Source organism: Artibeus jamaicensis, unplaced genomic scaffold (assembly GCF_021234435.1).
Source record: "Artibeus jamaicensis isolate MK-2021 breed Jamaican fruit bat unplaced genomic scaffold, CSHL_Jam_final contig_415, whole genome shotgun sequence".
NCBI classification, from domain to species: Eukaryota; Metazoa; Chordata; class Mammalia; order Chiroptera; family Phyllostomidae; genus Artibeus; species Artibeus jamaicensis.
Window position 1 is genome coordinate 36,808,934 of NW_026521823.1, and position 142,608 is coordinate 36,951,541.

The window sequence follows — 142,608 nt, forward strand, 5'->3', positions numbered from 1 at the left end:
TGGTTGATTCCTGTATGTGTCTTGACTAGGGATTGAACCTGCAACCTTGAGGTATCTGGACGACACTCTAACTGAGCTGCCTGGCCAGAGCAAGGCACTTCCCCTTTGCACTGAAGACTTTGTTCCCCTGCTGGAGCTGACTAAATGTGAAACCCCAAAGATGTCTCGCCACAGCGGAGCGGAGCTGACCAGCATGGGGCAGAGAAGACCTGTGCAGAGCAGAGTGGTCACGGCCGAGAGGGGCCCGGCCCCAGGGTGCTTCCCAGACCTCCCGTTTTCGCAGCTGTGCCGTATCACCAATGAGTCGTTTGCCCTGATAAAGTTTGCTTCTTCTCCACCACACCCCAGACTGGGGTTCCTGTCGGTTTTCAATTGGCACCAAGGACCACGGGTTGACATAAGTCTCAATCTATTTTTATTCTTTCTTTGAGGTGTTTTAATCAAACCATGGAATACAGATGCATCTGAGCTCCTCCTTTGTCAGAGTGACTTACATTTTTATAGGCTTCATTATTAAAAAAAGGAAACTCTGTCCTGTCACTTCTGCTGGAGCATGAGCCGAGACATAGAGTTGAGTCAAATTTATAATGTGCTTTGGACCTTATGAGAAATGAGCCCTGGAGGCAAGCGCGGGTTTTCAAGAGGCCTAGTTCCTGTGAAATTATAATGGGTAGGTTTGGTTTCAGAAGAACTCAGTTAAGGCAATCCCCCCCTGCTGACAGTATGACTAATAATGGCCGTTATTAAAATTGAAGCTAAAATACCTAGAATTGAGATTTTGGCAGAACACACTGACATTCCTAAGTTTTGGACATTTTAAATGTATGCCTTGATGAAACAAATGTTCACTTCTCACTTAGATTTTAAAAGTAAGGGGTAGAAAGAAATGGCAGAAATAAAAGTTATACGCCGAATATACTTTAAAAGCTTGATCTCTTATGAATCTTAAAATTAGGATAAGGGGGGAAAAAGAATGAGTTAAACAGCAAGATTGAAAACAGCTTTGAAAATCCTTGAACTAACAGAAGAGTGTTTCAGACAATTTAAATTTCCTGGGAAGCTTGGTTTATTGCCAGTACTTTGGGAGTATTTTTCTCTATTAAGACTAACCTTTCAAATCTGGCACAAGATGATCAGGGAAATGATTTCACTTGGCCCATTTTGACATGAATCTATCTCTAGTTTCCCTCTGGCTTTACCAAAGCAGGTCTGCCCATCACTGACCGCAGTGGGAACCCCGGAGTCCGAGAGCCCAGTCTGTCTTCCCCACGGGGGCCTGGGGACTGCCAGGCTCCAGTTGGCTGTGGAGGCTGCTTGGGCGCTCGCTTGTATTTTCTCCCCTTCGTTCTGCTAAGAGTGGGCGGGAGCTCTAGGCCACGTGGGATCCCTTTTGCCCTGGTTGGCTGGACATTCTGCCCAAATACAACAAGGAAAAAACGGTTTCCGTGTGCACATCGATGTTGCGAAATTATGTTACTGTCTACAGCAGGGCTTGCTTTATGGGGGACGAAAGAAGTCTTCCCCCGCATCATCATTCCATTCCGTCTCTTTCCCAGCCTCCCCTGAGGCCTCGCCTCTCTGCCTCAGTTCCCGCCCTTGTCAGTGGTCCTTTTGTGCACTAGTCTTGCCGGAGGCATGGAGTGTTTGCCTATGACCCTCACAGAGATTCTGGTTTTCATCGTAATGGCTATTCGTCAGTCCACGTCTGTAATTATTGCTGTTGTTTATGAGAATCCAAGGCATAAATACCCTGAAAGATCCATCCATTCCCAAAGCCTTCTTCCTCCCTTCTTCTCAAGTGAAACAAATCTGCTGTTTTTAAACTAATAAAAAAACATGTTTCAAAGAGGCTGTGAAGATTTAAAGAAAATTCTCTCTTGTGTATATTTATTTACTAGGTAAATGTGATTGTTTTCCAAATTGCCACTGATAGTTTTTCCCCCATCAAAATGAAATACAAATTATATAGAATAAAAAATGTTGAGGTCAAGATGTGTAATGTTTAAATATGCATATATAATGAAAAATGGAAATGGTGCAGTATTTATATTACTTTATTTTAAACACTTTTTTTTACTTTATTCGGGAGAGGGAGACACATTAATTTGTTTTTCCACTTATCTATGCATTCATTGGTTGCTTCTTGTATGTGCCTGACCAGGAATCGAACCTGCAACCTTGGCATATCCGGATGATGTTCTAAGCAACTGAGCCACCCAAACAAAGATATTACTTTTAAGATACTGTAAAAATTAAACTTTTTAAAAGGCTCATCAAAAACTTGTTATTTATTTACTTTTTTTACTTTTCTGACTTTATTTTCTGTAAGTGAACCTCTTTTGCGAATGCACTACTGTCAGACACCGGTAGGGGGCACCAAAACATTAAAAATTAAACAAAGTAGTTTGAAAAAGGAATTTTTGGCAACTTTTCTCTTGCCCCTTAGCATTAATCAGAAAATGATGGAAGACACTGACAAGGGAAAGAAACAGTTCAATTAGAAAGTCAAAGCTAAAGCCCTGGTCAGGTAGCCGTGTTGGTTAGGGGTATGCTCTAATACTCCCAGATTGAGGGTTTGATTCCTGGTTGGGGTCTGAACAAGAAGCACCCAATGGCCCTGGCTAGTGTGGTTCAGTGGATTGAGTGCAGGCTGAGAACCAAAGGGTCTCTGGTTCGATTCCCAGTCAGGGCACAGGCCTGGGTTGCAGGCCACCTCCCCAGAGGGGTGCCATATGAGAGGCAACTACACATTGATGTTTCTTTCCCTCTCTTCCTCCCTCTCTTCCCCTCTCTCTAAAAATAAATAAAATCTTTTTAAAAAGAAGCAACCAATGAATGCATAAGTAAGTGGAACAACAGATTGATGTCTCTCTCTCTCTCAAATCAATCAATAAAAAATACATTAAAAAAGATCAAAGCTAACATATTACCATGACTAAGTTTGTAGAGAGAGAAACATCTTCTGTGTAAAAAACATGGGACAGCTATGTTTAAGATGTTTCGTATTGGTGACTGTCTCATGGACACCAAACTTCATGCCAGCTTTCTGACACCCCATAACAGCTGTGGACAATTATAACTGGGAATCCCTCAAACTGAAACAAATGGCAAAACCCCATGGCACATGGTCAGCTCTGCACTTCGATGGTCTAGAATATGTAACTTTCAAGTCCTAGATTTAATAGCTTTCAGAATGATGGCATTTGTGGCCGGGACCATGGAGCCATCCACTGGAAGCGTGCCAAGAGCATCCGAGGAGGAACGGCCAGATGACATCTTCACCTGTCGGTGCCCCATGTCCATGGGCAGGCTGGACTGCCGGGGCCGTGCTCTTTACCAGCAGCACCAGGAGGTAAATGAACTTTGGGTCCTCAAAAAGGGAGTGCTCTGCCCCGGGCTCGTTTATGTCCTTGAGAATGAGAGGGAGAGGCAAGTCGGGCACTTCCCTTTGCCCCTGCGACACACCTGGAGAACCCGTACTGAATTTAGGCGGGCCTATGGCATCCTGTCATTTGTTTTACAAATTTTAGGAGTGTAGAAAGCATCAGCACAGGATAAAAGTTCATATGGCTCCAAATATGTTAAGATTTGTATCAAACACAGGACCCGGCCCAGGTAGGGCCCAGTGGCGGGCCACTCTGTCCCTGCCGAGCTGTTGAATGCACTCAGCTGCGCCGGCAGGAGAGGAGCCGGGTGTAGATCCAGAGGTGGAAGCAGCTGTGGTCACGTGCGCTGAAAGCAGTGTGCGCATGCGTGAGCAGGGACCGCTCACTTAGAAAGCAGCTCCTCCAAAGAGCACTTCTCTCCCGGTCGAGAGGCCTGGCCTAGTATCAAGGCTAGGAAGGAGTTCTCTCTTCCTTCTTTTCTTTTTTTTATTGCATCTATGTGCAAAGATGGGTATTAGCCAAACCTGTTATGGTAATCATGTCATAATATATGTAAATCAAACCACCCTGCCGTAAGCCTTAAACTTATCCAGTGACGTATGACAATTATTTTTCAACTGGAAAAAAAAAAAAAGACTGGGAACAAAATTAATGGTTGCATCAGCCCAGGCAGGTGTATAGCAGAGGCATGGGCCACGCCACTGAGACCGAGTCGCAGAGACTGGGGCGATTCCGAAAGGCCCAAGCCCAGCGAGGCCTGCGGGAGGCCGCTTCGGGTACCGGGAGCGCCTGTGCTACAGTCTGGACCACAGGCTCCGACACTGGCACGCCCGCCGCCAGCTTCGGGGAATACTGGTCACCAGGCTCCTCCGCAGCCCCATGGACCGTCGCGCGTGAGGATCCCAAAAGCATTTTGGGTTGCTGGGTGTGGGACAGAGGAGTCCCCCAGGAAAGCAACCCTAGGATCTGGCCTGTGTTTCTCTTAATTTCATTGGCTGGCCCTCCTCACAATTGCTTTTTTCATGTGGACTCTGCTCCTACAGAAAGTGGTGTTTTCTCAGCGCTCTCCAGGGCCCTAGGGGTGGGGGGAGAAAGGTGCTGCAGGGGCCAGGGACTCTGTTTTTCTCCCATTCCTCCCTGTCCACTGGACCGTTGGCTGAGGGCAGTGGGTGATGGACTTGCCTGCATGAGCATGGTTGAGCCCTCCTACAGTACAGATGGAAGACCAGGTGGGCGGGAGTACAGACCCGGCCTGGAGCTGAGGCCAGGGCGGACTCTCTCTCAGCCCACGGAGAGGCCCCCTCTGATAGGAAGGCATCTCAGACCCTTTTTGGTGCCTGGCTAATCCCACCTGCAGGCACTATCCTACAATGACTTCAGGTGACGCACACACAACAGTAGGCCTTTCCCTTTTCCCGAGTCCAGTTGGATAAGGAAACTGCCTGGAGGACCACTTTGCCCTGCAGCGTGTTGGGTTGGTGAACCAGAGGGTGGTGCCTGCTAACTACACAAGCCACAGGGCTTACGGGTTCAGAGCAGGGACTCGGGACCACACTGCTGAGCTGGCGTCCCAGCCCCCACGCTTGCTGGCTAAGTGACTCCACCTGGCCTCCCCGTTCCCCCACATCCTCATCTGCACACGAGGAGCCCCGCCCGGTGCCCACCATCTGGTTTTGGGAAGGTGAGAGGAGGGTTTATGTACTAACAGTGCTTAGAGGCACCGCCGACGCAGAGTGAGTACCAGGTACATGTTTTACTCGCGTGGGGGCCACGCCGCCTGTTCACAAACCACGCATCTGCACAGACGGACTTGGTTGAGACTTTGGCTCCTAAATTAGTGCTTTATTTGCTTAACTGCTTTTCTGGGTCAGGGCCCCTTTCGTTTCTCAACGGAATGGTCACAATCTAACCTAACCTCTGAAAAAACCTTGAAAAATCCTTTAGTCAGTAGATGGGTTTGCCAGGGCCGCTGTAACAAAATACCACAGCTGGGAGGCTTAAACAACAGAAATCATTTTCTCACAGTTCTGGAGGCTAGAAGTCCAAGATCAAGGTGGTTTTTTTTTTTTTTTTTCCCTCCTCTTGGCTGGCAGATGGCCTCCTCCTTGCTGCCTTCTCACACCACCTTCCCTGTGTGTGCTCTCGCCCCTGGTAGCTCTGTTCTTTCAAATTTCCATTCCTTAGAAGGACACCAGTGGGGTTGGATTAGGGCCCACCCTAACCTAACCACCCCCTTTTAACTTACACCTTTAGAAAGACCCTATTTCCAGATACAGCCACATTCTGAATGTGTGGGGCTTCATTATATGAATTTGGTGGGTGGGTGGGGGACCCAGTTCAGTCCATAAAAGTCAGGTCCCCCAGTCAGTTAGCTCTAGGTGTGCTAAGATTCAGGAAGGGATGCCACAGGTATCATTTCAAGGGACAAGCCCAGGGCTTGGGAGTGGTCTGCCCGTGGGTACCAGTGGGATCGCTGTCCTAGGACTGTGTGTACATGTGGGCACCAGAGCACAGCCAGGGTTTTACGTTGAGTAGGATGATTTACAAATCCCCCTGCTGCTGCTCTCAGCGGCTATGAGAAGAGAGAAAGTGGTGAAGGGGCAGTGGAGGGACCTGAGTGTGGGCGCAGGATGGCTGCTCCAGGCCCACCGATGCCCACCCCCACCCCTCGCCTGGGACCAACTCCAGAACCGCTTGTGAACCTTCTGTGAAACAAGTATTGTATCCATTACGAGTACTTTGATAATTTCTCCATCATGAGCTATTAAAAAATATATTTTTCCATTTTGACCCTTTTACTGCTCGTAATGGAAAAGAATGTATTAGCAAAGGTAGCTCAGAAGGTCCTTGCTAATAAAAAACTTTCACACTTTTAAATGTTTTTTTTTTTTTGGTAACATTTACATCACAAATTCTTACCTCGATTGTGTAATTTTGCAGCTTTTTTTGCTGTTTTCATTTTAGGTCCTCCTGATTTCTAATTTAAGAGGTTTCCATGGTTCTCATCAGTTTTTATTTATTAGTGACTAAATCTGTCATGCATTTTAATTGGGCTGTGAAAATAAGGTGAATTTATGATCTTTTAATAGAATCCTGGTGTGTCTACACAGAAACGTGAGGGCGTGGGCGTGTGAGTGCACACACACACACTAGTGGGCACACGGTTTTACTGTACAGCTGCCAAGAATAACTAATCTAGGAATAACTGTGGCGTCTGATAATACAGGTGGTTTCATTTTAGACACAATTTATCTACGTGAACAGATATAAAGTCTTTTTATTTTCCAAAGACTTTATTTATTTATTTTTCTTAGAGAGAGGGGAAGAGGGGGAGAAAGAAAGGGAGGAAAACATGTGAGAGAGAAACATCGATCGGTCGCCTCTCCTGCGTGTCCGTGACCCAGGCCTGTGCCCTGACTAGGAATGGAACAGCGACCTCTTGCTCAATGGGACAAGACCGAGCGAACTGAGCCACACCGGTCAGGGCTCCTTTTCCATTTTAACAGTGAACATTAAAATTAAGCTTCTGCCTCCTTCCTAAATAAGTATTTAAATTGTTTCTAAAAAAGCAAACCTAGAAAAAAAGACCCAGGATTTAAATAATTTTATTCCAATTCCTTTTAAGTAGTGTATTTATTGTTTTTACTATTGTTCTGTACATTTTGCTTTGCTTTTTAAAAATTTTTGTAGGACTTTGGTTTTTGTTTTCATGAGAAAGTCACTTGTCTTCAGCTTTTATGTTTCTTAGAGGCAACATCTAACTCATAAACATGTCGAGGTATCTGAGTGTGTTTAGTTTTTAAGGATTTTTACCCAGAAGAAGAACCACAGAAAACCAAAAGACACACACACACACAATTCTCTTTTGCAATAACTTTACAGAAATCCGCACTATTATTAAAGTTGTTATGCTCCTGTCTATGATAACATTATCTGTTAAGTTGAAGCCACCAGCAAATCATCAGCTAAACTCCCCAAATGAGTCAGCTAACTTTGCTTTTAACTGCTTTTTAATTGCCTGTTGAGACTATCAAGAATAATATGAACCTTTTTAAAGACCTTATCACAAAGTTTTGGTATATCAGACCATATAAAAGAGGTGAATCAAAGGTTCAGAATTCTCGAGTCGTTTACGTGTATTTTTCTTTGAAAACTCAGCTGTAAAGTGTGGATAGGTAGTACAGATTCCTGAGATCTGAGACTTGGCCTAAATTTTTGCCATGACAAGCCATGCATAGTATACGCATCATTTCTGAATTCACAAAGAATCAGTTAGATTTTGGCAACTAATGTGCATAATATTTAAACAGGAAGGAGCCCTAGTAGGATTTCGAACAAATATCAGTGATTTAGAAATCAGGTATTTACCTATGTTAAAGTAATTCATATAATAACAAAAACCTGTCCATGAGGCTGTTCCAGTGTCAAAGTACAATTATTTCATCCCTGTTTCAAAACATTTTAAGACATTGTTTTAACCCCTACAATCCCTCTTTGAGGCATGTAGGTGGCAAGTATACCAAGATAAAACTCACAATGCAGAATAAAGTGAACACTCCTCAGGGAGTAAAAGAGCTCCTAGTTGGTCGTGCTTTGCCGAGTTTCTGCTTTGCTTATACGGTCCACTGGGGACTTGGCATCACCATGTTCTGAAGGCAGGGCCACATCATGCCATACTTGTCCAAACAGACACTGTGATCTGCAAGAGAGCCACTGTGTAGCCACCACTCTCTATTCACGCAAGTCTTGGGTGGAGACAACTCGGGGACGAAAGGGGGTGCTTTCATAGCCAGGCCTTGTCAGACTCCTATTGTGTCTACAATGAAAAGTGAAAAATCAGCCCTGGTTGGCGTGGCTCAGTGGACTGAGCACTGACCTGTGAACCAGGGGGTCACTGGTTCGATTCCCAGTCTGGGCACGTGCCTGGATTGTGGGCACTCTAGAGGCAACCACTCATTGAGGTTTCTCTCCGTCTCTTCCTCCCTTCCCATCTCTGAAAATGAAATCTTTTAAAAAAAAGCAAAATATCAAGCATCAAATATGTCACTATTAAAGAAGAGAGAGACTGTATTTGAGTGATTAAGTGACTATTCTTGGTTATCATACAAAAGTCAGCATTAATCAGTAACATTTGCTCCTTCTCATGTCAACTGGTCGCACTGGGTCATCAGCACTAGGACATCTCCTAGAAATGGGAGAACGCCGAGGAGTGATTTTTCTTTTGTGATTCACTGGCCCTTGAAACTGTTCTTGGCTGAAAGAAAGGCAGCCACAGATAAGCTCTTCTGACTAATACTGGCCTCCAAGTCTGCGGTTTGTAAAGAGGCTGCCTATTCTTCTCTGTGATGTAAGGCTGAAGATAGGAGAGCACAGCCTAAACTCTTAGTTCAAGGATGTCTTATGCTTTTTATGAAAACTAGGGGCATTCCCACAGTAAGTTTCTTCTAAAGGTGCTTTAAAAACAATTTTGATATTTTATGCTCGCTTGGTGGTGGAGGGGCACTTTCCGATTCACTCTGAGGTTGACTTCCAATTGAAAAAGAGCAAGAAGGTTTTGTTTGTTTTTAATTTTATTTATAGTCTCAGGAAAGGAAACTTCATAGCTTTGACCAACCCCCAGCAAGCTCAGCGACAGAGCTGGATTAAAAAGTACTGGACTGGCCACCCATGTAAACAGTGAATCTATTCCTATGTTCTAATCTAACACCAAGCTTATGAAGCTCATAGAGGGAAGGCTTTCTTTAGATAAAATTTCAATGCTAATCACTTTCTTTGATGGGGATAGAGCTCAACAAAGCTGTTGAACTTGACTGGATTTGTCTTTATCCAGGATGAGGAAAGTTTGGGGAAGAGTTCCAGATAAGCCAACCACTCTTAAAAGGGCAGGCTGCTCTTCTCGCATGACGGCCTAGGTTGCCAGTTCGTATAAGGCAGAAGTGCTACTGGAGGATGCCTTGAAATTCCCCACATCATTTGTTACACAAATGCCCACATCAGCATCATTATTGTTATTTATGTTCCAGTCCCAGTCTCCTTTCATTAACATAAACTGAACTGGTTTCAGGCAGGAGCTGATGGGGAGACAATGATTCTCCCCCACCTCCACCCCCCTAGCCCAGATATCCATTTTCTGGAAAAAAATTGAATCATCCAATTATGTCTGGCTAATTTCTTGTCCTCTAGAAAATCCCCAACATTTAATGGAGCCAGAAAGTGTAATATTAAACAGGAGATGAGCTCTGGATTTTGATAATAGCTTCATGATGATTACAGTTAGATAAGCTTCTAAGATAAAACCTTAGGTAAGTTTCTTAGCTCTTTGTGCCTCAGTTTCAATTTCTGTCAGATGTGAATCATAATAATTCATACAATTTGGGGGTAGTTCTGAGGACTGATTGAGATTGTAACTATAAAGTGCTTAGTCTATAGTTACTGTTAAAAAAAGTCATTTTTATTAACAGTGGGGCATAAAAACTTTTATGTGTATTTTCTGATTCGAGATAAAAAATAATTTATGGGTTAGAACTGAAAACGTTTAGAAACAAGAGATATATATTTATATTCATCAATTTACATATCTTGTTTCAGATGGTATAAGAAAATGGAAAACAGGAGGAGAGATAGCGCTAAGCCTGGGCTTAGATTGTGGAGGCTTTGCCAGACTGCAGTCTTTTAGAGAGAAGGCATGCAATATAGCTGTCAAACGTTCTGTTTTCGGTTTGTTGTTCAAAAACAAAATCATTTAAAGATATGAGAACGATCCATTTTCCCTCCAGCGCATCAGTGATCCGTTAATTAGAAATTCCATTTTTAAATTTTAACCCTTAGACTATAAAAGATTTCACGTGTTCTAAAGGCTGTATTTACCACAAAGTAGAAACCTGACATTATGGAGAAATACGCTCTGTTCACCTCTGTTTACTCTCTGGCACGGCAAACTCTGCCTTTGGGTGGGCCCTGCGAGCCAGCCAAATCTGAAATTTCATCAACTCCTACCTCCTGTTTTTATACTGTAACTGACACAGTCAGGGCTCTACCCAGCGTATGAAAACACATGTACTCTAACGACACAGTCATTACCTCTTGCTATTGATTTTTATCACCAGGTGACCAGCAACATGGTTAGTTACTATAAAATGCTAACAGTTTCTTCATCTTTCATTCTTTCCTTACTGGACTCTTAGTGGTTTGTTTACAATCACATTCAACTCCCCTTCCCTATTATAGTGTTACAGAAATAGGGTGATTTGATTTGAAAAAAACTGATTATTGAAAACAGCAATTAATTCATACTGCTTAACTTGAACATTCATACATATTAGTTTTCCAAGTAAATAAGTAAAATGCCTTGTTAAACTTCCTTTCTGCCAAAAACGTGCTCCCATCTGTGTTCTGCATGGCAGCGTTTTTTAATTTAATACATATGTCCCCTTTTTTAGAAGCATGTTACGAGCTTTAATATGACATGAAACAGAAATGAAATAGTGAAAACACATTGTGTTTCGAGCATGAATGGAAAGTTCAGACTTGTGACATTCAAAGAATTTAGGAGTTCATGTGCCATCCATTAATTTTATGGCAATACTATGAATCCTTAATGTTAGAAAAATTTTAATTGTAATATGTATACATCTTGGAGTTTAGGTTATTTTATTGTTTCAAAGGTAAAAACCTAGTGCTTAAAATAGGTTGTATTTTATCCAATAGTCTGAAAAGCCCCAGTTAGAAAAGGTGCTGTGAAAAGCAATGAGACAGAAGGCAACAGGTTTTGGTCTGAATGCCAGGGGGTCCGAGTTCTGATCCAAATACAGTACCTCACTAACTGTGCCACCTTGGGCAAATCACTCAACTTCTTAGTGTCTCTGTTTCCTTACCTGTGAAACGAGGGGTTTTGCTTAGACGAATAACAATCCATCACTCAGATACCACCATTGCTAACACTTTTAAACATTTTTCGGATCAGTTTTAGAAAGAGGAAGGGGAGAGAGAGAGAGCAACATCAATTTGGTATTCAGTTTTATTTATGCATTCGCTGGTTGATTCTTGTCTGTGCCCTGACCAGGACTGGAACCCGCAACCGTAGTGTATGGGGATGACACTTGAACCGACTAAGCCACCTGGCCAGGGCTGCTAACACTTTTAGCTGTTGCAATGTCATTACAAGTGATGTGTCCACTTTATTTTAAATGACCACATGAGATGCTGCCTTACGGATAAGCCATTATTCATTTAACCATGCTCTATTATTGAGCATTTAGATGATCTACACATATAGTTTAGAATTCCCATAGACACCCACAAGGTGACTCGCACGAAGCCTTAAAGTGACGGGAGAGAGAATACTGAAGCCGAGAAACACTGGCTCTTCATAGCAATGAAAATATTGACTGTCTGGTTCATGGCTTGCCCAGTGCTTCTCCCCCGTTACAGATGAGCAAGCATCGCATTTATATGTCACAGACAAGGAATCTGATGTAGTCTGTGTCTTTTGTCCATTTAGAGCAAGATTATCCCAACCCTAGGTCTTGGTGGTCAGAATTCATACGCCCAGCGCCTGTGGATGCCGCACTTATTTAGCTTGTCTACCTCATCTTACTACTTTTCTTCAAGATGGTTATGATATTTGAATTTTTCCTGCTTTAGCAGTCCTTGTGTCCATCAAATACTTTTTGGCATGTGTAATTCCCCCCCAAATATTTCAGTATGCATTGCTGACCATTTAAGAGCAGCATGATCTTAATTTGGACATCAAATATCACATAAAGGAAAATAAAACAAACTACTTATAACCTCAAGGAATTTACCATCAAAACAATGTACTCTAAGATGTACAGTGTCTGGCATGTACATAGTAGGCACTCTATAAATATTTGTTGGATGAACAACAAAACACAAAGGAAATTATCCCTCAAGAACCATGAATGACTACCATATTCCGACATTACCATGGTACCACTTAACATGCCAGTAAAGCTGAGGCTGATTTTTTTCAGATTATTTTCTATGCATGCATCGATGAAAGGCCATTTTAGGGGATGGGAGCACCTTTCACTAATTCAGACAAAGTACTGGAATGGAGCAATGTTTGGGGAAAGGGAAATGTGAAGGATGATGCTAAGTGTCATGACAAAGAGATACTCATCTAGGCAGTTCACTTATTAAATTTGACTCCGGTGAGCTATTCTGATGAGTAAGAATTTAAACCAGAGATTGATGGATGGTGTTTCGACAATGAGGTGCACATGCAGAAATTTCTCCCTGGGAACTGGTCAGTGGGATGGCATCAGCAAGAAGAAATGTCCCTTTTCATTTCAATTGTCCTTACCTGACATGAAACATTGTTCTTCTCAGTTTGGCCTAATGTACCAACGAATAATTGACAGTCATTAGAAAAAGCCTTCAAAGCGAACAGCTACCACAAAAAAATACTAACAGAGAAATGAACATTTTTTCAAGCAGAACAAGGGCCAACCTAAATACTTCGGCATCCTTCAAAGAGAGAGAAAACATTTACATTTTTTTGACTAAAAAACCCAAACCACATCTTTTGTAATTTCAGTCTTACTATCACCATCATCTTTTTGTGTCTGCTTTTTAAAACTTTTAAGTCAAAACTTGATTCAGTTCAGTGGAGTTCATCTGACGAAAAGTACTAAAATCTGGGGGGTTGACCAGAGAGCAACACACCATGAAGTTTTATAGTGGTTTTCATATAGTGGGGTTACAGGATATTTATAATTTTCCATCTGTGAATTGAGATTATTGACAGGAAACCAAGACAGTGGAGTTCTAGCTCTGGCCTTGGGGCTGATGGCCTTGGACAAATCCCGTAGTCTCTCTGTGCCTCAATTTCCCTATCTATAAGCTAAAGGGGATCACCAAGGTGATCACCAAGTTTATTTTCAACATTCAGATTATGTAGGTGTAGCTGAAAAGAAAGTTCAGCTCCATACAACCTTTATGGAGGGCAATTTTGGCAGCGTATCTCAAAATTACAAATGCATTTAACTGCTGACACAGTGATGGCTTTTCCAGAAATTCCTCCTATATAGTTGGAAAGATACGAACTGAGTTATAGAAGGTTATTCATTACAGGATAGCCTGAGGTAGCTAAAGACCCTCAGCAAGCACTCTGCAGTTCACCAGCACCCAATGGTTCAGTAAATGGATACATCCACCACTATGGTAGGCAGCTGTAAACCAGAATATTCAAAGAAACAATTAGGCAGGATAGCACAGAATTCAAGAGCAGGGCAGTCTGTAAGAAAACTCCCTTAACCAAACCCTTTCACCCGACTGAGGCCCTGAAAAACCGGAATGGAAATGAAGGCAAGGCCAAATTTGCAGCTGACTCCCTTTGCCAAGAATGATGCACTAGAGCACCGCCTTTGTGCAGGGTGCGGCCGTCTGGATCCGGGGCTGCCTGTGCAGAGGGTAATTGCAAAGGGTCGACTTTCCTTTGAGCTCATCATCGGGGGGTGCTGAGGTCCCCTAGCGGCTGGCAGAGGAAGCCTGAATGTCCGAGTTTCATAGTAAATGCTAGACCACCACCAGAAGGGGGTTGTGAACCAACCCCATCCTCAATGCACCAGGCTCACGACCCTAGCCCACCACCCCCAGTGTCAATAGGAAGCTGTTGTGGTAATAGTATTTTAAAGAAGTAGGGGCTGTACAAGGGAGATGACAGAATGTCAAGGAAGAAATAAACCTCTAAGTCCTCAAACTTTTAGAAAAGATGCATAATTTTCTCAAGATGCTATTTTTTTCCAATTGAAGAATTACCTGTAAGAAAGTTTAAAAAAATTGGGAGTTGTCATTTTGGACAAGATATTTAAAACCCTACTGCCAATCTTCCCTCGTAAGTGATCCCACCCCTCCGAAAGGAAATGCCTTCCATATTCCTTCTAAAAAAAAAGGCAAAACAAAACAACTTGAAAACTGTTTCTTCTGCTCCCTGAGACACAAGGGCCGTTGTCTTCCTACCTTTGGCCCCACTGATCTCGACACGACGTCCTAGACCTGGAACCCAGATGGGGGAAGGTGGAGTGAGGTGGGTGGGTTGATTGACGCACGTGGCAAACAGCCTAAATTAGGAACCTGGGGGTGGGGCAGGGCTACGCCCTAAGGCACTTGAGTTTTTTTTTTTACACCTCAACACCTCATCACTTTCATTCCAAATAGCAAAGAAATTACAAGGAAACAGTTAAACTTAATTGGAGGTAAATAATAAAGTGACAAGTTTCTCACTCAATGCTCCCCGTCCCCTGCTGTCCCTGGTTGACTCGGCCGGGAGGCTGAGGTTCCCGCTGAGGAAATGAGGTCTAGGACGCCTTTGGGACCGTCTGTGCGTGTGAAATTTGCCGGGCCGAGCCCTTTCCCCCTGATTTCTGGCCGTGTAGGTCAAGGATGGAGTGAGTGAACCTGGCTGGGGACTGCCTGGCTGGACAACTGGACCGAACCGCAGAGGCTCAGCTAACGGGTGCGGAGGCGGTGGGAGGGTGTTCCGCGCGCGGGCTGGACGGTCAAAACCCCGGCGCCGGGGGGCGTGCGCGGCCCACGCCGGGCCTGAGGTCTTGACAAATCGCGCAGAAAGAAAACAAAAAACCAAAACAAAACCCACCGGCAGCCCCACGTTTCTTTGCAAAGAAATCGTGGGTGGAGCTCAGAGCTGGGTGGCTGAGAATTCCGAGAGGCCGCCTCCGCCCGCCCACCCAGCGCCTCCGGAGCGCGGCGCGTCCTCCTCGGCCCCCGGCCCCCCGCTTAGGGCCCGGAGAAGAGGTCGAGGTAGAGCGAGCGACTCGTTCTGGTGCTTCCCCGGTACTCGGCTCTGCTCCTCGGTAGTAAACAAAGTGTCGCTGCCGCTTCCACGCTGGTTTGCCTCCTAGCAATCAAAACACTGAGAGGGCGAGAGACTCACGAAACACTCGAGAATTACCAGAAAATAAAAACATCCAAAAAGAGAGAGAGCGTGAAAGAGAAAAACACCTCATTACCCCCCACCAACCCACTGCCGCCTCCCGGTGGAAAACCAGCCCCCGCCCCGGTCGGCGTCCACTGGCTGCCTCCGCGGCGGTGCCGCGTGTCGATTGGCCACGGTAGCTGTCAGTCAGGGGCGGGCCGACGCGCGCGCCGCGGCGGGCGGGGGGTAGCGGCAGATCCCGTAAGTCGGGCGGCCGCGTAGTAGCTGCAACCTCCGCTGCAGCAGCCACATTCAACAGGCAGCAGCGCCGTGGTTGTGCTGCGGCCAGCAAGCGGCCCGCGGCGTCCGTCAGTCCTCCGGTCCGCGGGCCCTGTCATCAGGAGCGCGGCGCCGGTGCTGTCCGCGCCCGGCGCCCCTGGCCTGCCGTCCCGTCGGTGCAGCGGACCCAGAGGAGTCTAGATGTTGATGGACTCGTGAAGTTAAGTTCTGGGCTCGCGCTTCCACTTCGCCACTTCTTCCTCCGGGTTTCCGTCCTCTTGCGGCGCTGACCTCGCTCCCAATCTCGGACCAGCTCTTCGCGGCCCCCCCCTTCCTTTGGCTCCCGGTGCTGCGCTCTACCCCTTCTCGGCTCTCCCGCGGCTGGGGGAGGGGCGGGGGTCACCATGGCCGAAGCGCCCCAGGTGGTGGAGATTGACCCGGACTTCGAGCCGCTGCCGCGGCCGCGTTCGTGCACCTGGCCGCTTCCCAGGCCAGAGTTTAGCCAGTCCAACTCGGCCACCTCCAGCCCGGCGCCGTCGGGTGGCGCGGCCGCGAACCCCGATGCCGCCGCGGGCCTGCCCTCGGCGGCCGCTGTCAACGCGGACTTCATGAGCAACTTGAGCCTGCTGGAGGAGAGTGGGGACTTCCAGCAGGCGCCCGGCTCCGTGGCGGCGGCTGCGGCGGCGGCCGCGGCGGTGGCGGCAGCGGCGGCTGCAGCAGCGGCTGCCACTGGGGGGCTGTGCGGGGACTTCCAGGGCCCGGAGGCGAGCTGCCTGCACCAGGCGCCACCGCAGCCCCCGCCGCCCGGGCCGCTGTCTCAGCACCCGCCCGTGCCCCCCGCCGCTGCCGGGCCGCTGGCTGGGCAGCCGCGCAAGAGCAGCTCGTCCCGCCGTAACGCGTGGGGCAACCTGTCTTACGCCGACCTCATCACCAAGGCCATCGAGAGCTCGGCCGAGAAGCGGCTCACGCTGTCGCAGATTTACGAGTGGATGGTCAAGAGTGTGCCCTACTTCAAGGATAAGGGTGACAGCAACAGTTCGGCGGGCTGGAAGGTGAGTGGTCTCGGGGGCGCACGACCAGACCTGGAGAGGGGGCGCGGGGACCTCTACCTGCGCCTGAAATCGCGGTGGGGCGTATGAGGGGCGGGTTGTGCAAGTTTGCTTGTCCTGAAAGTGCAGGGCACGCGTGCAGGGAGCGGGCGAGAACTGGCACAGGTGGGCGCTGGGCTTGCCCGGGACCAGTTGGGGGACACAGGTATAGTGAACGTGTGACTGCGATCAAGTGAAAGTTGGAGTGGGATGGGGACCTAGCCCGTTAAAGGGAGTGAGGAAAGTACGCCGAGAAGTGGACATCAGAGAAGGCACAAAAGTTCACCAGTGAAAGAAGGGGGTTTACGGGGAGTTGCTTTTTCCCCCCGCGGCCCGCGCAGATTTTTGCGGCCGCTCCTTCACCTCCAGAATCTGAGGGTTAAGGGCGGCTCCCAGCTTGGGCCGCGCTGGGGAGCCGTTTCCGCCGCACTGGGCCGGGATGGACGCGGTGAGGGGCATCGGAGCCCCGCCAGCGAGGGACAGGGCTTGCAGGTGGAGGGGATAGGCGCGAGCTTGTCTGTGGGGGTTGGCCACGCAGTTTTTGGAGGCCGATGTACATTTTGTTTTGTTTTGTGTCCGAAGTGGACTTAAGTGGAGGGAATCGGTCGCGCCAATCCCGAGGTAATGCATCCAACACGTGCAGTGGGGTGGCCACCGCCTGCAGAGCTGTGGCGCCGGGCCGCGCAGGACGAGCTAAAGTTCAAGTGTGACCCTCGGCGGGGGCGGAGGCGGGAGCTGACGACCGCGAGGGAGGGGCCGAGGGCGCAGGAAGCGAGCGCCTTTAAAGGGCCAGCGCGGCTTTCCGCCCGGCCCAGGGCACTACGCGGCAGGCGCTGAGCTACGCAAGGAAGTGCCTGAACTTCTAGCCTCGCTGGTGGCTCCAGGTCTTTAATAAGCAGGGAGAGCCCCCCGGGTGTCCGGGGCTGGAGGCCTGTGTGTACACCTTCTCTCTCGCTTTGCCACCTCTGTGTTTCCAACCGAGCGCGGAGGTACAGATCTGAAGGCCTCATCCTGACTATACAGCAAAATAAAGATAATCATAATTTTCACAGCATAATCTGTAATACGCACTTGTTACACCGGGGTGATTTTACACATAGGTATTCCTGTGGTTACTGTGTGTCGAAAAGGTTAAACTACTCACATCGTGTTTGTTGAAGTTCCTGGAGAGAAGGACACAGGACTTTATTTTTTCCAGAGTGAGTTTTAGAGTAAAGTTACCACTTACAACTTAAGAACTAGGCACCCATGCTCTTTATCAAGTGTTTCAAAAAGGCAAAGTGCCTCCTTAGTAGGTTTGTAGTTGTGAGTAGGAGAAACAGTTTATTCTATTATCTGTTAATTGTATTATTTTCCATTAGAACTGTAAACCCACTTTTGCCACACCCTATATTCAGTCATAAGTCGGGATTGTCCACCAAATCCAATTTTATTTAACATTTGAATATATAACTGCTGCCTTTACTTGCTCATTTACCATCCTACTTGAGCTATGATTAAAAGCATTTGCCATTTTAAAGTAATTTTTCTTTTGCCACTTAAAGTACAGGGTGTACTGACGCCATCCTTCCACTCCTTTACGTTCTTGGAAATGGATACAACCTGTTTAAGCTTGTTGGAGTGCCAGAGTTTTGGTAATGACTTTAGTTTTGTCTCTCAAATGGTTGTAAGTCAGGGTATCATCCTTAAACTAGGAATATGACTAAACTTTTGCGATTTCGTGCTTAGTAAAGAAACAGATAATAAAGGCATATCATTCCCCAACTATTTTTATTAGGTTCTTGTTCTGATTCCCCCCCCCCCCCAAGTGCAATTACACAATTACCATTTTTAAGAGTTTACTTCACAGAACTAGCAGGCCCATTAAGTGTTAGGGTTCTGTGTGCAGACCTGGAGGCCCTGGGGCAGCTCCCTGCAGAAGTCTGGCGGGGCTTCCGGAGGCCGCAGGCCGCCTTCTCAAGTGAGTAGATGTTTCGAGTGTGATCAGGAGTCAGTTGGTGTAAGTCAGATTACAGCAAGTGCATTTTCACTTTGAGTAAAAGGGTATTTTAAGAAGAAAAGAAAAAAAGACATGAGGTGTTCTAACTCATAACTAGTCTTACGGTCAGAGTTTTCATAAAAATGAGTTACTTGTTAAAACCAAGTTTCACTCAGATCTGAAAGATTCTCCTGTTTTAAACACTCAAAAAAGGGAGAAGTTGAACTCTAAAAGGCAGATCAACCAAAAACTTAACTGTTTTAGGGCTGAGGGGCTGCTGCTTTGGAACACTTAGGTATTTCCTGTGATTTACTGCTGGGAATTAGACTGAATCTTTAATCAAATACGGTTTCTTGTGCTTTACTTCCTGAGAATTTGAAAGCCATTTGCATGGATAAAGTAGTTTGGAAAGCTGTTAAAGAGCTCAAAAACTGCTAGTTCCTTAAATGCTGGTTATGTTTTGGGGTCTAGCATTTTGTATTTGTGGGAATGGTACCTTAATTCTCTTCTACACTTGTTTGAACATTGGCTACAGCTGTCATAAGATTGCACACTAAGTAGAAGCAAAGGCCTTTGGAAAACCCGGGATCTTCTAAACCGTGAACAGTATTTGTAAATAGTGAAACTTCATTTCCATGACCTGCCTTTTTTTTTTTTTTTTTTTTAAATACATAGAAAGCTTTCTAGAGTTTGGGAAGTAGTAGTGTGAGTTATGGCCTTTTTTTTGGGTACATGGCGGTTTTGAGTTGACTTTAGTCTTTTGTTTTGATATTATTTGGGACACTTAATTTAGGTTAACTGAATGCTTCCACATCCAAGACTCAACACATGTTAAGGAAAATTTAAATTGTTTATTATGAAGTAACTCAGATACTCTTTATGTTGGAATGAAGTGTCTTTAATTTGGTCTGTGAGCTGAGAGTGCATTTCCTTGCATTTTAAAATTTGCATCTGCGTTGTAAGTAATTTGGGGGTTGAGCTGCATGTGAGTGGTTCGCAATACTGACCCTGAGATCCAAGATGGGGAGGTGGTTCTCTTCTGCTGTGTAGTCACATTCGACTTAAAGAGCCCTGGTGTGGCCAGCTTCCAGATTGTTACTGAAATAACCTTAAAGAAAACCCTTTTACAGTCGGGTGAAAATTGCAATATCTGCATTCGAAAGGAGCATGAGGAAAGAGATTAAAATTGGTTAATGGAATTATGCAGCCAAGTATATCTTATTTGCTAAAAAGGTAAAAACTGTGAGACTGATACACAAGTATCTTATGAGATATTTTTTCAGATATTTAAAAATAGATGCCAAGTATAAATATCTTTGAGACTTGTAGGAACTCTGTGGGTTTTACTTTATATTTTTTTAATTGACTATAGAGAGAGTGAGGGGAAAAAGCCACATCAGTTTGTTCCACCTGTTTATGTACTCTGGTTGTTTCTTGTATATGCCCTGACCAGGAATGAGCGCACACCTTGGCATATGGGGATGATACTCTAACCAGCTGAGCTACCCGGCCAGGGCAAGAACTTGATTTTTATTTTACCTGTGTTTTTGTGTATGGCAGGAGAGGTGGCTTCTATTTTTGAATGATACTGAGCTTTTTTTTTAAGTGGCAAACATTTGAATATTGGAAAGAAAGGTTTTAACATTTTCACGTAAACTTTAAACAAGGTTCAAGTTCGTGGAGACCTTCCCAAAATTACTGGGAGGCTATCGTGTTGGCAGTGGACACAAATATTGCTGGATATTGTGCTTGGTACAGGGAATGGAAGCGGACATTTGCAGTGAAGATGAGGGGAAATAATACTCAGCAGTTCGTTAGAATCCCCAGTTGGCTGGAAACTTTTTGCCTGTCCTTAAGTTTTTCATCCAAACTCCTAAACTGCAATTCTGCATGACTTTCTAAGAGAGCAGCTGTCTGTATTTGCCTGGAATTTCTTTGGGAAGCCTGAACTATTTGTATTTTTCTGGAACACTCTGCCCTTGGAAACTACCCAGTACCCTGGCATCATGGGAATTTACTTGGCTTTTTTTTTTTTTTGGTCTGTGTGTGCTGTAACTTTGGTGCTTCCTGGAATCCACTTGGAAGGGCAGTGTAACCTCCGTGGCGATTGGAGAGAGCAGAGGAGTTTGCAAATGTGTGCAGCATTTGGAGCCCAGAGTGGATTCAGTCCTGCTTGCCTGCAGCTCAGGATTCACCTTGACCTTCATAGGAACAACGAGCAGAGACTTGCCCCATTGGCCCTGCCCCTGCGACCTCCCTTGGGCCACATAACCGCCTTTTCTCTGTGCATACAGAATTCTGAAGTTGCTGGGGTTGGTCTCACGTGTGAGACACAGGACCAGTTGAACTTGGGAAAAAAATGTTTATTTTGGTGTCTAAGGGTTGTAGGTTTGTATTGTAAGGGATATATACGGCAGAGAAGTGCACTCAGGTGTGGGAGAGTTTTCTTTTTGCTGAATCCTGACAAGGGCTAATAAAACTCGTCAGTGGTGCAGAAGTTTTTGGCAGAGTTATGCCATGTGGTCTTCTAAAGAACGTATGAAGCGAGATAATATATTTTTGTACACTGGTGATTTCATATGGTTCCACCTTTTAGAAAAATGCTCTTTTCACTGCATTTCACTTTACTCCACTTCAGCACACCTCTGGTTTATCATTCTTCCTATGGGTCAAAGCCCTCTAAATACGGCATCTTGGGTCGAGTTACCCTTGCCACTGGGAAGGCATTTGGGCTGCCTTCCTTTTTTCAATTGCCTTTTCACTTATCATATAGCTTTGATATAAGCTAAAGAAAATACACAGAAGTCTTGATGTTAAGCCAAATAAAATTAGGATGCTAAATCTGCAGTGCCTTTTCAGTGTATTATTTAGTGAATTTTCAGTTTGATGCATGTCCTTTATTTCAGGCTGTATTCATTAAAAACGAAAACCAAAACAGAGCTGCCTGGTGAGCTTCTATGACCCCAGTCCTGTGTTTTGATGATTGTCGGAAAATCACCAAGGCTAGCAAGGAAGTCTTCCCCTTTCTCATTTGGTATTGGCTACCCGCTTGTCTTGGACTCTACATTGTACTGTCCTGACCCTCACTCTCCATTCTGACTTCTCTGGTTGGTTTGTTTATTCAGGATTCTCCTTTTCCTGTGCTCCATCATGAGTAGGAGGTCTTTTCAGAAGGTGTCTCATGTGCTATGAAAAATAGAGCCATTTATTGACACAGATATAAGATGTAAGAAACATTGTGCATACGACAATGACACATCAGTCCCCTTCAAAGTAGGCACTCAGGACCTCACACAGTTCTTCCAGTTGCTATCAGCTGCCCTGCCCTATTTTCCTGAATCTCATCGATGGTCTGAAATCTCTTCCCCTTTCAAAGGTGATTTTAGTTTTGGGAAAAGCCAGAAGTTGCAGGGCGCCAAATCTGGACTCTAGCGGGGCTAAGTCAGCTGGGCGAATTAATGTTTTGCCAAAAACTCCCCATGAGATGTGATGCATACGTGGGCATGTTGTTGTGATGAAGCTGCCGATCACCAATTGCCCACAGCCGCGGCCTTCTGAATTATCTGAATAGTTTCTGGGGGGAATATTTAAGCTTAACGCAAAATTTGATGCAGATTTGTTGCTCTTCTTGCTCAGCCACTTTGAATGTCACAGCCATACAGTATATACATGTGGTCACTCACTGGTGTCTATTGTCCCCACTGATGAGTACAGTGAAGTCATCATTGTTCACGCATGTGCACTCCAGTCCACTCTCCTTGGCTGCCAGGTTACCTCGATGTGGTGCAAACCATTCTTGTTACATTAACAGTGGCTGGGCTTTCTGTAGACGGACCCCATACACCTTGAAACTAGTTTTCTTTTTTTCTGGTTCTTTTCTAGATGACCTACCCTTTTATTGTTCTATGTCTCTAGGTACCTAAAGGCCGTAAATGTCCCACTTCCACCTGAAATAGAGCTGTCTAAACCCAGGCATACTGTATTTCCTTTCAGCCAAGGTTCCTGTCTTGAGTCCCCTGATTTGGTTAATGGCCTGCTTAGCTCTTTCCCTGGTTTTCAGACTCAGATGTTCTCTTCAGCACTCTCTCTGTACTGGGGTTAGTGTTCCCAAGTCTGCCAGCTCTTCTTTTTTTGAGTTTCTGGAGACTTGCACATCCTAGTCTCTAACCACCTCCTAGATCACCTCTTAATTCAGGCCTACGCCACACTCACCCTAAGAGTTGGGTCATCTCTTCTACTGAGAACTCTTCAAATTTGGCTTAGTCTTCAAGGCTGAAGTTAGTTCCAGCAACTTTTATCCTTGGCTGGTGCTGGAAGGCATTTGTGCTTTCCCCAGGTGAATATCTGGTAAACTCTTAATTCATGCCTAATTTAACTTAAATGTCTGCATGTTTTAGCGTTGTAGTTACATTGTAAATATCAATCTGGTCGGGGGAAATTTCTTCTTAAAACATGGGGCCTTTTCATTTCAACTTCCTGTTTTCTACATGATCATAATCTATATTATGCAAAATAATTTTATTAATATAAAACAGTGATTGTTAGTTTCAAGAGATGGTCAAAGCCGTTTTCTCCCATTTTTGAATGATTATTGTGTATAAAATGTGCTAAATGCACTTGAATGTCTGAAAAATTATTCACACTTGGATCCTTTAGGGAGTTAGAAAGGGTTAAGTGCCTTTGAGAAAAATGGAGTTCTTAATTGGCCATTGAGGCCCACTTTGAAAATGGGATGCTCTTCTCCCAAGATCTCATTATACAATTTTTCATACATTCAGTAAAGTTGAAAGCATTCTATATTGAACACCTCTATACCTACAACCTAGTTTCAGAACTGTCTCTTGTTGTATTTCCTTTATCATGTATCTTTCCATGGGTACATGGGTACGTCTGTCTTTCTGCCCTTCAGAACATCTGATTTTTAAATTTAGTTTTGGAATTATGTCCTGGCATTCATGAAGACATGAAAATAGGGGACGTGTCCATTTCTCTGAGTGCTGGACACATGAAGTGTACAGAAAGGTTAAGTGTAAGGAGGAGAGTTTTGTCAGACCGAACTTGGACTTTATTGTGAAAGTAATACTTGTTAGAAGACCAAATTTTTCTGTGAAACTGTATCTTTGTTTTTGTCATGTAAGAAATTATAAAAGGATTACATTTTTAGTTTTTGAAAGTATAGCTTTTCAGAAACATGCTCATGTGTGAATACAGAGGCCGTGGAATGCACTTTAAGGCCAGTAGTATGCCACATTTTTGTTAATCCTCACCTCAGGGTGTGTTTTTATTGATTTTAGAGAGAGGAAGAGGGAGGACAGAGGAAAGAGAAACATCGATTGGTTGCTTCCCACATGCGCCCTAACTGGGAATCAGACACGCAGCCTAGCTCTGTGCCTTGCCCAGGGATAGAACTTGCCACCTTTGGGCTGCAGGATGACGCTCCAACCAACTGAGCAACCTGGCCAAGGTACACTGCCTTTACAATTTTTTTATTTTTCAATTACAGTTTATATTCAATATTATTTGGTAGTAAACTGCATTTGATTTAAAATGGACATATAGAATTCAGGAATACATGGAACAGATTATGTAATTGACCTTATGAATAGTAGGCATTTTAAAAATATTTAGCTTTTTGCTTGGTATGTTCTTTAAAATTAACCCTCATGCCCTGTGAGCAGAGCGATTCACACAAAGCAGTATCACTACTGAACATAGTTCTTTGGGTTTTTTTTTTTCCTTGAGAAATGAAGTTACCATTCTTAAAATATAGTCAGGGTAAATGTGAGGGAAAGGTATATTGACTTAGAAAAATGCTTTAAAATTTAAATGTCGGTTTTAATATTGCATTAGCTAAATACTAGATGTCTTCGATATAACAGGTCTTTATCCTCTAACTCAAGTACAGGAACAGAGAAGATTATAATGAGATGCTTCAGAGGCTCCAGGGAGGTTAAATTTGGGTAGAGGCTAAACCCAGAATTAGTGCCAAGCAGGCAGACTAACTGGCTGTATTCAGAATACTTGGAGTGAGAATGACTAGCTTGTCATGATCTAAAAGGGTTATGCAATAAAAACCAGTGTGGCATATTGAAAGGCACAAATACAGAGTTATTAAAAATTATTAGCCATTTTGGAAATGGTAAGTGTTGAAGAAGTGTACAAAACTATTTTACTATTTTGTTTGTACCTGTAGTAGCGGACTACTCTGCCTGGGGTTGGAGGTCAGTGCTATAGAAGTAGACTGAATAGGTCACTACTATGAGGTTTTTACTAAATGTGTAAGTTATTTTCCACGCGGAGACAATAGCTTTCCAAGCACACTTGCCTGATTGCTAATGTTGTCAGGGAAATTAGTCAAACCAACCAGGAAACAATATGGAATTGGCCAATCTAACTGTTTTCCATTATTGTTTGTAGATTGAGTGACCTTCAGAGTTGTGGCATGTCTTTGCTCTCTTTATTCCATAAGTAGAGAGAAATGTAAAAACATCCTACATTTAATTTAGTCTCATCTCAGTTCTGATATTGCCAGAGAAGTATGGGGTCTTAGCCCCTCTGGGAGGAGAGGCAGAAGCCGGTTGGTCGATGTCTGGGAGTTCAGGTTGTTTATACCCAGGTAGCCTGTCCCTACTGACACCCGGTCCCTGAGTTCTTTAGTTTTTAGGGACAGTGGATGGCACCTCCCCAGCATGTGACTCCTTGGTCTGCACTGCAGCATCTGTGACTGGGGATGTGCTGTCACCCCCAACAGGCCCCGTTCCTCTGACACCCCCCACCCCCACTGCAAGGCACGTGTATGGATGTCCTGAGGCCGCTACTGTACAGAGATCCAACATCTCTGAATTTTGACACCTAAAATGAAAATATTTACCTGCTGTGATCCCCCCCATGATATTTGTCTCAATTATAGTGTTGTTCTTTGTGTGGCTTAAGTTACAGAACTGATCTTAGTGCTAAACGCCATGAATTTAACCACTCTGAAGATGCTGCCCAACTCATGTTATTCAAACAAAAAGCGGGGGAGGGGTGATGTTTGATTAAGCCTCAGAGTTGAGAAAAAATTGTTTTTCTGTTTACAGCTATGATCCTGGAAGTTGTTACAGACTTACCTTTGCCCTGCTGGTGAGGGGCCTCATGATTGGTTTGCTGACATAAACATTTGAAAGTAGCTAAGCGAACTTGATTTCATGAAGGTGGGGAGGGAACCTTGGTGGTTGCATTTTGTAACTGCAGTAAAAAAAAAGAAAAAAGAAAAGAAAAAGATCTCAAAGAGCATGAGGGTAACCCTGAAAGTCTTACTTGGACTCCAGTCAGGAGGAGGAAGAGGGGCACCCGTTGGGTTCTGGGGGCGGGGCGGGTAGAAGGGGTATAAAGAAGATCTGGTCACCAGCTTCTGATTTCTCCAGTAGTTTTTGTTTTTCCTCCTCAGTCCCCCCAGCCCTCCCCCCCCAGCCCTCCCCACCCCCAGTTAGTTTTCCATATTTAATCTAGAACATTAACTCATACCTTCCCTCCATCAGCTCTGTGCCCCAGGAGAATCCTGTGTACGGTGGACGGAGACATCTTCCTTCTGAAGGAGGAAGCCTGCGGACAGAATGGGTGGGAGGGTCTTTATCTGCAGTGGTGACCAGGGTAACAGTGAAAGGGGCTTGTCCGTCATTTTGCATCCGAAATACGTTTGGATCTCCAATCCAGTTTGGAGAGAGAAATTATAATTGGATTGCGTAATTCCTAGGCTTGTAAATAATGTGCCCTTCAAAGCTTGAAAACAAAATAACCACATAAATATTTGCGAATGGTCAGTATAAGTAAATATCAAATACCTCGATCTGGTTGCCTGGACACTAGGTCAAGCTCAATGGTTTGGATATGGTTTAGCTAGAGACTTTTATTTTGCCAGATTTTTGAAGTAGTGATCGTCAGATGTGAATTTTATTGCACTATTTTCTCAGGAGAGGGATATTTTTCAGCTGTTCTCATATAATCTGAAGTGTAGGATTGCATTAAGATAAATGCATCAGAACAGGTGCATTCGCTCACCACAGTTTTTTTTTTTTAATCTTAGATGATGTAGTTTCTTGTCTCTGTGAGGCTTAATTTGCAGAATCACTAATTTGTCACAGCAGTGAGGGTTCAGAGTCATGTTTCAGCCAGCAGTTCTGTACTTTGAATAGAGGAGAAACCCGGCTACCTTAAGGCCAAGTATTAACATCACCTGTCTGCAGCAGGGGGCCTCCTACTTTGAAGGGGGCTGAGGGAGAGGTGAGGAGGGAACTTGCTGAACTTGTAAATATCGTCTGCAGGTGTTTGTATGCTCAGCCGGAGGCTTGGGTGCGTTTCTCCTAAACCTTTTCTGAGCCCTTTCTCTGAATGGGTAGGTATGCATGCCATCTTGAAATTTGCATATGATGAATGCGAAAGCTTCCTTTGGACCATCCTCTTTTCGTGTAATCTGTGACTGAATCGATCTCTCTCCTGGATATTTTAACTGTTCTTAGTGGCTCATTATGACATTTGCATACATCGAATGTGGAAGATTCCTGTGCTCTCATTCTCTTTTGTTACCTGTCAGAGCTGGTTTCTTGAACCATCTTAGAATTCATGAAATAGAATGGTGTAGTGCCCAGATTTTTCCTTATGTATATATAATATGTATAACAATTATCTTAATGCATTTATGTGCATTTGTATTAACACTGATTTTAAACACGGTATTTGATGGGTTTCCATTTTAGATGAGGCCACCAAAATGATATTTATTGCTATTGGCTAAGAAGTTTGTTTAGTTTTTTCCGTACCAGGACTCTAGTGGTGCTTATGTGTCTAATAACTTCATTCGAAACAATTTTGTTAGACTGCTTGGTGAGTCATAATCAGCTCATAATCAGCGTGCATTAAAAACTTACCAAAATTGGTGAATGTTTGTGCAGCCATTTTAATATTGAAGATGGAAGAAAATTGTTGGCATATTATGCTTTATTATTTCAAGAAAGGTGAAAATGTAAAAAAAAAAAAGATTTGTGCAGTATATGGAGAAGGTTCTGTGACTGATTGTGTCAAAGTGGCTTGCAGAGTTCCTTGATACTATTGACGTTTTGGCCAAATGATTCTTTGCTGTGGGGCTGTCTTACGCATTGGAAGATGTTTAGCAGCACCCTTGGCCCTACCCACTGAAAGCCAGTAATGGGAGAGAGCCGACAGACTCAAAATACCCAAATCAGTACAGTTATTGGTGAAAATGAAAAATGTCATATTTTATAGGGAAAAAAACCTCTAAATGGACTTTTTGGCCAACCCAATATTTTTGTTCTCTTCTGAAGTACTTGGGATCATTTAAAATGAATAATAAATTTATCAGGGTTAACAATTTCCGTAATTCATATCTTGGTGGTATTTACACCCCCTTTTTTGTTACTGGTTTGTTGTGTGACAGACACTTTCCCAGCTGTGCTTCATAGCAGTCCTGTCCTGTGTTTCTTTGAGGTGCTTTATATTTCTTGAAATGCCATTTTAGCATCTTCAGTGATGACTGAGGATAGATTTAAGAAAGCAAGTAAAAGAAAAGCGGAACACAGATGATTAAAATTGAAGTTGAAAAGTATGGTTGTCCCAAACTTCAAGAGTTACCCTGCCCACACTTTAGTGTTTGGGGGCTCCCCCTCCCCCCGTCTGTCACCACCCTTTCTGAGGGGGCCCTTGTTCATGATCTGAGTTTCTCACGGTGGCGGCTCACTCACGGGTAAATAGTTTCAAAGCAGTCTGTTCATTTTAGTTGAGTTTCAAGCCATTTAATAAATAGTTTGAATATTAAAGTGTGTGCCATTGAATTCCTGAGTGCGGTTTCTTTATTTTCAGCCAGAGGTGGAGGGCGTGGGAGATGTAGGTGCCATGGAGACAATTTTATACTGATACACAGATGTAGCCCCTATTTGTGCTGAGCGCCCTTTCTCCATAGACTATGGGGCTGGTGAATGGTTAAAGTGAATTTCGGAATTCATTGCTCTTTGACTGTATACCTTACAATTTGCATTTCTAAGAGAATTAAAAGAAAATAATTATTGTGCCATGTGATCCCATAGAACAATGTAAATGATCTTGGGTTATATTGGATGTTGAAGGTATTCATAGAAGACCCTACTTAATATCTTTTGTGATGAAATTGCGGAGTCGGTTTAATTAAAGACAAGCTGTTTGTTGATGGCTGTGGCTGGTAGACTAACGTGGCTCCCACCTGTGTTTATACAAAAAGCAAGAAGAGGAAAGGAAAACACAGTAAATGAAGGAAGTCTCGAGCTGAGATCTATTCTACTTCGATCGACAGGTCGGGGCCTCCAATTAAGCCTCATTTACACTCCCCGCCCTCATTTGTGTTTCAAATAACTTTAAAAAGAAGCCTGGGAGGAAAGAGTGATGGGGGGGGGGTGTAAAGTGAAAATTTAAAACATTTCGGAGTCTAAGGTGACAAATGCATCTGAGGGATTCCTTTCATGACTCGATTATTCGGGATCCTTCACTGCGAATATACCCCTGGGAATTGGAAGTGGGGACCCCCTTACCCCTTTTATTAAGCTTGCTTCTGTCTGTTTCAGGTACGCAGAGAAGCGATGTTGAATTTCTTTAAGCAGCATCATGGGCGACCTGCCTTTGGTGCAGAAACGCTCGCCACGGTCGGTGCGGTGTCACCCCTGCTCCCCAGGCTGCCAGCCCGTCATTCTGGCCTGAAATGAGTTAGCAGCCACCTTCCTGAAGGACATCACGGGATGATCTCACTGATAAGAGCATAATGACTTGTTAGACCACATTTATTGTGCAAATGAACTTGAATGTCACTAGGACAGCAGACCTATGTAGGCTTAAAAACTTTTGAGTTTTAATGCCCCTTCCATATTTTTTAATTAGGTTACAGCTTTTGGATTTATAGGTTCTCTTATTCTGGCTAATGTGAATAGTATTTTTGGCCAAATATGGGGCATGACCTTTGACATCTTCTTGCTCGGCGATGCCCGGAAATTTGACAGCCTTCGATTTAGATGGAATTCCCTTTGTTTCCTGTGATAGTGTGGGGAATACACATTTGGCTGTTTCAGCCAGAGGTGGAGGAAGACAGGAAATAAGTAGAGTTGGAGCACACAAAGAGGGTATTAATTATTTCTGCTGGGTGTGGTTTAGTTGGCATGCTTTTTATAGGAGTCAACCTGCAAAAGTAGTCAGTGCAGAATACAAAGAAAATGCTCTAATATTTAGTTTTGTTTTCTCTGACCTGGACTTAGTTTTTAGGGCGTTTGAACTGTTTTGCATGTAAGTCCATGTGGTAGAAAGAACTAACCTCCTGTGCTGTCTCGGTGATGCCTTTGCCAGTCCCCAGTGGGCAGGGACCACGCTGGCACTTCCCCGGGGAAGAGGATTTTGCTGTTGCTAACAGTTTACACGTGTGATTGTTTCCTCAATGTAATTGGAACCGCTATCAAAAATTACCCCTCTTGGATTGCCTAATACTTGATTTAGAGTGAAATCTTGAAGCCAGAGTTTCACAGTATTTTCCCTTTAAAAGTGAACTTTTGCTTTACCTGCTTTAAACAAAAAATTGTCCTTTACACCTCTCCCCCAACCCATTACTAGACTTGCTTTTTGTTCACTAGCTTTCCCATTTTCCATCTAAGGCCAACACCCAGGGCATATCAGTTATCAACATCAGCTGTAGTTGTATCCATCCTGCTCTCAGCTGCCCACTAAATAAGATCGGCGCGCTGAGCCTTCTGAGCTTTCAGGGCACATCTGAATGGTCCCCGTTACAAGGGGGCTCATTTTTGGTCCTCGTCTGCACCCCTCCCTCCCTCCCTGCTTTCCAGCTCCTCCTTTGCTTTTTCTTTTTTTTTGTTTTCAGCCCCATCATTTAAAATATTAGATTTGAATAACTTTCTCCCACCTGTTAATATAAATGAGGTGAAGAGTTTCTTTAAAGTCCATTGCTGGTTACAGGTGTGTTCTGCTTTATTACAACAACCCTGTTTACTCCTGCCGTTGGGAATGGCCACAGAATTACTGGCGGATCTGACCCTGTTTAGAAGTATTTATAAGTAGAAGATTCACATTCCCCTTTAATTCCTAGTTTTTGGGTTTTGGCTCAAAAGTTGATTCGTGTAATAGAAGGTACGAAGAATTGTGGAGCCTTAGAACAGATTGTAAAACTACCACCTGAGACAGGAACCATTTGGAAGTTTTGAGAATCTGCTGCCTCTCACAGTGCTACAAGTTTATTTCTATTGTGAGCCTGTGTGGTCACCTATTACTCCTTCCCTCCCCCACTCCCAGCTGGCTTCAGGTCCTGGCGCTGGGAGCTGCACCAGATTAGCTTATTTCTTCCTCAGGTATACAAAGCCAGTTCTCATCGTTACTCTTTTCCCAAGTAACCCGTCCACATATTTTTTTTTCTTTTTTCTTTTCATTGCTCTCAGAGAGAGAGAGGAGAGAGGCTGAAAGAAACATGGACTGGCTGCCCTCTTGTATGTGCCCCGAATGGGGAATCGACCCGTGCGACCTTTCAGTCTTTGGAACTGTGCTCCAACCAACTGAGCCAGCCACCCACAGCAGGGCCCACTCTAACTCAATGGGGACTTCAGAGGACTTAGTTTTGTACTTGTTGTCCAAACCCAGAACCCTAAAGCAAGGCTTCTGTAGTGGGTGGAGAATGCCAGTGAAGTAAGTGCACAGCAGGGGCGTCCGTGCCTGTGCCCAGGGACAGCATGCCTGGGCTAGCTGTTGGATGCCATCACCCTTTGACTTAGAGGTAAGAGACTTTGGGGCCAGCAAGGCCCGTGTGGGTTATAACCGGCGTTTGGAAGATGTGGAACTGTGCTTCGCACGGGGCACGCACGGCCCACATTGAGAAAATCTACGGGGGAGGAGAGTAAGTAACTTAGGGGACTAAGCTGCGTGGAAGCAGCCCTGTGGATTCTAGCCGTTGGAGCCAAAGATCTGTAGGTTGTGTGTTTGCCCGCCTGTCTGAAGGATGTTTTTACTAACTTCAGTTTGTGTTGGTAAGTAGGCGGGGAAGTGAAGGAAAGAGCTTTTCTGGAGTCAGACTTACCTCGACGTATAGACGTGAATTTCCACCGAAGGTGCGTTCCAGACCTGTCCCATTTTGTGATGTGAGTTAACCTGTATTTGACTCGGGGGAGGAGAGAACCACACCAAGGTGCGAGATGAGTAATCATGGCCCTATCAGCATTATTCTAGGTGTGGACTGTCATCAGCTGTGCTCACTGAGCTAAAAAAAAAAAGGTCTTTGTACTTGCTGGTGGATTTGAACTCTGCCCCAGCCATGGTCTAGGTCAGCACATTCTGCAGCCTTCCAGCTCTATCCGTGTTAAATGTGGAAATTAAAAAATTTGAGATCCATGGTATTGGCTAACTTCACATTTTGAAGTTTTGTTTTTTTATTTAAGATTTTATTATATTTTTAGAGAGGGGAAGGAAAGGGAGAGAAACTTCTCACTCGTCCCCCACTGGAGACCTGGCCTGCAACTCAGGCACGGGCCCTGACTGGGAATCAAGCTGGCAACCCTTTGGTTTGCAGGCTGGCACTCAGTCCACTGAGCCACGTCAGCCAGGGCCACATTTTGAAGTTTTAAATGATAATTTCTGGCTTAAGAAATACATGAGACCATGGACTAGAGTAGTCTCTACTTTAGGAAAAGGAGTTAGAGTCAAAGGGCTGTATGTTTTTGTGCTTTAGTAAGAATGGGAGAGAATGTGCTGCTGTATTTTGGGTGCATAATTCCTCAGATAAATATTTTACCTGCGATTGCATAGATTTGACCCAGTCCGACCAGGCTTTACCAAGTTGAGCTCCCCAATACTGAGGCCTGCACACTCCCATAAACCACTTAGGGAGCATCCGAGCAAGTGCCAGGCGTGTGACCTGGCGCGTGCCTCAGGACTCCGCACATCCGACTCTGGGGGTGCCCCTCAGGCTCCCTGAATTTGGTTCTCACTTGGTCTTCAGCCTCCAATTGGTTGTCCTTTCACCTCCCATCTCTTCTGTCCCTTCCAGGAACTTTTCCCTTTCTCTAGAGGCAGTGAGTTCCTCCTGTCCTCATCAGTCCACACCAATGCTCTACCTACTTGGCTTCCCCCTGGGGCTGCGCCGAGGTGGGAGAGGATGAGTGTCCTGTCTTAATCCCAGATTTACAGGGATGTGTGTTTCAGTGTCCTCCTGTCTGTCTTGCCCCACCTGTAATTTTGGTCAGTGATAATTGGCCAGCCAGGGCCACTGTCTACAAAACATGAGAGATCCTTGGCAGACATATATTTTCTCACGCCCCTGGGAGGATGCCCCTGAGATCATTAGGGTGTTGCAGAACTGATGTTGGGTCATTTCCGAACTATCAGACTTCCCTGTAGCATTTGCTTTTTGAAATACCCTTATGAGCCTACCTGGATCTGTAATTTTACAGTAACTATTAGGAGTCCTGGATTCAGTTTCTAGATTGGAAACCTGATAATTCATGTTTAGAGAAGTCACGTCTCTGCTGTACTCACTCCTTCATCTGTAAAATGGGGTTAATGATACCACTGGGAAGGACTTGTAGGGCGAGTTGAGGTGTTCAGAGCAGGGAGCCGTATAATTATACCTAATATGCAAGGTCCATCTAGAAGGTATCCATCCAGCCACGTAATACGAAAAAAGAGAAGAAGATCCAAGACACGAGAAACATTGTACATAGGACAGTGACACCTCAGTCCCCTTCAGAGTAGACACCTCAGGACCTCACACAGTTCTCCCCATTGCTATCAGCTGCCCTGTCATATTTTCCTGAATCTCATTGAGGGTCTGAAATCTCCTCCCTTTCAAAGGTGATTGTAGTTTTGGGAAAAGCCAGAAGTCACAGGGCATCCAATCTGGGCTGTAGTGGAGCTGAGTCACCAGGTGATTTGATGTTTCGCCAAAAAACTGCACGACGTGATACGTGAGCGGGTGTGTTGTCATGATGAAGCTGCCAATCACCAGCTGCCCATACCTGCAGCCTTCTGAATCATCTGAGTAGTTTCTGCAGAGGAGTGTTCAAGCTGAATGTAGAATTCGATGCAGATTTGTTGCTCTACTTCTCATTTTGAACGCATGGGTCACACAGTACACATGCTCACTCAACGGCGGCATCTGCCACCTCATAGACTAGTACAGTGAAGTCAGCATTGTTCAGACACGCACATTCCAGTCCACTCTCCTCGGCTGCCAGGTTATATCTGTGTTGTGCAAACCGTTTTCATTACATTATCAATGGCAGGACTTTTTCTGGGCAGACCTTGTACATTCTAGCATCAGCCAGTGGTGAGTGGACTTCAGATTCAGAGTAGTTGGGAGTTTGGAGCTTTCATTTTTTGGTTTAGAGCTTCTTGATCATATGGAATATTTTTAGATAAAAAACACAAGTCAGAGCCCAAGAGAACCAAAACCCTGAACTAGACCTAACCTTCCTGTTAATTCCATAGCAGTTTTGATAAGGGCATTCTGGAAGACTTGTCTTTTGTTTTGGAAGAACTTCTGACAATTTGGAAAAATACCTGGAAATATGAAAAAGCAGAACACACAATTGTATGCGAAATGAATGTTTTTTGAAACGAAAGTGAAGTTTGTGGTTTTCCATCCTTTCCTCTTTGAGAGAATATTGGATTCAAGCAAGCGTTGATTGTTGATACTGTTAAAGAGGGGAGAGAGGACTGGAATTAGATTTTGTATTCATTGTTCAGTTGCTTAAACATAGAAGGTGAACATCATCACCATACCCATTTCCCACCTGAGGAAACTGAGGCACAGAGTTGGATTCTTCGCTCACAGTCACTGATGGAACCCTGAGATGCCAGTGTGTTTTTGTTGCAGATATCTAGACTCTCAACCACTTCACCTCGCTACGTTGGGAAGACCATTATCCTTGGGACCTTGGAGAAAAAAATAGGACTTTACATTTAAGGTGGAGCCCTGGCTTCTGTGGCTCGGTGGGCTGAGTGCCAGCCTGTGAACCAGAAGGTCACCCGGTCAGGGCACATACCCGAGTTTCGGGCCAGGTCTCTGTTGGGGGCAAGCGAGAGGCAGCCTATCAGTGATATTTCTCTCCCTCTCTTCCTTCCTCCCTTCCCCTCTCTCTAAAAAATAAATTTTAAAAAATCATAAAAAATTATTTAAGTTGGAAATAGGAAAACAGAATAAAATTATGCACAGGTAGACAATCAGTTGATTAACAGAATCTAAACAGTTACCGCACGTACGGATAACCCCAAGACAGGAGGTTGGCTGTCTCATCCAGCTGGTTAACTGGACCCTTAAAGATGGAAAAATACTGTGATGGAGTCTTTGGGTTGGTGACTGTTCTCGTCTTTCATGGAGGAACATAATTGTGATGATGTCGGTATAGTGAGCAGCTGGGAGAAGCTGGCGAGGAGACCCGGGCGTGGCTCACAGTGGGGCAGAGGCGAGCTGCCTGGAGTTCCCTCACCAGATGAACCCATGGGCTCTGCTGCTTTCAACTCGGGGCTCGTCACCCCCCCCCCCCCCCATGCACTGCTTAGGAGGGGGGACAAGTACTTGCATTGTCAGGGAAAGGGACTCGGCCTGCCGATGCTCTAGGGGCTGACACACAGAAAGAGTGCTGGGCCCCTTTGGACAGAAAGACGTCGTTGGGGAGCTCATTAGGCTTCGGGCAGCTACCGGGCCCTTACCTACAGGACAGGGATGGGGTGAGGTCCTCCAGCTGTCATCCAAACTCCATGAAGTGCTGGTCAGTCTTCTTGCCACTGGGAGGTGTCTCCACCGCCTGCATAGGAGGCTGAGGCCGGGGAGGTCATGTGACCTGCTCCAGCCGCCCTCCTGGAATTGGTGGGCATTGTGGGGTGCCCAGGCTGCCCGTCCTGCCGGGTCAGCCCCTGGCCTGGCTAACTCAGAGTTCCCCTCGCTCTGAACGAGGCATGGGGAGAAGCATGGGTCGGAGGCAGCGGTAACCCTGGCTTCAGAGGCAGGCATTGCTTGGCCCTGGGTCTCGCTTCCAGAGGTGGTCTTCCTCCCTGTCTTGGAACAGTCCTGTCCGCCCACAGCGGTTCTTCCCACCGGGCTTGCTCATGTTGCTGGTGTGAAGGGGCGGCGCGTTTGGGTTTTCCTGACGAAGCAGTTCCTGGCGGACAGGATTCGTGCCCTTTTAGCGCGGGGCTGTTCACGTGTGTTTGGTGACTTCCCACTCACCCGAGTAAGGGGGCTCCTCGGGGCGGGAGTGGTTAGAACCAGGAGTATTGTCGCCAAATCCCTTCAGGCTTGTTGGACTTAGCCGAACTTCGGACAAGTTAAGGTCAAGTACAGCTTTCGTCATCTGTGAAGTGAGAGTAACCCTCTGGGCCTGTTGTGAGGGCCCAGAGGTTGGGGTCTGCCACACGGGAAGACGAAACTTACTGTCTCCCGTCCTCGGTCCATTTCCCCTGAGAATGTGTGGCAGAGAATTTTCAGCGAGAAGGGAGACGGGACAGAATGCTGAGCACTTCCACATCCTTCCTGTGCCAACGACTAGGTCAGTGGTTCTCAACTGGGGGGGCAAAGGGTGTTCCCCAGGAACATTTGACAATCTGGGAGACGTTTTTGCTTGTCAAAATTTGATAATCTAGGGGCCGCGTTGCCTTTTACATCTGGAGGGGAAGGCCAGGATTGCTGCTGGGCGTCCAGGGGTGCCCAGGACACATCCCCCCACAACAAAGAGTGCCCTGGCTTCAAACGTCAGTCCTGCTGAGGGTGAGGGACCTTGCCCTGTGCAAATGACCCTGTATGTTGTCCTTATAAAAGGGAAAAATATTAAAGTTTGATTAAAATTAACATTTCCTGATGTGTTGTCTAGTGAATGGCTTCAAGGCGAACAGGGGCTTCTTATGCCGTCTGGCCTCAGCCTGCCATGAGTCAGAGTTGGCTTCCATTCTTCTCGTCACTGTCATAAGAGGGCATGAGTTTGCCACCTTCTGCAATCCCGGGTCCCGGGACCAGCTCCGGCCCAGCTCCGTCCTGGTCCGAAACAGGTACCTGAGTGTAAGTGCCTCAGGGAGCAGGCGTGGAACAGATGTGTGGACAACACCACATGGCATTTTTCCTGATGAGGGTGTAGAAAGGACGTATTTCACACTGTGTCTTCCTTACGCCACTTTGGTGTTCACTCTTCTGTAAATGACGGTGATGTTCGTGTTCTTAAATAATAAAGTGAACAGCTGCTGAGGAAGTGAGCGTCCTGGCGGCCGAGAGCTTTGGTCCTGCTAGTCCCACTGCAGCGGTCGGATCCTGCCTGCGGTACTCAGCAACCTCGTCACTCGGGCGCTTGACCTCACAGTGCTGTGAAAAAGCATAAATAATGCTTCTAAGCTGTAAGGACTCAGTAAACACGCCACGTTCCAGTGCAGCGTTCGGCACATAGGAGGCGTTTTATGCACGGCAGCTATTATTATTTTAGCAGAGAACTAGAGTATGTAAAAGGCAGCTAATACGAGACTGACACATTTTGAGTTGGTTCAAGTTTGGTATCTAGGAAGACTCTGGTCAGGAATGAAGGCCCAGCATGGGCCTGTTGTAAGATTTCCCCAGTGTCAGTAGTCACTGCTTGCTGCCACTGCCGTGGAAGGGCAGCTCGTTGGGAACTCTGCGTCCGATCTTTGAACCTAGGCTTCCTTCACTGGTGGGTGAAACCCTTCCCTGCGCTCGTTTGCTGGTCTGCAGAGTGGGGTGGTGGTGGTGGTGATGGCGGGTGGCGCAGAGAACTGTGTGCGTTAATGAGACGACCTGTCGGGGGCTGCAAGCACAGTCCCCAACACACGGAGTGCAGGGAACTTGTCAGTGTTCAGAGCCACTGTCTTACTTAGCTCATACTCGGTGCCAGGTACTGTGCTGGGCTGAGCTGGCCGCGAAGGCCGTCTCATTCTCACAGTGACCTTTAAAGGTAAGTGTTGTCACCAGGAGGCCCAGAGCTGGGAGGACTTGCCCAGGAGTGTGGAGCATGTTGGGGCTACACATGTGTTTGGAGGCAGGGGTTTAACTGACCTGGCTGCTCTTTCCAAAGGCGGGCGCTCCTGTGCACAGGAGCTGTGGGTACCGATTCCCAGGGCGGGACAGCCGTCCGTGCAGGGCCTTGGAATGGCCAGGACCACTCTCAGGTGTTGGGAGTGGCCAGGGTTGGCCCCCCAGGGGAGGCTTGCCTGTTGGAAGGGCGCTTGATGGCTGGAGGCCCTTCCTGCTGAAGGGGGGCCAGCCCCTGGAGGTTGCTGGGCCGGATCAGAGGGGCTCCATCTAGTTTAAAGCATTGCCTGGAGGTGACATCCTCCAAATTTTCATCTAGACACAGACATTCTGCTAGACTTTTTGTACAGATATTTTCATTATAGTCTTCAACAGGGCATTCGTTCAAGGATTATAAACCTCAAACATTTCAATAGTGTTTCACAGGCAGATTGTGAAGCTGAGTAAAACCAAAACTGGCTGTGGTGATTTCGTTTTTTCTGTTTAAATGGTCTCTGCAGTACGTAAAATGCCTTCTCCTTGTCCCATGGAGGACAAGCAATATTACACTGTAAATTAAGTCTTTAAAAGTTGCCTTGTGTTGTAAAGGGCTTTTGATTAGAAGCAATTAAATATTTTTCTACATATAAAAGAACTTGTAATGGTTTTGTGAAGCTGCAGATATTTAGTAGCTTACAGAAACTTACCATCTTGAATTCACTACTTACTTATCTCCTTTCTTTCTAGGAGGAATTGAGAAAACAAAGTTTTTTAGAACCGTTATTTTTCTAAACTTCTTTTGTAAGCATTTCCGATGTCTAATACTCATTTTCAGCAGCTAGAGCAATGCCAGATGCCCCTTAAACGGTTTATATATACTGCTTAATTGATCATAACTCATAAATGTTACAGATTAGGTTTGGAGGCCCGCATTTTAGTGAATGATGCTAAATTGATGTTGAATTTGTAGCATAAAAAAAGACCAAAGCCATTTTTCTTAGTCATATACTTAGAGTGATATAAATGACACGTTTTCCCCTGCAGCTTCTTAGGCTTATGTAGTCAGTTTATTGAAGACGGGCCTGCTCATTTGTTAACATCTAAGTGTAGCGAGACAGTTATGCGGGCTTCTGTGGGGTGGAATAGACAGGAAACAGTTAATTGCTGACTCTTCTCCCGCAAGTTAGTCCAACACAAAGCAAGTCTTTGTGGTGCCATTGGGAAAACTCTAAGGGGACTTCACCACCGGCATTTTTATTAGAAAAGTACCGCTTCTTTAAATTTAACTGTAGAAACACGTAGCTATGGGATCACAAGCATGTGGTGTTCTGTCACGTACCGATTTATCACGAGGGCAAACAGTTTGATGTCAGGCCCTAGATCGTAAAGGAAGCCTGTCATAACTACGTTTCCAGCCTTCAGTGAGTGTTTTATTTGGTACAGCTCTGTGACCCCACGTGTGTGGTGTAATATGGGCAGCAGGCCCGTCTCCTGATGACGTGTGCGTGGTCAGTGCCACCGCAGAGGCTGCGGGGGACGTTCAGTTCCCGTGATTGATCACAGGCGAGCCGTGAGCTCTCTCCTGTGCCGTTCAGAGGGTTACTGTGACTAAGGTATCTTTCAGGCATGGGATGGATAGATACCCACCCATATTCATATTTTTATTGGGCTTTAATAGCTTTATTGAGACATAATCCACATACTGATGGACCTATTTATTTACTTTTTTAATCCTCACCTCAGGATATGCTTACTGATTTGTAGAGAGAGGAAGAGAGAGAGAAACATCAATTAGTTGCCTCCTGTATGCACACGGAGTAGGGATCGAACCCACAACCTAGGTGCACGCCCGGACCAGGAATCAAACCTGCAGTCTTTTGGTGTACAGGACGCTGCTGCAGCCAACTGAGCCACCTGGGCAGGGCTCAGCGGAAGAGTGCAGTTCCGTGGTTTTTAGTCTGGTCACAGAATTGTGCGGCCATCTGCACAATTTAGAGCATTTTCAGCATCCCCCAGAGAAAGCTATTACCAGTCACTCCTCACTGCCCTTTTCCTCTCAGGACTATCTACTTTCTGTCGGTATGGATTTGCCTATTCTGCGTATTTCATATAAATGGAATCATGTAATATGCACTGTTTTGTGACTGGCTTTCACTTAGCCTAACGTTTTCGAGCTGCATCCACGTTGTTGCGTGAGACAGGGCTTCATTCCTAGTTGATGCCCAGGAGTATGTCCATTGCGTGGGTGGACTGCATTTTACTCGTCCACTTATTCATCGATAAATGATTGGGTTGCTTCCACTCTTTGACTCTTAAGAATAATACTGCTAAGATCATTCACGTGCCGTGTGTGTGTGTGTGTGTGTGTGTGTGTGTGTGTGTGTACATGAGTATACGTATTCATTTCTCTTGCCGACAAGTGAAATGGCTGGGTCATACGGTAACTCCATGTTTAATCGTTCAAGGAGCTGCCAAACCATTTTCTGAAGTGACTGCACCGTTTCCTGTTCCTGCCAGGAGGGTCTGAGGGTCCTAATTCCTCCACATCCTCGATGACATTCGTCGCTGTCTACTTTGGCCGTCCTCCTGGTTATGCAGTGGCGTCTCATTGTGGTTTTCTTCCCCATCTTTCTGATGGTTGGTGTTGAGCAGTCTCTCTGTGCGCTTACTGGTGTTTGCCATTTGCATGTCTTTGGAGAACTGTCTTTTGAGATCTTTTACGCAGTGTTTACTTTTACGCAGTGTTTAATGGTATTATTTATGGTTTTATTGTATAGAGATTTAAGAGTTCTATATATAGTCTAGATCCAAATCCCTTATCAGATACATGATTTGCGAATAATTTCTGTGGGTTGTCTTTTCACTTTTGGGTGGTGTTTTTTTTCTTAAGTGGTGGTAGTAAAATACTATCAGTTTACCATCTTAACCGTTTCTGAGGGTGCCGTGCAACGGCATGAAGTGCCGTCACCGTCCGTGTCCAGGGTTCTTGTTGGCTTGGGCAACCGAAGCTCAGTGACACCCCCTCATACCCTCCTGCTTCCGTCCAGTCCCCGGGAACCACCCTTCCACCCTCTGTCTCTCTGAACTGGACTGTTCTAGGCTCCTCACAAGTGGAGTCGGGCAGTATCCGCCCTTTTGTGACCAGCTTATTTCCCTGAGCATAATGTCTTCAGGGGGATACAGCGTGTAACAGAATTTCTCCCTTTTTAAGGCTGAGTGATATTCCACTGTATGCACATCCCGCATTTTGTTACGTATCGATTAGTGTATCGATTTGTTATGTATCCATTAGTGGACATTCGAGGTGCGTCTGGTGTTCGGCTGCCTGTTTTCCCCTTTGCAGTGACAAACACGAAAGCAGCCCCGCTGGCACGCAGATTGTGTGTATGATCAGAGACCCCCAGGGTCTCACGACCCCTTGCTGTTTTGGGGCACAGCGCTTGAATTCCTAGAACCAGATGCGCCCGATGTTTTGGCTGGTGTGGGGCTCCTGGTTTAGCTCATTACATTTTAAACCTCCTTCCCTTAGTTTTTCGAGGTAAAAGGTAGAAGATACTATTATGTCTTTAAAAAGTGGCAAGCATTACTTAGTCTGTTAAAAATACTATGTGTGATGTAACTAGAAGTTCTTATCACGCCACCCGCTAATGGGCGTGCGCGCAGAGCAGGACAAGAGCTCACACCAGCTACTTGTTCTTTCTGGAGCCTTCCTGACTGCCAGTCCCCATCTGCCTTCCAGGTTTCAGGATGTACACTCGCTCCCCTAGCACTCGTTTGGCACCCGAGTCCTGCCTCTGTGGCTTCCTCCTAAAGAAGCCAGTGCTGGGGTGGGGGCCCCTGCAGCAGGCGTCTCGTGGGGAGGCTGGACCGTCCTGGGGTCTCCTCCCAGGTTTTCGCCCACCAGCAGGTGTGTGGAAGGAGGCCCTCTGATATTCACGGCTGTGAATGAAGGGCGGGCGGCTCAGAGCCTGTCGTCACAGGCATCTTCAGTCATTGTGGTCCGACGGTAGTTCACCACACCGTGGAACTCGCATACGGAGCTTTTCTGGTGTGTGAGGCTGGCACACAGAGATGAGGAGGCTGTTACACGCGGTGGTATAGTGTGACACAGGCGGTTGTATCCACAAGGTGCACCTGTGACGAACGTGGTGGGCCACAGGTGGCCTCTCGGAGCATCTCTAAGTACTGCGTGGGACTCGGGAGGGGCGAGTCCGTTTCAGAGAAGGCAGCTGGGGACCACTTTGGAGAAGGTGGGGCCTGCAGGGCTCGGGGGTGTGGGGGTAATGACACTGAGCCCTGTGCTGTGTTACTCGGCTCACGGGGCACGCTCCTGCTCCCACCGCAGGGAACTCCAGCCTCAGCCACTGCGCCGGTTCCCGTGAGCATCTCGTCAGTAGGTGGCCGCAGTCCCCACTTGGCAGGTGAGGAACTGGGCTTTTATTTATTTATTTATTTATTTATTTATTTATTTATTTATTTATTTATTTTCTGTGGCATCAGCAGTTACATGAAAATGGGTGTATGAATTTTCTCATCATTTCTTTTTTTCGGGCTTTTTAAAAAAATTGATTATGCAGTTACATTTGTTCTATTCCCCCCTTCATTCTCCTCCACCCTGCATACCCCTCCCCCACCATTCCCCCCCCTTTAGTTCATGAACACGTGTCTCAAGTTCTTTAGGTTCTGTATTTCCCCTACTATTCTTGCCCTCCCCCTATCTATTTTCTATCTACTGTCTGTGCTACTTATTTTCTGTACCTTCTCCCCCCTTCTCCTCCTCCCACTCCCCTGTTGCTAACCCTCCTTGAGATCTTCATTTCTATGTTTCCACTCCTGATCTAGCTGTCCTCTTAATTTGCTTTTGTTTTAGGTGTGGTTATTGATAACTGTGAGTTTGCTGTCCTTTCACTGTTCATCTTTTTTATCTTTTTCTTAGGTAAGTCCCTTTAACATTTCATATAATGGCTTGGTGATGATGAACTCCTTGAATTTAGTCTTATCTGAGAAGCACTTTATCTCTCCTTCCATTCCAAATGAAAGCTTTGCTGGATAGAACCATCTTGGATATAGGTCTTTGGATTTCATAACTTGGAATACTTCTTTCCAGCCCCTTCTTGCCTATAAGGTCTCTTTTGAGAAATCCTCTGACAGTCTGATGGGAACTCCTTTGTAGGTGACTGTCCCCTTATCTCTTGCTGCTTCTAGGATTCTCTCCTTCATTTTAATCTTGGCTAATGTAATTATGATGTGCCTTGGTGTATTCTTTCTTGGGTCCAACTTCTTTGGGACCCTCTGAGCTTCCTGGATTTCCTGGAAGTCTATTTCCTTTGCCAGAACGGTGAAGTTCTCTTTTATTATTTGTTCAAATAAGGTTTCCACTCATGACTGTTCCTCTTCCCCTTCTGGTACCCCTATCATTTGAGTGTTGGAGCATTTAAAGATGTCCTGAAGGTTCCTAAGCCTCTCCTCATTTTTTTGAATTCTTGTTTCTTCATTCCTTTCTGTTTGGTCATTTTTTCCTTCCTTCTGGTCTACTCCCTTGATTTGAGTCCCAGTTTCCTTTCCATTACTATTGGTTTCCTGTGCATTGCCATTCATTTCAATTAGTTTAGCCTTCATATGTTCCTCTAATTTGTGACTAAAATCAACCAAGAACTGGGCTTTTAATGAGCAGTGAAAGTGCACAGCTGGATACAGCATTGTCCTGATAACACCAGGGTTATTAGTTCGGTCCCTGGTCAGGGCACACACCGGAATCAACCAGTGAATGCATAAATTAGTGGAACAACAAATCAGTGTTACTCTCTAGTTGTCTCTAAAGTCAATAAATTAAAACCAAATTTAGTCCTGACCTGTGTAGCTCTGTTGGTTGGGCCTGTCACAAAGCACAAAGGTCGTGGGTGTGATTCATGGTCAGGGCACATGCCTGGGTTGTGGGTTTGCTCCCTAGTCAGGTGCATGTGAGAGGCAACCAGTTGATGTTTCTCTCTCATATGGGTGTTTCTCTCCCTCTCATTCCCTCTCCCTTCCCCTCTAAAAAGAAATAAATAAAATCTTTAAGCTATAAAAAGGTGAGTTTTGACATTATGTATGCATGTGTGAAACATTACCACCACCAAGATAACGAACATCCATCCCCGTGGAAGGCTGACGCATGTCCCCCAAAGGGCTTTTTCCCCAGCAGATAAGCTTAGCGAGTAATGCGAAGAACTTTATACGTCCTTTATGCAGATTCACTGCCTTTTAACAATGCCCTATTTGCTTGCGTTCTTATGTATGAGGTCTGTCCAGAAAGTAATATGAAAAATAGAGCCATTTATTGGAGAGGATACAAGACACAAGAAACATTGTGCACAGGACAGTGATGTCTCAGTCCCCTTCCAAGGAGGCACCTTGGGACCTCAGTTCTCCCAGTTGCCAGCAGCTGCTCTGTTGTGTTTTCCTGAATCTCATCAATGGTCTGAAATCTCTTCCCTTTCAAAGGTGATTTTAGTTTTGGGAAAAGCCAGAAGTCACAGGGCGCCAAATCTGGGCTGAGTCACCTGGGTGATTTTGGGTTTTGCCAAAAAGCTCTGCAGTGACCTGTGATGCATGAGCAGGCATGTTGTCATGATGAAGCTGCCAATTGCCAGTTGCCCATGGCTGTGGCCTCTGAATCATCCGGGTAGTTTCTGTGGAGGAGTGTTCAAGCTTAATTTGCTGCAGATTCGTTACTCTGCTCGATCATTTTGCATGCGATGGCTACACAGTGCACGTGCTCACTCCCCCACATGCGCCTACCGCCCCCACTGACTAGTACGGTGAAGTCGTCATTGTTCACAAGTGCGCATTCCAGCCACGCCCTCTTGGCTGCCAGGTCACATGAATTGGGTGCAAACCAGTCTCTTTATATTAACAGTGGCCGGACTTTTCCCAGACAGACCCCATACACGTGCATGTGTATGTGTGAATTTATATAGACATACATTTCTAACACGTGTTTTTCCTCAGCGTGTTCAAGAGTAGCTGATAGAAGTGGTCTTGCCTTATTCTTTAGTTTTTTTTCTTTCTCTAAAAGATTTTCTTTTTTAGAAAGAAAGGGAGAGAAACATCGATGTGAGAGAGAAACATTGATCAGTTGCCTCCTACATGCCCCCAATTGGAGACCTGGCCTGCCACTCAGGCATGTGCCCTGGCTGGGAATCGAACCAGTGACCTTTCAGTTTGCAGGCAGGTGCTCAGTCCACTGAGTCACACCAGCCAGAGCTTATTCTTTAATGTTTTCAGTGTATGTTTCAAAAAACAAGTCACATTTTGTGTATGCAAGGCACAGCTGTCACATTCAGGAAGTTGCTTCTTTCACTCCAGGTCCCATTGTGTCCACTTCCCAGGAACATCCTTAATGAAACTTTCCGCTCCTCTGGGTGGAGGATCCAGTGCAGAGCCGCACCGTGCATTTAAAAAGTCTCACCTTTGTTCAGTTTAATCTTTTTTGATGAGAGCAGTTCCTCAGTTTTCATCTGTGATGCAGCTGTTAACCTGGAAGAAGACACACCAGCTATTGTACAGTGTCAGGAGGTGTTTGCGCACGTGGGTGGGGGTAGGATCCATCTAGGCTTGGGGATAATGAACAGGTGTGAGGGGGTGGGATGTGGAGGAGGCCCGAGAAAATTGCTGGGCTGTGGGCGGAGCTGGAGAAGAGCAGGCGTGAGGGCTGGGCTCTGACTCACTTGATCTGGAAAAGTACAGCAGGAAAGAGGCGGGAAGAATAAAGAAACCTCGACGAAGGGCAGTTGCATGTCCTTGTGTTACGTGTATGCGCATTTCTGAATGCTTGCTGGACATCACCAAACCTCCGGTGGTAGCTGCTGGAAAGCAAAGCGGTGGTGACGTTTTAGAAGCTTTGGGTCTGTGGCCCCATGCAGTTGGTTGCCTCCTTGGCCGTGAAGCTCCCGTTGAGCACAGGTCGACAGCCGGGGCCCTTGCACTGCAGATGGAGACCTGTGCTCTGGTTTTAAGGAATCAGGCTGTTGCCCACTTGGGCAGAGTCTTCAGAAACAGTGTTAGGTTTTCAGTTCTGTTTATCATTTATATTAAACTGGCATTGTGGCCTAAGGTTGGTTGTCTGTCTTGGTGCCTTTCCTGGGAGATTAGGGGACGTTGTACCCTTTCAAGTTTTCACTGTTTTAAGTAGAAGGATTAGTTAAAAATACACCCTATTACAGAATGTATGCTGGCTAGGCTTTTTAAAAAAAATTCGATCTCAGTAGAATATATCACAGAACCGGTATTTTCTAAAATAGTCTTAGGTATTAACACTGAGAGGAGTGAAGGTGCAGAAGGCATTCTCCCTGGTCCCGGGTCCCCCGTCCCTGGTCGGGTGTGTCGTAAACTCTCCTCCTTTTTCAGTTGTGGCGTCTATAAAGGAGAGACGGCAGTCTGCACCCTCGTGGACTGCTTTTCACGGCAGACATGCCGAGGCGCGTGGTCTTCAGGTGGTCGGAGGAAGGTGGTCAGCTCCGCGCTGCGCCTCCGTGAGTGGTGTTTCCCTTCACTTGCACCCACTCTTTTCAAAGAGGCAGCTGCCTTATGTGGCATCACCACAAGATCATACAGACGCTCTCTCCCTCTTCATGAAACATTGAACTATCTTTTTAATTGAGTCTAAGCTGATGGAGATTGAAGTGTTATAAACTCTGTTTATAGAATTTTCTATGGGGCCACGTACGGCATTTTTGCTCTAATAGGGACACTTACTAAACACTACTCAGAATCGGCTGGATTTCCTGTTGTTCAGTGGGAAGGAGACCCCTGGAGCTAAGAGTTTGGGGAGGACACGTGTTGTACTTGGTGCATGTGTGCTGTGTCCGGTTAGTTCGAGGTCACGAGACACAGTGTATCAGTGCGCCACGTTTGTGGCGGGCATGGTGATGCCTTCGTGTCCTGTTTTGGTTTGAATCCACGTACCTCCACTCTATTTTGTGTTTCTTCTAACTCTGTCTGGTAATACCATCTCATTACCGCTTTAAACAGCTTTTCATAATCCATTTTATCACAGTAAATAGTTCTTTCATAATAATCTCTGCTCCAATGTACCCAATTAAAACTTGACATATTAGGAGACTTTTTGCTCCTTTCAAATAACATTTGAAACCATGCTTTGTGATTGGTTGGCAGAGAGCTTTGGAATATTAACACAAATCTTCAGTGCTGACACTATACTGTTCAAGTTTCTCCCTAACAGAGTGCCAGAAGCATTCTCTGTCCCATACGTTAAAAACTCTATTCATGGCACTCAGTGAGATACTCACTTCCATTCCTGCGGCGGTTTCATTGGGAGCGACGGTCACAGGTTCCTTTACACGCTTCCAAAAAATGAGATTAGATGAGGAGAGTGGGTAATGCCATACCCTTGGAAAGTTCCCAAAAGTAATTCGGAGTATAGTTGATAAACTTTAAAAAGTTCGAAGCTCACACACAGCGTGCCCCTTGCCCTGTGCCTGGCGACCACTGTGTAATTCCTGGTGAGATTGTTGCTCCGGCCCTGTGACTCCCCAGCATCTCCTTGGGTCGGAGTGCCGTTCTCATGACGCACTGTAGACCAGCTCTGGAGTTTCACCAGCGATAGGATAAGGTGGGCGGTACCTGGTAAATGATACTTGGTTCCTGTTCTTTTACGGTAACCATGTTGAGATGTTCTAAAGGAAAGCATTGCTGTAGGTTCTGGTAAACTTTTAGGAAGCTCTTATAGTATAGTATTTCTTTATGATCTCAGGAAGAGAAATATCCAGTTCACGAGTGATGCATCTTTGCACTAATATTGTTTGCAACGGCTTTGGTCACACCACTTACCTGTATCAAGCACAGTGGGACTTTGATTTCTCATGATCAACTGTTGAACTTTAAATTTTATTGTCAAAATTTTTATTTATTGATTTGAGAGAGACATCTGTTTGTTGTTCCATTAATTTATGCAGTCATTGGCTGATTCTAGTATGTGGAGTGGCCAGGGATTGAACCTGCAATTTTGGTGGCAAAATGCCACTCTAACCAGCTGAGTTCCCCAACCAAGACCTTTCTGTTTAATCTTGATTTTTAACTCAGCATTCTAACTTTTCAGTGTAATTTAATTCTATTTTTGATTTCCTTGCTTTTCTCATTTTGCTTTTGGTTATCAGTGAGTTTGCTGGTCTAACTTCTGGGTATTCCAGGGCACACAGAGATGAACATACAGGATAAAAAAGGTTTATTAATAACAGGCGGCGGCAGCAAGAACTATAAGTGCCCCCCCACAATTACTGCTGTCACTGAAAAAGGTCTGCGTTCCTGGAGTAGCCCAGCAATGGGTTAGTGTCTTTATGGTTGTATTTTTGGTGGTTGGTGAGATGTATTTCAGTATAAAGATTGTGATATTGTTCAGAAGTCAGTTTTCCTTTTACCTATATTTTACTGATTTTAAACTTTTCCATCGGAGGATTCAAGGAAGGGTGAAAAACTGCAAATTAGATTGTTTTGCTTTAGTTACTTTTGATAAAGGGTATTCTTTCAGCTGAGAGTTTAACTGTGTAACTGTTAAGTGTTAGCATCCGTAAAGACGGATGAGATGATCAGCGTGGACTGACACCTTTGGATGCAACAGGAAGTAGATCCTGCTCTGGGCGTCGCCTCCCCCTGCCCCACCCCACCCAGAGGTTTCTCAGTGATCACCCTCCTCCTTTTCCTCTTCCTCCTCCTCCTTCTCCTCCTTGCTTGCTTCTACCTCTAGTCCTGGAACGGGCAAAATAGGAGGAAACTGGAAAATAGTTTTCAAAGGATTGAGTTATCAGCAACAATAATAACAAAGGGCCGACTTTTTTGAGCGGTCACGTTGTGTGTGAGGCGCGGAGCTGTGCACTTTGCCTACGCTATCTTCTTTCGTCATCTCGGCAGTCCTGAGACGGCTGCCTGCTGTTGACTCGGTCTTACAGTCGGGGAAGCGGGCTCAGGAAATGGCGGGGTTGTGAGGTGCTGGTGGACGGCTGGCTCCCGTCGTGTAGGTCTCTGACTCGGGACAGGCGGGCTTGCCTCTGCCAGCCAAGAGCTGCCCGGGTGTGCAGGCGCTGGGGGAGGGGTGTGCAGGCGCTGGGGGAGGGGTGTGCAGGCGCTGGGGGAGGCGTGTGCGTTGACACTTGGCCAGTTCAGTCGGGGTCTTTATCTTTTCCTTTTGAAATCAACATTTATTTTGCACGTCGACCTCTTTCCACAGTTACCAAATTTGAGATTTTATTTTAGAATGGAGGATAAGTCTTTAGTATGCGTATGAGCTTTTAAATAAGAAATGTCAAGGTTATTAATGAGAAATTACACAAATCTGATATATAACGCTGTGCACAAGTAATTATATAATGTCGAGCGATAACATCAATCCACCAGCTATCCTTTCAGCAGCCCCAGCATGTGCAGACGACCACCCGTCTCTCAGAGGGCTGTAGGGATCTTTAAGGACCGTGTGGGGAGAGCCCCACTTCTGTCCTGTTTTCTGCTGCTGGAATGCCAGTGGGAATAGTGGGGAGAAAAATCGGGCTTAAGCTGTAGACAAGCCAGTGAGATAGCGACCTTTCGTTGAGTGCTTATTTTGTGCTGAAAGGTAAGGGCGTAGTACATGTGTGTTAGGGAGAGAATGTTGCTGCTTCCCCTCTCCGGAGTAGAAGTGAAGGCCTAGATATTTTAGGTAGATAACAAAGTTAATTAAAAATATCAGCCCAGAATCAGTCCAGGTCTCTCTCCGAGGCTCATCGGTCCCCCTTTCTGGTGCTGGTCTCCAGTGGGTGACTCCGCTCGTCGGTACGGTGACACTGGCTGTCCTCGGCCTTCACCCGTCACCAGAACCTCGCCCTGTGACATGGGACACAGCTCTCGGGAGCCTGGAAGAAGGAAGAGTGTCCATTTTATTGTGAATCGGTATTTATACACATACATTGAAAGCTCTTAGACCTTGAAGGACTCTGGAAGGAATAAATAAAAGCACACGTGCCCCTCTGGCAGGCGTGTCCTGTGCTGGTTTCTGTCTTGCCCACGCAAGCATGGAGATGAAGCAAGTGGCCTGTGATTCGTTCAGCAGGCTAGTGTGTGAGAGCTAGACGTCTCCATTTCTCCTGCATTGTGTCTTAGGCCTATGCTCTAGAGCCTTGCACTGTGTCCAGAGTGGTTCACACTCCCATCTCGTTCACTGGGCCTGCGCGGCACAGAATACCGGTGCTGTGATGGGAGGAACGGCTTCGTTCACGCTTCCGTCTTCGTTCTTTTTCAACGTTGACCCTTCTCTCTTGTTTTCAGGTCCTGATCTCCCCCGCCCTGCCCCCTTCACTCAGTATATTTTTTCTTGTGGTCCCTTCACCCAGACACAAGTGAGGACAGGGGTGGTGCCGGCCTGTCGCAGCCAGTGCGCTGTGGCTCTGTGTCGCCCATGGCTGCATGGGGTCCCCCGCCTGGCCCCTGTGGAAGGGGCATTTTGTCAGGTCTTCGCCTTTTCTGTTAGAAGAATCTGAGCTCTGCTGGGATAAGTCACCTTCCTCTGTTCTTAGTCGTAAACATTCTTAATAACCTTCTACTCTTTTAATTCCCTAAATCTCTAGGGATATACCGTTTCCTAAATACTGTTTCTCTTCCTATCATCCCATTTGGGTTCCGTGCAGGGATGAATAGTTTTGTGTAATATTTAACGTGGCTTGGATTCCGTAAGGCGAGGGAGGTGGGGTGACTCTGTGTGTTTACGTGTTAGAGTAGGGGGTCCAGAGCAGAAGGGATTTGGCCTGAAGAAAAAGAAAACAAACAAACTTGAAAAACTCTGGATTTGACCAGTGCTTACTCTAAGAATCTCCCACCACCAATGACTGGAAGGCGGCCCCGGGGCCGGGTTGCTGCTTTCTTCACATGTCCCCGCTGCAGAGGGCCTGCCAGTGCTAGTCTGTTCTTTCCATTGTGTGGGGCTCCTTTTCAGGTCTGTACCTGTGTGGCGTTTCTGTGCCCCAGCCGCCTCCCCAGGTCAGCATGGAGACACAGCTGCCCCTCCCGCTGTGTTTCAGCCCGTCCCTCCCCCGTGCTGGCTTCTCACTCTTCACCTTCCTCCTCACCGCCAGTCCGTGCCACCAGGCCACCCCCTGTCGGAAGCCACCCTTCTGCTGCCCCCGCCTGTGACTTGACTGCAGACCCGGGTCTTTTCCCCGTGTCGTTCGCCCTCTGCTGAAGCTCTTCATCTGAAATTCTGCCCCCAGTCTCTTTGCCAGGTTGTATCGTCTCATTCTAAAGACTCATCTTTTCCGCAGAACTTTCTAGAGCTGCCCGTTTTGATTCTTTTCATCAGCATTTCCATCACTCTCCTTCATACGTCTTCCAACATCGGCCCGTCTGCAGAGCGCTCCGACTCGGTTTCTTGTTGTGTGGGCAGTATTCTCGTCTCAGTGTGGTCCGCTAAGGATATTTGTGTTCTGTTTCAGTAAACAGTACAAATAACTTCAAAACACTTTTGAGTTCAGGAAGACCTTTTCCCTTTCTTTCCCCACCCAACATACAGATCAATCAGCAAATTGTCACCTCTGCCTTCAAAATGTGTCCAGATTTCCTTCCACGTCTCCCTCCTCCCCTGTGACCCCTGGTTGGAGCCACAGGGTTTCCCACCTGGTTGCAGGACCATCTCACTGGTTCCTCGCTTTGGCCTTCTGTGTTCTTCAGCCTGCGGGACCACAGCGTTGCTCTGCTGAGAACTGCCGCAGCTGGCCTCTGGCCCCCACCCCCGCCCCCCACCCATCCTTCAGCTATTTCTGAGTTCTTTTTCCTGTTCTTCGGTCACCCTGACGTCCCTGCAGGCCAGCGTCCTCCTGCCTTTGGGCTGCGGCAGCACCGCCTGCCCCTGTTCCGAATGCTCCCCTCCAGGGGTGTGAACGGCCTCTACCTCTGCTCCCGGGAGTGAGCCCGAGTCACCTTTCTGTGGTGCTTCGCACCCACCCCCAGTGCATCGCACGCACCCTCCTTGCTGCTTGGGGCTTCTTCCTAGCACGGGCCGCCCCCTGGCCGCATAGCTTCGCCTGTGGTCTGCCCTCTAGAGCCCGGGCTCCACAAGGACAAGCACTGGTCTGTTTGGGTCGTTCTTTTGCACCCAGGACTCACTAGCTGCCCAGCAAATGCTTGTTGCCTGAACTCGCTTTTCCTGGCCTTCTGAGTTTGGTCACCTTGTGCTTTCTCCCTTCCCGGGGTGCAGGGTGGTCATCGGAAACCTCTTCCCGGTCTGTCTCAAGATGCCTTGGAGCTCTGGAAATGCCTTTCGTAACGGTTGCTGATTGGTCTCTGAGCTACTTAAAAATGGTCTTCAAAGGAGGATGGAATGAGGTTCTCAGGAGAACCTGCGTAACGAAGTATGTTCAGTGACCCTAGTTTCTGCAAAGACCACATCCAGCAGGCTGTCGATGATGGCCTGTGCTTGTGGATTAGCACTCAGCTGTCACCCTTTTCTTTGGCCCTGGCTTTCTAGGTCACGTTCGTTCATGTAGCGTAAAGGGTTTCTGAGCAGCGGAGCTGCTGGCAGGCTGGCCACCAGATGACAGGGTGTTGCCCTGTACACACCTGTTCTTTGCAGGGCCCAGGGCGGGGGTCTTCCGTGACTGAATTCTTCCAGCGCCCTTCTCAGGAATAAAACCCTCGACACAAGGTTCCCTTCGTTCTTCCTTTTCCTTCTGGGAACGTGGGGCAGGTAAACTGTATTTGAAGTCTCACAATCCCGGGGACCCCAAGGCTTGTAGGCTGCTTCCTGGGTAGCATGTTCAGATGAATTAAACGCTGGGCCCGCGAGTTGCAGGATCAGGCTTTGAAATGGAGGGTCAGGTTCCCAGCAGTGCTGCTGCCTGAGTTCATAGTCGGCACATGCCCTGATGGTTACATGTACCCAGTGTCAGCCTTTTCAGTCACGGGAGGAGACAGGACCGTGGGGACCAAGCAGACAGCAAACAGTTCGGCTTTTAGGAGCACGCTGGTGTGGCCGGTGGAGCTGCACATGACCTCTGGCTCCAGGTTAGTTCCCTGGGGCTTTTCCAGCGTTTGTCTCCGTGCTGAGGTTTGTTCTTATTCCTGAAACAGAGTGGCCACTGAAATCAGGAACTAGAACTGCTGGAAAATACCTCTGGAAACCACTGTGCTGGAGAAGAGCTAACTGCCGCTAGTTCGTGTGCTGGGTTGGGCACTGCTTCATTTCTCTCTCTTTTTCCCCTTTAAGGAGGAGCTTGGTAGACCTTTTCTCTTCTGTCTGTCAGAGCTCCTCACAAGCTCTGAGAAAAATGCTCCACGTAATGGTTCCCTCCATGAAGGCCCCACTCGAAACCCTACGACAGCTGACCTGTCAGTCCCGATCACGGGACCCGGACATAGGACGGGGACACAGCTGGAGTGCCGGGCCCGTAAGTCAGGTGGTTCTGCAGTGGCCTGAGCTCCAGTTTGTCCCGGTGACCTGCATGTGCTTCCTCTTTGGGGACCTGTTTTAAATGCAGATGCTAACGCCCCACTCAACTCAACCAAGTGACAGGCAGGAAATTCAAGTTGATAGAGCCTGAGACTCGGCCACGCTGCCCCCACACACGTCAAGGTCGGAGATCAGAGAGACCGTCATGTACAGTAACACCCAAATCGCAGATGGGCGCCGAGCTGCTGCTGCTGCAGGAACTACAGCTTTGAAGTTCTAGACTTTGATGTAATTAAAGCCCCTCCGTGTGTGAACCCCTCCCTGTACACACACACACACACACACATGCCAAACTGAAAATAAAAATTGATTTAGATAGGGGAAGGGTTTAGAGAAGCAGATTGCAAAGGGAGGAGGCCTCTTGCAAACCACATAACTAACTTATGTCACATCCTTCTGTGTCTGAGGCAGAGAGTGGAGGCAGGCGACTGCCTACTGTTCACGCTCTCTGCTCCTAGCTGTTCCTCTCACTGACCCTGTCCCCAACGCATGTGCCACCCCCCCAAAGGGGACAGTTGGGCTTTGCTCTATTGCATTGACCTGGGGGGATCCTGATGGAGGAATAAGAGTTTAGGTGCTTTTAGGTGCTCTTTTTAACCAAGACTCGGGGATGCTGAGCAGACTTCTTAAAATTGTGGCTGGTGAAGTTTAGTTCTTTGCTCCTGTGTTGCTGCTGAAAGAAATAAATGGGGAAAGGGAAAACAGAGTTTTTGGGTCATTTCTTTTCATGAAGTTACCATTAACATTTGAGATCATTTGGTAGAACAGATGGATTGGTAGACCAGTAACGAAATTGGCTGAAGAAAACAAGCAAGAAATTTTGTGCCTAGGACTCAGCATTTCTTGGCCATTGAAATTGTGGGGTCAAGTTGCTTTTTGAAAGAAGTCTCCTTAGTTATGCTTATACTTGTGTGTGTGTGTGTGTGTGTGTGTGTGTGTGTGTGTGTGTAACACGTATCTCAAGAGTCCCTTCTGGTTTTTTTCCCCCCTGAAGGTTGAAACCTGAGGTACCATCCTGATACTTAATTTTAAAGATTCATGGAGACCCTATCCCATCTTTTTCCGTCATAAGCAGCATTTCTTGTGATCATCGAGTGTCTGCGATGTGCTGTGTGCCCGCCATACTCTGCTGTTCAAGCTTTGTAGAACCTTCTGGGGGAGGCGGTGAGGCCCAGATTCTGCCTGTGAGACACAGCGGGTTGGAACACAGCAGGTTGGAACTTCCAGGGGCGGCGCCTTCTCTGACTGGCCTCTGAGGCCTCACTGGACACGCCCTGGCCTCGGTGGATCCTGTAGCAGGCAGGGTGGAACCTGGCCCCCCGTTTTTAGGTTTATTTTTTTAAGCTGTTGATAGTGCTGTAGCTGTGCAGGCAGGAGCAGGGAGGTAGCGGGGCTGTCGAGAGTGCAGAGTTTCTGCCTTTGAAACCTTGGCTCATACTTGGAAAGGAGGACACCAGCGTATGCAGTGAAGCTTCTCTGTGCCTCTCTGTTCTTCCCCGCCTTCCTCACTCATGCTCGGGGGCAGAAAAGGGTCAGAGAGAGAGGACTGGGCAGGTATGTCCGTGGGGACTCCTAGCAGATTGGATTGCCTCTCGGCACCACGTCCTGGACATGGGGTGGGATGATGGCTTCATTCTCTTACCGCAGTAAATGGACAGAGCTGTGGATTCTTTTGTCTTCAGCTGTGTTATACATGGAGAACCTTACATATAATTCTAACTTAATTGCTCATATTCTGAAATACACACTGTATGTATACCTCGTACTGGCTGCAGTGACGATGGCCTGTCGAAGGGTTTATTTCACAGTGTACGGAATCTCCATAGCTCAGTTTTAGGGGCATTCTGGAGTGGAGTCATTGGGGTCTTTGGAAGCCATACGGTCACGTGGAACAGCAAGACAAGCACACTGCTCTCTCTCTGCTGCTCCGCACCCGTTCTGGTTCTTTCGACTGCTGGCAGGACGGGTTTCACAGTCTGGCCACAGTGCAGACGTCACTGGGGAGCATTCACCTTGGGGGAGGTGTCGCTCTTCCCCATTCTCTTAGTTGAGAGCTTGTAATAACTCAGATTTGGGGTTCTGGAACGTATGTGTCTGTTTCTGTAGGGGTAAATGTAGTTTCGGGAAGCCCGGCAGCTTGAACAAGAGGCGGGGAGGGCTGTTGGCTGTCATCAGCGGCACTGTTACGTGGCCGACAGTTTAAATAAACAGCACCTTATCTCGATGAAGTGAGTGCATTTAATTGGTTATCGTGGCCTGCCAGGGTATTTGTTGGTCAGAACTTAATTTTCTTTCTGTTTATATTATTTTTCCTCCCAGAGATTTGTGAGGTATTGTTTTTATAGCTTATATTGAAAAAATACTTTTTTTAAAATGTGGATTGTAGTGTAGAGCTTTGTTAATAAAGAAATTAAAATAAAAACGGTAAGGCGGGATAACTTGGTTATTTTTCTATTTTCCTGTGAAAACAGCCCCCGCGACGTGACCCACAATGGGCCTGGGATGTGTTTCCTCCGTCGGGACGGAAAACCAGCCGTTTGTTGTTTCAGGTCTGACTCACGGCGAACCTGCTGACACCGGGCAGTGTTAAAATCACGGCCACAAGGGGCAGGGACGCAGATGCTGCGACTGGCGGTGCTCATCACGCTGTTTGGTGGCTCGGGGGCTCGGGTGGTCTGGCTCAGCCTCACGCACTAAGTACCGCCTCGTCCACAGTTATGACTCGCCAGTTCTACCTGGTGCCCAACAGACAGACGCCTCATCAGAATTACCGTGTTTAAGTTCCCCTGCCACAGACCTCTGTGCTGTTAGCGGCTCCCCCTTTCCTCCACCTTCCCCCCACTCGGGATGGTTCACCACAGCACGTGAGATGGCAGAGAAAGCCGCTGTAATGAATGCGATCCTCGAATTTGTCCTATGGCAGTACATGTGCTTCCTGGTCAGTACATTAAAACAATAGGATTTAGTAGCGAGTGAAAGTAATTTTGGGGTAACTACTCGTCTGAGTTATAATATTTTGAATTTTCGACAGCAGCTGTCACACAGAGGCACCAGGTCCCCACTGGCGTGAGACTCACCCGTGCTGCTGACACTGTGCTGCGCTGCCGGTTTTCACCACTGAGATGCTACCTTCGTGAAAGGCAGTGAAAACGAAAACGCACGCCTCCCCCAGCACCCAGGTCTCCTAATCCCTCGACTTCCGTCTGTGGGCTGTAGGTTAAGAACCTTTGGCCTTGGGGGATTTTTTTTTTCCTGAATATCTTCAGACATTGGCTTGAATATACTCGTATGTGAAGCCAGTCTTCCCTGAAGACAGTGCTGTTCTACTGACTTTGGTTCAGAAAGCTGGGAGGAGTGTTCTCCTTGTCACATGCTAGTTTATTTGAAGTCCAAAACGGATGGTCAGCCTTTACTTTTCTGAGGTTGCCAGCTGTTTCACGGTGAAAGACTGGTGTCTCGAAACCTGTGTTTTCTGTGGCGCTGCGTCCGTGGACACTCACAGGTGTTCCGGCACAGGTCTGCACACACACCAGGCATGTAATGCTATGTACGTGTGGGAACTGCACACCAGTGGAGACTCACAGGTGTCTCATGCACAGGTCTGCACACACACGAGGCATGCAATGCTGTGTATGTGTGGGAACTGCGCACTTTCAAAAGAAGTATGTCTTTCTCATTTTACATGACGGAAGAATAAAGGAAGGAGACAGACTTGACCTTGCCATAGCAAGGAGAAAGAAGAATAAGCAGTAGGTTCCCTCCCCCCACAGGACTTTATTTCATGTGTTTTGTCCTCCAAACGTGATTTTATTTCAAGTCTGCTGAGCTCAAAAATTACAGAAGGTAATGATAATTAAATCAGAGCAGTTTCAACAACAGGCAGCTGTGTGCTGGAGTAAGACAGTGGCTACATTGAAGGACATTTACCTTGAGTGGACCTTTAAAAAGATAAGGAAATTAGTGTGTCTTATTCTAGCCGAGAGCTTTAAAGCGGTTTTTAAGAGCTCTGCGGTGCCTGCACTGAAAGACGCCTGAGCTCCCCACCCCCATAGGATCCATCACAGGAGCTGAAAATGACCTTTAGTAAAGGCACCGTGATCGTGACAGGTCTTGACTGTTTTGTAGGGAGAAGGCGGCATCCCGCGGGGGACTGAGAGGCGCGTTCTGCTCCCGCTTTACCTAATGTCTCGCTGCAGAACCAGCGAGGCACCTGGGGGACATTCGAACGGGGGATCGTGCTCTTTTTCATCATAGTGTGGTCGTGTTCGCTTTGGAAGATAATTCTAGATGCCCTCAAGAAAGGAGTAAAATGGGAATAAAGAATAAGGTGGTCAGTGCTTTGTTTAACAGGGGGCTCATACTCCTGAGGGGTTACAACAGCAGCAGATGACCAGACTTGGTATTTTTGACTTGAAGGATAAGACATTGTATCAGTCAGCTTTTGCTGTGTAACAGTCTGAACTCTCAGAGTGGCTTGTGCACCTACAAGCATTTATTTTTTGCTCATGTGCATTGTGCAAAGCTGCAGGGGGCAGCCCCCTCTGTTTCACACTGAGGCGCAGCCTGGAAGGTAGGGAACTCTGTTCTTCTTAGGGTGGGGTCAGAGGTCAGGTTCCTTTTAAGCCTCCTTCCTGTTAGTGTCAGGTTCAGTAGCATCCCGTTGGACAAAACAAGTCACATGGCCAAGTCTGAAGTCTGGGCACTTCCGGCAGCCAGAGGCCATGGGAATAAGTACATTGGAGCAACTGATCAGCAGTTCTGTTTACCGCAAATGCCAAACACACGGTAGCAGCCGAAGGAAGCATTTGGTGATGAGGTTTCGTGGTGCTACCTTGCTGCCTTTGGCTTTTGTCATTTCCTCCTCACCAGCAGCTGTTTGTGTGACTGTGGGCTGCCCCGAACATACCCCAGGGGCAGGAGAGCAGGAAGGAGAATGGCGCTGAGATGCAGGTCTGGGTTGTCCGTCGGTTTTGGCTGAAGACCTGCTGGGAAACCCCAGGCAGCTCCTGTGATTGTTCCTCCGTCTTGGTCACTGGTTCTGGAGAATGAGGATGCGGGGCTGGTTTGTTGCTGAAGGTCCTTTTACCACCAGAATTGAGATTCCTTCCCCATCTGTAAATGCAGTTTTCATTTATTGGCCCTGACAGCCCACCTTCATGTTGCCAAATATCAGAAGGCTGTAAAACTTGGAGAACACCGAAGAGCCACAGAAACGAGTTTAGTAGCCAAAAGAGGTCAAACAGTGGGTGAGGATAAAAGCATTGAGTGTGTGGGACTTGCTATCTGTGTGTGTTGTAAATAATGTGGAGTAGTGACTACTGAATGCTGTGTGTGGGGTTGTAGACTCCTCCCAGGGGCTCTGAATTCCCTGACAGTGGAGATGACACCTCACTTTATCTCTCCTCTTCCGTCTGTCCGTCCATCCGTCCGTCCGTCGTGCCTAGGACAGTGCCGGACACAGGTAGAGCGCACTGGGAATGAATGAAGTAAGATGCCTACCCGGGGCGTTTAGGGAGGGCTTACCCGAAAGTGTCTCCGGGAAGAAGGTGGGCTTCCCTGAGCTCGAATTCAGTGACTGGGGTGGGGAGCTGCCTGCTGCCGGGCATTTGGAACCTCACGGCCATCCCGGGTGGCTGTGCTGACCTGGACACCACCTGCTCCGGCTTCTCTCGGCGTCACTGGCATTGTGCTAGGCGCTCAGGGTGTGGGGTGAGGGCACACGGTCACTGTCCTCCAGTTTTCCACTTCTTGCGGGTGCAGCACTACGTGTCTCCTGTAACAGAAGCCTGGACAGGGCACAGGGGAGACAGGTGGGAGGGACAGGGGCACCTCCCCGGTGAGAAGTTTGAGGGATTTATGGAGAGCCTCTGGGACAGGGCACAGGATGTTTTGGGAGCCTAACAGCAGGGTCAGAAGGGGGGAACGGGGTGAGAGGAGACAAAGCTGCCCGGGCAGGGCGGGGGTTCAGATTTGAGCACCGTGCCTGGTGGAGAAAAAGAGGCTCCAGGGAGTTCGAGGCTGGGTCAGGGACCCAGGGATCAGGGCTGTGATCAGATGTGCTTTCTGAGAAGAAGGCAGGCAGTGCGGCTTGGGAAGGATAGAGGGATGGGCCGGGGGTTGGGGGGTGGGGCACTGGCAAGTAGAGAGCCTAGCATGGACATTCACTTCCAGAGTCTTCCTCAGTCTCATGGCACCCCTGTCCTCCCCTGTCGTCCCTGCAAAACAGAGAACTGGAGATGCGGTCAGTTAAAACTTCCTTTTCATGAGCGACAGGCAGTGGTGTGCTGCTTCTGAAATGTTACTGTTCTTGGAAACAGTCTGTTTCAGGTGACAGGATGGGTGGGGTAGAGTCTCAGTGTCGAAAGGTGATGCGACCTCAGTCTGGTAAATAGTCAGCTCGGTATGTCTGAAACCACCTCGGTCACTAAAGTATTAGGTGTTATTTGGATCTTCAGTTTAGTTTATCTTGCTAACTTTTGGAAAAACACCGTTTTACAGTGTTTTGCTTAAGTAGACAATGTCTTTCTGTAAATTCCACTGTGTTATCACATCAGAATATCTTTTCTATTGTCCCAGGCTTGTGGTACTTTTTATTAGTGCTCAGCCCATGCACATGTTCTTTAGCAGCCATTTTCAACCTTTCTATCTGACGGCACACGTAAACCAATAAAATTCTGCCACGCACCAAAAAATACATTGCGTTTTTTGCTGATCTGATGGAAAAAAAAGTATGATTTAGATGGATTTACAAAAAATAAAAAAAAGAATTAGCTACAATTTTTTTCTCCATAGTGACCTAAAAAATCAGTGCCTATACTTCTATGTAAGGGTTTCTAGGACCAAGAATTAACCCATCAGATGCAACCTTGTTACGGGATGTGACCGAGAAGATGGAATTCTGTTACATGATCTGTATGTTCATGGTTCGAGACAGGGCACTCACACCAGGATGGCTCCTGTCATATTGGCTCTTGTCACTGTTTAATCTGACGATCTAATGGAAAGGAAGTCAGTGCCCTACACAGTCAGGGATCCCATGTTTTAAAACTTACTGTGACTCACGGGTTGGAACTGCTCTTCTAGATGGTTGGGTTCAAACCTACCGGCTTCAGAACCCGTGTCAGCTGATACCAAGAGACATCTCTCAGTGGTTACTGTCGGCAGCGCTTCTGGCACAACTCAGGGTCTTTTCACATGCTCGGAGGTGGTTTCTGCCAGCCCTGCATCTCCGTTGACCATCATGGGTGGTGTTCCTCCCCTTTGTGCAGTTGATGAGGATACAACGCAGCCTCCGCCTTAGCAGACTAGCACCTGGCACTTACGTGTGGTGGGCAGGTGAGTGGACACACATGGAAAAGGGAGTGCCTCGGGTTTAAGGGACCAGAAAGGTCACATTGGGTTGGAAGCACCAGGAAAAAAACAGCCCAAGACTGAAGACGAGTGCTGAAGTGCGGGCAGAACCTCAGCAGACTGAGGCTGCGTTTGGGTCGGTGGGGAAGGGATTCAGGGTAGTGGGCACGGCCTGAGCAGGAGGACAGCTGTGGGAGAGGGCGGCGTGTGGCTGGAATTCGGTTGCTGGAGCATGTGCTGGAAGGGGAGGCCTTGTGCTGTGGTTTCTCCCAGACCGCGGGAGTAGGGACAGTAGGGAGTCCCTGAACAGGGAAATCGTCATGGGTGTGTTGCTGATGGTAATCCTGTTCAGGTTTTAAGCACCAAGCACAACACTGGACTGCTTGGAATTATAACTGAGCATCTGCAGACAGCTGGAATTGTCCTCAAAATATCCCGAAAGATGTCTGCTTGTCCCTTGATCAGAGACTCCGGTGATGTGATGTGAATTCAGTAGCAAAAGTGCTACCGTTCTGTGTAGTCACGTACTCCCCTAGACACGTACTGCTGACTTTCACTGTTGACCTTTTCCGCAGTGCGAGGTTTGTGCGCGGTTTGCCGGTTGTACGTGAGGATGGGACGATAGTTGATGATGAAAGTATTAATTATCACTGGAAAACGTGGGTTGCCAATTTTTTCCACCTAAAAGCGTGTTAAAAGGACTTAAACCTAATTTCTCCTCCTGGGGACGGGTGCCTGTTTCTTTACCATTACAAACTGAGAGTGTACATTTCAGTTTTAAAAAGTGGTACATCACAGTTTTGTTTGTTTTAGTAAGTGGTGAAGAATATTCTGCTTAGTTTTGTTTACTTGATTTTTAGTAAATCAAGAACTACATACTAGCTTTTAAATTCTGGAAACAGATCTCAGGTTTCTGTGGCATTCAACAAATGTGATTATTCAGAGCAAAACCTGCATTTCTGAAGCAGTTTAAGAACCAAAGGAAAGGGTTTGTCAAATGGGTAATAGATTTTAGAAAGAAGGAGTTAACTTGTAGCTCTGTGATGTTAAATAAATACACTTTTGGTTTCTGTCTGGAAAGAAATAACATCTTAAGGTAGCGGGGTGTGGAGGGGTGTGGATTGTTCTACGTAGGACTGTAGGACTGTTTTCGGGGATGGCGTTGATACTTACAAGAAAGTGAGCAGATGCAGAGCTGGCTGGTGTCCAGGCAACATCACATGTTCGGGCATTTTCAAAAAGAAAGCTTCCGGTAGAGAAAGGCTTGTGGTGTTGGAGTAGCCTTGCCTTTTCGTCATCTCCAGCCTAGACTTTGTGTCTGTCTGTCTGTCTGTCTTTTTACCGATGGTGGGGCCTTGGTGTCCTTGCCTAGCATTGGTGTGACTCTGGGCTGAAGGCATCTGAATCGATCCCAGTGTAAGTGTGGAGAACCCCAGGGAAGCTAAACATGCGAGAGAACTGCGTGCAGACCACAGCATGTATTCCAAAGCCCAGGAGAATTGAGATGCTCTGGTGTTGAGTGAATTATAAGTAATTGATAGTTACATGTGGTCATATGTGCACATTCATCTGCGTGTACCTACATACACATATAGAATATCACTCTTCAGATTTCCCAGAAGACGAACCCGTAGGAACAAGAAACGTCGGACTCTTAACACCTCAAGCGTTGACGTTAGTGCTTCTTGAGCCGCAGGTCCTTTTGATTCTTCAGTGGAAGCTGAGGCACTTCGCCGCATCACGTTCAACATCAGTCAGACACGATAAAACACCCCCTGTGCACCTTCCCTTTCACCACACACGTGCTCGGGCGGTCTCGGTGGCCACGCTGGCATCTGCTGGAGCGGCTCTCGCAGCTGACAGTTGGGCCACCGGCCCGCCCACTCGCCAGCCCCGGTGAGTCCGTTCTCTCCACGAAGCGAGTGCCCCTCAAGGCGCTCGGGTGGTCTGCGTTGCCCCCCATGCGCCAGTGGGGTTTGTATTTCTCTCAGAGGTTTTTTTTTGAGATTTTATTTATGTATCTTTAGAGGGGAAGGGAAGGAGAAAGGGAGAGAAACTGATATCAATGTATGGTTGCCTCTCGTGGGTCCCCTGCTGGGAACTGGCCTGCAACCCAGGCACATGCCCTGACTGGGAGTTGAACCTGGATCCTTTGGTTCACAAGCCCAAGCTCAATCCACTTAGCTACACTAGCCAGGCAGTTGTTTTTATTTTAAGACATGTTTCTGCGGTTGTACGTGTTTTCCTGATTAATAGCAACTAACTATTAAGTGAACCCATTAAGTATCAGTGACATAACTATCTATGGGAAAACGAAATTGAACACGTTGGAAGACTTAAATTGCCGATGAGTTGGGTGTGGTCGGACCCTACACTCGATTTGGGGAAGCGTGAAGGATCTGTAGCTGGGCCACTGCAGCCTCCACTCTGAAGTCACAATGAGAAATCTTCGGTGACAGCGCACTGTGAGTTTATGAGAGAGACCGGAGTCCAGCCACGGACCTGGCCTCGGAGGTTTTACCTAAAGCACGTTTATACGTACCTTTCCAAGGTGGATGGTTAGGGACTGTGCATCGTTTGAAAATACTCTGTAATTTTAACTTCCTCTTCAGTTGCTCGGCCAGTTCGGGTTTGGTCTGATTCGGACAAGACTGGCCTGGGTTGGGTGCAGTGGTAGCTTGCTTCTGCCTACTGGTTGCTGACGTTACGAACCCTGACTGCCAAAAGGCACATCCAACCCACTTCACTGGGGATAAAAATTGTTTCTGCTCCTTCCCTTATATTGAAATTAGGGATGTCGCTTAGGCATGGGCTGGGAGAAGTCTACAGTGCAAACAAACAGCATAGGCAGGGTAAGAAGTCGAGAGACTTAAGGTTTATTGTCAGTAACTTCCGTTCAAACCGAGGAAATGGCCTAACAGTGGAGCAGCCGCCAAGTGACCCGGGGGGCAGTGGACGGTGAGTTCGTGTGTGTGGGGGGCACTTGTGTGTGTGATGTTAGCGTTCGTTCTTAGTCATCCCACACCAAGGTCTCGGTTAGGACCTTGAACTCTGTGCTGACTTTATGGTGGTGTGAGTAACACAGAATGTTTTCCTTATCAGATAAAGAGCTGGGCGGTGTGGCTTCTTCGTTTTGCATCTGGGTCCATTTTTACGTGTGTCACCTAAAAAGGATGTGTTACTGATCTACTCCCAAATCGCTGGCACAAGTCCCGGAAATGTCTGGCACTCGGGGGCCAAAGGTGGAGTGAGAGGGGCTGTGTCAATCATGCCAGCTGGTAGAATTCAGAGGGTTGGGATGAAATTAAAAGGGCACTTTTTATAAAATTTAAATGATTTTATGTAGAATAGAAAAAGGTAAACATTAAAAAGCTGTATGAGCAATTGAAGATCAGTCTCTCACCATGGGTGTTTGAAATAATCTTTATATTGCTTATGAATTAATGTATAGTGTTTCACATGCATCGTGTATGTTGCTCATGCCTCTTCTCTGTCCTCTACATTTAATCCCCAAGGGACCTGCATTAATGAGTTTCATGTTTTTTCCTTGTCCTCCAAAAGTGAGACTGGGGAGAAAGAGAAGGAAAGCTTTTATTTATCTCGGAGATACTCCTTTCAAAAATGTCTCTGTGCGGCAGCTTAGTTTTCTGCAGAGGACTGATCTAAATGCCAGCGGATGAGCTGAGCCTCTCCCTGCACCGCTCACGTCCCTGTGTCTTTGCTCAGACTCAGTCCTCAGAAGGGGGGCGGGGGGAGCCTGGTCTGCCGGCAGTTAGAGCCCAGGTTGGCTACTTAACTTGTAGTTTGTAAAAACAGAGTTTTAAAACTTTTGTTAAAATTGTTCCTGCCATGATGCAACTAAAAATAAACCCAAAAGAAAACCAGATGCTTCCATTTCTTGTGAAGGTTTATGTCAGTTTTCCTGTGTGTGGTTTCAGCCAGTGCCCCTTGGCTCTGAAAGCTACGTATATATAATTTCATTATTAGCAATAACATATGTAGCTCCATAGAGTTCCAATTACCTTACTTTGAAATGTTCAATATTTGAAATGTAGATAGGTCTTCTACAGTTTTTTTTTTAAAGATAATAGCTTTGGACTGAGGATCTTTGGTGATACTTCAAAGTATTTATCAAATAAAGTTGTTACACATAGAACTATGCTTGTACAAAGGTATGTTTAGTTATTGCTTTTTTTTCCAAGAGAATAGCAAAGCAAGAATAACATCTTTGAAAACATGTATGAAAAGCATGGTCTGAAAAGAGCCATTTAACCACTGAGAACTGTAACAGGAATTCCAAATGAAACTGTACTGAATTGTCAGTGTGCAGTGTCGGGCAGTTCAGGGGAGTGATTTGTTCAGGTTTGCTAGGATTGATGACAGCAAATTTGACTCTAAATTTTTATTCACAATTGAAAAATATGATCATCGAAGAAAATTTGAGAAGTAGGAGGAAAAGTCAGCTGTGTTTCGTTTTCCTTTCTGGTGTCACTGACATAGCTGACCGCACTGTGCGTGTTTTAAGGCGCACAGCGTGGGGTTCAATTTACGTGTCTCGAAATGGTTACCACGGCAGGTTCTGCTAAGAGCCATCTTTTCAGCCCCGTTTCTTTAAAGAAACGACGTTTGCTGTTTGTCAGTGCTTCCGTGTCCTTTTCTTTGTATTGTCTTTTAAAAATCAATGTCCAATGCCATTTACAGAACTTGCCAACAATGTGCTTTTTATTAATAGAATGTGTTCATTTGGGGAATAATCACAAGTAGGATCGTTGACACCACAGCTGAAAGTGACCTGAGCTGGTGGAAACTAGCCCCAAATTAAAGCCAAATTCTTCTTTCAATATTGTCATCACTGAGAGGGAACAGTCGTGCTTCACCCTAAGGTTCTCATTTAATGACCCCAAAGACTGGGTTTCAACAAGTTCAGCAGTTGTCATGTGGTGGAAGTTAGGGCTGGGGACTGAGTTAGAATCTCAGCCCGTGGGACAATGCAACCCACAGGCTAGACCCACCGGGCTGATGCTTCCAAACCCTCTTATTGTCCAGGCATCCATCTCAGGTTTTCTGTGTTTCTCTCTCTTTCAGCTTTTGTTTGTAATGGGTTTCTTGAGGAAGGACCACTGTGGATTGTTAAATTATTTAGAATTTGTGATCATTAGGAGGCTAAATAAAAGTCTCTAAGATCCAATTTGGACAGAAATTTGAATGTCCAGTACTGGGGAATGCCTTTAAATCATCATGGTTGATAGACAGTTTATGTTAGAGTCTTGAATATGAACAGCACTTTTTAGGGGTAACCGGAGGGGTTGGCGGAAGCTCTGTTAACTCTTTCAGAGTATTAGACTCCTTTGTAGTCTACCCCAACAACAACCGACTAAGTGCAGCCCACCCAGACAGCGATTTTCAGAGAAATGCCTTAGAGATGCTAGAAAGAGTTACTGAAGCTTCTGAAGTTACCTCGTATTTTCTTGGAGACTCTAATTTGGCATTTACAGTGGTTGGTTGTACCTGTAAAAAATGTCTTCATTGTTAGTGAAAAAAACTTTTATTGACTTTATTGGGGTGATGCTGGTTGACAACTCTATGCAGGTTTCAGCTGCACAGTTCTACAATGGGTCGCCTGTACAGTGTTGTGTGTTTACCACCGCAAGTCAGGTCTCCTTCCATCACCATTTTAGCCCCTGTGCACTCCTCCACCCCTCTCCCCCACCCTTGCCAGTCAACGCACTGTCCGTGAGCTTCTTTCTCTCTCTTTCTTTGGTTTGATCCTTCTGTCCCTGCCCCAGCACACCCCTCCACCCTGCCCCCAGCTGTCAGCCTGTTGTCTGTGAGTCTATCTCTGTTGGAAAGTGTCTTTGACTTGAATACCTGTTGGAGGGGGACCTTTTGGTTTTCATCCCACTCCTGTTCCCATTCCTTTTCTGCATACGCCTTTTTCTTAATTTCTATGGGTGTTCAGCGAGGTCCTGGCCCGTACTCCATGCGGACTCTTGGTGGTCTGCTCTCCCCTCCCTGGTTTCAGTCGGTGACTTTGCCGCAAACTGCAGTTTCCAGAGTCCCATCTGGTTAGTTCCTGCTGTCTTGTTCTTCACCATCTGTGTCCACATCTCCTCTTTTCTCCTGAGATTTAGTCTTAACTTGCCCACTAGCTGGTGACCAAAACAGCCAACTCCCTGTTGCCTTAAACTTACCTTCCTCCCTGAAGCTTGGCTTTCCCTCCCGACCGCGTTGTGTTTGAGCAGCACTGCCCCTGCCGGTCCGCCCCGCAGCCCATCCTTTCAGCAGTCTCCTCCTGCAGCCTCCTCCGTGGGGCCACAGGTCCAGGCTCCCTTGGAGTCTGGCCTCGCTCCCTTTCCCAGGGCCCTCGCCGGCCCACACCTGGATCCCTGCCTGAGCGAGCCTCCGGGTCCTCCTTTGTTCTATGCTGGGCAAGCTGTGCGGTCGAATTCCTTCACATGCCACTTTAGTTACATCATTCTCCTTAACACCTTCAGATACTCTTCCCTGAGAGGCCCGTGGTTCCAGCTGCCTCCGCGGGCTCTGAAGGCCCTCCCCTCCCTGCCGCGTGTTTGACTCATTCTGTTCCCTCCGTGTGCGCGGATCCTCTAGGTGGAAGGAGTCCATGAAAGAAGCCGGGCTCAGAAAGGCACACCCGACACAATTCTGTGTTTAAGAATCGGAGTAAGCGAGCGAAACTAGGGTCCGTGCTGGGAGTCAGAGCCATGGTTACTGTGGGCGTGGGGCGCGGGGGAGTCTGCTGCCCGCTGCTGCACAGGAGCGGACACGGGTGAAAATGCACCGAGCCCTGCCCAGCAGGTCCCCTTGGCCGTTGGCTCTACCTAAGTTGACCTGCAGTATCACAGACTAAGTCAGTGTCCACTTACAAGGTCAAGTGTGCTAATACGTATAAAAGGAGGAGCACAGAGTTTGGCAGTGGGGGGAATCCCATCTCTTTCCTTAGATGAAAGTAGTCTTTCTCCCTGTGAATTGTCCAGTGGCTATTCCCCAGCAAGATGAATTTTGCAAATAATTTGGCCTTGGGGGCTTCATGTGTTAATGTTTTTCACTTGAATCTTATTATGTTTATTGCTCAGTTGTTATTGTTGATTTAATGTGGGTACCTGCTTTTTGTTTCGTTTGTAGTATACATTTAAAAAAAACCCTGATTTTATTTACTTATTTATAGAGAAAGGGACAGGAAGGGAGGAAGAAAGAGGGAAAGAAACATCAGTCAGTTACCTCTCGTATCTGTGTGCACCCCGATGGGGACTGAATCCACAGCCCAGGCGTGTGCCCTGACTGGGAATTGAACCAGCGCCCTTTCGCCTGGCAGGACGATGCCCCACAGAGCCACACGGGTCAAGGCTGTGGCGCACATTTTGCATTATCAGAAGAAATAATGGCCCTGTGGTGTGTTGTAGAAAGGTGGTAGTGGCTGTAAACATTTTTTTTTTACCCCAAAACGTTGTACATGTCAGAAAAAGAACCTCCAGTTTATTTTGATAGTATTTGCTCAAGAAACTTAAATTGGATTCGCAGTATTTCTGGGAGTGTTCTAGTGACCTGGGCAGCATTCGTAACTGGGACTGCGGGACAGCACATTGCAGTTCAGTGTAAGGAAGACTTTCTTTGCAGAGCCGTTAAAATGGGCTCCAATGACTCTTAAATAATAGACGCCTTACGAGATGGTGATTAGCAGACTTGAATGCACATGTGAATTACCTGGGAAGCGAGGGCAGATCTGTCAGTTCCGTCCCGCTGAGTCCTGAGGTTCTCTGCATTTGTAAACAGACTTGGGGGAGCTGGTCTGCGACCCACACTTTGAGTAGTAGCACGGAGTTAGGGGCACTGTTCCGGTTTAGTGGTGGGACTTCATGAAGGGCAAAACAGGAACAGCCTGGCCCACCAGGAGGCTCCACAGATGGGGGTGATAGAGACCAGGCCCTGTTTGTGTAAATGTGCCTGAAAGACTCCATTGAAGAAAGTATCAACTCCTTCGTGTTGGTACTACGTGATTTTTTTTGTTTTCATTCTAATGGGCAAGTCTGGTTGATTTCATTAGTTTGTTTTTGTTCCTTCTTGCAAATGATGCTATTATCAGTGGAAACAGTCATGAAATCCATCAGAAATTTTAAGGAAAAGAACTTTAGAAATAACTGTGAATGCCCCTCCTTAAAAATTTTTAAAAAAGACTAAAAAAAATAACACCAGCAAGACCCAGCCTCCCTCACCTGTCACTGTGTTCAGGGGACAGGACCTGGCAGACCGACCAGGACTGTGCTGCACCGAGTTGAGAGCCGATGTCACCGCTCACGTCCTCCGACTTCTCGGGTAGATCTCGATTCCCCTTTTCGGAACCGCCACCTCTCTTACTCTGTCGTTCCTTTTTGCTTGTCCTTTCTGGACCCAGTAGAGGGTCGCTTCAAGCCCTGTCTGTCCTTGGCCTCTATCAGCCTACAATTTGCAACCGAGGAAAAGCCAGGTTTCAAACTGAAGATGAGATCCTGCCCTTTGATGTTGGGAAAGCAGCACCGTCTGTCCCAGGACTTAGCGCAGGGCAGAGCCCACCCGCCGCCTCCCAGGGTATCTCCCAGGGTATTGGGAAGAATGCGGTTCTGCCTGCAGCTCCTGGGCGCATTCCTTTCTGTTTGGGGCTGGAGTACCAGAAGCACACGTTACTGAACTACGTAATGGAGATTTGGTAGCTCACCCTTATCCCTTTGAAAGGGCCCATTCAGCCTGAGAAGGGCGTGTAGGACAGAGGCCTCAGAGACTCCTTGGGATGCGCGCTCCCCAGCTGGCTGCGTGCAGTCTGCCCTGCATCAGCAGAAGGGACCCATGGGGAGGGAGGGTCTTCATAGGGCCGACCCGTCACCAAGGAGAAATGTAGGGTGTCCGCCTCAGCCTGGACTCCCTGTCGCCATTTGTGTTCCTACACAGGAAGGCTTTTGAAAGCCATGATCAAGGACCTCGGAGGGCGGGCGGCTGTGGCTGACAGATCCCAGTAACTTAGCGGAGCATAGTTTGCCGATGAAAAGGGGCAGGGGCCTCTGTCCCAGCCTGGTGTGTGATTGAGAGATGTAAGTGGGTGGAATAACAAAGAGGTCCTCCCCCTCCCTCTCGTTGAGGGGCTCTCTGCTCCAGAGAGTGAGGGGCCCACACGAAGGCTGGGTGGGCTGGCCGGCCGTGCGCTTTGCTCTGATGTCGAACGGTGAGAAGGGCAGTCCTCAGTTCTTCACGGGGGCACTGTGGGGGAGACCGAGACAACATGTGCAAAGGCTGTGAACTTCAGAGCACGGTCACCCGCACTTATTTGTAACTGACGGTTTTCCTTCCCCCTGCAACCGACCAGTGCTCAGTGGGCAGAGAAGGGGCAGCGTGTCCCTCCTGACAGCATGCGGGGGTGGTGTGCTACTCTGGGATTGGGCAGGGCACGTGCTGGGGAGATGGGAGGAGGCGGCAGGCCCTCCTCCTGCCCTTCGGGGTGTCGCGCTGCTCCCGAGGTGTGGACAGAATGAAGGCGAGAGCCCGTGGTGAGGAGGTGCAGGGAGGGCTAGTGACAAGATGGCTGTACATGTGACAAGGACCGCGGTGCTCAGCCGAGCACGCAGAGATCGAGAATTGTCAGGGGTGTTTAATAAGTGGGTGTGACTTACGTAAGCTGCTGGCTTGACATGTAAGCCAGCTGAGAACAGAGCCTGCCCGGTGACGGGCACATTAGTGCAGTGCGCAGCAGGGCCGGTGGGCTCCGTCGGGGAGGGTGGTCCTGCTGGTGGCAACCTGCTGGTTGGGCCGGTCACCGTGCTGCCGGGCACATGCAGTGCAGCACCTCACTCTTATCCTACTGGATGGCTGTCACCCTTGTTTTATAGTCCAGAAAGCAAACTTGGAAAGCTTAAATAATTAGCCCAAGGTCACATAACTCGTGGATGGCAGGGATTTGAATCAAGGTCTCCAAAGTCACATCACTTCCCAGCGCTAAGTTTTAAAGTTTTAGTCCTCAAATAGAGAGTGGCCCACAAAGACTGTGAGACAGTGTCCAGAGAGCTTCCATCTCTGCCCATGAGACCACAGGAAGAAAGGGTGCCAGGTACCGCTGCTGCCACTGCTGACTTTACGGTTCGAGCAGCCCTCCCCGCGGTCTTCCCCTGCACACTCACCCCCACGGTGCCTCTCGGAGGGCAGACTGGCCTGAATGTCCTTCTCGTGCTCGGATATACTGGTTGTCACTCGATGAACGCTTGGCTCACTTGGCCACTTGGGAGGACTTAAACCCGCTTCCGGAACTCTGCCAGCCTTCACCGTCCCTTCGTGGTATGACAGACACAGAGGCTGAATTTCCCTCCCTGGGCCCATAGTGCCTTCAGGTGCATGCAACCACCACTGTGCTGTACGGCGGGTGAATGCTTTTCCATTTATTTATCAGACTCGAACCCTTTCCCCCTCCCCCCCCAAAAAATTATGTTGACATTTCTGCAGAGCCTGTCACTCTCCAGAAGGAAAACATGCCACTGACTGAAGCCAGCAGTCCAAGTTGTGAAGTAAGCATACCTAGACACGTGACTTCCTACCTCTGGTCTTTTATGGCCTTGCTTAAAGCCTGGTCTGTGGCCTGGGCCGGTGGCCGGCTTCAGTGCCTCCAGGGAGCTGGTGAGACTTGCGGGCCCGACCCTAGGGCCACTGAATGAGATCTGTGCGTGTTCAAGAGTGTGAAGCACTGGGTTTTTATGGTATTTGTGCCCCTTCAAGTTCATGGTTAAGCTTATTGAGTGGAAGCTTTTTTTCTTTCCTGTAAAGCTTGTTTCAAGGATAAAAGCTTGTATTTTTAAACATCACATTTACTTATTTTTTAGAGAGGAGAGAAGGGAGGGGGAGAAAAAAACATTGATGTGTGAGACAAATGTGGTTGCCTCTCACATGCCCCCCACCGGGGACCTGGCCCATCGCCCAGGCATGTGCCCTGACTGGGAATCAAACTGGCGAGCCTTTGGTTCTCAGGCCTTTGCTCAATCCACTGAGCCACACCAGCCAAGACAAAGTCTTGTATTTTTAGAGGTAGGTCCTAAAGAACAGAAGTCTCAAGTGTAGCTGTTCAATATCAAGGGGCTTTTTGCCAGTTCTAGACAAGTCTGACTTCTTTATTAAACCCTGAGTCACTCTGTCTCAGTTTTCTGTTTGTCCTGCCTTCATACTCCATTTGCAGTGCAAAGCTAGTAGGATGTTCATTTATCCGGCCTGTGGAGAGTAAAAAAATCACAGTCAGAGTCCAAGTTTAAGTATAGCTCTCGCAGAACTCGCAGATACCGTTTGTGTTGTGCGGACGACCCTCTTCCTGCGGCACCTCCTCTCCTGCCGTCACCTGTGCTCCTTCTCGGGGGGGTGTGAGGCCAACTTTGGACTCTGCACTCACTGTCCATTCGACCCGGTTCCTGTCCCCCACTGGCCTCGTGACTGACGTCAGTTTCCTCACTTGTGAAGTGCAGGGGTTGGATTCCAACATCCAGGGGCCCCACACCGGCTCGTTTCCACCCTGTCTGGCCAGCTCTTCGTGACTGTGGCTGCTTGGCGCATGCTTTTCACAGCCTCTCCTTTCTTGACTCTCCCTCCACCCCCGGCCGGGCTGCCTACCCCTGGGCCCTCCTGCGCTGTCCATCACCTGTTCAAGGACGCCGAGGTGAACTCATCGATGTATTTGAATAGGCGTGACTGCCCTCAATGGTTGTCTGGTTCTCTTGGGGCTGCCTTAAGCACAAGGCCCCCCTTTATGAAATACCACCTCTGTTTTCCTCCCCGTTTTTAGGAAGGTTCACTAAAGCCTTTATACGTTCAGAGAAATGAGGAAGTCTTGGGTTGTTTTACTGTTGAATAAATGTTTTTGTTTGTTTGTTTGTTTGGTTTTTGGTCCTGTCAGCCCTTGTCCAAGGGGACCTCATTAGGCAGCGCTCTGCAGTTGTGGCCGCTTACAATGTCTAATTAAATGTAAATTATCTCTGAGCCGATTGAGTTTCACTTGAAAGCCAGTGAAACATCTAATTAAGGAGCAGAGAAGTATCCAAAGTACTGACTTTTTGAAATCTTAAGATAGATTGTACTGGAAGCCAGAGCATTCTTTATGAAGATTTTAAAAGATGGAAAACACCCCAAAACTACATTTTCCCCGTTGACCTGCGTTATGAATAGGGCCACGTCCTGGGTCTGGACCTTCAGTAGTTTGTATTGCATATCGATTCCCAGGCTTCCAGCTTGAACTCGGTGCCTTTTCCGCACGCGCAGTGGCGGCCTCGGCTCTCGGCAGCACGACGAGCAGTGTCTCACTCGGTGAGCTCCTCCCATCACTCAGGTGGGGCCGCCGCCCAGCACACTGGGAGTTCTCGTTTCCTGATTACTCTCTGTTACATGGGGGACCTGAGGTCCGGGGCCCTTTCCTTTTTAGTCTAAGATATTAAATGGTCTCATTCAAAATGTTTCTTCCTATTGAGGCCTAGTTGATATTTTAGCAGTGTTAAATTCTGTAGATGTCACCGTTCGGTCGGCTGTTAAATGGCGGGTTTCGAGAGTGGGGAGACCACAAGCCATGTGCCTGTTTTGTTGTGTTGGATAATGTGAGGCCCCGGGGGTGCTGCCAGACGCTCCTTCACTGTTTCACGCACGGCAGTGGGGACCGGCCATCACAGTTAGCAGTGTGGTAATATAAAGGATTGGAAAATGGGAATTGAAAAAAAAGGATTGAAACAAGAGGGAGTAACTGGGGTTCATCAAATGCCCGATTTCCTGGCTGTGCCAAGTATTACAGAAAGACACCCGAGGGTAAGACAGAGTGTCAGTTGTTGAGGTGAGGAGCTTACCTCCAAGGCCGGGGTCACCCGCAGTCACAGTTCTCCTGGTAGAACTGGGGCTCTTCAGAAAACCTTCCCAAGGAATGTGCTCATCAAGGCACCCGGGTTTTGTCTTTCCCCTCCCTGCTCTCCCGGCTACTCAAAAAGCCAGTGTTCTCTCTGCTGGACCTTTGAAATCTATCTGTTTCTGGTTGCTAGTTCACAAATCAAATTTCGCAGTGTGCAGGGACGAACTTTCCCCGAGTCCTGAGTTTTGATAAGGTTTTCTTTTTTTAAACAGAGGGAGGTTACTCAGGTCCACAGATGAGTTTGGCGGATGCAACGAGGCGGGATTGCAGGCCGCGCCTGACCCAGCTGGGAGGAGTGACATGCACACAGTGTGAGGGTGCCACTTGGAGAACTCGGGACATTGAATCAGCTTTCAGAACTTGCACTTGGCTGCAGCCGCCAACGTTTCCCAGTCCTCGCCGTCCCTGGGAGCTAGCGCACCACCAGCAGGCGGCTCTTGGGGGCGGAGTGAGGGGTTGGTTGGGGGGGTTGAGCGATGCTGGAAGGTACCACTCGCATGTGCACAGCCTCCTGTTCGTGGAAATTTGTGAAGTTTTTCCCGCAGGAGACTTGGTTCTGCACCAAAGTGGTGGGGGAGATGATGCTGTCCTGCTGCAAGATTTATATGTAATGACTTTGGCTTAAAGTAAAGTAGGTGTGGGAACCTCGTCCCAACCGTGGCGTTTCACAGATGTCCCTGATGAAGAGGCCTTCTTCTGAGCCGTTTCCACCTGATGTGCACCGGGGCGAGGCTCGGTGTTTGTGCAGAAGAGTCGGTCATCTTTCTTGTGGAGCTCTTGGAGATGTCACGCTCAGGGTGAAACGCAACTCACGTTTAAAAAGCATGTGTGGGTTCCCACAGCAGCAGTGTGGCCCAGACGCGCGGGGACTTTCCTCGTGGTCCCTCCAGTCAGTATGTACCCAGTGTGGCCGGTGGAGTCCTGAGGTCTGCAGTTGGTGGGAGGGGGAGACAGCGATTGGGTCTGTGTGGTGTGAGGTGCGTCACATTGACAGGCTCTGAAAAAGTTCGGCAGGGAAGAGGGGTGGTCCTGAGTCCCGGGTATCCCGACTGGGGTGACATCTGTGCAGACAACCGAGACGGCGAGTCGTCTTTGGAGTCTTTAGAATTTTGTGCCCCATGCATGTCTTCCCTGGTCAGAAGGGGACTGGCAGCGCCAACTCCTGACTGTAGCATGTCACCCCTCATTGTCCTGGGCCCTGATGAGAGCCTGGAGCCCAGAGACGGGAGGAGTCGCTGCATATCGATTTGGGCGGCTTCATACGTAAGGAAATACTGGTTTGCGTTGCTTAAGTTTTTATGCGGAAAGCTTTAATGAAATGGGATACTTTTGTTATTAATTGCTGAGTGACAAGAACTGAGTGGTTTAGAGGAACACATGGCCCTTATTTAGTAGTTTCTGTGGGGGGAGGAACCCGGGCCCAGCTTGGCCAGGTGGCTGGAGGGGAGGAGGTGACTCAGGGCTGGATTCTCAGGAGGGGGTTCGAGGGGGGTCTGCACAGACCAGGTCCTCGCCGACTCCGCCCCTCCACAGACCCTCCGGACCGTGGGGACAGACAGGAGAGCGTGTCCTCCTGCCCTCCAAGGAAGGGGAGGAGACTGCTTCCTGACTTTTGGTCCCGCTTTTCAGTTGGATTTGTAACACTCACCCCAGGAAAACAGGACTGACAGAGGTAACGGAACAGTAGTCAGGGCACAACGTGACCGACCCCGGCGGGGTCTGGGCCTTTCCCGTAGCCTCCACTCTGCCTGCGTCCTGCCCGGTGGTCCCGGGCGCTCTCCCTGCGTGGCCTGCTGGTGAAGGAGGACACCGGGGCTCCTGCTCTGGGCCTCCGGCTGCCTTGCACCAACCTCGTGATCACCCCCTGGAGTCCTGGGGGTCCTGGGGGTTCTGGGGCTTCCGTTGCTCACGTTTCCTGTCTCCCTCCGTCTGGTCTGCAGTTCTGCCGAGTCTGGCGGAAGTGCATCCCCAGGGGCAGTTTCTTCTGTTTTGTGGGGCTTGCCTCCCCCGTGTGAGCTGCCGACTGGACCATGCGCGGACCCAGCAGTGGTGCTGCGTGTCCCGACGGTGGGAGCCACCTGCGTCCCTGCCGTCCTCCAGCGGTGGCTGTTGGCAGGCCCTCTGCCACGGCACGTGCTCCTTTCACATTTGTCAGCGCCCCTTCTTCCTCCTCTGACTCGTGGACAAAGGGCCTCTTCGTTGCTCAGTCGATATGCAGAGCAGAAGGGTGAACCATCAGTGGAGTCCCCGAGTGGTCATCTCTGCATGAGGCCACCAGTCCTTTTGACCTCACTCCTCCGGGGTCCATCGGCCTTGCCTCGTCCCTCCCGAGGTCCTCCAGAACGTAGCCTCGTTGTTTTTTTAAACACTTTGCTTACAAACCAGAAGAGGATAAAAGGAGAGGAGAGGAGTCCTAAGTAAAAGAGAATTTTGGCAGCCAAGTTATAAAGTGCAGCGTTAACTAAAAAACTGTCACGTGCCCTGTGAAATGTTTAGTTCAATTAAGTCCACTGTACCCACCAAACAGTTCGATTTTCTTTGAAAGGAAACAAGCCTCACAGAAGGTGCCAGCGCAGTGTCTGGTGTGGCATTTAAACCGTGGTGTCACCGCAGTGTCCCTCCCCATCCTGGCAGTGCTTCCGCTCCCAGCAGATCAGAACCAACACGGCAAGTTCTGGGGGTCGAGACCGCGGGGTCTCCTGGGTTTGTGCTGTTTTTGGTTCATCTTTAGGTTTCACCAGCTGTGGTTTCGAGTCTGTGTTTTAGTTCTCGCTGGGCGGCCACTCGGGACGGTCGGCATCTGTCCTGCAGCATCTTCCCAGGTCCCTCGGTTTTCTCTGACTCGATTGGTTTCCAGAAGTGGGGTTCTGTTTTCTCAGACTCACAGGCTTTGACAGGAGTCGAGGTGTCTTTGCGGGCCACCAGTTTGCTGGGTGGGGGAGCCTGAGTACGCGAGGTGAAGGCAGCGCCTGACGTCACCCGGCCAGTTAGTGACCCTGTTCCCTGCACACGGCGCCTCCTGCCAGCCGAGCCTGCACCTCCACGGAGGCACGTTTCTCTCAAACTCCATTTACTTTAACTCTGGCAGGGGCAGGCGTTTGGATATTGGTCATTTTGGAAAGAAAACTGTTTCAGGGGCGGTAACCGCCAGGAGTCGTTATGTAAGAAGGAATCCAAGAGTCTCGGCAAGGAGAGGGTTTCCCCATTTTTGTGGCGTTTAGGCCATGGTGTGAATTTCTCCGTGGTGGTGTGTTTTGCATCGAATGGCTTGGATGTCCTTAGATGTTCCTAGTCTAATCCAGTGCCTCGTTTTGTGAAAATAGGGTTTTTTTGTTTGTCCAAGTGGGCTTCTTTCTGTCACTGTGTCAGAGTAGTTATCCTTAGGCAGAAGTGATGGCTTTGGAATCTGTTACACTTCAGACTTGCCCTAGAACTTGTAGTAACATCGCAGTGTTGCTTACTGGGAGGGGTTGAGTAGCAGTCGGAAGCAGCAGGAGAGACAGCAGAGAGTTCGCCATCGGAAAACGGGGCAGGCTTTCACCAAAACTTACTTCTTGGTTGCCAGTGACGTGAAAACATGGTCACCGTCCCAGTTGCTAGTGTTTGTGTCTGCACGCTGTTGTTCCCACGCACCCTCACAGCTGTGCCGGGGCTCGCTCCGTCGTGCTCGGGGTCGGGGGGCGGCCAGCCCGAGAAGAGGGCCAGCTTTCCCTGTCTCCACTCCTGCCGGTTCGGAGCAGCTGCTCGCCCTGCAGCCCCCGGGGGGCAGTGGGACCCCGAGCACTGCTCCAGTTTGGACGGGCAGAGGTGCCTTTCTTCTTTCTCTGCTTCCAGACAGAGCTGCGTGGTGGCTTGGAAGTTGTTCGGAGTCGGAGCACATGCAGGAGATCCGTTGATCTATTCTGATTTATTCAGAAGGCACAGTGCTCGTGATTTGACTTGGGTTAGTGGTTGACTAACCACACTAGAGCATGTTTCTCTTCTTTTCACCAGTTGCATGCTGGGAGAGTAATAAAGGGCAAATATTCCACAACACAGATTTTTGAGTGTGACTCGGAAACACTGTGCTTTATTTTGCTTCAACTTCCGGTTTTAGGGACACTCAAATACTGTTTCTATTATTAGCAAGCTTTGAATTTTAAGTAAATTGAAATGGAAACGAAAGTTATTTCCAAAAATAGTAGTGATTGAGCTTGTGTAAGATTAAAAAAAATCCACGTCATTGCTGGTGAGGAAGGCCTCGATGGGTGAGAACACACAGATTTCAGGTCAGTCTCTCTGGTCAGCATCGGGGAGAGGTGCACTGGACGGGCTGCAAGAGCAGGTGGGGAGCATCCGAGGGTTCTCTCCGTGTGGGATGCTCCTGCGGTCATCTCTCAGTGCTTTGTCCTGGGTGTCCTACGGCTGGTTGGCAGTCCGTGGCACTGTCTTGTGGACACAGTTTCTGTTGCCTTTGGGAGGGGCCTGCCCTTTATTCTACAGCGGAGACTCCTCTGAGTTCTCGGGAGATCTGGCTGAGCACTGCCCCGGTGAGGCTGGGGCCTGCACCACTGCAGGCTGAGGTTCGGTGGGTACCAGGGAAACAAGCATCCATGCTTCCCAGGCCCCCTGTGAGTGGAATCTTCCAAGGATGACATTGTGGCTTGGAATAAATTCCCCCCAGAATCTTACACACTCCTCAAATGTAAAGGTGAAGTTGTATTCCGAAGCTTAAAATATTTTTTTTCCTAGACTTTGGGATTGCTTCTGTTAGTGGAGGGTTTATTTAAGACCTCATTTTCACTGATTTGTTGTTGTTGTTGTTAACTCAGTGGAAAATGACGCATTAGGTGGGAGTTTTTTGTCACTGGTGGCTTCACTGGGCTAATTCAGATTCGGGTGGATGGAGGCATGGGGGTGACAGACAGGCCCGTCCTCCAGACGCACCGGACTCTCCTGAGAGGCGCAGTTCAGGACCTGTGCTGGGGACACTCTGATCCTTGCAGAGGAAAAGCAGGAGGTTAGCCCTCCTGTGCTCCCCCACTGTCCGTCTCTTCAGGGTAGAGTTAGCCTTCGTTGAAACGTAGGCTTCTGTTTGCCTGAGCCCGAGAGACTTCATTCGCTTGCCCTTGTGCCTCAGGAGGCAGGGGATATGGAGCGTCGTGTGGTCATGTGCACTCTGCCATGTGGGATTGTAAGGCCACTTGAAAACCCACTGTGGCCCCGGCTGGTGTAGCTCAGTGGATTGAGCATGAGCCTGTGAACCAAAGGCTCGCGGTTGGATCCCCAGTCAGGGCACATGCCTGGGTTGCAGGCCAGTTCCCAGCAGGAGACCCATGAGAGGCAACCGTACATTGATATTGCTCTCCCTCTCTCCTTCCCTTCCCCTCAATAAAATAAAGAAAAGGAAAACCCACTGTGGTGCCCCGAGCAAGCCTGCATGTTGGTCCCTCTCCATGGCGGACCCCGCAGTGCCCCGGGAGGCTGGCCGAGGCTGCCAGCGCAGAGCAGGGGCCCAGCTCCACGGCCAGATCCCGGCCGTTTTCACAGACGGGAAAGGATCCGGCGCATGCCAGAGACAGGGCTTGAATTGGATGGGTTTCATCATTAATGTCTCCTGAAGTGAAGACTTGTGTGTTGTTTGCCTTTCCAGACCAGTTGGTAGGAACCGCAGGGGACAGAGGAGCAGCGTCGCAGCCGGCGGAGCAGACAGGAAGTGCCAGGCCTTTGATTAGAGGGCAGGTCTGGTGTTTGGCTCGTGAGCTGGGCTGTAGGTGCAGACCGGCCTTTGGAGCCATCTCAGTGATTGCGATCGTCAGGCCCCCTTTCTCCCTCCGTTCTCGAGTCTTTTAACAAAAAACATCCTTGTATTTGACCAAGGGACTCAGCCCTGTAGAGGAGTGCCTTGAATGAATCTTTGTGTTTTTTAACTGGAAGGGGGAGAGGCACAGTTCACATAAGTGACTGGTTGGCTTATCCAGACGCTGCCGTCCCCTGCGTGTTCCTGCTCCTGCGGATAATTGACCACTGACCACCTGCTGATGGCAGGGGACTTCGCACCCTGGTCTGCTCTCCCTCTTTCTCCTCATTGTTCTGAGCCTTCTCAGGCAGAGGAGGTCGGGCAGGGGAACGTGCTCCTGGCAAGGAGGTGGTGGAAAAAATACAGCATAACGAGCCCTTCCGCCTTGGCGGTGCGGCCTCACCGCAGTGGGCGGAGTTATTCTCGGAGGCCCCGTGCGCGGAAGGCTGTGCAGAGGCCCATCTGTGCCGCTGGCTGCCAGCGTTCCTGGTACAAATATTGTCAACTGCTCTTGAGGCAATCTGCTATTTCAGTCCCCGATGCAGTTCTGTAATGTGCCGGGCAAAATAGTGGAGAAAAAATATCTTCAGTGGTGGAATAATCTTCAGTTTAGTAGAAACACTGCAGCGATGTTTCCAGCGGAGGGTTGTTGGGCTTGTCTCCTCGCCGCCTTTCCTCGGCTGAAAACATCCTCCAAATTCAATTTCTCCCACCACCTGAGCCACGGTTTCCTTGTGCCGACTGCCCGCCCAGGGGAGAGGGATTATTAGAGGGCCGCAGTGACGATGCTTCTTAAAATCACGCCCTGCAAAGGTGCAGTGTACTGCGCCCCACCTGTTGTTGGGAAAAGTGACTTGCTTAAAGGGAAGGTTGGCAGACATGCAGTACCCGGCCTTTCCCAACCCACATCCTTCCGTGGTGCAGGCAGCAAGGGTTGGCAGAAGTAGGAGCTCCCGGAAGGTTCCGGGCACCCTGCAGAAACCCCAGGGAGGAGCTGTGCCGCCCTGGTGTCGGGCTTTGTCACGCAGAGCGGGAAAGCGTGTCCCTCAGGAGGCCTGCATTTCTTTCTGTTCTGTGGCTCTGCCTTCCCCCCTTCAGGTCTGGTAGGGACCCCTCCCACAGTGTGACTTGGTGCCCTTGTGGACACGAGAGGTTTACAGAGCGGCACTGTACTTTTATGTGAGAGACTCTGTTTAATTTTAAAAACCGCTGGTCTCCACCCTCTAGATTGACTCCCTATTTTGTGGATGGCTACCCATAGGTTTTAGCCTGAGGGCTTTCCCACGGTTATTCGCCTTAGATGTGCAGCATTGGAGTGGGTCTGGGAGCAGAACAGGGCACAGGCCTGAGAGAGGGGAGGGTGTTCGCTGGAGGGTTTGGGCTGAGCCGAGGGTCAGAAGCAGCCCCTCTGTGGACTGGTCTCCAACGTGGAGCTAGCTAAGAAGAGCTATGTACTAAATTAAACCACTTCGAAAGATGCTTCCTGTGAGGGGACCCCTGATGTGGCAGGCCAGCCAGGAGAGTTTTGTAGGTCCTCTGGACATCTTTGTCATTTAGATTCTGCTTTCAGTCCCTGAAAACTTGGCAGCTGCTGGGACTCACTTTGCTGGACAGCGTTTCCGGTGCCATCGGCACTGACCTGGGCCCGGCCCTCCTGGCCCCCGTGGAAAAGTGCATGTCAGCTCCTTTTCTCGGGGCCAGAGCGAAGCCCCCACGCGCTGGAGTCCGCTGGGCTGTCAGAAGTGCCGAGAAATTCTAGGGGGACCCAGGACGTTCCCAAGAAACGGGCGTCCTTTTACTACCAAGCAGCAGGGGTTGAAGCACTTGGGGCCAGGCAGCGACAGTGTCCCTCCCCTGAGTCCCCGGCTGGCCTGCTGGTATCAGAGCCGTGATCTGGTAATGACTCCATTGTGCAGCTGGCTTGTGTGTGTGTCCAGAGGAAATACTATGTGGTGAAGGGGAAAGCGGGGGAGGAAATTCCAGGAAATTGGAAGGTGAGGTTGACACGTCCTCATTCACAAACGATGCTTTTGTTTTTCTTTCTGAAAAAACAATGAGTTAAAAATCCAGCTCAGAACAAACTGCGTTTTGTCCATAACTTCCTAATTCCTTTAAACAGCCTTTCTTAACCATTTACTAAATCACGTCAGGCTAATAAGTCGGCTTTTATTGTTTGGTGTTAGTGACCCCAAACAGCACTAACACAGCGTTTCCCAAGCTTGCCTGGCACATGAGACAGTTGTCAGAGTTCTGGGACTTCACCCTCTCCCTGTTGGGTGGGAGTCTGCAGGGAATGACAGTTGAGCTCTTGTCTTGGACTCTTAGAACTACAAGGAACATTGGATGCGAAGGTAGCCCAGGTGTTCCCGAACCCAGCGACCCTGGTGTCACGACTGTTGGTACAGCTCTCCGAGCCCACCCTCCAGACCTGTGGAGTCCTGACCTCGGAGCCGAGGGCTCTCCGGTTTCTCTCTTCTACAAGCTTCCTAGAAGGTTCTGATTATGAGCCTGGAGTAGTAATGACTCATTTTTTCAGACTCCTTTAGGAAAGGGAAATTGATTTGATGTACATGGTTCTTGGGCTAGATAATAGCAGATCAGGAAATCCTCTTTTGATACCTGTTCATTCAAATGATATCTGTGTCTCAGGTGTTGACCAGGGAGGCGAGCGTGGGCGGTTCTGAGACGAGTGAGCAGGATCCCTGCCCTTGAGGAGTGTGGATTGACCCTCAGCCAGTCTCAGAGGGTGAATCCGGGTGAGGGCGGCAGTGGCATGGGGGTCGTTTGGGGCGCTCTTACAGCCTGTGCACGGTGCCACCCCCGCCACCAGATGAGTGTGTGCCCGGGGAGTGGAGTCAGAAAGTGCAGGGGGCCAGCTCCCCTTCCCTGGTTGACTGCTGGGCATCCGCCTTTTGTTTTGCTCCTGCAGCTTTGTGAAATACTCCAAACATCTAGAGACGCAGCGGGACCAATGTAGTTAATTAGCACCCGCAAGCCACCGCCTGGTTCTCACAAATGGCACCCCTCTTGCTGTAATTCCAGAGGTCGGTGTGCTTGGGGGGGGTCTCCTTTCCTTCGAGAAGTCTGCTGCATGTCTGGATGAGTAATTTCAGGTCCCCAAACCCTACACAGGCACTCCCCTCTTTAAAAGTTATATAAATGTTGTCAGTTAACGTAGAGGTTATTCTGCAACTTTTTTTAAAAGTCAGCATTATGTTTTTGAGATTTACCCACCGTTTTTTTTTTTTTTTTGCATGACCTGACACGGCCCCATATTTAACAGTAAAATCAGGAAATTGAAGCCAGACAGCTTGAAAACTTTCTTCATGGAAAAAAATGCAAGGAGATGTGGGTGGGAGAGAGTTTTTGTTCAACTTTTAATATAGGACATCATCATTTTGGGGAAAATAGCTGATTTGAAGCATACACTTTTAAATAGCCCAATATCAGCTTAATGAGAATTAATTGCACGTTGTATGAAAACTTAATTGTTTTTATTTACTCTGGGTGTGGTTTATTGCAGTTTGGTCCAAACAGGTGAAAGTGAAGATTTGTGGTATAAAACAGGAAGCAGATGGGGGCTAATTAAAGTTCTGTTGATGATAAAAGGGTGACTGATCAAGGAGCAGGTGGGCTCCCAATTTAAACCCAGTTTGTGCTGCGCGAGGACAGCCCGTCCGCGAGCTCTCCTGCTTGTGGTTCAGAGGCGAAGGGCTGCGTTTCAGCAGCACGTGTGAAGGCCGCCGGCTCGGTTTTTGTTCTCCTGTGTCTCCGGGATTTATCCAGGAGAAGGGAAGGATCGTGAAACCAGCTTACATTTTCGGTGGTGTGTCCTCTACGTGAGACACTTCCCGTGCCCCGGGGAAGACGCACTCTCTCTGTGCACTCTCCACAGAAGGGCCCGGACCTTTGATTTCCTTTGTGCTTCTTCTGTTTTTCCCAACACCTTCTCCTGATGCATTTAAAAAAATATATTTATTTGTTTTTAGAGAGAGGGGAAGGGAAGGAGAAAGAGAGGGAGAGAGACCTTAATGTGTGGTTGCCTCTCACATGCCTCCACTGGGGACCAGGCCCGCAACCCAGGCACGTGCCCTGACTGGGAATCAAACTGCAACCCTTTGCTTCACAGCCCGAGCTCAATCCACTGAGCTACACCAGCCAGGGCTCCTGATGCATTTTAACATGGTCGTTGGTGTCTAGGCCATGACCCGTGGGGGCCCCTGTGTACCTGCCTGAAGCACTGTGTGTCTGTGTGTGGGGGGTGCGCCCTGCCAGGTGCTAGGGCAACGGCCTCAAGCAAAGTGCACTCTGGACTGAACTTCTTTTGCTTCCTTGTGCCCTGGGTGACTTTCACCTTCAAGCAACGGCCTCTTTTGTTGCTACTGCTAATAATGGTTGGATAAACATTAAGACCAAGTGCCCTGGGTGTGTTTTGCCTAAAAAACATACCAGCACTGGGTTTTCGTGGCATTTTTCTGGGCGGTGACCTGAGGTTGGTCTCTCCTGCGGTCGGGGGCGAGGCACTTGCTTGACCTCGTGCGCATGCAGGCTTTGTGTGCTCATCTCCTTCCGTCCTCGGAGGGGCCCTTCGCGACGGCAGCTACCCGCCCCATGCCGACGAGGCGGTCCAGGCACGGGGCAGTCGAGTCACTCAGCCAGCGCGCACGCGTGCCCGGGGTAGGATGGGTCAGAGCCCCGGGTGTCTGGAAGCAAGCCCGTGTCCCTCTGCCGCTGTACCCAGCCGAGTAGTGTACAGCCATTGCAGAAGTCTCACTGTGTGGCCTCCTGCGTAGGGAAGTAGCTGTCGTTTCCTAAAAAACAAAAATCTTAGGGTATAGCTTGCACTTTATCTTACTTGATCACACATATTTGTGTGTGTGTGCGCACATCATGTGTTACTACAGGGCCTGGCATGTGGTAGGAAATCAGTTTTACTATTATTTTAGAAAATAATTTATTTTCTAGAGAGAGGAGAAGGCGGGGAGGAAGAGCAGGAGAGAAACACTGATTGATTGCCTCTCAGATGTGCCCTGGACAGGGACCTAACCCCCAACCGAGACATGTGCCCTGACCGGAATAGAACCAGTGACCTTTTGCTTTGCAGGACGACGCCCGGCCAGCTGAGCCCCTCCGCCTAGGGCAGTTTTTATTATTACCTGTAATGACCATGTGACAGAGGGACAGGCGGAAATTTCTTGGTCTCTTTCCTCCAAAGGAAGTCTCTCCACTCTGGCTATAAAAGCTGTGCAAGCTGTTTCTTTCAACAGCAGCAGGGACACCCCGTGAAGGTGAACCTGGACGTGGAGATCTCAGCACTTCCTTACTTTCATTAGCACTGTCTTATAAATGACACGTAGACCTCTTGGGGCTGGCAGCGCGGGGCACCGTTTATACTAGCTACAGACAGTGTGCGCTGTTTGTACAGAGGGTTCAGGGACGTCAGAGTTGACGTTCTTTGCCAGATGTTGTTGCTCATTCCGGTTCTACCCTATTTCTGCACTGGCTGGGCTATGGTTATGCTAATTGGGGGAACCTGTGGGCAGGGCCCTCCCCACCCAGGCTCTGTTTCTGGGCCTTGGAACCCGCCTCCTGCTCACGTGGCGGTTCTTCCAGTGTGTAAGGCTGGGTGTCCCAGCCAAAGGCAGCGCATTTTTCTGACCTCAGAGAAGTCTCAGGGTGCTTAGTCATTTCCCCCCATTCTCTTGTCTTCTAAGCAAATCAGCCTGCGACACTCTCCTCCCTGCTTTCCTCCTTCCCTTCGCCTCCCTGTACCTTGTTTGCCTGCGTTTCTCTCACAGAAACATTCAGGGGGAGCAGGTGGAAGGGGTTTGGAGATGAAACTAGAGTGGGCCCCATTCTTTTACCCTGGCCACTCTGCCTTGTGTGTCTTTGAAGATGTGACCCCGGCTGCGGGGTGTGTGTGGGACAGGGACCTGTGTAGGGCCTACTCCGTGCTGAGCAGCCTGGCCCAGCTCGGACGGTGTGTGTCTCTCTGTCCTTCAGAGAGTGGGAAGCGTGGGTCACAGAGCACCGTGGGTCACAGAGCACAGAGCACAGGGTACCTGGGACAGGTGTGTCCTTTGGAGAAGGCTTGGGGTAACTCTCAGGTAGCACCCCCTTCTACCCTGGACCATAATCACAGAATGTCACAAATGCACAGTGCTTTAGTGATGTTTTATTAGATTTTAAGTTAGGTTTAATGGGGCGGCAGTGGTTAATGGGGTCACACAGGTTTCAGGTGTGCATTATTGTGACGTCAGACCTGTGTGTGGAGCGCTGTGTGCCCACCGCCCGTTAAGTCAAACCAGCCTCCGTCACCACACGTCAGGCCCCCCCCGCCCCTCTGGTAACCACCTTGCAGTTTTATCTGTTCCGGCCCCTGTGCGGCATTCCAGACAGACATTGTTTTTTCCACGTCACAGCCGAGAGAGCTGAGATGCAGGATGTAAAATTTGTCCAAAGTCACACGTACAAAAAACAGCACCACTCTTAGGCCTTCTCTCTCTCGACCCCCGTTGGCCCCTTAGACGGCACTTCCCGGAGTGTGTGCCCCTGACCCCTGGCTTCGAGGCCTGGTCTGTCAAGCAGCATCAGAGATGGGAGCGTGCCAGTTACCACGCCCCAGAAAGGAGGCAAAGTGCCTGTCCCTGGAGGGGCTCTGCTCTGCTTTGTGTATTAACATGAAGTTAGTGTATCAAGGCCCTAAAAACCCTGCAGTGAGAAGTCCCATTTACGCTGCTGGGGCCAGCATGTCACGATCGTAATTTCCTCAGGGAGCCCCTCCTCCCTGAGAGGCCCCAGAGTCCTGGGGGGCGCGTTTGAAGGCGCTTTACCAGGTGGTGCAGTGCCGCTTGTGCTGGGCTGCCTTTGGAGGTGCTCCTGGCACGCTCACTGCTTGCTCCCTGGGGGCAAGCTCCCCTGGATGCCTGCTCCCTGGGGTGTTTTGGGAACGAAGGCTGGCCCTGGGGAGTCGTGGGCATGGAGTCTGCACCAGCAGTGCAGAAGGAGCCGGGGGAGGCGGCCTCCCCAGGGCGCAGGGACCGTCTCCGTCCACAGGCCCAGGGTCAGGCGTCGGCGTTGCGAACAAGGCCCGGCTCTGCACACTGCAGCGGGGGGTTGGCTGCCCGGTTTGGCACGGGCGAACTTTGGAAACTTGGCCCCAGAACGCAGGCTTCCGTGTCTTTGCAGGGATTCGACTGTCCTTGCGGGGATTCGACGAGGCTCCTTCGCTGAGGGAGGCCATCTGCGTCCACACCCTCCCCAGCTCTTCTTTAACGTTTAACATGCAGCTGTGCTTGTTGCAGTTGCTGCTCTCCCTAGATTGGGGGGTGCTGGGGGGGCGGTAAAAGTGCAGTCGGCAGATTCAGAATTCATCCCATTAATCACTCTCCTTCCTTTTAGCAGAAGCGGAATTTCTTAAGAAAACTCTTTTATTTCGAAGTAAACAGTTTCAGCCAGGCAGAAATGATAGATTATATTTTGCATTGAAATCTCAAACCAAGTCCAATTCTTAGAACTGATACTGGACAGTATACTTGATGGTGTTGCTTCTCTTTTCCCTCCCCCCACCCCCTCTCCCTCCCCCACCCTCCTTTCCCTCCCCCCCCCCCCTTTCCCGAAGCATCTGCCTGCTGTCCTCCTCACCTCAGCTACGCTGTTCCAAGAGGTGAGGGTAGAACAAATGCTCACAGTATTTCGAAACCCAGAAGAGAGAAACTGAGTTCAGGGAAGTGCTTTGTTTGGCTTTGTGTGTGTTGGTGGGAGAATGAAGGTTCACCGCAGGAGGCAGGGGCTTGAGGACGCTCTGTGACAGATGGGACAGCCCCAGGCCCGGTCGTGAGCCCGCCCGGCCATGGGTTCCTCAGCTGTCCTCCAGGCAGGCGGTCGAAGTCCTAGACTTTGACCCCCGGTTTTCAAAGTGCTGAGCCGTTTGCTGTTCTTTCCTCACGTGTAGTAACGTTGCGACTTCACACCTGATTGTGAGTTGCATTGCACGGACTGACTTTGTGGCAGGAAGGAAGGAAGTAGCCAGAGGCCAGGGCACGGGGACGCTGAGGGCAGGGCTTCCACCCACAGTCCTGGGCACTTCCATAATCAAATTCTTTTTTTTTCTTTAAGATTTTATTTATTTATCTTTAGAGGGGAAGGAGAGAGGGAGAGAAACATTAATGTATGGTTGCCTGTAGTGCTTCCCCTGCTGGGAAATAGCCTGCAGGGAACTGGCCTGCAACCCAGGCATGTGCCCTGACTGGGAATCAAACCGCCATCCTCTGGTTCACAGGCCCGTGCTCAATCCACTGAGCTACACCAGCCAGGGCTATAATCAAATTCTGATGGGATAATCAGCCACTAAAGATTAGGTTCCCAAGACCGAGAACTGTTTTCTCTGTGTGTGAGAGATGGGGGAGGGCTGTGTGTGGCACTCGGGCGAGCCACGCGCCCGGGCAGTCTGTCTGCGGCCCAGTGCAGCCCGGCCCGGGTCAGACGGGGCTCTGGGTCCCGTAAACACCCACCGGAGTGCTGGCTGACTCGTTGGGTAGTTTGTTGCAGCTTTGTTCGTGTTTATGCTGACCAGTGTGCGGTTCCACGGCAGGGCATTATTTCCTTTAATTTCCCTTTAGCTGTTTTGAAAAAACCCAAAAGATGTTATGGTTGAGCCTAGACAATCACCTCAAGAAACAAAAATAAACCTTTCAAAAAGTAAGAACTGGACTCGTTTGCCAAGTGTTGTAAACGATGGGTGAGGTATGAGGGGAGTTTCAGAATTTGTTTTAGAAACAGACAGTCCCTCGCGACAGTACCCTGCCCTCCTTGGACTACGGAAAACTCGGAGATCGTGCCATGAGTCGCAAAGCCACCAAGTCCTGAGACAGGCGCAATCAGCTGCCTCGACGTCGAGCCCCGTGGGGCTCCCAGGGGCAGGCAGGCTCTTCCGGAGGCTGCCCTGGCCACGGCGAGCTCTACGCACAGGCTGCTGCGTCATCCCGTTGAGGGGACAGAACCGAGGGCGTCCCTCTGGGCAGGAAGACCCGAGAGACCCTTGTCTCTCTCAGATGCTGTTGCTTATCATCAAAACTGAGGTATGTAATAATGTCCCCACGCATCTAAACTGGCTAATCAAAAATACCCGCTCCCCAAGCAGAGTGCAAACTCGCCTCCCCCACCATCTCAGGGTACTTCCCTCTAGGTTCCAGGCTGTAAATTTATCCGGGTCTTTCCGTTGCTCCCCTGTGCATGGAGGCAGGGTAAGATGCAGGCTCCCGCCTTGCATTTCGAAGTCCCCTGCCGTCCTGTTTCCCCCTCTGCCACACCTGAGCTCAAATGCAGTCACTCTCGTACCTCGTTCTTCTCCAGATATGTCTTGTTAGCACCTGTAGAACATTTCTTTCGGAAATACACCTAGTAGCTTGGAAGAGTTGTGAAACGTTTGCACTGGCTGCGAGAGCCCAGCTACAGTTGGCTACTCACAGTCCCCTTCTCGGGGACAGTCCGACGGAACCACGGACACCGCGAGCAGGCCAGGAGCTGGAGGTCGCGCCCCCGTGGACCCGGGGCTTGCGGGAGGAGGTCTCACTTTCCTTTGGTGGGGTCCTAAAAATGGGTCCTTTAATCATTTATGCATCCTTCCTCTGCTAGTTTTCTCTAAATACTTAATGCAGAGTTAATTGTAAATAACCCTGTCTTCATTTTCTCAACCCGAACAACAAATCGTATTTGCGCAACCTGCACGTTCAGAGACGATACTCGTTAGCTGCGTAACTGCCAGCGGCTGTGCGGTTACCATCTTTGGAAATCTATAAACAAAGTCTTGTACTTTTAATTCTCGGCCAGACCATTGTTGGAGTTTCCAAAGAAGGCATGAGTTTCAACTGCGGCATCGGAGCACAGAGTTTAGTACAAGGGGCGTTTTCCAGATGGTGCGGCCTGCCAGGCACTGGTGTAGAAGGCATGAGTTTCAACTGCGGCATCGGAGCACAGAGTTTAGTACAAGGGGCGTTTTGCAGATGGTGCGGCCTGCCAGGCACTGGTGTAGGGTCCTTTCTGTGCTGACTCGGCCTCCTCTCTCAGGAGCGTGCGCTGGCCTGGCCCCGGGCTGAGCTTAACAAGAATGGAATCCAGAGGATCCATGGTGGGATGTGCCCGGGCCCCTCCATCTGGTTCTGGGGCCGACTCCGACTCCAGCGTCCTGCGTGCCCCAGAATGATCTGGTGTGAAGTACCCTCCCAGGGCTGCCTTTGTCTTGACTGGCGACCTGATTTAGGCTGCACCAGCCTAAAGGTCCTTTCTTCTGGTAGCGGGTGCGTGGCAGCACGTGGGGGCGCTGCCTCTCAGGCTGCTGCTCGGCTCCATGGGTGCAGAGTTGTCAAGCAGGTGCAAATGCTGCTCACAGCTGGCCCTGGGGAGGAAACCTGGTCTCACAAGTCAGCCCCGCTTCTTGCTGCTGTGAGGTTCCGTGGACACGTGCTGCTCGTGACGTGACCTGTGGGCCTCATGTGCAGACAGTCTGTGCTGGCGGGGAGGTGTGGTTTAGGGTGGACACAGATGGGAGGTCATGAGGGCCATGGTGTTTGTGGGCTTTCAGGCAATTTCGTGAAAGCTGTGCTTCTGAAACAGTTGTTGGTTCTTCTGAGCCCTGCAGGGGCTCCTGGTGGTGCTGGGGGCGGCCAGCTGTCGGGAGGAGGGTGTGGGGAGTGGAGCGGCCGCTGTTTCCACGTGCCCCGTTTCATTGCACTTGGCTTCGTCGCGTGGTGCAGACGCTGTATTTTTTACAGAATGGAGGATCGCGGCGGCCCCACACTGAGCAAGTCTGGTGCCGTCGGCACTTCCCGACAGGCCCACATAGCATTTTTCTGTTTTTAACAGTATTTAAAATTAAGGCGTGTCCACTTTCTAGACATCATGCTCTCTCACACTTAAATAGTGCAGCGTCGATGCAGGTTTTAACTTCTGTGTGTACTGGGAAACAAAAAGCAGTGCCTCCCTTCACTGTGGTGATCGCTTCATCACGGCGGTTTCGGTGGCTGGTGAATTTGTGGAGCTGCTTGACACGGGACCAGCTCTTAAGAATCCTTGGGGGATAGCCCCCAAAGTAGTGCATACTGAGCAGTCACAAATCACTGCTCCTTTGTCAGAATAATGGGCAAACAACCCAATTTCACGATTCTGTGTAGTGAAGAAAACTGTTCACATTGCAATCACTATGTAATCTAGAGCGTTGTATTTTTATTGCAGTTTGCTGTTCTTTTTTATAATCTGGATTTATTGTATTTGAGTTCCAAAATAGGGGAGAAAACATAAACCTAGATTTTGTGCTTTTTAATTCCATTTCCTAAGGGTAGCGGTTCTTGGTAAATAGATTATGCGTGCAGCAGATTCGTTTTCCCTAGATTTTGCAGACAGCATATTTAGGAGGAAAACCAATTCTGGATCGTGCATCCCATAGGGAGGATATTATTCTAGAGATTTTAACCTTGGTTTCGGTATTCTCGCCTTTGCATTTGCACCCACGAAAGGCATTCCACTGGCCCCCGTAAACACCGTGGGCACAGGAGTCGGCACCCAGCCCGAGAGGCTGGGTGGGCTCGTCACTAACGCTGACAGAAGACGTGAAAATTCACTTCAGTCCTCCAATCACTTTAGGCAGCTTTAAAATCAAGCAAGTTGTTGATACGCTGTGTTTTATTTTGTGCCTAATTTAAGTTCTTCATCAGAAGAGAATAAATCCCAATGTTCTGTTTTTTATTCTGTTTTCACTCACTGTTCTGATAGCCAGACACAGAATACAGGTAAAAGGGTGCATTTTTACAGAGCCACGGAAGAGAGGAATGGTGTGACCTGCAAAATAGACAAAGACGTTCATAGGAAACTGCAGAATCTCTTCGCCCACAATTGCGTTTCCTCTCACTGTTTTGCTTTGGTGGGGCCTAGTGTGTCGGAGATAATCGCCAGGCGAGAGCAGCAAAAGAAAGAGCCCACGTTCTGGGCAGTTATTTAAATGGAAGTTGCAGAGCAGCCAGGCCGCTTCAGGTCAGCACTTGGGCCGGGCGGGGTAGTGGCTCCCCGCTTCCCTGGGGAGGGAGGCACAGCAGGTTAAAGGTCGCCAAGGATGCCCACGTGCCGCGGTGAAACTAAATTGATCTCAAGAGACACAAGCTCCGCTTTGAAATCCTCAGTAGCCTACGGCATTCCCTTGAAAACAACAACACACGCGCATACGCATCCACGGCACTTAAAAGAATTGTAGCTAAATGACATTTAGTCTCCGTGCATCTACTGCTGGGACCTTATTAGCCAGGCTCCATGGCACTTGCTTGAGAGTTGGCTGGCGGGCCCATACGGCAGTGTCGGGCCTGAGAGTGAGCCGGTGGGAAGCGGTCTCCGCTCCAGACTCTGAAACAGGGAATCGGCACGAGCACCTCTCGTGGACCTGACGGAAGCTGAGCGACTTGAATAAATGGCTCGAGCCCTGGAAGAAGGGAAGGTGCTCGTGTGCATCGGAGGCTTCCGCCTCACCTGGGGAGTTTCGGGGTTTGCCCTCAGGGTTCCTGGTTCCCGCTGGTGTGGGAACCACGTGGCATTACATGGCATGGGAAGGACCTCCACTGTCTCCTTCTGAGAGCGAAGGAGAAAACAGCTTCCTTTCATAAAACGGTAGCTGTCCCTTGGAATGGGGTTTTCCTGTGGGACACAGCAAGAGACATCACTGTGCTTTCCAGCTACGACCTTCCGAGAAACCAGAGCTTGACTAGCATCATTGTCACTGAGCGAATGTCCTGCTCCCTCCTTCAGGGACCATCTTAAACCCCATCTGTGTGAGGGGACAGGCGTTGGGCCACTAGGAGCGCTCATCGCAGGCCAGCCTGTGGGGCCTCCTCTACCCTCCTCCTGGGCTGGGCGTTTGCTTCCTGACACCACAGCCCCGGCCACTGGTCCCCTCCTCTTAACCAAACCTCCTGTCCTGCAGGGCGCTCTTCACGTGCCCAGTTTCATGGGGGCCGTTCCCGTCATGTCCACGGTGTGGGGGGGGCGTGTGGGAAGGAACGAGAAGGAGCATCGTTTGGATAGCAATGGCCATGCTGGCTGCACCCTGTCATCGGCCACTTGGTGCGCCTCCCTCTGGAATAACTTGTTGGACACACCGGCATTCAGCACAGGCAGCCCAGACAGTTCGTAGAACACGCTAGTTTAAATGATCGAAGTTTTAAATTTAACGTCTCCCGAGGAGAAAACCACCTTTGTGTGGAAGGCCTGCAGCCCCGCTCCGTGAGGGCGCGGGGATGGCCCGGGGAAGGCGAGCCCCGCCGCACAGGAAGTTGGTGGTGGAGGGCTCTCCGCCTGGCCACTCGGGGCGGCTAGAGATTCCTGTTTACCTGCCCCTTCACCTTCTGCCACTGGCCAGCCAGCCTTGGTGTCACCGTGCACGCCACACCCACCAACCCCTAACAGTTCTTTGTAACACACAGGTCTCTTTCCCGGGTGTCGAGACCGAGACTGAGAGCAACTCACGCAGTGGCCCTGAAGTTGGCCTGACCTGGGGTTCCACCTCCCCGTGCATCTCCCCCAAACATGAATGTTCTCACGGCCCGTGGGAGCCCGCACTGCGTCGTCGACCCTGTTTTACACAAGCACCACCTGCTCTCCCACGTGCCTCTTTTTCGAAGCTGCCCTAATGTAGTTGTATTCTCCTTTCTTTGGAATCATCTGAGTCAGACAAGGCTCCCCAGCTCGAGGTGTGCACCCAAACCCATCGGAGACTCTGTAGGTCAGGATGGGTTTGGTGGAGGAGGGGCGCCGTGTGGACCCGACTCCTGTCTGCGTTCTAGGGAAGCAGCCCCACGCAGCTCTGCCGCTCTGCCGCTCTGTAAATGCGCACACACAGGCTTTCTACCTGCATTTTCATTTCTCTGGACTCTGTCCTTCCTCATGCAGGATGAGGGTGTCAGGACGCCCTTCCCAGTGTCCTCCAGTCGAAAGCTTATGTGGCTGGCGGTGGTCCTCTGCCTGCGGGCCTGGGATCGCTGGAGAAGCCCAGTGTGGGTAGAGGGGGAGGCCCCCTCTGGGGTCATCGGCATGCCTGGGAAATGAAGTCCACGCCAGGGAAGGCGAGCCGAAGGTGTGAGCTTGTGGGTGAGCTGTTCATGGCAGCTCTCACCACACCGTTTAAAGTCGACTGCCCATGTTATTTGTTGGTGGCATGTGTCAGTTGTTGTCACCTGTAACAAAGCGAACTATTGGCTGAAGGCCCCATGTTCTCTTTGCTCCCTCTGCTTTGGGAGTGAAGTGGACTATTTTGCAGACTTGTTTTATTAGCAACTGCAGTGGGAACTCCGTTGAGTAGAGATCATTCCTGCTTTCTCCCACGTGTGTTTTCACTGGTAGAGGAGCAGGGAGAGACGGTGTAGACGGGGAAGCAGGAGGAGGGGGTCAGGTTCACACCAGGGGTCCGCAGAATAGTCGCACACACTGACCAAGTTCACAGAAACTAGATAAAATGCTTTTGGAAAGATCTCGTTTACCTAGCATTTTGAAAGAATTTCTAGAACAACAAATTGACTTAGTCACGTGTTCCCATGTCTTGGAAGTTCTTTTGTTTGACTTGGTGAGTGTGGCTCACACCCGCCCTCTCCCAGGGTGACAGCCCGGGGGGGGGGGCATGTTTCCATTTTCCTGTGGGCCCCCATGGTGATGTTCGCATCTGAAATGAAGCTCACACTTGAGCTGCTGCCACGAAGAGAACCCTTAGACTTAAAAGTGAGTTGTTTTTTTTAACGTATCCCCCATTGAGGAGGAGGCAAGTTTCGAGTTCCGTAAGCCAGTATTGGTCAACAGCGTCGTCTCTGCCCCCAGGAGAGGCCCACACACAGGCAGCCTTGGTGTTGGCGGTGAGGCCGCCGACTGGATTTTCCCACTGGCAGGGGGCCACCTGCGGACCCGGGTCTGAGCCCTAGCCTCAGTTCCCCTCTTCTGAAACTGGGCCAGTAACACCTGCTGTAAATGGGGATCCTCCAAGGATGGAATGAGATCATGTGTTGAAGGCAGTGAGTCAACTACAGGTATAAAGTGCGAGGGCCAGGGGTCCGTGAGCAGGATGTGTTCAGGGAAAGCTGCTGGTTCTGTGTTATTTAGGTTAAACACAGAGCAGAGTCATCTTAGGACTGCCGAGGGGTGGCGGGGTCCACGCACGGGGATGGGCAGGCCAGTGGAGCCTCGCTGCAGCTCGGGGCGTGGGGGGGTTGTCCGGGGAGGCCCAGAGTAGTAGGGAGGGGGCAAGGGGGCAAGCCCCGGACTCGACCGGACCATTTCCCCAACCAGGAGGTTGTTGGCCTGCGCTCGAGGGTTAGTTGTGCCCCCTTGGTTTTCTGGGTTGGGGCCTCGTCTTCTAGAAGTCGACTGTGATAGACTGGTCGTCTGCAGTGTGTTGGAAAAGTTGTATACCCTTCTGACAGCACATGTATTCATTGTACTCTACCAATTTACTGTGTATATTATGACAAACTTGGAAATGCAGGTTTTTCTTTTAAATGAGTAAACAAAAGGTATGAAGACTTCTTCTCACACTTGAGTGGCTGTCCGATCATTGCTGTAGGCAGAGGGGGTTGCTCAGCGTGTCCTGGGAGGGGCGGTCTCTGTCTCTGTCCCCCTGGGTCTCTGTGGGCCGGCTTCTCTAGCTGGGCAAGGGGTCGACCCGCAGAGCTGCTGGTGGGGGCCTGCCGACGTGGCTCTGCCCTGATTTGTGCTGCTTCTTCCCGCGGTGGCTGCGGCCAGAACCCACTGCTGGGCGTGGGGCCTGCACATGGGGCATGGCAGTGGCACCGTAACAAGGCTTCGATGGTGCTGGCTGGCAAGTGTGGGCGCAGGCCAGCCTCAGTCGCTGGGTCCCTGAGCCACGTCTGTGCGCAGCCTCCAAGAGATGACCCCTCAACTGTCACCCAAACTGGTCTGCTCTCCTAGAAACACACGGGAAAGCCTCTCATACTGGCAGGCACAGCGTAAGGTACGAGTGTAAAGAAGTGGGGCTCCTGTTGGTGATACAGGTAAATCTCTAAAGTAGAGACTCGCACTTCGTAGCCGCTATGGTGCTCATGGTAACAAGGCCGCTCACGCTGATTGAGGTGAGCACCTAACACGTGCTGTCTCATCCGGTCTTTACAACAGCCCCGTACGTTCAGGGCCTGCCGATCCATTCACCAGGGGCTGGGAGCCTTCCCGGTGGGGACTGTGAGGACACATGTGCAGGGTGCAGGCGTGTCCCCGGGACCAGGCAGAGCAGTCGTAATTCTGGTGAGTGACAAAGGTCCTGCATTAGGAGCTGTAGGGTGAGCTGGAAGGGCTCCTGGAAGGAAAGGGACCCTGGGACTGGGACCGGAGTTGGCAGGAGTGCCGGGGGACCTTGGTGGGAAGAACTTGGTGCTCCCGGATAGCCCTTCCTGTGGCCGTTGGGTCTTGAGCACGCACTTCGCCAACCCACCCTCTCCCTGGGTAGATCATAAAACACCTGGAGGGCAGACGTGTGTCTCATCCCTCCCATGCCAAGTGGACCCCCTTCTGTCCTTTTAGACACGCAGTGGAAAGGGGGTCGACTTGGCACATGGGGGCGGGGGAAGCTGTGTGAGGCATTACATCTTCCCCATAATGCTGGGATGTCAGCCAACAAATAGCCAGTGACTGTGTCTTGTGTGCAGAGCATGTCAGGGGATCGAGACTAGGACGTAAGAGCAAACCTGAGCCCCTCACCCCCAGCTCAGACTCTGGTCTGCAGGGCACACAAAGCGGAGCATCCGAGAGTCAGAAACAGCCAGCCGCGCAGGCAGGACAAGCAGGCGGTGTCATGTCCAGGATCCCCCTTCCCCCACGTGACCCCTGGAGCTCACTGGACCGGGCTTCCCAAGAAGAACACACTGCGCCACGTGCTGGGGCCAGGTGTGCAGGCTGCCGAGGGAGGGGCGTCTGGGGGAGAGGAAGCCAGGGCCGCAGGGCGGCGCAGCTGGGGGAGAGGAAACTCGCTGCCCCGGGGTCACGCAGAAATTCGGGGTTCGGGGGAGTGGTTTGCAGGGCGTGAGTTCCCTGTCCTCACACCTGCCCTTTTCCGCGGGAAATAGTCACGACAGTTCGAGAACCGACTCTCTCGGCGCACTGATCGTGCGTGTGGCTCTGCCGCGTGGCTCCGTGGGTGAAGCACGCTTTCCTCCAGCCCCCAGAGACCTGCAGACATGACATCATTACACGGTGACATGCGGTTCTTACAAGGCTCACCTATTCAGCTCCCCTGCCCCCACTCCCCTGGAAATCGTAGCTTCTTTAATGTCCCGCTGGCTGTGTGGAAAACAGGAATTTATGTAACAAGCCCTGCACAGAAAACCTTTTCCTGTTCGGAAAAAAACTTTTTTAATTGTTGGCAAAGTTAGAAGACAGCTCTGTTTCTCAAAGAGCGACCTCAAATGTCCTCTCAGAAAAATATGTGGCAAGATGTTTTGATAAGTAAGGGGTTGCTTTGGGACCTTTTCTCTTTTTTGTGTGAGTCTAATTAGTGAGTTAACGCGTGTCCCATCTGAGCGAGCGTGCGCTTCTTGAGTTTTATTAAAGATTTCGTCACTGAGCCTTAGCCGTGTTATTAAAAATGTCCCCCCAGTCGCAGTTGCAGATGATCTAATTATGAACGCCGTGCAGCCCCACCGCCTCCCCATGTCAGTGGGGACAGCCAGAAAGCTGCCACCCAGGGAGATCCTCCCGGGATCATTCTCTGAACAGGCAGGCACTGGAGTCCGACTTCCTTTTCTCTAGAAATTTCCTCACCATGGCTTCTCTGTGTGTCTGTTGGGTTCTGAGAACAAGGTAGTCGCGCTGGCGCATCGTAGGAAGGCTCGGCGCACACACAGGCGGGTCTGAGTACCAACCCTGTCCTGGTCTCTACCCTGGGGCCAGGCTGGCTTCTTTAAGGGGAGATTTGGAACTTGCTGTGCTGGTGTTGGTTGGCCCAGCAGATGAGACTGTGACTGTGAGAGTGTGTGTGTGTGTAAATAAAACCTTCCTGTTGGGTAGAAACATGGGAATAGAATAGTGCAGGAGGGAGATGCGGTGCTCGGCCTCTGTTGGAGTCTGGAGTTTGGGGGCAGACCCAGAGGTGGACGGAGAGGACGGTCTGGGAACAGAGGAACGCTGTCGTTCACCTGACCCACCTGCCCACGTCCAGGCAGGAGACCCGGTTTGGGGCCCAGCCTGCGCCCCCCCCCCCCCCCGAGCCCTGGCTGAGGGCTGGCGTGGCTGCCATGTTGCAACCCTCGGGAGCGCAGTACAGGGCGTCAGAGGGGGTTTTGAAATGTGGATTTCTCGGCCTTGGCTGTCTAGCCTCGCTCTAACCTTTAAATCCTTCCAGAAAGTGAGATTCCCCCGCCCCTCCCCCGTTCTGTTTTCTTCCTTCTTTTCATGGGACAGAACGTGCGCTTTGGGTCTTCCTGGAGCCCCCCCTCCCCCAGCCTCTGTCCTGGTGCAGCGACTGGCACGTCGATGGCATGAGGATGTGGGCGCTGTGGCTGTGTCCCCGGGTGACCACAAACCCAGCCAGGGCCTGTCTGTGGTCGGGGACAGGGGCGACGGGTCCAGGGGGTCGGCCAGCTGAGCCTTGCACTCACTTGGCAGAGGAAGCCGGGGAAGTGTGGGGCCGAGCGCTCGTCCTGCTCCCAGAGGCCCAGGACCCCAGAGAGCCCCCTCCTGGACCTGGGGTCTCGGGGCCTGACTGCAGACACTGCTCAGTGAGCGGGTGGGGGCAGTACGACGTGCCCCGCCCTGGGCTGGGGGAGCTTCTCGAGGCAAGGTCCTCTGTCTCGGGCCGACTGCTTCTCCGGAGAGTCCCGGAGGCTCTGCATGGGGGGCGGGTCAGATCAGGGCTTCCTTGAGGGCAGCGTGCTTTTGCTGCTTCTACTGGAACTTGAGACTGTTCCCAGCCCACTTCAGTGTGTGTTCGGAGTGGTGGGTTTGCGTTCACAGAACCTCTAAGCTCCACGCACACACATCCCGGTGAATGGGAGGAAGGAAATGGGGCTTAGCCACGTGTGTCCCCGAAGTTGGGATCTAATACATTCTTGTCACTGAGTCTTGCCATGTGTCCGACATCGCGGAGCCTTTCAAACTCGGTACCTCATTGAATCTGTGCAATAGCCCTATGCAGCTACGCGCTTCTCTCTGGTACATGTAGGAGACTTAAGGCGCATAGGGGCCAAGTAGTTGGGTGAGGTTATGGAGCCAGTGGGTAGCAGAGCCACCTGAACGCTCAAAAAAAAAGGAGACTTTTCTCTACGAATGTACCGGGGCTCTCGCAGCCCAGCACAACCCTGCAGCCGCACCGGCACCTGTGCCCTGGTCCTGTCACCCTCTCCCCTCCCGGGTGGGGGTGACCTCTGAGGCTGTGTCCGTGGGTTAGTTGGTGCATACCACTGGTGATTTGGGGGGGGAGGGGTGGCAAATAACACCCGAATCTAATTTTTTTCTTCTGTTGGGAGGAATTTCAGTTTTCTAAACTTAGAAAAAATGACCCAGGTTTTCCTTACTCATTTGTATTTGCCTAATCGACGTTTAAGGGTATGAGCGAATCTGAGTCTTAGAGTTTTCGGGCTTTTAATTGCTGACCGAGACCATGTGCTGCGCTGTCTCCTTGCCTGTCTGCCGTCCTGTGGGCCCAGCACTGCGGCGCTTCCTACCCCAGCAAACGGCACGCGCTGTCTGGAGAGAGTCGGCGCAGTGTTGGGGGTGATGGGACGGAGAGAGGCTTTGAATAATGTGTACTAATTTTGTCCCCACGTGAGGATACAGACACTGTTTTCCCCGCACCGGTCTGGGGGTTCAGGGCCCCCCTGACTATGTGGGGTGAAATCCCAGGGAGCCAGAGAAGTGCCGTATGTGTAACACGATGCTTTGCTTTCCAGAATTCCATTCGTCACAATCTGTCCCTGCACAGCAAGTTCATCCGTGTGCAGAATGAAGGGACCGGAAAGAGTTCATGGTGGATGCTCAACCCCGAGGGGGGCAAGAGTGGCAAGTCCCCCCGGAGGAGAGCGGCGTCCATGGACAACAACAGTAAATTCTCCAAGAGCCGGGGCCGGGCCGCCAAGAAGAAAGCCTCCCTCCAGTCTGGCCCGGAGGGTGCCGGGGACAGCCCGGGGTCTCAGTTCTCCAAGTGGCCCGCCAGCCCGGGCTCTCACAGCAACGACGACTTTGATAACTGGAGTACGTTCCGCCCACGCACCAGCTCCAACGCGAGCACCATCAGTGGGCGGCTGTCCCCCATCATGACGGAACAGGACGATCTCGGAGACGGGGACGTGCATCCGATGGTGTACCCGCCGTCCGCAGCGAAGATGGCTTCCACTCTGCCCAGTCTGTCGGAGATCAGCAGTCCCGAGAACATGGAGAACCTCTTAGACAACCTCAACCTCCTCTCGCCACCGACGTCCTTGACCGCCTCCACCCAGTCCTCCCCCGGCACCATGATGCAGCAGGCCCCCTGCTACTCGTTCGCCCCGCCCAGCACCAGCCTGAACTCGCCGAGCCCAAACTACCAGAAGTACACCTACGGCCAGTCCAGCATGAGCCCCTTGCCCCAGATGGCAATGCAGACGCTTCCGGACAGCAAGGCGGCCTACGGCGGGCTCAGTCAGTACACCTGCGCGCCAGGGCTCCTGAAGGAGCTGCTTACCTCCGACTCTCCTCCCCATAATGACATCATGGCACCCGTTGATCCCGGGGTGGCCCAGCCTAACAGTCGGGTCCTCAGCCAGAATGTGCTCATGGGCCCTAATTCGGTCATGCCAGCCTATGGCAGCCAGGCATCTCACAACAAAATGATGAACCCCAGCTCCCACACCCACCCGGGACACGCTCAGCCGGCGTCCGTAGTCAACGGGCGCGCCTTGCCCCACGCGGTGAGCGCCATGCCCCACAGCTCGGGCATGAGCCGCTTGGCCCCGGCAAAGACCGCTCTGCAAGTGCCTCTGCCCCACGCCATGCAGATGAGCGCCCTGGGGGGCTACTCCTCGGGGAGCAGCTGCAACGGCTACGGCAGGATGGGCGTGCTCCACCAGGAGAAGCTGCCGAGCGACCTGGACGGCATGTTCATCGAGCGCTTGGACTGCGACATGGAGTCCATCATCCGGAACGACCTCATGGACGGGGACACGCTGGACTTCAACTTCGACAGCGTGCTGCCCAACCAAAGCTTCCCGCACGGCGTCAAGACGACGACGCACAGCTGGGTGTCCGGCTAGGAGCGAGCCGGCAAGCAGGTAAGGTCGCCCCAATAATCGCCCAAGACGCGCAGTGCGAACCTGAGTGAGGGGAGGGGCACCTGACCCCCCTGTGTCTCCCAGGACTAGGGCTCTTCGGGCGTCAGCTGGCCGCCTCGTGCAGCGGGGCAGCTTGTGTTACTTAGTCTCCACCCTTGTTACAGCTTATGCACTTTCCTTCCGGTTGAAACGTGGAGCCTTCCTGTAACCGCGTTAAAGATTTTCTTTGACACTTAGATGGCTGCATCTTTGTAGTAGCTCTTCACTAAATGAGTACACGTGATGGAAATCAAATGCTGAAGGGTTTTTTTTGTAAGTGAAAGCTCCCATCCCCCCACGGATGATTTCAGAGCTGTTTGAGAGAGCTCTGCCTACTGCCAATGTCTGTCTGTCACTCTGACATGTGAAGTTGAATTGACTTTAATCTGGCTATGTTTTTATGGCGTGTGTGTTTTTTCTCCTCTTAGGCTGCATTTAAAAGTACTTCAGATTGTCTGACAGCAGGAACTGAGAAGAAGTCCAAAGATGTCCGTCACCCCATCTTTTCGTTTTCTTGATTCAAAAAAACAAAAACTTTTTTTTTCCCTTCGTCAGACTTGGCAGCGAAGACACTTTTCCTGTGCAGGATGTTTGCCCAGTGTTCGCAGTTCTGCGCTGCTGCAGATAAGGGCCATGGCGTTGGAGATTCCATTACAATCAAGTGCCAAACTCGCTGCCCCGAGCGACTGCAGACCAGGCTCGCGGATCCTGTGTGCTCTCAAGTTTTGTATATAAGCAGTAGCTACAGGATTGTCTTTGTGTGTGTTTTGTTTTTTAAATAGCCATTCGGTCCAAGGAAAGTTTATACTCTTTTTTTTTTTTTTTTGTAATACTGTGATGGTCTTGTGTCCTTAATAAGTTAAACTTTTGTGCGTCCTGTGTTCTGCCGAACTGACGAATCCCCGAGAACCAAGCCCTCCGCCCAGCACCTCCGCGGTGCAGCTTCGGACTTGCTCATGCTGCCCGGTCACTCACACGAGATGCAACACCCTGTCAGCGATCTGCTGAGTCAGTGGACTTGTCAGACTCTTTGGGGGAAAAAAACAGAGTAAATGCCAGCCTTGTACAGGTCTTTTCTATTTTTTTTTGTTTGTTTATTTTGTTATTTGCAAATTTGTACAAACATACGAATGGTTCTAATTTCCAGATAAATGATTTTTGATGTTACTGTTGGGACTTGATCATTTTTGGAATAGATGCTGAACTGTAATGTTTTCTTAAAACTAGAGTCTACTTTGTTATATAATATACTGCCTGTAAATTTACAGACTCCCAGATATTTGAGACAGCATCCATAATTTTCATTTTGTATTCTAACTGGATTAGTACTAATTTTGTACGTGCTTAACTGGTTTGTACACTTGGGGATGCTGCGTGGTGATGTTCGTGACTAATCTTAAAATCATTGTAATTAGTACTTGCCTACACAGTGTTTCTGGCCCTGTTTTGGCAGGAGAGGGATGTATAGTTAAGGACATTTTTGTGTTTCAAGTTCAGGAGAGCTTGGTGTGTTTCTGTGTACGTATTTTAAAGGGATTACATCTGCCGTTCCCCCGTGAACTTGGCGCACCACATAGCATGGTGGCCTCTTGTCCCTGCAGCTCCTCCTGGGAGGCCTTGTCGTGTCTGTCACGCAGGAGGGGAGGCCTGCACCCGAAATAGGACCCCTTTCCCAGACGGGCCTTCCCATCAACAACCACTTGAAGCCGAGCTGCACTGGAAGTTTTCCCTCGCAATTCTGCACCCTTATTTTGGCCCGGGTGGAGGTGGGATTTTATAGCCTTGCCTTGAAGGCTCCCGTCCGCCCCCACCCCTCACCCCTTTCCTTCTGTCCTCCCGTCCTGCAGATTATACGTAGAACGCTGTGGGGAGCCCTTCAGGGGGGTTTAGAAGTGGGACTTCAGCGACGAGTGGGCTGCTCTGTGTTCATGAGCATAGAAGCTGCTACCCAATGGCAGAAAGATTGTTGAAAACCTGGGGCGATTCATCTGAAAATCAACAAACCAGCTCTAAGTTGTATATTTGAATTTTAAAAGCCTTTGTATAAGTTAAGAATTTCTTTAGCCTTTTAGCAACCTAAACTATGATCCTGATCATTATGTTGTAATATTTTCCATTTACCTGTAACTGACAGACCAGGTTCATTGGCTTCGCGTCCCACTGGCAGCCTTTGGTATTTTCAAGTCATGTGGATGCCCAAAGTCAGCACAATAAAAGGAACAGCTGAACAAAAAATGTCCCTCTCGCCAGCTTGAGAAGGCTCTGATCTGATTTCCGTGTGCTTACCCCAAACGGCATTTGCTTGGTCTCATCCGTGAATTGCATTGCTGTTGGCTTAGTTTTTTCTACATGTTTAACAAGAACAGAAGTGTCCTTGATAGATTTCCTCCCCGGGGCTGGCTCTGTGGTAAGATTCCCACTGTAACAACTTCTGTGGTGTTGAAGAGCTGTTCAACACCCCTCTGCATCGCCGGCTGCTCCGAGGCGCACCTGGTCAGACAAATGCCATCCCCCTCGGGGGTGCCTCCCGCCTGCGGGACAGACCTCGTTGGTGCCGCTGACTCGGTTTCCGTGACACAAGTGCCCCAGGATACCCTGACCCCTTGCCCGCACACATGAGCCTCAGAGACAGCCACAGCCAACATCGCTGTCCCAACCTTACTGCTTCATGTGGCTGCTGAAGGTCTTTCTTATTCCTACGTCTGTGTGAATATCTTTTTTTCCTTCAAGTTTTTCTTTTCCGTGTTAAAATCCTGACATGAATCCTGGGTAGCTGGCTCTCTGGGGTACAGCGAACCCCAGCGGAAGGCCCCTTGTATATTTTGAAAACATTATGTGACCTCTGATTTCTTTTTCTGTACGAAGACTGACTTTCTGGAGTAATTAATACACCAGTTTTACTGTACATGGTTGCTTTGTGAGATGTGCAGACGGTATCACCTACGCAGCCTTGTTTGATTTCTTTCCCCCCGGTTTGTACTGTTATTAAAAGCATATTGTATCATAGAGCTCTTCAGATATTTTAAATATAAAGTGTTTCTGTAATACAGACGTATGGGCTGGACGTAGGTCATATGTGCCATGGGAGGCTCTGCTAGGACAGACATGCACAGTCTCGGTCAACCAGCGCGCGCTGTACTGCGGGGAACAGCGGATCAGTGGGGCCTCCGAGATGAGGGGGTGCCTGAGGCGGAGAGGTTCTCCGTGGGGAGACGGTGCAGGTCGTTCCACGGCTGGGGCTGTTACCTTAGCCCCCTGGCATTTTCACAGTCAGCTCTTCAGAGTTCTTAATTCATAACAGGTTTTTAAACGAGAAGTTTCTCTCGTGATTTTAGTTTGCAAGTCGTCATTCAATAAAGAACAGTGGAATCTGTACGGACAAAGCCGGGGGCGCGCCCTGGGGCCACCTCCTGGAGGGCGCTGTGTGGTCTGGCAGCGTGGCCCACACGGGCCACGCCCACACTGTCGGGGCGCAGTCCTGCCCTCCCGCATCCTGCTCCCGGCCTTCAGTGAGGGCGCAGGCCCCCCTTCCCGGCCCCAGTGCTCGAGAAGTGCCTGATGATGGGGATGTACTTACAGATACAAGAACAATCTTTGCTATTATTGTGTAAAAGCCATAAATGTACATAAATTATGTTTAAATGGTTTGGTGTCTTTCTTTACTGATTGTACAGAATAAGCTCGTTATGAGGATTTAAAACGTTGCTGTCACAGGAGTTACACCTTGTTGGCCGAGGTGCTGGGGTTCCCTTTGGAGGGGCAGTCTCTGACCAGACCGCAGTGCCCTAGACTTACGGACAAGTAACGTCCCTGACACCAGCCAACCCCAGGGGTGCAGCACTGCCCCTTCCGAATGTCTGAAACCCCACTCCGTGTGGTACTCACTGGGCCACTCAGTCTCGTGTCAGAACAGGCCAGCGCAGGTCACAGCACCGGAAGGGCGAGTTAGGAGGGTTCTGGCTGGGAGGTCACTGAGCAGGCCCGGGGGGCTGCGGGCTGGTCTCCCCGGCCCCTCGGCCTCCGCCAGCACTTCACACACCTTTCTGAAGGAGGAGTCCTTGTTTTCAGTGGCTGTAAGACGTTTTATGTGTTTGCTGTTTTCCCAAAAGGCCTCAGAAACAAGCTAGGATCAATGAATGAAGGTTAAAATACATGTTTAAACCAGGGCGACATCTAGTCTCTTTGCTTCTGACCCTTTTACCAACCAAGGCCATATCCAAAGGAGTCGGAGTAGCCACAAGGAAATAGGTTATTCTCACGTCTATCAGTTTAGACTCCAGAAGACGAGTTCAGCTCTCCAATTCCCCCACCTCCACTCGGCCGGTCCAGCAACCCTTTCTTCGAAAGATATAATAGAAGCCCAGAGTGTAGAAACAAGAAAACCAGCTCCTTCCAGCCCCTGGGGCCCATACACGGATCCCTTCAGAAACTACTGACTGAGGCCAAGTGCAGAAAAACCCCCGTTTGGTGCCTCCAGAACTCAGACTAGCGGGCTCCTCTCCTAGCCCTCTGTGTATACATACAACCACGCTTCTGATGCTCTTTTTGGAGACCACTTTCCAAGGTTTCCCTTGCAGCAGGAAGGTGTCCCTGGTAGAGCCCATGGGAGGGGCTTCAGGGATAGGGAGAGCATCCCTCCCTTGGACAGCCTCCAGGCCCGGCTGGGACCAGAGCGCCAAAGTGGCATCGGGAGGTGGGCCTAGGATCGCCCCTTGACCTGCAAACCTCCCGCCCAGTGGGACTTGGCCTCGACTATAGTTTCTCCACGTTGGAATTGACCTCACAACAGTGGTGCTGGTTAAACTTAGACTGGTTGGTGTGGTCGGACATGGGGGGGGGGGCTGTTCCTAGAGACAGATGGGGTGACTTTCCGGGGGGCCCCCTCGCCCTGCTGCACAGCTGCTGAGAAGAGGCTCGCCTGCTACTGAAACGGGAAGGAGATCGGGGCCCGTTTTTCAGTCCTACCGGTGGCCGGCCACCGTCTTGCCCCTCCCAGCATCCCCCTGCACTCAAAGGCTAGATGAGGTATCTTGGCTTTAGCGCCTTTATCAAGTTGATGTCTTTCCAAAGGGAACGTCCTGTTTGTACTGGAAGCCACCAGTGGAAAGTCGAGGTTAACCTCCTCCAGGAACGGGGTATCTTTAGGAGCTCTCGTTTTTCATTATTTACGTCTATTCTTCCCATGTACTCCAGTCCCAGATGGGCAACTTGCCGAATTCCTAGGACCCACGTGGGATTCTTACCCTTGCTAAAGTCCCTGCGTGGATGTTTTTGGGCTTGTCGCAGTGCTGAAACCGCCCAAGCAGGGTCACTTCAGCGGAGACAGCTGCTTCGAACAGGGCTCACGGTTCCAGAAAAGCCCGAAGTGTCCACTACTAGGTCCATGCTGGGCGCAGGGACGCCCGGGGTGTCAGCAAAGCAGTAAGTCTTGCTGACTTCTTGAGCCACGATTTCATCCCAGACAAGGGAAGCCGGGGGTAACTCTGGTTACCTGGTTAGATGTGAGATTAGACGGTGAGGTAATGTCTGCCCATAGCTTCCTGTGTACAGACGAGTTAGTGTCAGCACAAGTAATAGTAGCCCTTGGGGATCTGTCGCCTTCCCAGGGGGCCTTCTGGACAGTCGGCCTTTCCTTGCAGGATACGAGCGAGAGCCGCCCATTCTCCTGCATTGTCACGGCAGTGCTGGGTCTCGGGAGCCCGGGAGCGTGTGAAGGGTTGGCCAGCCCCAAACTCGAGATTCGGCAGGCCTCTCAGTGGCCTGCAAGTATCCAGTTGGTTGTGAACCTGCTATACAGGGGCGGGCAAAAGGAGGTTTGCAGTTGGAATACAAATAAATCAAACAAGACTAAACCTGGTACTCAAACTGCGGACCTACTTCTGCCGCCCTCCCTACCACCCACCCGTATGCCTGGTACCCACCAGCTGTGAGACTTGTTTCCTGTGAACTTCGCGGACTCACCCTAGGAAAACCGAGGGACGTGTTAGACGACTCCCCCTCGCCGTGTTTACCCAGTGGGCTGTGGAGAAGGCCACGTCCGTGTGCCCTTCTCGGCTGATCTGTAAGATACGGGGGAGGGGGTGGGGAAGAGTAACGGTGAGGGGGTCACAGCCGTGCGTCAACACCTAGTCAGCCGGTTCATAGGAACCAATTGTTAAATCTGAAGCAATTTTGTGAGCCCCTTTTAAATGCCAGCATTATTTACAATTGCATTAGATAAACTTACTATTCAATAAGTTACATAAAAAAAAAAGCAAAGGTGGTAAATATGCAAAAAACCGATCGCAACCTAGTGACCTACATTTTAACTGCTGTCTGCTCTTGGGGTATTCCATTGGGTTATCTCTCCGGTGGGATGGCCATATAGTAAGTCCTCAACGTTGCCACCCAGTTCTTGCCTGCGGAAGCCGAACGTCAGTTTATTATTAAACAGTTTGTACAAGGGCGAGAAACAGTTCAACAGCAGGTTACATCAGTTTACTGCGGAACTAAGTGCGTCGAGAAGAGAACGAGTGGCTCGGGATGTCTGTCCATTTGGTAAATCCTGGCTGAATGGCCGCCACCACCTTCTGTTGGCCGCAGATAACAGGGTTTGGCAAAAGTCAACGAAAGCATTCTGTGGGAACCAATTGGCCTGGTAGAATTCACAGAGTACTTGTGCATCTTACTACGTGGAAGTTGTGTGGCACCTACGCTTCCCGTCAGTCCGTTTGTAGTAAATGTACCTGCGTGCAGGCCCCCATGACTGCCCCGCAGAGCAGGCTGAACCTTTACTGGCACCGCAGTGTCCGGGACAAGGAAGGTGTTGGAGGGCTGGTCTGGGGGATGGACAGGAGCAGGCAGCAGGGGCAGAAGCAGGTGAGAGGACAGCGGGACTCTGCATGGCCAGGGTTTGGTCCCGGCAGCGGGTGACTGGGGCACAGTGAGGTCTGGGGTGGGAGGGAGAAGTGGCCAGGAGAACATGGGGCTGAAGCCCGCCTGGGCTTACACATTCGATTTCAGAATCTACCGAAGGGACAGTGGGACCTGGGGCGGGGGGGGGAAGTCTCAAGTGCCAAAGCTTTAATTTGGGAAGGCAGGGTCAGGTAGGTGCCAATGACTGCGGAGAAGGGACGCACAGAGAAGTAGCTGGGTGCCCTGGGCAAGAACACAGGGGTTTTGGGTTTTGTTTTGTTTTTTTTTTTTGGTTGGTTGGTTGGTTTTTTATACACGAGGCTGGAAGAGGAAGATTCTGGAGTTGCAAAAGGAACGCAAACAAGGATGCTAGTTCTACTTTCAAGACTCATCACGGCTGGTCAAATGGAAATTATTACACTTAATTACTGGAGTCCTGGGGGAAATAATGAGCTGAGTTAAGACCCTATCGCAATGCCCAGTACCTAGGTTCAAAAAATAGGGGTGACCGAACATTCTGGTTTGCCCAAGACAGGTCTGGGCAAATTGTGTCCGGCCTAATTATTAATGGGTGCTCTCGTCACCCTGAAGTGTTGGAGTTGGGTGGTTAATTACATGTTCACCCTGCCAGCAAATGACTACGTTTCGTTTAATTACTTCCCAGGGCCCTCACTTCTCATGCGCATGCAATACCAAGGGTGCCCGGGGGGGGGGGGGAGAGAACTCGGGGTCCTTTGGAAGAAGCGGTCCCTTGCTGGGGGGGTTCCTCTGTTAGTCCGGAGTCTAAACAACAGAGATGAAAGTATTCTCAATGGCACACGAGGTCCTTCCCGACCTTCCTTTGCGTTCTCCTCCCCTGCACCAGTCCTGCCTGACAGCAATTCACTTTTATGCGCCCAGGTTTGTCTGGGATGCCTTTCTCCTCCTTTCCTCATCGACGAGCTACAGCCCCAAACCTTCCTCTCCCCTTGCAACCCGCACCAGCCCCTTGCATCGGAGTAGTTTCTTGCCCGTGTGGGCTGCACTGGGAAGGCCTTCTCTTCCCAGTGCAGGCTTGCAGCCAGATAATAATAAATCTCAACAGTTCTCCCAAGCCAGCCCCATGGCCATCCTACTTGAGAAGTGCAGAGCCAGGCCTGACTAATTTGGGTCATCACCAAACTCCCAGCCAGCCTAAAGCATCTGGCCAGTGCACTTGAGCTCTGGCCACGGCCAAAGGCATTCCTCCTTGGCGAGCCGGTCTGCGCCGGCCAACATTCCAACAAATTAAAAGCAGACCAAGGAGCCCAAGGTATTTTGACAAGTCTGGAGCTGTTATTCATTTTCTTCAACTGAGGCAAGTTCAAAGGCAAGAGAGGGGATATGGCCAATGATGAAATGCCGAAAAGGGATTATTGGCTTTCTTTCTAGCCTGTCATTTCTGCGGGCTGCATAATCCTCTCTCCATATAGCTCTTCTCTGGACTCGGGGGCCAGACTCGGGGTTCACGTGCCTCCAGGATTAAGACTGAAATGCCAGGTCACAGCCTAGCTCCCAAAGGGTTGCCTGCCTTTCTATAGCAACTATATAGAAATACAGAAGCTATATAGAATATTATATAGAAATAGAATTACTATGTAATAAGTGCAAACAGTTAAAGAAACTTTGTCATTTGTAACTTTTGCCTTAACGCGTCATTGGGTTGTCTCTGAATGGGGTTGGATAAAATACATAGATTTTGCATTCTGGTTTTGAAATATTATTTTGAAATTACTTTGAAATAGTCACGCTTTTTGAAATAAAATATTACTTTGAAAGGGAGGTAATTACTTTGAAAGGGAGGCAAGACTCCTTTACAAGACAAAATTTTTTTTTCCTGTTTCGATCCTCCGCCAACTGCCAGACAATGACTTGGTGGAAAGAGAGACATTTTCTGAAGGCAGACAATTCTGTTTAGAAATTCTTCTTGGGGGAGCGATGGGTATAAGGGGACTAATTGGTAATAGAAAAAAAAAAGGACAATAAAGATTACATTAAAAAAAAAAAGAAATTCTTGGGAAGTTGTGCTAAAACCTACCCTGAATAGATAATTTCCTTTATTCTTACAGATGTATCGTAGACCTCAAAAGTTCCTGACACCCTATGGCTACATTTCAGATGGGCATTGTCTTGAAGGTTCCAGCTTCCTTGCAGGCCCCCCTTTTCTGTCTTAGTTGGTATTCCATCAGAAGCATGAATAATTTCCAAAGCCCTAGATGGCTAGAAGCATTTAACAGCTGTATGGAATCTCATGTAACTATCATGTGCCTTTTTTTGGAAACAACAATTGTCCTTGTCTTTTGTAAGAAAATCACATGATCAAAAAAAACAGACACCCAGCCACAGTCCTGTGGTCACGTGATTACTGGCAGGCGCGGGGACAGGGAGGAAGACAAAAGAAAATTCTGGATTCTTGGATCCCTTGGCCACACCGGTCTGCAAACTTCCTGGCGTAAATAAGTTCCTTTGTCCCTTCTGGGCAACTAAAAAAACGCTTTAGAAGGTTTCAGGGCTGGGCAGTTACACTGCGTGATGCTTTTGGAGTGTGTGCTCTCTTTTCTTTGCTCAAAGAGTAGGTTCAAAACCCAGCTATCTTCCCCCTGCTGCATCCGAGTGTCGGAGAGGCCGATGTGAAGGGAATAAGTGAAAATTCCGCCTTTAAGATGGACAATAATACTCCCTCTGGGACTAGAATTTCTTCATATACTTGACAGCAAAAAGAAGGTTGAATCTGCTTTGGATCTCAGAGAGCTAAGCGTCCTGAAGTGAAGCTTGCCTGTGTCTCAGATGTCCCCTCCTGGGGTGAGAGCTGCTATGGGCCTGCCAGGGAGGGTGAGTGGCTGCCTCCTGACACCTCTTCGAGCCCCCGAATGTGAGATGTTGGGAAGCAGCGGGGCTGCTCACCAACCAGCACAGAGGCTGCAAGTGCGCGATCTGAAGTGCGTGATTCTCTGAGAAACGAGCCGATGCTTTTCCCAGGGCAGTCCTCAGTAAGACTCGTGGAAGAAGAACCGTGACTACATGGACGGGTTATTAGGAGAGGCTTTTTATTCAAAAGGTTTTGTGATGATGATAGCAGCACTTTGCGTGTATCACAGCTTCTATCAAAGGGCGCCAAGTATTTGCCAGAGCCGGCTCCTCGGGCTCAGCTGGAATTAGAAAGGGCAGAGCAGATCCAGGCTGTTGGGGCCGCAGGCAAGGGAAGATGTGTCCCCTGGGTGGGGGACACGACGCCAAGGAAATGAGGCCCTGTGTTTCTCAAAGTGTGGGCTACCGATCGTGGGTGACAGAAATGATTTGGGAACACTTGTAAAAATGCAGGTTCTAGGTCTCTTCTACAGACCTGTGGGTTCAGAATCTGGGATGGGGGCAGATACGAAGGCTGAGAAATCTGCACTTTAACGGTTCCAGGTGATTTTTATGGACAGAAGTTGGAGCACCCCCACCGGTGTGTGAAGATGGTGTCACCTTCACTGCTGGTCGGCCAAGCGGGTGCTCATTCATTCATTCAACCCACCGAGCAGTCCCTGCGCCCTGGGCGCCCTGTGCAGTCTAGGGGCTCCCTGGGGCAGACCCTCAGCCACCCTTGTGAGGCCGTTCACCAGCAGCATGCCGTGGAGTCATCTCGAAAAAGAGTCCACTTGGATCCGATACGCAACAGGGCTGGTCACTGGCTCTGGAACCCCAAACTTCCCACCAGCCAGCAGAAGCTTCTACCTGAGCAACCGGGCCGAGCCCATTGGCCTCTCGTCCTCGGGTGCTTGCAAATGGAGGCCGCTTTGGCCTCTGTCCAGAGCGAGGGGCCACCCCTGCACAGCGCTGGGGAGCAGCACAAAACAGCTGGAGCCCGGAGGCCGACTTCACCCACGGGGCCAAACTGCTGAGCTGCTTGCAGCCAGGCCTGAGCAGGAGAACTCAGCCCCCGAAAAGTCTGTTTTACCTTGGAAATGAGCACCCCACCCCCGCCCCCACCCCCACCCTGCCCTGTTTATAGCTGCGGGAGAGAAGCCCCTCATCTGGAGGATCTTTGAGGAAACAGATGCTCCACCCAGTTGTTGCGCTGAGATGAGCCTACCACCTGGAGCTCGGTGGTCCAGGCTGGGCGGGCACTGCCTGGCTCCTGGGTGGTGGTGCCCGGTGCTGCTCCAGGGTAGGAGCTTCTTCTGGTCCTGTCGAGGGGCTGCGGAGCTGCGGCCAGGCTGAGTGCCCTGGGACAGGGTCCCACAGACCTCAAGGACAAGGCATTGACACTTCATTGGAGTGGTGTCCTCAAGCCTAGCTCTGTGCCCCACTAAGACACTTTCTGGATCCCTGGAAGCTGCTGCCTCCTGTGGGTGCCTGGATTTTTTCTGTTTTGTTTGATGAGAGGCCCCAGAGCAGGACATGATGTCCGTGACTGAGCCAGCTGTCACCCAGTGGTGTCCTCAGGGCTGTTCAGGGGATCCCTGCATCCCAGGCTCCTTCCCTCCCTCCCTCCCGTTCTCTCACCAGCTCTTTATCATGGGGCGTTTGAAACATAAGCAAAAGTAGGAAGAAGAAAAAGTGCGACAGGGCTTCCTCATCCTCCTCACCCACATTAAATGACTATCAGCTCACGGCCACTCATTCCACAGCTGTTCACCCCTAACACTGGGGGGTTTGAAGAAAACTCCAGATGTCCTATAATTTCACCTCTTAAAAAATGTTTGTGTGTGTGTGTGTGTGTGTGCGCATGTAAAATTACATAGATAAGAATCCTGTAATATTTCTGTTTCAGTTTAAAATATTTTTGTTGACACCTCATTTACATACATTGAGATCTGCAGAACAGGAGCGTGCCATTCCGTCCTTGAGCAAGATCACGGCGCTCTCGTCATCCCTCTGTGCTCTCGTCATCCCTCTGTGCCCCCGCAGCGGGCTCCCTGCACTGGCGAGCAGCAGGGATCTGATTGCTGTTGCTGTTTTTGCCTCTTCCAGACTCCATCCAGATGGGACCCTCTAGGCACCTTTTTGCTCGTGGCTACTTTCACTCAGTATTGTTTCTGATTTCATGCATGTTGCTGTTTGGTTCGACGGTTCAGTCCGTGTTGTTTTTCAGCAGTGGTTTGTTGTAATGATACGTATGCTGGTGGATCCATTCTTCTGCTGATTGGCCATCGGGGCGGTTTCCAGTTTTGACCGGTGTGCATAGAGCTGCGGTAAAGATTCTCATGTAAGGTTTTCTTGGTGGATGTGTGCTTTCATTTCTCATGAGCAAATACCTAGGTGTGGAATGACAGGACCATGGTCTAGTTAATGTTTTAAGACCTGGCCACGTGGTTTTCTGAACGTGGCTGTCCCTCTACAATACTCCCAGCAGCAGGGCGCGGGACTTCAGGTGGTTCCACTTTCTCCCCAAAGTTTGGTAGTTTTCATCTGTTTAATGTAAGCCATGCTGGTGTGTGCAGTGGCATTTCATTATGACTTCAATTTGCATTTCTCTGATGATTAATGATGTTGAACCCTTTTTCATGTGCTTGTTGGACATTTGTATGTCTTCCGTGAAGTGTCAGAACTATTTTGTCTATTTTTAGTTGGATAATTTGCCCATTTTAGGGGTATAGGATGTCTTGATATATTCCAGAATAAGATATAGTTGTTCTCCTCTCTCTCTCTCCATCCATCCATCCATCTATCCATCCAACCAGATATTGTTGCTCCATATATTTTTTCCAATCTGCTACCTATTTTCTTGATATTGTCTGTTGATGAATAGTACCTTTAAGTTTTGATGAAGTTCAATTTATTTTTCCTTTTATGGTTAGTGCCTTCTGGGCCTTCACCAATAAATCTTTACCTGTCCCTGTTTTCTGTTGTGTTTTTTTAAAATCCCTTTGCTGTTTATAAATGGGATCCACGAGCACAACAGAAACATGAGCACAACACCATTGCCACGCAGAAAGAATAAAAAAATCCTTAACATTGTCAAATACCCATTCGGCACGATGTTCAAGTTTTCTCCATTCTTTTCTAGTCTGCTTATTCCAATCAGAACCCAAATAATATTTATATATTGCTATTTTTGATACGTCTTTAAGAATCTTTTTTCTCACTCTTTTATTTAATCCTCACCAGAGGATATGTTTATTGATTTTAGAGAGAGTGAGAAGCAGAGAGAGGGGGAGATATTGGAGGGGGTGGATGTGTGGGGTCTCTGGAGCTCAGCTGCAGAGGGGCAGGCAAAGAGGCGCGCTCCTAAGCGAGTGTGGCTCAGGTCCCGGACGTACGTACGTGTTCACAGTGACTCTGCTCCTTGTTCAGTCCAGTGTCCTGTGCACAGTGTGAGAGTAAAGATAAATGACCCAAAACCACTTTAAAATGTGTATGTATATTAAGTATTATGATTGAGAATCAACCATGTCTGTGACCTTGTATTAGGGGCTAGGGGAACAAAAAGATCAGCAAGACACAATTTTTTTTCAAAAAGCATATAGTCTAGCAAAGTAAAACACAGCAACCCAAATGAGCCAAAGCAATGAAACAAGTAATTGTAGCATTTATATTTAATATATAGCTAATATATTATACATAATTTATAAGATATAATTTAATTCTGTTTGTTATATAACTATAATTATATTTAGTATTTTCATATGAAGTAAATATAATTGTGTTCATAATGATAAGTATAAATGATTAAAATAAACATGTGAGAAGGAGGGACAATTCTTCTTTATGAGAAAATTGTTTTTAAAATTTTCAACTTTTCCATTGCAGTTGACTTACAGTATATTGGTTTCTGGTGTCCAACATAGTGATTAGACATTTACAAAAAACCCTAATGAACAAGTCCGGAAGGAATGAGGGAAATAAAGATTGCCGTTAGAACATCACAGGACGAGTTACTGCAGGAAGACTCCCTGAGGAAGAGCTAAGTTAGACAGTCAACGTGGCAGGAGAAACAGAATGTTTGCATAGGCTCCAAGCACCTCCCCCCAAATATCTCCTGACCACCAATGGGGAAGTCCTGATACAGTAGTGAGGGTGCCTGGCAACCGCCCCCTTAGCCAAGTGCTCTGGGTTGGCACCACTGGTAAGAAGGCATCTCGACGGCATGAGCTTGTCACCGTGACGTGCCGAGAAGGGTGCATCCTGTCTGCGGAATGCTTTCCTGCAAATGAATAGTGACCTCAATCTAAAAGTCTCAAGGTCACGAAAGACCAGGAAACACAGGGGAACTGTCACAGATGGGAGGGTAGACAGTAACGAGACGTGCTGATGAGGGAGGCCGGGCTGGATCTCAGTGGAAAAGTAGGGTGTTGGAGGAGAAACTGGTGAAATCCAAGTGAAGCCTGTAGTTGAGGTCAGTGTCATTGCCAAGTTCATTTCCTGGTTTTGATTGGTGTCCAGTGGTTATGTAAGGAGTGAACAGGAGCGATGGTTGGATGAGGCACTTAAAAAAAAACTCTGTGTTACTTTAACAACTCTTCTATGTGCCTGAGTTATCTCAAGATGAAAAGAAAAGGTTAAAACAATTTCAGAGCTAAGAGTAAAAAATGAATGCCACAGGAAGTTTGAAAGTGCAGTTGAGTCATGCACAGTTCAGCCCCACGGGCTGGTGGGATGGGGTTAATGGCTCCCTGTGTATGAGTTGTGGGCTGGAGTGGCAGATGTGCGTGGGGGGTTGGGAGTGTCTTCTTGGGCAGGGGGACATTTATCTGGGCCTCATAGGCCAGGGGAATTTGGACATGCAGGTGTGAGCAGGGTAGGTGAGGTGGGAAGGTGGACGGTCTTGTAAAGGTCTGAACCGAAGCTTGGGGCAGGAAACGGCCGGAACAGAGTGAGGGGGCCGGTCCGACTAGGGGTCCACAGCTTGGAAGAGGGGACGGAGGCCAAGTTCCTCACTGCAGCGGGAGTGTGGGGGGCAGGACACCAGGCCAAGGCCATCGAGAACTCTCCTGGACAGCGCACCCACGTGGGATTCCACTCACGGAAGGAATCAGGGTCACAGAGTTGGAAACTGTTCCCGTGGCCTCGAAAGCAACTCACAGCAGGTGGGAATAAACAGTGTGTTTTTATGAAGGCCTTTGTGGAGGGTGGAGCCTCGGTGGGGGGGTGGCCAGGAGGCCAGGCGCAGACCCCAAGCCCACGGGGTGTTACTCTGTGCACACAGGGCACCCGGGGAGCAGCAGTGGCCTCCTTGGCTCCCACTTGCCCCGTTGCCTCTCCAGTGGTGCAGGGACTGTCGAGACACAGATTGTTAGCTACTCAGAGAGAAAGTCATCTCCTTGTCAATCTCTCTCACATTCTGGGAGCAGCTCTTCCGCCCAGCAGGGTCACTGGGACCTGGGGGAGTCAGGGAAATGTCCTCGGGTACACTGGACGTGTGAAGGACCCCCAAGGGACGTGGGGTACTTGTCCTCATTCCCGTCACTCCTGGGGGAAATTCTAAGGCTCTCCACTGCCCACAAAGCCGGCTGGGACTCGGGCACGGATGCCCCTCTAAGGAAATGAGCTGGGCTCTTACGTTGTGGCTAGACAGACCCTGCTGAGCCTGTTCCCTCTACTCTGAGTGATGTCAGGGGATGTGGGGAACTTCTGACTCATCTCAGCAAGTGACTGTGGCCGGAGAAGCCCTGTCCCAAGGGAGTAGGCAGAAGTAACCATGTAGGTGCTGGCAGGCTCTGGGACACCAAGATCAAATGGGACTTCAGGGCCGAGCGTGATGGAAGTCACAGCGCATGCTTCTGGGTTGCAGGGAAGTGCAGGCAGGGCGTTTGGCCCGGCTGGTGCTTGAACAGTCTGACAACAGCTAGAAAGCTCAGCAGCTGGGAGGTTTATCAGGCACCAGCACTTCTGGGCTTAGGTTAAACTGGGGTCTTGGGACTAGACCTTCAGTTTTCTAGAATTCGAGCAATAAGGCAGCACCGGCTTGGAAAAGTCGACACTTACCGTGTCTGTCGGTTTGGGTCTGGAGACGCTGCTGAGAGCGGCCCTCCTGTTAATGAACCTGAAGAAACAGACTTGCGGGGTGCTGCCCTCTTTGCCTGCCCGGCAGTTCACCCCTGGATGCCAGAGGCATATCGCCTTGGTCTTCCGCAGTCCGGTGTGGTCACGTGGGCCCCCTGTACACAGTAAAGCTAAATCCATAGCAAAACTAGGGAGGGCGGTTGGCCCAGCCTCTGCTCCCAGGCTCTTTGTAAACTCTGCGAGGCGTCCACGCACTCGTGGGTGCTCGTAGAGATCCAAGAAACCGTGTCCCGACACAAACAAACAGGCCAGGGTGGGGAGCTGTCTCAGACTCAGTCAGCCCTGGCTCCTCCCCGAACAGTTATGTAAGTTTGGGCAAGTGCCCTCACCGAGCTGAGCCTTTCTTTCCTCCCTGGAGAGATGAGACGGTCACGCCTCCTGTTCTGGATGGTGGTGAGGCCCAAATGACAGGGAGACCCGCAGTCCCCTGCACAGGCCCCCTGGGCAGGCAGAGGGGGGGCGATCTCAGTCAGGGTTAGCTCCCCTGGGCCCCCTGCGGGGCTTTTTTTGAGCCTCTGCAATGAGGTAGATCTGAGCATCTTCACTTTCAAGGGCGGGTCGGGGACGAGCAGCTTGGCGGTGGGGGCAGAGGCAGGCCTGTCTGACTCCCTGGCCACACCCTGTCCACTGCACCGGACCTGCCCTGGAGGCCGGGGCCGGGGTGTCTGGGTGGGCGCCCCAGAGGCTGCTGCAGACCTTTGGAGCTCTTTTAAATGTCTTCACTATTGCAGATGCATCACTGGGAAACGCTGTTTGGAGCATGGGCAGCAGCCCAAGTGCTTTATTATTATTATTATTATTATTATTATTATTATTATTATTATTATTTTGCCAGTGGAAACAGGCTGCTAGTTACATCTCCAGTTTCCTGCAAATCTCAGGGTTACAGATGTTTTTGTTAAAATGTCTTCTGCGGCAGGCAGGGGGCTAACGGCGTCACCTGCATGGACCCTGAGAGGAAGGTGCTTTTACCCCGCTCCCGGGTGGGAGCCCAAGGGCTAGAGAAGGCGAGGATTGGCTCCGGGTTGCCCGAAAGGCCCACTGTCCACAGGCCGCGGTCTTGCCCACTGTGCTGTGCCGCCTGAGAACTCCAGAGGAAGCCTTCCTCGTTTTCTTCAGCTCGGTGTCCAGGGGCAAGTGACTGAAGGTCATGCTCACAGAGGACAAAGGCGTGACACACCCCCCAGGTGCACCCCCGCACCGCCTGTGCTTCCTGCAGGGCCTGGGAGGCGGAGGTGGTTGGGGGCACGAGCACTGCCACGGGGAGGGGGTGGGGGACGGCATCCCTCAGACCGTTCCCTGGAACAAGGACTCGGAGACAAACGGTCTAGGATGCAGGCCACGCAGGAGCTGGGGTGGGACAAACTGGGCAAACCGGTGAGCGGCCACCATGTAGCGCTGCGCAGGGTGAGACCCTCAGACCTCTCAGGGGCCAGCGCACCGAAGTGGGCAGGGAAGGCTCGCCTCTGCGTGGAGTCTTCTTGCTGTGACGTTGCTCACGGGTGTCTGAGCTCTGACTTGCATTGAAGAAGCCATTGCATGGGTCGGGCGATAGCACGCCACCAGCTTGACAGGACGTCTGAGCGAGGCCCCGGGATGCTCATCCCGGGGTCAAATCGGTGGTCTGCAAGTCCGCTGTCACTTGTGGGGTCCAGTCCCTCTGTTGGTGGTCGGTTTCCGGTTTTGTCACCTGGTTCCTGGGGTGGGAAGCGGCAGTTTCACACCTTATGCAGAGAGTTCGAAGGCGTGAACCCCGAGTTACCACCTTGTCATTTATATGCCATCGATCCCCACAAGGCATTTGCATTCGTATCAACAGTGAAAAGAGGAGAACCATTTGGTATCCTAAGGTTGAATTTAAACAGCAAAGCAGGACAAATGCTTACACGTTTTGCTTTAGTTACCGATTTCTCAATATAATAAATCGGTCCCCCAGCATCTTCCCGGGGCAACCACCGAGTTCTGCTCTGTTTGCCGGGTCCTCGCGCAGCCAGAGGTCCAAGTATTGGGGTCACATTGTCTTCGTTGACTCCAAGCTGCTCCGTTTGGGCCAACGGGGTCTGATCAGCCTGGCACCTCCATTCCTTCAGACTCGACTCCAGTTGGTTTTGGTAGCTTCTTCTCTTTGTGGCATGACAAAAACTTCCAGGTTTATCTGGTGCCTTTGTGCCACGGATCTGGAATCAATCATTTCTTCAAGGAGCACTTGTTCCCTTGGTGGAAAATTGTATTCAGGGACCACAGTCGAGGTGCTGGGAGGCTCATGGATACTGGGTGGGTCATTTTTTCATGCCAATTTTTAGTGGACAAAGCTGTAAAAAAAATAAGAAAAAAATACATCCTTAATTCATTCTGTTACTTCCAGTTCAAACTCGGGACCGTAAGGTTTTTTATTTAAACTAATCGCCTGTACATTTGTGTCTCCTTCCACCACATGGAAGGTTCCCATTTTCAGCCACACACATATCTGTTTCATCAACATAGCAGGCTTCGAACAACTATAGCAGCGCTATTACAAACAATATGCTCACTGAAAACAATTTAAGCTTTCCTAAAGCTTGTTTTTAGGTATATCTTACTAAGGAACGATATTCTACTAATATCACTGAATTTTAAAGTCATTTGGAAACACTCTCTCTGTGGTTCTTTCACTAAAGCATATAAATTTATGTGCTGTGCTTCACTTTCGGTTTTTGGAAAGTACTTTTCGTTTGTTTAACAGCCTTCCGGAGGTGTAATGTACACGTCTGAAAGTCACCCGTTTTGGAGAGAGATGCAAGGAGAAAGGAGGCGGGGTGGGCGGAGGCCACGCACTCGCCTCCTGCAGGAGGAAGGGACTGGAGTGGAGTGACAGGTCTCTTGTGGCGCGACCACCCCGCTGGGGGACGAGGGGAAGAGGGGTCTTACAGGAGAAGCCACGGCAGCACCACCGGTAGGAAGGGCAGAGACGCACCCAGGGCTGAGGTTCTGGAGGGGTATCTCAGCTGCAAAGGTTTCCCCCCCGCCCCTGTACCTGAAAAGTGTGGGGTCTAAGCCCCAGGCTGGACTCCCCAGCCCAGAGCACCAGAGTGGGGAAGGTGCGCCCACATTGCACCTGGCTGTGAAAAGCAGTGGAGTTTCTGTCCGCCAGGGAGAGACTGGAATCTGCTGGAGACACGGGCACCCTCCTACAGGACCAATGAGGCACAAACCTGCATTCAAAGCCACACTCTCTCCCTGGGTTCCAGTGTGGGGAGGGCAGAGTAGACTAGGGTTGCATGTGGAGAGTAGGGTTTGAGGCTCTGGGGATGGAGCTGAGGAGACAGCTACGAGGACCCTCTGGGCTGAGTCACTCTCCCACGCTGCAGGTGCCATCTTTCTGGGGTGAAGCACGCCCCTCCATGAGGCATCCACCAGGCAGCCCAACCCTCTGGACTCCCTCTCGCCCCCCACCCTGTACGGTGTACACCCTGATGAGGAGTCAGCTGCCTTGGCCGGGGTGTAGAAATCTGAGCAGGCTCCGGGGGGTCTCAGTGACTGAGTTGTGTGGCTGTGGGATGGGGCCACAAGTTCCTTGTGAACTTGACAGGCCCTTCCCCCTCACTGGAGATCTGCTAGAACCACCCTCTGGGATTCCAGCAGACCCACCCTCTGGGCTCAGGTAAAATCTGGGACAGACCAAGTGCTGTGGCTTTGGGCAGGGGCCACGCCCCCACCTTTCCTTAAGTCTGACCACCCTATTGTTTACTCCCTCCAGGGCATTTTTCAGTTCAGGTATTGTACCCTTAATTCCTGACTGTTTTTTCTTATGGTGTCTATGTCCTTTTTCATGCCTTTGTAGTTCTCGCCGAGTTCCTTGAGCATCCTTATCATCATTTTTTTGAGCTCTCTATCTGATAAATTGCTCACCTCCATTTCATTTAGCTCTTTTGCTGGAGATTTCTCCTGTTCTTTCATTTGGAGCATGTGTTTTTGTCTCCTCACTTTGGCTGTGTCTGTGTTCATTTCTATGTGTCAGGCAGATCTGCTACAGCCCCCAATCTTGGTAGGGTGGCCTAATGGAGCAGGTGTCCGGCGGGACCCAGTGGTGCAGTCTCCTTGGTCACCTGAGCCGGGTGCTCCAGGAATGTCTCTTGTGTGGGGTCTGTGGGCCCTTCTGTTGTAACCGAGTCTTGACTGCTGTTGTCCTGTTCGTGTGTGGGGTCCACCCTCAGGTTGGCTATGAGGCTCGCCGCTGGCCACAGCGTGGTAGCTGCTATGCAGGCGCTGAGTTCACGGAGTGGAGTTCGCCTTCACAGACTCTGGTGCCTATGGAGGTCGCCCTTGGGAGATGCCGCTTGTGAAGCTTATCGGATCCTGCTCTGCTGTCGTCTGAAGCTGGCTGCTGGGTGGTTGGTTCTGGGCCTCTTGGGAGGGACCGGTGCAGGCCAACGTCAGGTGCTGCCTGTGGCTGGCCCGGAGCAACCTGTTGGAAGTACAAAGGGATCCACAGTTTGTGGCTGCCTCTCTGCACCAAGGCCAGCCTTTTCCAGCACCGGGCCCGGGGAAAGGTCAGCAGAAGTCTCCTGTCACTCCAAGCCCCACCTCTTCCTGCCCCCGCCTGCTGGCTGCCTGTTTGGCTCAGTCACTTGAAGAGCCTCTGGCGACACTCCAGCAGTAGGAGACCGGTTCTTGGTGAGTCACCAGGTGGAGGAGGGCGGTGTTGGCCAGAGTGATACAGGTTCAAACTCCGTGCCAGTGCCAGGCCTGAGGCCTCTCAGCCAGTGGCCCAGAGTCCACCCCGTCTAGCTGCCACCTGCCGGGGGCTTGCCCAGCTTTGTGGTGGGGAGGGGTCTCAGGAAGTCGTCCGGGGGAGGCCAGCCGAGTTTATCAGGCCCAAAGAGCTCAAGATTTGGCCATGTGAATGGGGGGGCTCTGCTTCCGTGGATTTGTTTATTTTAAGCTTTAAATTTCACACATAAGTGAAATCGTATGATTTTGTCTTTCTCTGTGTGACTTGTTTTGCTGAGCACAATACCCTCTAGGTCCATTCGTGTTGTCACAGATGGTATGGCTGAGTCATATTCCATTGTACATACACATGACTTCTTTATCTGCTTGTCTTTAGGTTGCTTCCATGTCTTGGCTATTGTAGGCAGAGCTGCCATGAACATAGGGCTAAGTGTGTGTGTTTTTAGAATGAGTGTTTTGGATCTCTTTGACTAAACACCCAGAAGTGGAATTGCTGGGTTATACGGTAGTTCCACTTTTAGTTTTTTAAGGACTCTCCACACTGTTTTCCACAGTGGCTGCACCGACTGACAATCCCACGTCAGTGCACGGGGGTTCCCTTTTCTCCACGTCCTCACTAACACTTGTTTGCTGGTTTATTGATGACGGCCATTCTGACAGGCGAGAGGTGATGCCTCATTTCATTGGCATTTCTCTGATGATTAGTGACATCGAGCATCCTTTCATGTGTCTGATGGCCCTCTGTGTGTCCCCTTTGATTCTCATAATTTTAAAATGAACTTCTAAATGTTATCATTAGTGGTTATAAAGAATGTAGCTTTTGCATACTGTGAAAAGTATTACCTTTGTGGAAAAAGTCATTAATTTCTTCTTTTTTAATTGCATCTGAGGGAGTCTAAATAGCATATTAATTTGATATTTGTCATCACCCATTTTATAACTAGATAAATATGCTGATCTTTTATCTCGTTATTGAATTTATTGGGGTATCACAGATTAACAAAATTATACAGGTTTCAGGTGTGCAGTTCCACAGCCCACCACGTGCACCCTGTATGGTGTGTCCGCCACGCCAAGTGTCCCTCCATCCCCGTTTGTCCCCCAGTCCGCTCCCCCACTCTCCCTCTGGCAGCTGCCAATCTGTCGTCTGGGTCTGTGAGCTTTTTCTCTCTTTAAATGAGCGTATCTTCAATGGTTGGAAATACTGCTTTATTCCTTTTCCTCCTGGAACCTGTATTTTCAGCTCAGAATTCTACCTCCATACGACATACTTTTATGCTTGGAAACCTCAATGCTTTCTTAGAACATAAAAAGCAAAATTTTTATTGCAAATACATCTTGTTTTTAAGTAAACTTAGTCCAGATCCCCAGGGCTGAATATGATGTACTACAGGAATATATACGCTTGAATATCAATGAAGTTACTATTTTTTGATTTTTATTTTTGGTTTTTGTGGCTGCAAGTGCTAAGAAATCTTGGTTGCACACCTAAGGAGAGAGAAGTGGGAAGGCTTTGCGAGAGCAATGTCACTCAATTCTCTGAACTTCCTCCAAGTTCAATGCCAAAAACCACTCGGTGATCTTTCATTGGAAATTATTTTTAGATATCTGCAGTGAACAACTCTATTAGGAACCCCTTCCATTTTGATAAAGATGTAATGAGTTAAAACCACTTGAATGGCAAGGAGATGTATGAGTCACTACTGTCCTGCACTTTCTGGCACACAGATGTGGGGTGAGGGAGGGGTACACATTTCTTTGGTAAAGTGGGAGAAGCTGCTATTTTGTGTTTTTTTGAGGTGTCAGTTGATGCAGTCACCGTATTAGTTTTTTAAATATATTTTTATTTTATTGATTATGCCATTACATTTGTTCTATTCCCCTCTTCATTCCCCTCCACCTTGCACACCCCTCCCCCACCATTTCCCCCCCTTTAGTTCATGAACACGTGTCTCAGGTTCTTTAGATTCTATATTTCCCCTACTATTCTTATCTTCCCCCCATCTATTTTCTATCTACTGTCTATGCTACTTATTTTCTGTACCTTCTCCCCCCTTCTCCTTCTCCCACTCCCCTGTTGCTAACCCTCCATGAGATCTTCATTTCTATGGTTCACTCCTGATCTAGCTGTCCTCTTAATTTGCTTTTGTTTTAGGTGTGGTTGTTAATAACTGTGAGTTTGCTGTCCTTTCACTGTTCATCTTTTTTATCTTCTTCTTCTTAGGTAAGTCCCTTTAACATTTCGTATAATAAGGGCTTGGTGATGAGAGAACTTGTAAGATACCTGTCCCTGGTCATACTCCAGTTGAACACATTTGGGAAAGAATGCAGGTAGACCTTGAGACTCTGAAAAGTTTTTCCCTTAATACTATGTTATAAGTGCCTAGGTGTTTCTTGACTGGTTTTGTGTATCTGGGGGTATGCACCCTATTTTTTAGACCCTTCTGGGGAAAAGGCAGGAAGGCATCCTTAAGAAAATGGCATTTGGTAAGATACCTGGAGGAAGTGAGCGTGGAAGCATGTAACCATCTGGGGAGAGAGCACGTCAGACGGAAGGAACCACAAAGGGCTTGAGAGGGGAGTGGGTTTGGAATGTTCTGGAAATAGTAAGGTCACTGTTAGATGTTGCGGGGTGAATGAGGGAGAAAGCGATAGGATATGAGGTCGGAGAGGCACGCAGCCACGTGTGAGGTCTCGGAGTACGAGGTGGAGATTTGGGATTATCTTCTGAGCGAGAGGGGAGAAGGGCTTCCCATTGGAGGGCTCTGAGCCTGGGGGCGCCATGACCCGATTTTAGTTTTAAAAGACCTTCTCTGGCCTCTGTGTTGATTATTACGCAGAAATATTGTTGCTTTTGTCATTTCTGCATGGTTTCACTATCAGCCCTTTCCCAGCGCACAGCTGCGGATGGCAGTTTTAATGGCGGATGCTTGTAAAAATAATCTGACTCTTGAGGAATCTGGTCTGCCAACTTGGTCTGAGTGTGGTTTTCTCAGCTTTATGGGCCTCCAAACTCTTGTAATCAAAAGGGAGCTACCTCTTTTCTGGCTGTCACCTAGTTGCACTTGAGCAATAAATATTGGGGTTTGGAAGTCAGTTCAGTGCATGGGGGTCTCGCTGAGGGCTTGGAAATCATGGAGTTGTGGTTCCCAGGGAACAGACTCAGAAACTGTGGTCTGCGTGGGGCAAGTTCATTGGGGTGTGCTCTCACAGACGTGAGCTGTTACTGGTACGGGGATTAGGACTGGCCAGAAGGAGGTGCTGGACTGTGACGCACCCAGCAACTGGCAGCCACCCTAAACAAGGACGAGCCTTTAGAGTTTGCTCACTTGGCCCAGCAGGACACCTTCTACATAAGGCCACTCTGTCATCACCAAGGGACATAGCATGTCTTCCTAATAAAGGACAGGGAGGCAGTGAAAATGAGGAGACAAAGAAACATGTTCCAAGTGAAAGGACAAGACTTCAGAAAAAGAACTAAATGAGAGATGAGTAATCTACCAGATACAGAGTTCAAAACACTGGTTGTAAGGATGCCCATGCACTTAGGGGACAAGTAGATTAACTCAGTGAGAACTTCAACAAAGACATTAAAAAAACATAAAAAAGGACATAGGAACTATAAAAATAACCTGTCAGAAAAGAAGAATGAAATAGCTTAGATTAAAAATATACTAGAGGGCCCTGACCGGTGTGGCTCAGTTGGTTGGGCATCGTTCCACAAAGCAAAAGGTTGCCAGTTGGATTCCTTGTCAGGGCACACATCTGGGTTGTGCCCCTGGGTTGTGCTCTGGGTTTGGTCTCTGGATGGGGTGTTACAAGAGGCAACCCACTGATATTTCTCTCTCACATGGATATTTCTCCCCCTCTCTTTCTTCCTCTCTTCCCCTCTCTCTAGAAATAAATATTTTTTAAAAGAATACACTAGAGGGAATCAGTAGCAGATTAGATGAAAGAGAGGACTCAGCAATCTGGAGGACAAGGTAGCAGAAAACATCCAACTGGAACAGCACAAAAAAATGATTTCAGTAAAGCAGAATACAACATTAATGGGCAGAAACTGATTGCCCTTTTATGCACCAATGAGGAACCATTAGAAAGAGAAATTAAGAAAACAATCCCATTTACAATTGCATCTAAAAGAATAAAATACTTGGGAATAAATTTCACCAAGGAGGCAAAATATCTGTTTTCAGAAAACTGTGAAATTGAAGAAGATACAAGGAACTGAAAGGACATACCATACTCATGGACGGGAAGAATTAATGTTGTTACAATGACTGTACTAGTCAAAGCAATCTAGTTACTCAATACAATCCCTATCAAAACACCAGTGGCCCATAAAACCCCTGGAAGAAAACACGGGTAGTAAAATCGCTGACATTTCTCTGAGCAACATTTTCTCTGATGTATCTCCTTGGGCACAGGAAACAAAAGAAAAAACAAACAAATCAAGCTACATGGAACTAAAGCCATTTTTGTACAGCAAAAACCGATGAATAAAACCAAAAGGCAATCTACTGAATGAAAGAAGATATTTACCAGTGGTAGTTTGGTTAATATCCAAAATTATGAAGAATTCATACAACTTAACACCAAAAAAGAAAAACTTAAAAATCTGTGGAGGATCTGAATAGACACTTCTCTAAAGAGGCCATACCATTGGCCAATAGACAAATGAAAAGGTGCCCAATGTCACTAATCATCAGGGAACACAAATAAAACCACAATGAAATGTTGCCTCACACCTGACAGAATGGCTGTCATCAATAAATGAAAACAAGTGCTGGCGAGGCTGTGCAGAAAAGGGAACTCTCGTGCACTGTTGGTGGGACTGCAGACTGGTGCAGCCACTGTGGGATACAGTGTGGAAGTCCTTTAAAAATTAAAAAAAAGAACTACTCTATGGCCCAGCAATACAACTTCTGGGTGTCAGTCTGAAGAAACCAAAACACTAATTTGAGAAGATATATTTATGCATATGTTCATTGCAGCATGATTTACAACAGCCGAGGTTTGGGAGTCGCCTGCATGCCAGTCGATAGACAGGTGGAGAGAAAGGCTCTGGCACATATATAAACAATGGAATATTACTTGGCCATAAAAAGCATGACATTTTTGCCGTTTGTGACAACATTTATCGACCTAGAGGGTACTATGCTAAGTGAAATAAGTTAGGGAAAGACAAGTATCATATGATTTCACCTGTATGAGAAATCTAAAAAACAAAATAAATAAATAAAACAGAAACATACTCATAGATATGGAGAATAAGTTAACGTTTGTAGGTGGGGGGGATCTGATGGAGGGGTGTCTAAGGCAAATGGGTGTACAAATTCCCAGTTACCAGAATAGTAACTGAGATGTGAAGCACAGCGTTGAGAATGTTGTCAGTAATGTTGTACTAACTGTGTATGGTGTCAGGTGGGCACCAGATTTATCGGGGTGATCTCCTTGTAAGAGACATAAATGTCTAATCACTATATTTATAACTGAGACTAAAATAATATTATATGTCAACTGTAATTGTAAAATAAATTAAAAAAATTAAAGTGCCTGTGTATTTCAACTGTTTGCAATTATTCTTAGTGCTGCATATGTTTCTTTCTTTATTTTAAAGTAAAAGACAACCATGTGAGCTGAATTCTAGTATTCTAACTATGATTTTTTTCTTATAAAGGTGATACAACATGAAAATCCACCCAGTTCCTTTTTATAATACTTCCTTTGTCTACTTTAGAAGTGCTTTTTCAGTTTTAAAAAGTACTTATCTTATTTTTTAAATGCCATTTTGCTTATTCTAGCGACGTTCCTGTGAGCCAGAGAGGAGGGGAATAATATCATCTGGACCCAGAAAGGGCCAAGGAAGGACTTCACCCCACATGAGAGCTCACAGCCACCCCAGCCCTCTATCCATTCGTTAGACCAGACTCTTCTGTGGGCAGGTTACAATCTGCTCATCGATTGTGAAGTCACACCTGGCCAATTTCCCAGCTGACAGCTGCCCCCCCACCCTCCCTGTGGGAATTTCCCGAGGGGAACATGGCCAGCACTGACTCAGCCAGCCCACACCTCGCCCAGCCTGCCAGCAGCTGCCACTTCACCCACCTTGATCATACTTGAAGGAAATCAAAAGTAACACCTCGTCGGGAAAGGGCTGGGCCTCTTGCCATAGATGATACTGCCTCCCACTCGGCAGTGGGTGTCTTGCTCGTTTGGACTCACAGGCCGGGTGCAATTCCAAGGACCCAAAGTGGGGGGAGAAGCTCGTTTCTTGGTGGTCTGAGACAGTGGTACAAACCGAGTCTCTACATCCCCTACTTCTTGCCTTGGGGATAAAAAACAGAGAACACAACACTCCTTCCTTTTCTGCGGAGTCGGCCCACCTATTTTCTGAGTACTTCCCTGTGTCTATCAGGGAAGACACAGGGAATAGACACAGGATAGACACAGTGCTTCCCTGTGTCTATCAGTGTGGGCTGGGTGTTAGCAAGAGCTGTTATTTATCAAGCCCATGCTGGGCACCAGGCACCATGCTGAGTAAAACCATCATTCTGCCAATACTTCTAGAGCCCCTGAGACTACAGGTGGGAATAAAGGTCTCCCAGTGCTTATAGTCCACAGGGGCCACAGCCTGGAACAGCTGTGTGTTCGATGACAAGGTAGCAGAGCCCTGTAGTGGGAAGCCCAGGGCGCTGTGGGCGTCTGTCACTGACAGGACTTCATCTGATTCTCCCAGTAGCTCTTGCAGGTTGGTGAGCAACCCCTGAGTTTTCAGACAAGACAATTGTGTCAACGTCTTAGGGAAAAAGAGTGCTGGGATTTGACTCAAGATCTATCTAGTGCGGATGATTTGTGGACTCCCACCCTGTACTGACTGCTCGCACAGAGAAACGCAACTACTCCCCATTGTTGGAAGTGCATATCCTCTGTAAGCTTAAACTTGGTCACATCGCTGCTGTATTAGAAGATCAAGGTTCTTACCCCGTGGAGAGGCTTCAAGGGACCTGTGACACTCTATGCAAATTTTAGGACAGGTTGCATATATTTCTTGGGAGAGTCCCTAGATCATCCCATGTTCTCAAAGGGATCAATGATACCAGAAGTGCAATAGCCATTGCATTAGCTCATGTATTCTTAGCCCCACCCCTGACCTTGATCTCAGCCCACCCAGCAGGCGGCTGAACAAACCCAGTGCAAAAAGAGGTGGGTGTTCATTGGATCCCACGTTTTTTCAAGGTGTCTGTAGTGGTGATCTGTGGTTCATTCACGTTTCGGTCTTGCTCGTTCCCCTTACCTGTGGTTGGGACAGGCAGAACACCTGGTAGAGATCTCTCATGGGGCGCTGAGCAATTTCCCAGTGTACCTCTCCCACAGGCTCAGTGGTGCCCGAGAGGGCAGCATTTCAGGTGTTGCATTAGTTTCCTGGGCTTCCCTGACAATGTACTTATTCAGTCTTGGAGACTTAAAACAACAGGGAGGCAGGCTCATAGTCTGGGAGGCCGGAGGTCTGCAATCGAGGTGTGAAATAGCCACGATCCCCCCAAAGCTCAAGGCAAGAGCCGCCCTTGCTTATTTCCAGCCTCTGCTCCTTTTTGGCTGTCCTCGGTGTTCTGTGGCTTGCAGCTGCATCTCTCCAACTTGCGCTGCTTCACGTGGCTGCTCTCCTCTGTCTGTGTACCTGAGAGGGGCACTGTCACTGGGCCCAGGGCCCACCCTAATCCAGCATCACTTCATCTTCACAGTTGCATCTGCAAGGACCCCATTTCCAGATTAGGTCACAATTTGAGGTTCTGGGGGCTCATGATTTTGGGGGGAACACTTCAACCTTGTACAGATATGGCCTTTGTCTTTTGCTAACAGAATAATTACTGCTCAGGAAAAGCGTGGCAGCGCCGATGCTTTCTTGGTGGTTTCCATGCTGGTGTGAGTGAAGAATCAGGTATCAGGTTTCTGGGTTGTTCTTTTATCTTCTTGATGGTGTAAGTTTAAGTGCAAAAGTTGTTAGTTTGATGTCCAATTTAGCTATTTTTTGTGGTTGTTGCTTGTGCTTTTGGCTTCATACCTAAGAAAGCATTGCCCAGTGAGTCTTCTTACCTCTCACATCTAGTTTAGGTAGTTGGTCTGTACTGAGTTAATTTCTGCACATGGTCTGAAAAAGGCGGTCCAGCTTCATTCTTCTGCATGTGGGGATACAGTGTGCCCAGCGCCCTTCGCTGGAAACTCTTCTTCCCTCATTGAAATGGCTTGGCAGACATTGCTGTATTTTGGGGCATAGGAAAAGCAACCATGAGAAATGAAAGGGATTGCAGAGAAATTTCTTGATGGATCCTGGACTGTCATGATTTATGACAGGGACATTGTACCCTGCCTGTGGCAGCATGACCTCATTTAATCTGTACAGAAACTCTTGGAGATAGGTTACAACGGTTCCTGTGTTATAAATGAAGAGAGGTTGAGAGATTTGGGAGCTTCCCAGCAGCCCGCTGCTAATAACCAGTGGCACTGGCCATGTCAATAATTATTGTCTCAGGCCAGAAATGACAATGGCAGCTAGCTACGAGTCAGCTGCTATCCTAAGGACATTTTGAATTCACTTGCTTCCTACCATAACCCTAAGATGAGTGTGCATTACTTTTCTACCCACACATGGATGGCCAAAGTGAGACCAGAGAGCTCCGACAACAGCCCAGTGAGTAAGGGGTTGAGCTAGGTTCTGAACCTAGAGTCACACTATAGACTCTTGTAAGCTTGGTTGATGCAGGTTTCCACTTTCTAGTACAGTGTCTCTCTCTGGAGACTGCCGCAGACAAGCCACGTCGATTTGGCCAGGGCTCCTTGACTCACGGCTTGCTCACCATCATAGTCTTGGAAGAAGTGTCCAGGAGGTATTTTTATCTTAATGGGATGAGCAGTTTTCATCATGCCGAGCAGCTGCTTTTCCAGATTCAGGGAGTTTCTTGCAGTAATGGAGTGTGAGTAGCCTGCAGGAAATCAACGGACACACAGTGTGTGTTTCATTTAAGGGAAGATGGGTGACTGTCACCCTTTAGACTGTGCTTCTTGTTCCCACACAAGTAGAATAAATGCTGCAGTTCGAAAAGATGACCGTTTCCATACTCCCCATTTTTAGTGTTTCATTTGAATCAGGAAATGCCGGAGTGCATGAATTCCACTTGTTTTTGCAGGTGAAAAAATGGAGTCCCCCCAGCAACATGAGAGGTGCCCAGGTTTTCTTATCTCGGCCCAGTGCATTTCCTGGTCCCCAGGCTAATTCTTGGTGATGTCAGTACATTTGTTTTTGTTTTCTTGGATTGGGGGAGGTGGGGACGGTCCCCAGGTGTCTGCTGTTAATGTCTTAGGGTGGAATGCACAATGATATAATGCTTTTCAGCTGTTCACCATGAATTTACTCCAGATAGTTTTTGTTTAATTAGAGCAATATTTCTTAGGTTGCCAGGCAACATGGTGATGGTGTTTCAGGCTTTATTACCAGCCAATGAAATAGAAAGGGCGCTCTCGTTTGCTCCCAGAACAAACTTCTCTTTCTCTGTGACTGTCTTTTGATTTGCGTTCACGTGGTGCTGAGGTCAAAGAATCAAATAGGCATAAAGAAAAGAGTGAAAAAAGCAAATTGAAGAGGATGTAAGCATCCTTCTGTGCGGGTGCTGCCCTTGACTGCATGTTTAGTGTGGACATTCAATTTGCCCTGTAACACTGTGTTAGGTGGGAAAGTTGGCACCTTGGAGAATTACATCAAAAGTCGGCATAGACCTGGCCAACCGGAGAAGGAAACACAGTGAATTAAGATGAAATTAAAAGGTTCTAACCACAGAGTAGTTGGCGTAGGTAAAATATACATCGGGAACTCTGGGGCAGAAGAACAGGTTTACAGCGGAGTAGTAAACCTCAGATTAAACTCCTCCCTCACTGCTTCAAGGCAGGGGTCTAACCCACCCCACGGCTCTGCCGAGGTTCGGAAACCTCCGTGGGAAGGGAGGATGGCAGCATGGAGAACACTGAAGAAAATAAAGAGTGATTTTTTTCTTGCTGTGCCAATTCTCGTGGCTGAGAACCAGCGTGCTTTTGGCTACCCACCAGCACCCTTTCCAGCAATCCAGCCCCATGGTTGCCGGCTGTGAGTGCTTTCTCCCCATTCACCTTGTGCCCTGGTGACCTCCGCTTCCCCTTCTAGGGACAGGTCTAAGAGTCCTTCTTGTGACATCACTCCTTTTCAGCAGGAAACTCATTCGCCTGTGCTGGTGCTCTGGCCTGAGAGGTAAGATGACCCCGGAGTCCACTTCAAACAAACCCTGCAGCCCTTTGTCACTCTCCTCTGGACACCTCCCTGGCCTGCCTCTTGGCCCCTGGGTCCCTCCTCTACTTGGGTCCTAGCCCCTCTTTTGGGACACCCACTTTTATAAAGTGAAGCCCAGCTGCTGGGCCCTGTTTAGGGCTGCACATCCCCTCCCCCTCAGCCCACACATCCTGCAGCGGGTCTCTACAATGGGCTTCCTGAATAAACAACACTCTTCCAGAATTCTCCGATCTGACTTCCTCCGCCTCACCTTGGCCAGACTCACACTTGCCAAGGTTTCCATGACTCCGAGCCACCAACAAAAAGGACGGTTTCCCAGGCTCCATCGGTCATCTGTTTCCCTAGTGATGAAGCTTGTTTGTATTGTCCTCGCACTGCGTGGAACCCACGAGACGAAGGGCGCTGTCCCTGCCTTCTTACGCTCTAGTGGAGGAGGAAGCCACACACAGACTCTTAGGTCGGGCTTGCGGCCCCGACGTGGGTGGGCGGTGCGATGGTCGATGTGCCGTGGGACTCTCCTACCTTGGCCGCCTGGGTCATCAGGCGGCCTGATGTACCTTCCTTTGTCTGATGTACATCCTCTGCCTTCCAACTCAAGCTACTCTTTGTCTTTCAACTCAATAGCCTCCTTTGGAGATATATGGTCCCGTGATCCTGCCTTTAGAAAGCCCCTCGATACAACACAGATTTCCAACATCCACTGTACCCAGGTCAAGCTGTGATGTTGCCAAAAATGAGAGAGAGTAAGAATCCAGGAGACGAGGGTGTAAAGGAAGGCCAGAACAAACTATTTAACAGAACAAAGGGTTGGCAAAGCCGAACTTCTGCTGTGTTAGAAGGAGAATCTGGTCTCACTTGTCATCTGTGGGTGTGCATGAACCGCAGTGGTCTGCAGTCAGTGGGGCTCATCCAGGCAGTAGGTGACAGATGATGGAGCTAGTGGTCACACCCAGCCTCTGCTCTGATTGGATGGCGCCAGAGCGGACTGACAGAAAGATGACCCAGCCTCCACCTGGGAACTCTACTCCACACCTGCGTGGCAGCCCTGGGGGGCGGGGGTCAGGGTTCATTCACACGGTCATGTGTGTGTTGCAAAATATGTACACCTCAGACACATTAACTGTAGGTGGTTAAGCCCACGGTTTCCATCCTGTATGATTCCTCTCCATCCCATCCCCCTTGAATTGGTGGCTGCAGGCCTTCGGGGACCAGGCTAAGGGTGGGGTGGGCAGGCACTCAGTTTGGGTTAAAGGGGTATGTTTAGAAGGTTCCCTCTCACTTCTGGGTACAGTATTTCTAGCCACTCTTCCTTAGGGCTGGTTTCCAGAAACAGCCCCTAAGCCCACAGTGCTGGGTCAAGCAGCACCATGACCCAGCTGATGGCCAATGTCAACAGGCTCTCAGTCACCTGGGACTAGACCTGTGTGGGTAACAGAAGATAAACCAGGTTGGGAGTGGAAGGAGCGAGAAGCTATTTTGTGATAAATCATCCAACTATCCGATAGGTAAAATTTGGGGTCTTCATCAACGCCTTGTGCACATCGATGTTTCCTCCTGCCGGCAAACACCCGATTGCAGCATGTGCCGTTACAAACGCCTCACCTAAAGTTATTTCTCATACATCTCACAGGAACTCCGCAGAAATATTCCGTCATTAACAAGTGAATTGCAACACATCAGTTCAAATCCTAACAAAAGCAATAATACATTCAGAAAATAAAGATCTTCGAGAGAAGTAATGGAGGCACTCTTGGACCCTGGACAATTGAATGATGAAGAGGAGTGGGCTGATGTCACCCCCAGACCCCAGCAAGATGGGTCTGTGCCCTGGGACCCTGCTCCTGAGGGTCCCACTCCCAGGGTGAGGCGTCCCAAGCCGGCAAGGGGACACCTGCCTTTCAGGAGGGGAAATCAGTGGGGCGGTTTTGGCAAAGACGTCTATTCCTGCTTCCCCAAGCTGGAGAGCGGTATTTGGAAAGCACGTTCAAACAACTTGTTTGAAATCACCCTGGAGACAGAACAGCAAACCAAGTCCCATCGCTCGTTCATCGGACAGGCCTGACAACAGAAAACACAGCACGTAGAAAAGAGCCGCCCACTGCGCCGCCCCACAGGAACCGGGGGGAGCCAAGCCCCTCCAAATAATAGAGTTGAGAGGAAGCTGGCTGGCGAGCGAGGCCTGTCTCGGGGTGAATGTCGCTGGGATGGGTGGGTGTTGGCGGGCGAGGTCAAGATGGCCAGGGGCCGGTGCCCTGCCTCCTGCGGCCAGGAGGCATGCGCCGTGACCCTTGCATCCTGCCTGGCTGAGGCTGCAGCCAGACGACAAACTGAAAGGAAAATATCCTTCTAAGGGTATTTCAGGTTCAAAACGCAGTTGGCGGGTGGGAGGAAAAGGATGTTATCTGATTAGAAATCGTGGCCGCCAACGTCTGGCTGTTACTCACAGATCAACATGTGCTGGGAATTCCAGGGAGGCCAGGCCAGAAAGCCTACATCCTCCAACTCCACTTCTGCTTCAGGCGAACAATGGGGCCCTTGGGCGTGGCCACGGGGCGCGGGGTGTGTCCATGGAGAACTGAATATTCGCCTTGCGCCACGGGGGCACGGCAGCTCCAGGCCACCGCACTGCTCCTCCAAAGCTTGGGGGTCTCTCCGAAAACTAGACTCTGGCGAATGAGGCTTCCCTTTAGGCAACTCACCCCACGAATGTCTGCGGGGGGCCTGCTCTGTGCCAGCCAGCTGTGCGAAGAACTGGGATGGGAACACACACACAACAGTGACCTCCCCCTCGGACCTTTAATAGGGGGCTCACAGAATTGTGGGATGACCAAGGAGGAGGACCTCCTGGGCACAGGCAGCTACTGGCAATTCTTTGCAAGCAGGCATTGGCTGACTGCTGGGGATGGATTTCAGGCTGGGAGCAGAGATGGATGTTTGGAGTGAGGGAATTTGGGCCTCCAGAACTTCTTGTCCTCCACAGATCTGTTTTCCCTGCCCTTGGCTTTCAGCACTTCAAGGCCGGCTGCCTCGCGGGTCTCTGGGCACATAGAAATACTTGGAGCATTCTGTACAGGTCATGATGCTCTGTTACTGATCTTGTAACTGTCTTAAGTACAAAGCCCTCCAGGGACTCCTTCCAAATCAGGCCACAGCCGCATGATGGGGAGGAGGGCTGAGACGGTCCGGCCCTTAATGCCAAGGACCATGGTTCCAGCTGCGGGGTTTTCCCAGAGCCCGAGCGGGCTTCAGTTAACCCTGAGAATGTCCCCAGTGGCTCTGCTGCGAGAGTGTCCGCCACTCCCTCCAGAGAGCCAGTGGGGCCAAACCAGTGGACGTTTCCAGGGCTGGAACGTGAGTAGATTCTGAAATGAATGGCCATAAAGTCGATACCAAAAGTGGAAACATGAATGCTGTTCTGTGTTACAATCGTAATGGCTCGTAGCAGTCGGGCAGCACGTTCTTACGCCGTGAGGCACGGGCTGCTCCGTACGGTGCTCGTCAGGACTGACCAACACGACCACGTGTTTGGGGAAAAAGGGAGGAGGCCCTAAAACCAAAGACTGGAAAAGTGACTAAAGTTTCCACAAGGAGTTAGAGTCGGTAGTGATGAGGACGGCCAGTTAGCGAGAGGATTGCCCCTGTGAACTCTGAACTTCAGGAGCAGCAGTAAGATTACACAAGTTCAATGGGACTGTGGGCCAGCTCCAGAGAAATGAGGCGTTTAAACTCAAGAGCACCCAGCTACAGACCAGGCAGCTGCACACTTCTTTGCTCTTAACCTGCTTTTGAAGCGAGTTAGGTTGAATTATCCACGTGGTTAAAAGTTCGTGCTTATGGGATGCCGTGTGTTCTGTAGCCCGGAAAAGTGGTGTCCGTGATCGTTGCTTCTCGAACAGGTTTGAATTCACCGTCATGTTTGATAAATATCCTGCTTCCCACGGAGAAGCCTGGGAACATCTCCTTCAGTGCCTTCGACAGTGCCTTTCCCCGCAGCAAGTGATTGGAAGTGCGTGGGGGCCGCTGTGGCTGCTGGAGGGATGGGGGTGACCGAGACGGTGATGGTGACCGAGACAGCCGAGGCTGTGACTGTGCCCCGTGCGGCAGGCGGGCTCCCCACGCTGCGGCCGCATTCATCAGCCCATTCAGCCACCGCCACGCGATGTGTCGGGCATTCTCAGCCCCGTTTCGTAGGCGAGGAGACTGAGACCACCAGAGGGAAGCAACTAATCCACGCTCACAAGGCGGGTGCATGGCCATTCTGGTGTGTGTGTGTGGGGGGCAGGTGTTTCAGGTGCTGCGGTCGCTAATGACCCGTGAAGGGTCTCTGTTCCTGTCCCCACCAGATACATATCAAACCACATGCATAAACCATGCGTTTTTCCCAAAGAGGCTATTGTTTTAGAGGATGCATTTCAGAGATTGTGTTTAAAAGCGAAATTGGGAAGCTGGTCCTCTTTTAACGGAATATTTGATGCCGGGTGCTGGGGGTACTTTAAGATGGTGTTTCCTTTCCCATGAACAACTCTCATTTCCGTTTTCTCCTCCTTTCTTTTTAGTTCCAGGAAAGGAAAGGAAAGGAAAGGAAAGGAAAGGAAAGGAAACGGAAGGGAAGGGAAGGGAAGGGAAGGGAAGGGAAGAGGGAGGGGAGGGGAAGGGAAGGGAAGGGAAGGGAAGGGAAGGGAAGGGAAGGGAAGGGAAGGGAAGGGAAGGGAAAGGAAGGGAAGGGAAGGAAGGGAAGGGAAGGGAAGGGAAGGGAAGGGAAGGGAAGGGAAGGGAAGGGAAGGGAAGGGAAGGGAAGGGAAGGGAAGGGAAGGGAAGGGAAGGGAAGGAGACGCGACTGCTCTATGGGCCAGGCGGTTCTGGTGTGGAGACTCCGGATTCGTCTGACCGCCATCACCTGCAGCTGTGAGAGCAAATCCGAGACACCTGACCGTCCACCGTGCAGAAAGCTCACGGAGCTCAGAGCCTGCTTCCTGCTGGGTGAAGACACAGTGTGCTTTTCTGTGGGCAGACTCCACTTTGGCCTCTCTGTTGGAGGGTGTGAGCCAATGGGCTGAAGGAGCTGAAGGAAAGATGTGTGAGGAATAAAAGGAAACCAGATCGTGGTGGAAACGAAGGAAACCGCTGCCAAGACCTGGCTGCGCAGACTGATCGAACTACACGTGTCTCATTCCTGGAAGTCAGTTCCATCAAGGACATTCGAAAGCATCTGCTCTTCACGAGATACTGGGAGGACCCCCGGGGTGGCTGTTGCCTACAGGACCCTGATTGCAACTCTGCTAGCGGCTTAAAGATGAAGTGAGCTAGCACTCGTGCACTTGGCAGAGCACCTGATGAATTGCCTGGCAAAAAATTTACATGTTCGATCAATGCTAACTAATCAGAAAAAAAAAAACAAAAACCAGGATTGATTATATGAGAAAAGAGTGTCTATAATCATTAAATACAGTCCAGGCATTGGTTAGGTACTCAAACATATTTATTAAATGAAGTGTACTCTGTGGGACATTTCAAGCTGTGTCTTAGAGCTAGTAGGATTTCTACCACCTAGGAAGGAGATACTTATAAACAAAGACAATATGTCATCGAAGTTAGCCAAGAAAAAGAAAAATTAACTTAGAAAGAGTGAAGTACTTAATACGGGAACATTCTTAAGTCTAAGGGGGCTCAGTGAGAGGGGGAGGGGACAAGATAAAGAACTGGAGAGTTCCGAAAGGATTTAACCCTTCTTATCTGTGCGGACAGAGGGAGCTACCAGAAGGCACACAAAGCCGGGATGCTCTCTAAAGAATACTAGTTTGTCCTCCAGTGTTTTATAGGACGGTTCTCTTGGTTTGTCCCCACTGTCCTGGTTAAATTGGTTCCCATGGTGCATTTCCTGAGCACGCTCTAGCTGGTAGGAAGGGATGAGACTCAGCTAAATGTTGGGGAACTTTCCCCCTGGGATTAAAATCATGGATGTGTGTAATCCATAGGCAAAGCTGGGAGGAAGTTAACCATTCTGGACGTGTGTTTTCCAGATCCCAGGTAAGACTACCCCAGAGGTCACAGGTTCAAAATGCTCATGGGGTGAGGTAGGTCCTGTAAATAAGGAAAGCCCTCCAAGTTTAAAGGGAGAAAAGAATGGCGGATGTAGAACTATGTTTCGTCCATACCCTGGACCGCTATTTAGCAATGAAAAGAAGCCAAGCACTGATCTACTCAATAGCTTGGATGCATCTTTGGGGAAATATGACGAGGAAAAAATCACCGTCTACAAGGTGACACAGAGCACAGTGCCACTCACGTCACGTCCTCGGAATGCAAAGTTATAGAAATGGAGACCAGGCGGGAGTTTGCCACGGGGTCAGATTGGGGGTGGGGTGGGCACGGTGCTCGCGAGGGGTTCTTCTGGTGACTGCTCTGTCAGGGTCTGACTCCGTCAGTGCCAAGGTCCTGTCTGTGCCTAGCCCTTTGCAGGGTGTTGCCATTGGGAGAAGCTGGGGAAGAGGAACACGGGATTTCTCTGCATTAGATCTTACAATTGCATGTGAACCTATAGTTATCTTCAAATAAAAATTCAATGGAAAAAGAAGGGATGGTGGACACCGCAGGGAACTAGAGAGCACATGACCCTTTTGAGGACAATGACACTTTTTAAAATGTTTCCATATACAGCAGACCCAAAATGACAGGCACCTCCCCTCAAAGTAATCAACTGACCGACCAAAAAGTAAAAATGTCTGGTTCCTCATCCCTGTTCTACCTACTAAAGCTCTAAAATAAAAATGGAAACTGTTTCTGATGTGTTTCTAAAATGTTTTACACACTCCTCTGCCTTCTTAAACAGAGTATACTGCGTACGGTAGGATAACCTTGGTCGTTCCTGGAAACAGAGATAAGCTCCCTGGAAGTGGCTTCAACACTGAAAAACGGCGTTTGTATGAGAAATCGGGGCGGAGGATTCAAGGAGTTTAGGCCGCTCCGAGGTCACTGCATGAAGCTGAGCCGCCACACTGCAAGGCTTACGATAATGACTTTGAGGGTTCCTCTGTCCCTTTCACTGCCGGGCTCGTGGTAACGTTGTCCCAATGCTGTCAGCATGCTGGCCGGCAGGGGACTCTTGTTTCCCTCTAACCCGCTGCGCACTTGGAGAGCCGGCCACAAAACCTGGTGGAAGTAGGGGAGGGGGGCAAACAGGTGCCAGGCAGGCAGCGGGGGGACCGAGTGCCCACCCTTTTGTGTCTGGTCTTTGTAACACCCATTTTGTCTGCTCAAAGGCTTTGTGAGCTCCGAATAGTCCTTTAGAGAGACTGCACTTTGAAAAGGTAGAATGGACCTTAGAACTGGAAATTGCGTGTTGCTTATTTCGGACTGCGTAGAGCAATACTCCAGAGGGGCAGCGTGGAAAAGGGTGAAGAACCCCAACTCTGCAGAATGACTGGTTCGAGTCCTGTCCGTCTCTGACGGGCCTGGCCTGGGCCCGCTGGGACATCCACTGTGGCTGGGGATGGTGGTCCCAGGGGGTATAAACAGGGCTGAGGGGCTCAGGATAGAAGGTGGGGGGGCAGTTCTGGAAAGCCGTCAGCAAAAGAAGGGCAGGCACTGAACCACGTACACTTCACGTCGCTAAATCAGAGCAAACACGGGTTTGGGCGGTTGGAGGCATTGGGGCTGGAGTTAGCAGCTTCCTGGCAGGGTGGCCTTAGAGAAGCCAGTTGCCCTGCCTGGCCCTCAGTCTTCTCATCTGCAAAATGGGGGTGTTGGTAACACCTGTGTTTTCCTTGTCTTTCTTCCCTAGTCAGTATTACTCTGGGCTAGTTTCAGAAGTACACATACTGGAGAGACAATCGTGTCCTGTACAGAGTGGCCCCGTCTACAGACACTGCACTGCCATTGACTGTCTTCCCTGGGCTGTCCTTCACGCCCCTATGACAATGTCACCATAGCCGCGAATGCCTGTGTTGTTCTCACTTCACCAGACCGGGACTGGCTACAGTCTGCGGGCTCCCCTGGAGTGAAGTTGTGGGGCTCTGTGTTCTGAATGACGGGGAATGTTGGGCAGTGGCAGCAGCACATTAAGGCGAGTGTGTGTGTGTGTGTGTGTGTAGGGGGCTTTTAGGTTGGGGTCCTTTTCGGCCACACGCCCAGGAAACCCACCCCACACAAAACCGCAGTGGTGGACCGATGCAGCGCCTCGTTAGCTGGTTGGTCCTCATTGCTGCCCAGTAGCTATGCGGTTGAGATGGGGGGGGCGTGCATTAAAGAGGGTGGGAGGGTTCCACGCCTCCTTCTCTGCCCTGGCTCTCACCACGCCTGGAGGAAGGGCTCCGTGAGGGGCTTCGGCAGGAAGCTCCGGGACATAGCCAGGGAACCAGACTTGAGGGGCACCTGCCTGACTCCCCCTCCCCCAGAACTACCACCTGGGAGGGGGCTCTGGGGATATATCATGTGGCTCTCGGAGAAGGATTTCAATCTCCCACCGGCCCCCCACCCTGCAGAAGGGAGCGTGGCCTGTCTCTCCTGCCACGAACCAGTCGCTTGTGCCTGGGTACACTCGGCACTTTCCTCACTGGAGCCTATTTAACGCTCACCATCCGAGTGGCCCGCCCACTTCCCGCGTTCCCTGCTGGACTGTTAAATCACTGTCCCCTTCAGCCTCTGTCTCTGGCTTCCCAACCACGGTTCATCGCTTTCTGGATCAGATGGGGCTCTAGCAGTTTCCTGGCTTCCGAGTCTTCTCTCTCTCCTCCCATCTCCTTTGTTAGCCTCTGATTTGGGGGGGGAGGGGAGGCCCCATCTTGCTTCTACGTTTCCAGTTTCCAATCAGGACCACGGTGCCAGCCTGCTCTCCCTCTTCCCGGGGACGCTTGTCCCTAACTTCCTTCCGTGGACTCCTGGGCGGTTCAGCAGCTAATAAAACGTCTTGGAGGAAGGAAAAGAGGAAGAAGTCTGGCAGGGGAACGGAACACCGTTTATCCAGAGCAAATTCAAGATAACCACATTCCTCAGCTCTGAAATAACGGGAGAAGGGGCTAATCGTGTAGGGCGGCTTCCTTCTCACGAACGGCTCGCCTTCCAGGTCCCAGGCAGCTGCTTGCGAGTGAGAACCTGTGTTCCTGGGAAACGCTGCTATGAGTGGCCATTCTCGGCCCGGCCCCCAGAAGCTTTTACATACAGGCCTGAACTATAACACTAATAAGCCGGGTTAACAACCTCCCAGCTTAACAAGGTCAAGGATGTGTGGATGAAGTCTCTGTTCCCTCTGGAGTGCGGTGACGAGGCACAATCCACTCAGGTCCAGCACTCTGCGTCGTTATAGACACTTCTACCTTCTGGCGGGCCACTCACAGGTGGAGCCACCTCCTAAAGGAGGTGGCTTTGGGGGAGGCAAGCCTCCTGCTTGGCCAACTTTGCCCAATGGAGGTGAAGGTTGGAGTCCAAACCCAGACTCCTGCTGCCCGCCGCTGCCCACCTCCGGAAGAGTGTGTGCGCGCTTACTGTGAGCATGGGTCTCGGAAAGCCCGTTTTGAAGGCTGTGACTTCACCCGCAGACCCCGAGCACTTGGCCAGTTTTCTAACAATGACGAGTGAAAGCGTCATCGTTAGAAGAAAAAAGCTCATTTCGATTTGTCAAGGCAAGTCACTGCAGCCCCAGAATCCCCCCGCCCCCTGTCTTTTTGCCCCACACTCCCTGCTCGGGACCCCACATTGGCGCTTGGGGCTCTAGAAAGCTAAGGGGACACAGGCGGCTTTGGGCTGGGCAGCCCGGCTCAGTGTCCAGTGACTGGGAGCCCTGAGCCAACTCTGACATCCGACAGGAAGGCTCGCCCCCTGGGCCCGTGGCCTGCGGCAAGGAGCTGTCTGGGGCAGAAGCCGAGCTAATCCCTGCGACGGGCTTTTTACTTTTGAAATGTTCCACTAGTTCTTAATTAGTTCCACTAGTTCCATTAATTAGCTCTTCCTGCTTTCAGCGCTCCTGAGAGGTGAGTCAGGATTATTACCCTTTTCCTACCTGGGAGGAAAGGAAGACACAGGAGTGTAATCACTCCCGAGGGGACCCGGGGGAAGCTGGTCTCTTAGACAGAATGAGGTCTTCAGGATGGTATGTCTGGCTTTCTCCTGGACGCCTGCGTGTTCGTTGTAAGGTGCTTCATTCTCAGGATGCCTCTGGTCTGCTATGGTCAAGGAAACTGGATTGGCCCGAGGCTCCAAGGTGGGAAACGACCTTGTTCAGTTCCCACCAGCATCCTTGCGCATTGTTCTTGGTCCTTTCCCCCTTTCAAGCAGGGGAGGTCTGGGGGGAGGCTTACTCCTGGTAAAAGGCCCAGCGAGAGGGTGACGGGAAAGAGGGCTGTTTCCAGGCAGCCGTCCCTGGCACGCACGTGCTGGGCTGCCTCCGGTCTGCGTGGTCAGGGAGCAGGGGAGCCGGTGCAGATGCACCCTTCTTGGTGCACGAAGCACTGAATGTTGGGAAAGGGACTCCCACGGGGCCGGGGGGCAGGTGGGAAAACGTGCTCCGGAGTCCGACAGCTCCCAGTTTGCGTACGGCCACTCCATCTACCAGGAAAGTGGCTTTTGGTGTCTGCCCATCATCTGTAAAGGGGAGGGGGCACCCAGTGAAGGGACTCGAAGTGTCTGGCACAGACCGTTAGTGGTTGTTTCCGAAGACTATTTAACTCTGTTTTTTTCCCCTACTTCCAGGCTGAGTGGGAATTCCTTCTTTTCACTTCAGGCCCCGCGCTTTCGGCCTGCTCTCCCCTGGGTTTGGGCAGACATCCTTCTCCCCTGCGAATTTGCCGAGGCCCCGGAGAAGCTCTGTGGAGTGGCCCCCTTCCTTTCTGCACACATCGTCTGGGTTGGCGTGGTCCGGGTAGGCCTGCCACCTGAAGGAGGTGCTTGGGGGGGCTGTCTTCCCTTATCTCTCTAGAAGCACTCTCTGATTGGAGGTGGCATCGCCCCTTCTAGGCTGCCGTGCCCACTGTCTGGGGCAGTAGTGACGTTCAGCCCACGAGAGCCAGGCTTTACCCTGTGGAGGGGGATGGAGGGAGGAGGGGCCGACCTCAGGTGCCCTGGTGCTCACAGGAGGAGAGAGGCACCCTTCCCCTGGCCCACCCCGTCCCTGGGAGCCCTTGAATGGCAACTTGAGTTTCCTGTGGGGCGTGCTGGCCACTCCCATGCTGGGACCCTCACCGGGGCTCTTGGAGGAGCCGGTGGTCCTTGTCTTGCCTCTTCCTGCGGTGGGA

The 142,608-nt window shown here is 49.4% G+C and overlaps 1 protein-coding gene across 1 annotated transcript; it reads left to right on the plus strand.

The window, feature by feature from the left end:
* Window positions 1–15,521: 15,521 nt before the first annotated feature.
* Window positions 15,522–104,097, plus strand: FOXO1 (forkhead box O1). Its single transcript, XM_037129698.2, has 3 exons — window positions 15,522–16,616; window positions 99,061–100,416; window positions 100,884–104,097. The coding sequence occupies exons 1-2, from the start codon at window positions 15,969–15,971 to the stop codon at window positions 100,396–100,398; spliced, it is 1,986 nt and encodes a 661-aa protein (XP_036985593.2). The 5' UTR covers window positions 15,522–15,968; the 3' UTR covers window positions 100,399–100,416; window positions 100,884–104,097.
* Window positions 104,098–142,608: the final 38,511 nt, after the last annotated feature.

Excerpts from the sequence above, each read along its gene's own strand:
- FOXO1 (XM_037129698.2), top strand. The coding sequence starts at position 15,969 with ATGGCCGAAGCGCCCCAGGTGGTGGAGATTGACCCGGACTTCGAGCCG. Across the intron at positions 16,617-99,060 it reads ACAGTTCGGCGGGCTGGAAG|AATTCCATTCGTCACAATCT; the intron begins GTGAGTGGTCTC and ends TTTGCTTTCCAG.